General features: G+C 48.0%; 2 protein-coding genes and 1 long non-coding RNA gene across 3 annotated transcripts; all 3 read right to left on the minus strand.

Moving 5' to 3' along the window:
• Positions 1–9,911: 9,911 nt before the first annotated feature.
• On the minus strand, positions 9,912–30,057 carry EPPK1 (epiplakin 1). Its single transcript, XM_036741057.1, is given in 48 exon segments — positions 9,912–11,555; positions 11,557–12,731; positions 12,734–12,838; positions 12,887–13,351; positions 13,354–14,145; positions 14,193–14,444; positions 14,493–14,870; positions 14,873–15,220; positions 15,223–15,750; positions 15,798–15,876; positions 15,878–15,984; positions 15,987–16,068; positions 16,119–16,172; positions 16,175–16,294; positions 16,296–16,526; positions 16,528–17,051; positions 17,054–17,536; positions 17,539–17,658; positions 17,706–17,867; positions 17,870–18,148; positions 18,151–18,839; positions 18,841–19,280; positions 19,331–19,552; positions 19,554–19,648; positions 19,651–19,711; positions 19,713–19,904; positions 19,906–19,964; positions 19,967–20,110; positions 20,113–20,203; positions 20,205–20,425; positions 20,428–20,598; positions 20,637–20,870; positions 20,913–21,030; positions 21,032–21,238; positions 21,240–21,340; positions 21,343–21,399; positions 21,402–21,457; positions 21,459–21,506; positions 21,508–21,608; positions 21,610–21,645; positions 21,647–21,714; positions 21,717–21,851; positions 21,854–21,905; positions 21,907–21,961; positions 21,963–22,133; positions 22,187–22,398; positions 22,400–23,748; positions 23,751–30,057. Coding segments are annotated over 48 exon segments (19,620 nt in total).
• Positions 30,058–38,453: 8,396 nt separating this feature from the next.
• Positions 38,454–72,010, minus strand: LOC118833686 (microtubule-actin cross-linking factor 1-like). Its single transcript, XM_036741068.1, has 10 exons — positions 71,951–72,010; positions 71,043–71,231; positions 70,731–70,839; positions 70,230–70,396; positions 65,012–65,174; positions 56,021–56,175; positions 55,452–55,526; positions 55,033–55,150; positions 39,731–39,885; positions 38,454–39,425 (listed from the first exon to the last, which is right to left on the minus strand). The coding sequence occupies exons 1-10, from the start codon at positions 72,008–72,010 to the stop codon at positions 38,454–38,456; spliced, it is 2,163 nt and encodes a 720-aa protein (XP_036596963.1).
• Positions 72,011–72,615: 605 nt separating this feature from the next.
• On the minus strand, positions 72,616–73,503 carry LOC118833642. The gene is made up of 3 exons (XR_005009325.1): positions 73,481–73,503; positions 73,120–73,245; positions 72,616–72,746 (listed from the first exon to the last, which is right to left on the minus strand). It is a non-coding gene; the product is annotated as an uncharacterized LOC118833642 (long non-coding RNA).
• Positions 73,504–143,065: the final 69,562 nt, after the last annotated feature.

Here is a 143,065-nt window from a genome sequence, read left to right on the forward strand (position 1 = left end):
ACAGTATAGCACCTACAGCACCAACAATCTCTAGAGCAGGTGTGGGGAACCTGTGACCTCAAGGCCACATAGGGCCCTCTAGGTCCTCAGGTGAGGCCTTTCGACCAAGTCCAAGTTTTACAGAACAAATCCTTTTAATAAGGGGATTTGTTCTATGAAGTTTGGATTCAGTCAAAGGGCTGCACTTGAGGACCTAGAGGGCCACATATAGCCTTGAGGTTACAGGTTCCCCACCCCTGTAATCAAAAGCATCCAAGAAATGAAGAGTTCCTGAGTTGGCTTGTTCAGGGACTGGCCTCTGTAGGAAGAGGAATCTCAACAGAGGATCACCCTGAAGCTCAGAGTACTGAAACCTTAAGGGAGGGAGAAAGGTAAGAACAAAACATCTGAATTGTGTCTCCTCAGCTGTTGCTGTGAGCTGCTCAAAGGGCTGTGCGCTATGAGCAAAGCAGAGTTGAAATAGCTCAGAAGAAGCACAAGATGTGCAAATTTAGAGAATCCACCCCAAAATGTTCGCACAGACTATTTGTGCCCAACCTATGGTAGAACATTTCGAACTCGTATTGGTCTGATCAGCCACAGTTGGACACATTGAAATTTGACTGTAGCATAGTGATGTCATTTTGGTCCTCTTCGAGAACAAAGGACAAAACCAACCAACTAACAGATGAGGAAACTGAGGCAAACAAGACAAAGTGTGAGGTAGGATTTGAATTCATGAAGATGAGTCTTCCTGATTCGAAGCCCACTGCTCCACCCTTTGTGCCACCTAGCTGCCCCTTACTCCTCCTAAACATGTTCTTTATCCTTGTTGTGACCTTTAATTCCTCTAGCCCCCAATCCTTTCCTAGGCCATCATCCTTGCTCTTGCTTCACTTTCCTCTCTTCCTACTTTTAATTCTTTGCTTAAACAATTCAACTCAACCCTGCCCTCATTTCTTGACTCTCTCTTGCTCCCTTGTCAACACCATTCACACCTTTGCCAAATCCCAGCACTGGATTAACTCCTACCACTTGACTCCTCCACTCCATTGCCAAAGTTGGAGGAGGTCATGCATCTGGGAAGACTGGATCCACTACAAATTTGTGTAATCTAATTCCAATCAGGCACTCAATGTAGTAAGGCAGTCCTTTTACTCCTCCCTAATAGATTCTCTATCCTACTTCCCATGACACCTAATCCAAACTTCTCTTGTCAAGCCTTCCCACGCCACTTCTTCCCCACTTGCAATAGTTTCCTTATTCCTTATGAGGTCTCCTTGCCTCAAGTGCAGAGGTTCTTAGCTTGGTATCCAATGATTCTCAAGGGGTACATGAACTTGGATGGGAAAAACATTACATCTTTATTTTCAACTAGCTCTAACTGAAATTTATTCATTATATTTATTTATCTATTATATACAGTATATTATATATAATATATTATACATAGTATTATATATAATATATTATACATATTATATATTATATACATTAAAATTATTTATTTAAAAAGACCCAGCATTATTCTGAGGAGATTATAGGCTTCATAAGCCAAAGGGGTCTATAATACAAAAAAGGTTGAGAACTTTATTCTAATCTCTCCTTACTCCAATCTATCCTCCCTACAGCTGCCAGAGTTGTTTTCCTAAAGTGTCAGTATGACCACATCACTCCCTTTCTCAAAAAACTCCCATAGTTCCCTATTATCTTTAGGGTCAAATATTAGCTCCTCTCTTTGGCATTTAAAACCCTTCACAACCTGGCCCCAACTTATCTTTCCAGCCTTATTATATATCACTCCCCTTCACATTCCCTACAATCCAGTCAACCTAGCCTTTTTATTGTTCCTAATACATGCTGCTGCACTAACCATCTCTGTACCTTTACACTGGTGCCTGGTATGTACCCCTTTTTCGCTGTTGCCCCTCAGAATCCCTAGTTTCCTTTAAGGCAGTTCAAGTACTACCTTGCACATGAGACCTGTTTTGAATCACCCAGCTGCTAGTGCCCTCTCCTCCAGCACCTTGAATCTCTTTTGTGTATACCTATGTGTGTACATATAGTCTTTCTTAAAAGAATGGAAGCTTCTTGAGAGCAAGAAGTGTGTCACCTCTGTCTTTGTATCCCCAGCAATTAGCACAGTGACTAGCACATAACAGGTACATAATAAATGCTTGTTGATTGATAGAAGGTAGAGTGAATGAATAAGACTAATACATAAGAAATCTGGAAAGATAGATAGGAGCCAGCTTGTAAAAAACTTCAAATATCAAACAGAACAGTCTGTATTTGATCTTCAATGTAATAAGAAGTAGCCAGAATTGAGCAGAGGAGTGAAAGGCTTGTGTTTCAGGAATGGAGGATGTATCAGAGAGAGGAGAGACTTGATTTAGGGAGACCAACTTGGGTGGGGGTGGGGGGTGGGGAGCTATTGTAGTAATCCAAGAATGCATTGATAAAGGCCTGAGAGCAATGATGATGTCTGTGTGAGTGGATAGAAGGGGATGAATATTAGAGATATTGTGGTGATAGAATTGATAAGACCAGGAAACTGACTGAGTATATGAAGTTAGGGAGAGTGAAGAGTTGAGGATGACCGAGGTTACAACTGTGGGTGTCTGGAAAGATTGTGGTACCTTTGACAGAAATGTGGAAGTCTAGAAGACAGGTTTTAGGAGAAAGATGATGAATTATACTTTGGATTTTAATTTCTAGATACCTATAGAACGTTGGAAATGTCCAATAGGCAGTGGAGGTGCAGGACTGGAGCTCAGGAGGGAGACTGTGACTGGATGGAGTTATCTGTGTAGATGCGAAAATAGAACACACAAGAACTGATGGAGTCATAAAGAGAGTGGATAGAGGAAGGGGGCCTTGGAGTACACATACAGTTAGGTTATGGAATATGGATGATAACTCAGCAACAAGAACAGTCAGATGGGTGAAGAACCAAGAGAGACCAGTGTCATGAAAACAGAGAGAAGAGGGAATACTAAGAGGAGAGATTGATCAAGTGTAAAATATTAAAGGGGAGCAGGGAGAGGTCAAGAAGAATAAATTTTTTCCCTTTTTTAAAATTTATTTTTTATTTTTAGTTTATAACACTCAGTTCCACAAGTTTTTGAGTTGCAAATTTTCTCCCCGCCTCCTCACCCCTCCTCCCTAAGATGGCATGTAATCCAATATAGGTTCTATACATACCTTCACATTAAACTTACTTTCACAATAATCAAGTTGTAAAGGAGAATTATAACCAATGAAATGAGTCATGAGAAAGAAGAAACAAAACCAAGAAAGAAGAAAAAAGAAAAAAAGATCAAATAGTTTGCCTCAATCTGCATTCAGACTCCATAGTTCTTTCTCTGGATATGGATAGCTTTTTTCATCATGAGTCTTTTGGAGCTGTCTTTGAACATTGTACTGCTCCCCTCACTCAGCATCAGATCACATAGGTCTTTCCAGGTTATTATGAAGTCTGTCTGCTCCCTATTTCTTATAGCACAATAGTATTCCATTACATTCATATACCACAACTTGTTTAGCCATTCTCCGATTGATGGGCATCCCTTTGATTTCCAATTCTTTGCCACCATAAAAAGAGCTGCTATAAATATTTTTGTGCATATGGGTCCATTTCCCAATTCTATGATCCCTTTGGGACATAGCCCTAGAAGTGATATTGCTAGGTCAAAGGGATGCACATCTTTATAGCCCTTTGGGTATAGTTCCAAATTGCTCTCCAGAATGGCTGGATCAGTTCACAGTTCAACCAACAATGTAACAGTTTTCCAATATTCCCACATCCTCTCCACCATGTATGAGTTTCCTGTTTTGTCATGTTGGCCAATCTGACAGGAGAGATGTGGTACCTATGGTTGTTTTGATTTGCGTTTCTCTAATCAATAGTGATTTAGAGCATTTTTCCATATGACTATAGATATTTTTAATTTCTTCCTCTGAAAACTGCCTGTTGATATCCTTTGACCATTTATCAATTGGGGAATGACTTGTATTCCTATAAATTTGACTCAGTTCCTTATATATTTTAAAGATGAGGCCTTTATCAGAGACACTGGTTGTAAAAATTCTTTCCCAATTTTCTGCTTCCCTCCTAATCTTAGTTGCATTGGCTTTGTTTGTACAAAAACTTTTCAATTTGACATAATCAAAATTATCCATTTTGTATTTCATAGCATTCTCTATCTCTTGTCTGATCATAAATTCTTTCCTTCTCCATTAATCTGACAGGTAAACTATTCCTTGCTCTCCCAAATTACTTATAGTATCAGCCTTTATACCTAAATCGTGAACCCATTTTGACTTTATTTTGGTATATGGTAAGAAGAATAAAAATTGAGAAAAAGTCCATTGGATCTGGCAATTAAGAGATCATTGATAACTTTGGGAAAAGTAGTTGTGTGATGAGGTTAGAAACCAGAATGCAAAGAGTTGAGAAGTGAAGGGAAGGGAATATGCATTTATATCACCTACTATGTGCAAGTCTCTGTACTAAGCACTTTTTACAAACATAATCTTATAAAAAGTGAGAGGAAGAGCTGGAATTTACTTCATTTAGGAGTATTGCTCTGCAAGGGAGTAGCTATATATGAGGATAATTTGAGGGTATGGTGAAAGTTTTTTAAAAAATTTTTTTTAATTTAATTTAATTTTTTCTATGAACAAAAATCCATCTTCTCCCCCTTCCACCTTCTTTCCAAACTTAACAATTAGGGCAAGCTCATAGGAACTGACTCTGGCACACCCTTGCCTTATATGTACATTAAGTGTTTGTGAAATAATTAGTGACCCTATTACACACGTTGGCGGAAACCTACGTATGAGTCATACCTGAGTTCATTTTGAAATTTTTCCTGAAGGAAAACAAAACCCTTGTAACAAATATGCATAGTTAAGCATAATAAATTCCTGCATTTATTATGTCAAATAAATGTTTCAATCTGTATTCCAAGTCTGGGTAGCATGTTCATCACGAGTCTTCTAGAATAGTGGTTGGTCATGGTGTTCATCAGCATCCTTAAGTCTTTCAAAATTGTTTGCTGTTACAGTGTTGTTGTTTTTATATAAAGGTGAGTTAAATTAAAATAAATTTTTAAATTCAGGATAGAGGAGACCTGGGTATATTTGTAGGCAGCAGAGAATGAGCCAGTAGATAGAGATTAAAGATTAGAGGTAGTGGAAGAGGGCGAGTGGGGAGATATTACTGAGGTGACAATTTACAGTAGGAGACAGAAGAGGATGGAATTGAGGGTACAAGTAGAGGATTTGGCTTTGGTTAGTAGGGCAAATTGGTCAATATGCATTTATTAAGCACCCACTATGTACCACTATGTGCGCTGGGGCTAAGCACTGGGAATATAGAAAATGGGAAGAAAAAAAAGACAGTTCTTATTCTCAGTGAGCTCACATCTTCATCATATACTGTAGTATCTATGAGAAGGAAATGGAAGGGGGTGGGGGACTGATGCCAAGGAGTTATGAGGTGAGAAGGGGAAAAGGGGAAATTTATAGTGAGTGGCCTCCATTTTCTCAATAAAGTTTGAGTAGAGGTCTTCTGCTCAGAAAATGGGGGAGGCTAATGTGAGAAGTTTGAGGAGTAAAGAGAAGATTTGGAATAGTCATTGTGGGAAATATGGCAGACAATCAATTATGGGGGAATAAAAGGATTGTCTTGTTGCATGAGGGCACAATTGAGATGAGATAATAGAATTTGTAGTGGACTCAGTCAAAATGGGATTTTTACTTTCTATGGGATGTTTGATTGCTTTGTGTTCTTGACTTTGTTCGTGGGCTCCTGTGAGTCCTTTAGTTTAATGCATTTTCTGTGGTGGATGAAATAATGTTGTCTCATACAGTACTTATCCTTAGGGGTGTGCTGATAAATGTTTAACAAACTGGCTCTCCAAGTAGACACACTTTTAAGTTTAATCTGCATTCTTATCATATTTTCCATCACTTCCTTAAGTCTAGACAATCAACCAAGTAATAAATCAAAGCCTGATTTGTAGCATTTGCCAATTTTGGAGGCGTAAATGTTCACACTGAAAATTTAACAATTGGGGCAAGCCTATAGGAACTGACTCTGGCACGCCCTTGCCTTATATGTACATTAAGTGTCTGTGAAGTAATAAGTGATACCTTTCACCTACATTTAAGAAAACCCATACAAGAGCCATACCTAACTTTATTTTGAAAATTTTTCCAAGTGAAACTTGGGATCTGGGGCAAAGAAACAGAGAGAAACGAGGACTTTTACATGAGTTGAGAGTCACTGCGGGGCTCTGGGCCTTGGCTTAAAATTGGATGGAATTTGTTCATTTTTCCAGTAACAACAAACTATTCATTTAACTTGAAAATTAGGGTCAGTAATAACAATGTACATTTCTGTAGCATTTCCAAAAATACCTTTCTTTTGTTTTTTGACTGCACCCAAGAGGTAGGTGGAACAGACATGATTATCTTTTTTTTTTTTTTAAAAGATATTTAGTTTTCAGCATTGATTTTCACAAGAGTTTGAATTTTCTCCCTATTTCTACCCTCCCCCCCACTCCAAGATGGCATATACTCTGGTTGCCCTGTTCCCCAGTCAGCCCTCCCTTCTGTCACCCCACTCGCCTCCCATCCCCTTTTCCCTTCCTTTCTTGTAGGGCAAGATGAATTTCTACGCCCCATTGCCTGTGTATCTTATTTTCTAGTTGCATGCAAAAACTTTTTTTTTTGTTTTTGAACATCTGTTTTTAAAACTTTGAGTTCCAAATTCTCTCCCCTCTTCCCTTCCCACCCACCCTCCCTAAGAAGTCAAGCAATTCAACATAGGCCACATGTGTATCATTATGTATAACCCTTCCACAATACTCATGTTGTGAAAGACTAACTATATTTTGCTCCTTCCCAACCCATCCCCCTTTATTGAATTTTCTCTCTTGACCCTGTCCCCTTTCCAAAGTGTTTGTGGGAGCACATTGCAACTTCCTCTATGCCTTAGAAACTGGACTTTGTTAGCTTCTGTGATCAAGAAACCAATGTCATGTGGCTAACTTTATAATGAACTTCTTCAAACTTAGGCTGGTCCTCAGATGACATTTTGTACACAGACAAGCACATGAATTAATATCTATCTATCTGTCTATCATCTTTCCAGGCCAATACTCAAAAGCCTTTCCAACATGGTAGGACCATACAGAGCTTATTCTCTATTAAGATGGACTTTTAAGAACCCAGATATAATAGAGGCTTTCTCGCCCTAGACCCCTGAATTTGCCTCCTGACCAGTCTCAAAGTCGTGGTGAGGCCTACAATAATAGAAACGTCTGAAGAATGTACTTCCTAACATTTTCCTCTCCATGTTAAAATCTCAAAGAGTTTTCCCTCTAAAACAATCATTTGAGAGAGGGGCTTTCATTTGCTTTTTTCTCACTTCACACAATTTGAAGTAGTCATTCTAAGTTGCCTTTCTTCCTTCTAAGACACTTATTTGAAGGGGGAACAGATTACTCCCTCACCCTAAGAACCAAACAGAAATACTTATTAACAAGTAAAATGCATAGTTGCTTTGTCCTAATGCCTATAAGTAATACTAATGCCTCTCTCCCTCTTGCTCCTTCTTTCTACATACATACATATATGTGGGCATATATATAAATGTTTTAGATGAAAATTGTTCCCCTTCTCCATTCCGTAGATAGTAAATGAAAGAGCAAATAAATCACTTTACCTTGGGAAACATGCTCCACCCCACGTAAGAACCTAAGGATTTTCTGTGTTTACTTGGTTCTTTGATAAATATATCTCATCTTTCCTTTGTTTTTCTGTTAAATGAAATTAATCTAAATTTTACAAGAAGTTATTTGCAAAATCCTTGTTCCTAGGAACATGTCTTATTAGCAATAAGTAAAAGGAGGTAGACTAGCAGCTAGTTTTATATAAACGAATCTTCTTATATGTTCCTTTGTGTACATGTATGCTTTATTAATTATATCTTAGGAAACTTTATGTTAGAATAGTGAAACATCTATCTATCCACCCATGTTATATCTGTCTATACATACATTTCTGTATACTATGATTTTCTCAAAAAGCTGAAATGTTTTACTGTACTTACTTTGAATTCCTAATTGTCATTAATATCAACAAAAATTAAATCATTGAATAAGACAACTCATTGAAGAATTCTTCTTGTCCTCCTGGGCCAGTGGGTAAATAAGATATCTTTTTTCACTAGCATAGATATAAGGATTATGAAAACAAAGAATGATTGAAACTAAATTTTTAACACTGGCCTCAAACTCCCATAAGTATCACAAGATACAGATTCTGGAAGCAGAGAAAACTGATATCATAGACCAAGGGAAGAACTGAGTTCTCCTCTCTCTCTCTCTCTCTTTGCATATATACACAAGTATGTATATATGTATATGTGTGTGTGTTTGTATGTATGTAAGGAAGAGCCAAAAAGCCTGACCACCTGGCTTTAACTTTTCATTGCCTTGCATTCCACCTTATGTAGTCAATAGTCGGCCTGTGGATAGAGACCCCACAGGTCTGGAAAAACTCGGCATCTGGAAGGGTCCAGGCACAAAATCAGTAAATTATGTTCCTTCATTTTTCTGAGACCAATAGTTAGCCAAATGCTTCCCCAAATTAAATTTCAGTAAGTTTGCTATCAGATATCTAGCTTTTGAACAAAGGTTGTCTTTCATCCTTCTGATGTCAGTGGTGACATACCATAAAAGCCACACACTTAGAGAGCATTTGCTGCTCAGCGGCAGGGAAACCAACAAATCCTGTGAAGTTCCAGTTCACTCTGATCACTCATATTCACAGCAAAATGAGACATCTGGGGAAGGACTCTAGTCAAAGGAAAACAGGAAGACTATAGAGAAGTGCAGAATTGCTACTATTATTTCTGACTTTTTAAATTTCTGACATTTTCATTCCAGACCATTGGATTTAAGTCTAGGATTCCATCTCTGACTCCGTAGGAACTGACACAGAGTGATGTTCAAAGCAATTATTATTTTCCATGAGGTGTAAGAACCCAGTATTCTTTTTCAAATTCATCTGAAATAAACTACTCCTAAGATTAATTACTGCATCTGTCAAGAACAGACAGGACCAAAGTTTTCCAACTTTCATAACAAAGGCATATCCTGTTGGTATTCCTAGATATTTTCAAAGGAATGAGAAATCAACTGTAGTTTAGTTTTAGTTTTAGTTTAGAATTTAGTTTTCTAAATGGTGTAAAACATCATATTTGATAAAGAAAAATTCAAATTATAATGGCTAAAATAGGGAATTGAAACAAGGGAATCTTGAAAATGGGATTATGGTTTCAATCTGCTTTTACTAATTTTCTCACATCAGACAGAAATGCAATTTCTTGACAGGTGGAAGAAGACCTAAAAAAAAATGTGCCATTTGGGTGAAGCAAGGCCTTGGAGATGAGGGAAAGAGTCATTGTTTAATTCTGGGCCATAAAAAGCCTTGGAACAGTCCCAATTAAAATCAAAGGCGTAGAAAGTGGAAAAAAGAACAATTAGAACCTTCTGATCCTCTCCATTTGGGAAAAACAGAAAGATATGCATGGAGTAGATCTTGATAGCAAAACATGGACGGATGAAAAGATAGGAATGCAAAATAGTTAGACAAAAAAGAATAATGTGAAAGTGTTTTGAATAAAAATGAAACAGAAGCAAAATACAAAACCTGAGATGGCAGTTATTTTAGTATATAAACAATGATAATAAAACTATTTAGTGAAGAGGAAATAAAATACCTAATACATACAGAGATATAAACAGAAAACAAAGCAGGGGAAACTTAAAAGAAAAGTCAAAGAGGAAAACACAAAAATGGGGAAAATTGCACTGGAAGATTTCGAATAATATCAATAAAATAAGACAAGACAAACATTACTTAAGAGAAAGGAAATAAAGGCCAGTCTCAGGATCCAAAGCACACCTCTGAAGGAGCTGCATGTAGGTGAGGTTCTCGTGGGTGTTGGGGTCAAAGAAGCCCTTGGTGTCGTCCGAGGGGTCAGACAGGATCTGGTTCATCTCCTCGTCAAAGTAGCCGCGCTGGTAGGCCACCTCCACGGGCACGCGGTGGCTGTGCACGGGGTCGATGATGCCGCCCGTGGCGATCTGGGCCTCCAGCAGCCTCACCCCGTGGTCCTTGACGATCAGGTCCCTCTTCATGGCCTGGAAGAGGGAGATCTGCTCTCCCGTGTACGGGTCCGTGTAGCCGGTGACGGCCTTCTCCGCAGACAGCAGCTTCTCCTGGATCTCACCGCCCACCACGCCTGCGGCCACGGCCTCCTCCACGGACAGCTTCTGGTTGTGCAGCGGGTCGATGACGAAGCCCGTGGCGGCCTGGGCCTCCAGCAGCACCAGCGCCGTGCCGGGCCTCAGGATGCCCTTCCACATGGCCTGGTAGATGCTCATCTTCTCCAGCTTGGCCGGGTCCGCCTTGGAGGGCACCAGGACGCCCGCGATGCAGCTGGTCCCCTCCAGGTACCTCTTGACTGAGTCCATCTCCGTGATCTCCTGCAGGCTCTTGGTGCCCTGGGCCAGGTCCCGCAGCATGTCCAGGCCCAGGATGTTGGAGGTGCGCAGCTCCGAGGCCGACACCTGCCTCCTCAGGCCCCGGAAAGACACCTTGCTCAGCTTCTCCTCCGTCTCCTCGATGATGGTGGTCAGGGTGGCGATGAGGGCCTGCAGGGTCACGGCGCCAGAGGCGTGCTGGGCCAAGAGCTCCTCCCTCTTGGCCTCGGTCAGGTACGTGGAGAAGAGCACGTCCCACACGGGCACCTTCTGCCCCTTGAACTGTCCGACCTTCACCTCCATCGTGGTGGTCCTCAGGGTCCCGAGAGCTTCCTCGCGGCGGCGGGCGTTCTCCGTGTCTGCATCCGCCCCTCCCGGGCCCGTCTGGCCTTCCTGCCATCCACTGCTGCTACCGCTGCTGTGGCCTCCTGGAGACCCCCAGCCCCCGTTGGCACGGGCTTCTCTCTCCTGCGGCACCCCTTCCGCCTCTTCGATGATGGTGGTGAGCCTGCGGGTCAGCGCCGGCAGGGGCAGGGCCCCCGAGTCATACTGGGTCAGGAGGTCCTCCCGGGTGACCTCGGTCACGTACGTGGACACCAGCACGTCCCAGACGGGGACCTTGCGCCCCCTCAAGTGGCCGACCTCCACCTCCATGGTGGCGGCCTGCAGCCTACTGCGTGGGCGCAGGCCTTCCCGGGAGGAGGTGTGCTCCCTTGAGCTGCGCGTGCCGGCGTCACGCTGGTCCCCGGCCTCCAGCACCAGGCTGGTGAGGGTACTGGTGAGCTCCTCGATGGACAGGGTGCCCGCCCGGTACTTCCTCAGCAGCGCCTGCCTCCTGCTCTCGGGCACGTCTCTGCAGAACAGGAGCTCCCACACAGACACGGTCTGGCCCCGGAAGAGGCCCCCGTGGACGGTGACCGTGGCGGCCTGCAAGGCGCGGCGCATCTGCTCGCTCAGCTGGGACACGGCGGAGCTCTTCTCCGCCAGCTGCAACATGTAGAGGCCGGTGTCGGGGGTCGTGGACGCACCTGCGCAGCAGCTGCATGTAGGTGAGGTTCTCGTGGGTGTTGGGGTCAAAGAAGCCCTTGGTGTCGTCCGAGGGGTCAGACAGGATCTGGTTCATCTCCTCGTCAAAGTAGCCGCGCTGGTAGGCCACCTCCACGGGCACGCGGTGGCTGTGCACGGGGTCGATGATGCCGCCCGTGGCGATCTGGGCCTCCAGCAGCCTCACCCCGTGGTCCTTGACGATCAGGTCCCTCTTCATGGCCTGGAAGAGGGAGATCTGCTCTCCCGTGTACGGGTCCGTGTAGCCGGTGACGGCCTTCTCCGCAGACAGCAGCTTCTCCTGGATCTCACCGCCCACCACGCCTGCGGCCACGGCCTCCTCCACGGACAGCTTCTGGTTGTGCAGCGGGTCGATGACGAAGCCCGTGGCGGCCTGGGCCTCCAGCAGCACCAGCGCCGTGCCGGGCCTCAGGATGCCCTTCCACATGGCCTGGTAGATGCTCATCTTCTCCAGCTTGGCCGGGTCCGCCTTGGAGGGCACCAGGACGCCCGCGATGCAGCTGGTCCCCTCCAGGTACCTCTTGACTGAGTCCATCTCCGTGATCTCCTGCAGGCTCTTGGTGCCCTGGGCCAGGTCCCGCAGCATGTCCAGGCCCAGGATGTTGGAGGTGCGCAGCTCCGAGGCCGACACCTGCCTCCTCAGGCCCCGGAAAGACACCTTGCTCAGCTTCTCCTCCGTCTCCTCGATGATGGTGGTCAGGGTGGCGATGAGGGCCTGCAGGGTCACGGCGCCAGAGGCGTGCTGGGCCAAGAGCTCCTCCCTCTTGGCCTCGGTCAGGTACGTGGAGAAGAGCACGTCCCACACGGGCACCTTCTGCCCCTTGAACTGTCCGACCTTCACCTCCATCGTGGTGGTCCTCAGGGTCCCGAGAGCTTCCTCGCGGCGGCGGGCGTTCTCCGTGTCCGCATCCGCCCCTCCCGGGCCCGTCTGGCCTTCCTGCCATCCACTGCTGCTACCGCTGCTGTGGCCTCCTGGAGACCCCCAGCCCCCGTTGGCACGGGCTTCTCTCTCCTGCGGCACCCCTTCCGCCTCTTCGATGATGGTGGTGAGCCTGCGGGTCAGCGCCGGCAGGGGCAGGGCCCCCGAGTCATACTGGGTCAGGAGGTCCTCCCGGTGACCTCGGTCACGTACGTGGACACCAGCACGTCCCAGACGGGGACCTTGCGCCCCCTCAAGTGGCCGACCTCCACCTCCATGGTGGCGGCCTGCAGCCTACTGCGTGGGCGCAGGCCTTCCCGGGAGGAGGTGTGCTCCCTTGAGCTGCGCGTGCCGGCGTCACGCTGGTCCCCGGCCTCCAGCACCAGGCTGGTGAGGGTACTGGTGAGCTCCTCGATGGACAGGGTGCCCGCCCGGTACTTCCTCAGCAGCGCCTGCCTCCTGCTCTCGGGCACGTCTCTGCAGAACAGGAGCTCCCACACAGACACGGTCTGGCCCCGGAAGAGGCCCCCGTGGACGGTGACCGTGGCGGCCTGCAAGGCGCGGCGCATCTGCTCGCTCAGCTGGGACACGGCGGAGCTCTTCTCCGCCAGCTGCAACATGTAGAGGCCGGTGTCGGGGTCGTGGACGCACCTGCGCAGCAGCTGCATGTAGGTGAGGTTCTCGTGGGTGTTGGGGTCAAAGAAGCCCTTGGTGTCGTCCGAGGGGTCAGACAGGATCTGGTTCATCTCCTCGTCAAAGTAGCCGCGCTGGTAGGCCACCTCCACGGGCACGCGGTGGCTGTGCACGGGGTCGATGATGCCGCCCGGGCGATCTGGGCCTCCAGCAGCCTCACCCCGTGGTCCTTGACGATCAGGTCCCTCTTCATGGCCTGGAAGAGGGAGATCTGCTCTCCCGTGTACGGGTCCGTGTAGCCGGTGACGGCCTTCTCCGCAGACAGCAGCTTCTCCTGGATCTCACCGCCCACCACGCCTGCGGCCACGGCCTCCTCCACGGACAGCTTCTGGTTGTGCAGCGGGTCGATGACGAAGCCCGTGGCGGCCTGGGCCTCCAGCAGCACCAGCGCCGTGCCGGGCCTCAGGATGCCCTTCCACATGGCCTGGTAGATGCTCATCTTCTCCAGCTTGGCCGGGTCCGCCTTGGAGGGCACCAGGACGCCCGCGATGCAGCTGGTCCCCTCCAGGTACCTCTTGACTGAGTCCATCTCCGTGATCTCCTGCAGGCTCTTGGTGCCCTGGGCCAGGTCCCGCAGCATGTCCAGGCCCAGGATGTTGGAGGTGCGCAGCTCCGAGGCCGACACCTGCCTCCTCAGGCCCCGGAAAGACACCTTGCTCAGCTTCTCCTCCGTCTCCTCGATGATGGTGGTCAGGGTGGCGATGAGGGCCTGCAGGGTCACGGCGCCAGAGGCGTGCTGGGCCAAGAGCTCCTCCCTCTTGGCCTCGGTCAGGTACGTGGAGAAGAGCACGTCCCACACGGGCACCTTCTGCCCCTTGAACTGTCCGACCTTCACCTCCATCGTGGTGGTCCTCAGGGTCCCGAGAGCTTCCTCGCGGCGGCGGGCGTTCTCCGTGTCCGCATCCGCCCCTCCCGGGCCCGTCTGGCCTTCCTGCCATCCACTGCTGCTACCGCTGCTGTGGCCTCCTGGAGACCCCAGCCCCCGTTGGCACGGGCTTCTCTCTCCTGCGGCACCCCTTCCGCCTCTTCGATGATGGTGGTGAGCCTGCGGGTCAGCGCCGGCAGGGGCAGGGCCCCCGAGTCATACTGGGTCAGGAGGTCCTCCCGGGTGACCTCGGTCACGTACGTGGACACCAGCACGTCCCAGACGGGGACCTTGCGCCCCCTCAAGTGGCCGACCTCCACCTCCATGGTGGCGGCCTGCAGCCTACTGCGTGGGCGCAGGCCTTCCCGGGAGGAGGTGTGCTCCCTTGAGCTGCGCGTGCCGGCGTCACGCTGGTCCCCGGCCTCCAGCACCAGGCTGGTGAGGGTACTGGTGAGCTCCTCGATGGACAGGGTGCCCGCCCGGTACTTCCTCAGCAGCGCCTGCCTCCTGCTCTCGGGCACGTCTCTGCAGAACAGGAGCTCCCACACAGACACGGTCTGGCCCCGGAAGAGGCCCCCGTGGACGGTGACCGTGGCGGCCTGCAAGGCGCGGCGCATCTGCTCGCTCAGCTGGGACACGGCGGAGCTCTTCTCCGCCAGCTGCAACATGTAGAGGCCGGTGTCGGGGTCGTGGACGCACCTGCGCAGCAGCTGCATGTAGGTGAGGTTCTCGTGGGTGTTGGGGTCAAAGAAGCCCTTGGTGTCGTCCGAGGGGTCAGACAGGATCTGTTCATCTCCTCGTCAAAGTAGCCGCGCTGGTAGGCCACCTCCACGGGCACGCGGTGGCTGTGCACGGGGTCGATGATGCCGCCCGTGGCGATCTGGGCCTCCAGCAGCCTCACCCCGTGGTCCTTGACGATCAGGTCCCTCTTCATGGCCTGGAAGAGGGAGATCTGCTCTCCCGTGTACGGGTCCGTGTAGCCGGTGACGGCCTTCTCCGCAGACAGCAGCTTCTCCTGGATCTCACCGCCCACCACGCCTGCGGCCACGGCCTCCTCCACGGACAGCTTCTGGTTGTGCATCGGGTCGATGACGAAGCCCGTGGCGGCCTGGGCCTCCAGCAGCACCAGCGCCGTGCCGGCCTCAGGATGCCCTTCCACATGGCCTGGTAGATGCTCATCTTCTCCAGCTTGGCCGGGTCCGCCTTGGAGGCACCAGGACGCCCGCGATGCAGCTGGTCCCCTCCAGGGACCCTCTTGACTGAGTCCATCTCCGTGATCTCCTGCAGGCTCTTGGTGCCCTGGGCCAGGTCCCGCAGCATGTCCAGGCCCAGGATGTTGGAGGTGCGCAGCTCCGAGGCCGACACCTGCCTCCTCAGGCCCCGGAAAGACACCTTGCTCAGCTTCTCCTCCGTCTCCTCGATGATGGTGGTCAGGGTGGCGATGAGGGCCTGCAGGGTCACGGCGCCAGAGGCGTGCTGGGCCAAGAGCTCCTCCCTCTTGGCCTCGGTCAGGTACGTGGAGAAGAGCACGTCCCACACGGGCACCTTCTGCCCCTTGAACTGTCCGACCTTCACCTCCATCGTGGTGGTCCTCAGGGTCCCGAGAGCTTCCTCGCGGCGGCGGGCGTTCTCCGTGTCCGCATCCGCCCCTCCCGGGCCCGTCTGGCCTTCCTGCCATCCACTGCTGCTACCGCTGCTGTGGCCTCCTGGAGACCCCCAGCCCCCGTTGCACGGGCTTCTCTCTCCTGCGGCACCCCTTCCGCCTCTTCGATGATGGTGGTGAGCCTGCGGGGTCAGCGCCGGCAGGGGCAGGGCCCCCGAGTCATACTGGGTCAGGAGGTCCTCCCGGGTGACCTCGGTCACGTACGTGGACACCAGCACGTCCCAGACGGGGACCTTGCGCCCCTCAAGTGGCCGACCTCCACCTCCATGGTGGCGGCCTGCAGCCTACTGCGTGGGCGCAGGCCTTCCCGGGAGGAGGTGTGCTCCCTTGAGCTGCGCGTGCCGGCGTCACGCTGGTCCCCGCCTCCAGCACCAGGCTGGTGAGGGTACTGGTGAGCTCCTCGATGGACAGGGTGCCCGCCCGGTACGTTCCTCAGCAAGCGCCTGCCTCCTGCTCTCGGGCACGTCTCTGCAGAACAGGAGCTCCCACACAGACACGTCCTGGCCCCGGAAGAGGCCCCCGTGGACGGTGACCGTGGCGCCTGCAAGGCGCGGCGCATCTGCTCGCATCAGTCTGGGACACGGCGGAGCTCTTCTCCGCCAGCTGCAACATGTAGAGGCCGGTGTCGGGGTCGTGGACGCACCTGCGCAGCAGCTGCATGTAGGTGAGGTTCTCGTGGGTGTTGGGGTCAAAGAAGCCCTTGGTGTCGTCCGAGGGGTCAGACAGGATCTGGTTCATCTCCTCGTCAAAGTAGCCGCGCTGGTAGGCCACCTCCACAGGGCACGCGGTGGCTGTGCACGGGGTCCGATGATGCCGCCCGTGCGATCTGGGCCTCCAGCAGCCTCACCCCGTGGTCCTTGACGATCAGGTCCCTCTTCATGGCCTGGAAGAGGGAGATCTGCTCTCCCGTGTACGGGTCCGTGTAGCCGGTGACGGCCTTCTCCGCAGACAGCAGCTTCTCCTGGATCTCACCGCCCACCACGCCTGCGGCCACGGCCTCCTCCACGGACAGCTTCTGGTTGTGCAGCGGGTCGATGACGAAGCCCGTGGCGGCCTGGGCCTCCAGCAGCACCAGCGCCGTGCCGGGCCTCAGGATGCCCTTCCACATGGCCTGGTAGATGCTCATCTTCTCCAGCTTGGCCGGGTCCGCCTTGGAGGGCACCAGGACGCCCGCGATGCAGCTGGTCCCCTCCAGGTACCTCTTGACTGAGTCCATCTCCGTGATCTCCTGCAGGCTCTTGGTGCCCTGGGCCAGGTCCCGCAGCATGTCCAGGCCCAGGATGTTGGAGGTGCGCAGCTCCGAGCCGACACCTGCCTCCTCAGGCCCCGGAAAGACACCTTGCTCAGCTTCTCCTCCGTCTCCTCGATGATGGTGGTCAGGGTGGCGATGAGGGCCTGCAGGGTCACGGCGCCAGAGGCGTGCTGGGCCAAGAGCTCCTCCCTCTTGGCCTCGGTCAGGTACGTGGAGAAGAGCACGTCCCACACGGGCACCTTCTGCCCCTTGAACTGTCCGACCTTCACCTCCATCGTGGTGGTCCTCAGGGTCCCGAGAGCTTCCTCGCGGCGGCGGGCGTTCTCCGTGTCCGCATCCGCCCCTCCCGGGCCCGTCTGGCCTTCCTGCCATCCACTGCTGCTACCGCTGCTGTGGCCTCCTGGAGACCCCCAGCCCCCGTTGGCACGGGCTTCTCTCTCCTGCGGCACCCCTTCCGCCTCTTCGATGATGGTGGTGAGCCTGCGGGTCAGCGCCGGCAGGGGCAGGGCCCCCGAGTCATACTGGGTCAGGAGGTCCTCCGGGTGACCTCGGTCACGTACGTGGACACCAGCACGTCCCAGACGGGGACCTTGCGCCCCCTCAAGTGGCCGACCTCCACCTCCATGGTGGCGGCCTGCAGCCTACTGCGTGGGCGCAGGCCTTCCCGGAGGAGGTGTGCTCCCTTGAGCTGCGCGTGCCGGCGTCACGCTGGTCCCCGGCCTCCAGCACCAGGCTGGTGAGGGTACTGGTGAGCTCCTCGATGGACAGGGTGCCCGCCCGGTACTTCCTCAGCAGCGCCTGCCTCCTGCTCTCGGGCACGTCTCTGCAGAACAGGAGCTCCCACACAGACACGGTCTGGCCCCGGAAGAGCCCCCGTGGACGGTGACCGTGGCGGCCTGCAAGGCGCGGCGCATCTGCTCGCTCAGCTGGGACACGGCGGAGCTCTTCTCCGCCAGCTGCAACATGTAGAGGCCGGTGTCGGGGTCGTGGACGCACCTGCGCAGCAGCTGCATGTAGGTGAGGTTCTCGTGGGTGTTGGGGTCAAAGAAGCCCTTGGTGTCGTCCGAGGGGTCAGACAGGATCTGGTTCATCTCCTCGTCAAAGTAGCCGCGCTGGTAGGCCACCTCCACGGGCACGCGGTGGCTGTGCACGGGTCGATGATGCCGCCCGTGGCGATCTGGGCCTCCAGCAGCCTCACCCCGTGGTCCTTGACGATCAGGTCCCTCTTCATGGCCTGGAAGAGGGAGATCTGCTCTCCCGTGTACGGGTCCGTGTAGCCGGTGACGGCCTTCTCCGCAGACAGCAGCTTCTCCTGGATCTCACCGCCCACCACGCCTGCGGCCACGGCCTCCTCCACGGACAGCTTCTGGTTGTGCAGCGGGTCGATGACGAAGCCCGTGGCGGCCTGGGCCTCCAGCAGCACCAGCGCCGTGCCGGGCCTCAGGATGCCCTTCCACATGGCCTGGTAGATGCTCATCTTCTCCAGCTTGGCCGGGTCCGCCTTGGAGGGCACCAGGACGCCCGCGATGCAGCTGGTCCCCTCCAGGTACCTCTTGACTGAGTCCATCTCCGTGATCTCCTGCAGGCTCTTGGTGCCCTGGGCCAGGTCCCGCAGCATGTCCAGGCCCAGGATGTTGGAGGTGCGCAGCTCCGAGGCCGACACCTGCCTCCTCAGGCCCCGGAAAGACACCTTGCTCAGCTTCTCCTCCGTCTCCTCGATGATGGTGGTCAGGGTGGCGATGAGGGCCTGCAGGGTCACGGCGCCAGAGGCGTGCTGGGCCAAGAGCTCCTCCCTCTTGGCCTCGGTCAGGTACGTGGAGAAGAGCACGTCCCACACGGCACCTCTGCCCCTTGAACTGTCCGACCTTCACCTCCATCGTGGTGGTCCTCAGGGTCCCGAGAGCTTCCTCGCGGCGGCGGGCGTTCTCCGTGTCCGCATCCGCCCCTCCCGGGCCCGTCTGGCCTTCCTGCCATCCACTGCTGCTACCGCTGCTGTGGCCTCCTGGAGACCCCCAGCCCCCGTTGGCACGGGCTTCTCTCTCCTGCGGCACCCCTTCCGCCTCTTCGATGATGGTGGTGAGCCTGCGGGTCAGCGCCGGCAGGGGCAGGGCCCCCGAGTCATACTGGGTCAGGAGGTCCTCCCGGGTGACCTCGGTCACGTACGTGGACACCAGCACGTCCCAGACGGGGACCTTGCGCCCCCTCAAGTGGCCGACCTCCACCTCCATGGTGGCGGCCTGCAGCCTACTGCGTGGGCGCAGGCCTTCCCGGGAGGAGGTGTGCTCCCTTGAGCTGCGCGTGCCGGCGTCACGCTGGTCCCCGCCTCCAGCACCAGGCTGGTGAGGGTACTGGTGAGCTCCTCGATGGACAGGGTGCCCGCCCGGTACTTCCTCAGCAGCGCCTGCCTCCTGCTCTCGGGCACGTCGCTGCAGAACAGGAGCTCCCACACAGACACGGTCTGGCCCCGGAAGAGGCCCCCGTGGACGGTGACCGTGGCGGCCTGCAAGGCGCGGCGCATCTGCTCGCTCAGCTGGGACACGGCGGAGCTCTTCTTCCGCCAGCTGCAACATGTAGAGGCCGGTGTCGGGGTCGTGGACGCACCTGCGCAGCAGCTGCATGTAGGTGAGGTTCTCGTGGGTGTTGGGGTCAAGAAGCCCTTGGTGTCGTCCGAGGGGTCAGACAGGATCTGGTTCATCTCCTCGTCAAAGTAGCCAGCGCTGGTAGGCCACCTCCACGGGCACGCGGTGGCTGTGCACGGGGTCGATGATGCCGCCCGTGGCGATCTGGGCCTCCAGCAGCCTCACCCCGTGGTCCTTGACGATCAGGTCCCTCTTCATGGCCTGGAAGAGGGAGATCTGCTCTCCCGTGTACGGGTCCGTGTAGCCGGTGACGGCCTTCTCCGCAGACCAGCAGCTTCTCCTGGATCTCACCGCCCACCACGCCTGCGGCCACGGCCTCCTCCACGACAGCTTCTGGTTGTGCAGCGGGTCGATGACGAAGCCCGTGGCGGCCTGGGCCTCCAGCAGCACCAGCGCCGTGCCGGGCCTCAGGATGCCCTTCCACATGGCCTGGTAGATGCTCATCTTCTCCAGCTTGGCCGGTCCGCCTTGGAGGGCACCAGGACGCCCGCGATGCAGCTGGTCCCCTCCAGGTACCTCTTGACTGAGTCCATCTCCGTGATCTCCTGCAGGCTCTTGGTGCCCTGGGGCCAGGTCCCGCAGCATGTCCAGGCCCAGGATGTTGGAGGTGCGCAGCTCCGAGGCCGACACCTGCCTCCTCAGGCCCCGGAAAGACACCTTGCTCAGCTTCTCCTCCGTCTCCTCGATGATGGTGGTCAGGGTGGCGATGAGGGCCTGCAGGGTCACGGCGCCAGAGGCGTGCTGGGCCAAGAGCTCCTCCCTCTTGGCCGCGGTCAGGTACGTGGAGAGAGCACGTCCCACACGGGCACCTTCTGCCCCTTGAACTGTCCGACCTTCACCTCCATCGTGGTGGTCCTCAGGGTCCCGAGAGCTTCCTCGCGGCGGCGGGCGTTCTCCGTGTCTGCATCCGCCCCTCCCGGGCCCGTCTGGCCTTCCTGCCATCCACTGCTTGCTACCGCTGCTGTGGCCTCCTGGAGACCCCCAGGCCCCCGTTGGCACGGGCTTCTCTCTCCTGCGGCACCCCTTCCGCCTCTTCGATGATGGTGGTGAGCCTGCGGGTCAGCGCCGGCAGGGGCAGGGCCCCCGAGTCATACTGGGTCAGGAGGTCCTCCCGGGTGACCTCGGTCACGTACGTGGACACCAGCACGTCCCAGACGGGGACCTTGCGCCCCCTCAAGTGGCCGACCTCCACCTCCATGGTGGCGGCCTGCAGCCTACTGCGTGGGCGCAGGCCTTCCCGGAGGAGGTGTGCTCCCTTGAGCTGCGCGTGCCGGCGTCACGCTGGTCCCACGGCCTCCAGCACCAGGCTGGTGAGGGTACTGGTGAGCTCCTCGATGGACAGGGTGCCCGCCCGGTACTTCCTCAGCAGCGCCTGCCTCCTGCTCTCGGGCACGGTCTCTGCAGAACAGGAGCTCCCACACAGACACGGTCTGGCCCCGGAAGAGGCCCCCGTGACGTGACCGTGGCGGCCTGCAAGGCGCGGCGCATCTGCTCGCTCAGCGGGACACGGCGGAGCTCTTCTCCGCCAGCTGCAACATGTAGAGGCCGTGTCGGGGGTCGTGGACGCACCTGCGCAGCATCTGCATTTAGGTGAGGTTCTCCGTGGGTGTTGGGGTCAAAGAAGCCCTTGGTGTCGTCCGAGGGGTCAGACAGGATCTGGTTCATCTCCTCGTCAAAGTAGCCGCGCTGGTAGGCCACCTCCACGGCACGCGGTGGCTGTGCACGGGGTCGATGATGCCGCCCGTGGCGATCTGGGCCTCCACAGCCTCACCCCGTGGTCCTTGACGATCAGGGTCCCTCTTCAGGCCTGGAAGAGGGATCTGCTCTCCCGTGTACGGGTCCGTGTAGCCGGTGACGGCCTTCTCCGCGACAGCACTTCTCCTGGATCTCACCGCCCACCACGCCTGCGCCAACGGCCTCCTCCACGTACAGCTTCTGGTTGTGCAGCGGGTCGATGACGAAGCCCGTGGCGGGCCTGGGCCTCCAGCAGCACCAGCGCCGTGCCGGGCCCTCAGGATGCCCTTCCACATGGCCTGGTAGATGCTCATCTCTCCAGCTTGGCCGGGTCCGCCTTGGAGGGCACCAGGACGCCCGCGATGCAGCTGGTCCCCTCCAGGTACCTCTTGACTGAAGTCCATCTCCGTGATCTCCTGCAGGCTCTTGGTGCCCTGGCCAGGTCCCGCAGCATGTCCAGGCCCAGGATGTTGGAGTGCGCAGCTCCGAGGCCGACACCTGCCTCCTCAGGCCCCGAAAGACACCTTGCTCAGCTTCTCTCCTCCGTCTCCTCGATGATGGTGGTCAGGGTGGCGATGAGGGCTGCAGGTCACGGCGCCAGAGGCGTGCTGGGCCAAGAGCTCCTCCCTCTTGGCCTCGGTCAGGTACGTGGAGAAGAGCACGTCCCACACGGGCACCTTCTGCCCCTTGAACTGTCCGACCTTCACCTCCATCGTGGTGGTCCTCAGGGTCCCGAGAGCTTCCTCCGCGGCGGCGGGCGTTCTCCGTGTCCGCATCCGCCCCTCCCGGGCCCGTCTGGCCTTCCTGCCATCCACTGCTGCTAACCGCTGCTGTGGCCTCCTGGAGACCCCCAGCCCCCGTTGGCACGGGCTTCTCTCTCCTGCGGCACCCCTTCCGCCTCTTCGATGATGGTGGTGATCCTGCGGTCAGCGCCGGCAGGGGCAGGGCCCCCGAGTCATACTGGTCAGGAGGTCCTCCCGGGGGTGACCTCGGTCACGTACGTGGACACCAGCACGTCCCAGACGGGGAACCTTGCGCCCCCTCAAGTGGCCGACCTCCACCTCCATGGTGGCGGCCTGCAGCCTACTGCGTGGGCGCAGGCCTTCCCGGGAGGAGGTGTGCTCCCTTGAGCTGCGCGTGCCGGCGTCACGCTGGTCCCCGGCCTCCAGCACCAGGCTGGTGAGGGTACTGGTGAGCTCCTCGATGGACAGGGTGCCCGCCCGTACTTTCCTCACAGCGCCTGCCTCCTCTCCGGGCACGTCTCTGCAGAACAGGAGCTCCCACACAGACACGGTCTGGCCCCGGAAGAGGCCCCCGTTGACGGTGACCGTGGCGGCCTGCAAGGCGCGGCGCATCTGCTCGCTCAGCTGGGACACGGCGGAGCTCTTCTCCGCCAGCTGCAACATGTAGAGGCCGGTGTCGGGGTCGTGGACGCACCTGCGCAGCAGCTGCATGTAGGTGAGGTTCTCGTGGGTGTTGGGGTCAAAGAAGCCCTTGGTGTCGTCCGAGGGGTCAGACAGGATCTGGTTCATCTCCTCGTCAAAGTAGCCGCGCTGGTAGGCCACCTCCACGGGCACGCGGTGGCTGTGCACGGGGTCGATGATGCCGCCCGTGGCGATCTGGGCCTCCAGCAGCCTCACCCCGTGGTCCTTGACGATCAGGTCCCTCTTCATGGCCTGGAAGAGGGAGATCTGCTCTCCCGTGTACGGGTCCGTGTAGCCGGTGACGGCCTTCTCCGCAGACAGCAGCTTCTCCTGGATCTCACCGCCCACCACGCCTGCGGCCACGGCCTCCTCCACGGACAGCTTCTGGTTGTGCAGCGGGTCGATGACGAAGCCCGTGGCGGCCTGGGCCTCCAGCAGCACCAGCGCCGTGCCGGGCCTCAGGATGCCCTTCCACATGGCCTGGTAGATGCTCATCTTCTCCAGCTTGGCCGGGTCCACTTTGGAGGGCACCATAACGCCTGCAATGCTGCTTGCCCCTTCAAGGTACTTTTTAACTCTTTCTTTTTCAGCAACTTCTGTTACTTTTTTTTGTCCCTTCTCCAATTCTTCCAACATATCTTTATCAATGATATCAGCCTTGAAAAGTTCAGAAGCTGTCACTTGTTTTCTCAGTCCCTTGAACCATACCTCCTTTCTTTTCTTTTCTTTTTCCTCAATTAATTCCCAAATTATTTTCACAATATTTTCTAATGCTTGTGATGTGTCCTGCCTATACCTGTTTACTAGTTCACGTTTCTTTTCTTCCGTCACATATTCAGAGCACAGGAGGTCCCACACTGACAATCTTTCTCCTTTATACTTTCCCTTTTCCACCATCACTATTTCTGCCTTGAGTGCCTTCTCAGTGACTTCTTCAATATTCCTGTAATTATTTCATGCCTTACTATGGGAAGCAGAACTAATCCTGTTTTTTCGTCTTTCGTACACCTTGCGTGGAGTTCTGCATAATTCACCTTTTCATGTGTATTAGGATCCTGGAACCTTTTGCTCCCATGTTTCGTATTTGACAGTAAGCTGTATGTTTCAGGCTCTAAGCACCCACGCTGGTATGCCACATCCACAGGGAGGCGGTGTCCCTGTCTCGGGTCAATTACCCCGCCTGTGGCCACTTGTGCCTCAAGCATTCTCATTGCTTCTTCTTTTTCTACCAGACCTTTCTTCATGGCCTTGTAGAGGGAGATCCGCTCACCTGTGTCTGGGTCGTGATAGCCAATGACAGCCTTCTCTGCATCTTGGAGGTCCTCCAGTATCTCCTCACCTACCACACCTGCTGCCACAGCTTCATTCACAGACAGTCTCTGGTTCTGCAGAGGGTTGATGATGAAGCCTGTGGCAGCCTGAGCCTGTAGAAGCTGCATCCCAATTGGCCCGGGTATCACTGATCTCTTCATAGCCTCATAGATGCATATTTTCTCCTTTGTTGACGGCATCAACACCCCAGCAATGCAGCCTGTCCCTTCCATGTATCTTTTCACTGCTTTGAGTTGGCTAAGTTTTTCTGCTGCCTTTTTTCCCTTTGGAAGTCCAGTGAGGATTTTCTCATCAATGATCCCACAGTTGAACAGCTCAGCAGCCGTCACATCCCCGTGAATTCCTTTCACCTTAATTGCTTGGTTCTGTTTCTCAGTTTCCTCAATCGTGTTCATGACAATTTCTAAAAGTTGCTCCACATGCAGATTCTTTGATTTGAACTGTCTGACCAGATCTCTCTTTTTTTGCTGCGTGAAATATGGTGACGAAAGCAAGTCCCAGATGGAAACAGTCTGATTGGCAAATTTTCCGATGAGCACTTTGGTGGTCCTGGACTGCAGTAACTCTTTTGTGGCCTCATCTATGTAAATGTAACTTTCTCCTTTCTGTACTATCTGCAACATATAGAGCCCAGTCTCTGTCTCTTGAATACACCTCTCCAATAGCTGCAGGTAAGTGAGGTTCTCGTGGGTGTTGGGGTCAAAGAAGCCCTTGGTGTCATCCGAGGGGTCCGACAGGATCTGGTTCATCTCCTCATCAAAGTAGCCACGCTGGTAGGCCACCTCCACAGGCACACGGTGGCTGTGCACAGGGTCAATGATGCCACCCGTAGCGATCTGGGCCTCTAAAAGGCGGATGGCATGGGACTTTAAGATGAGTCCTTTGTTCATGGCTTCAAAAAGGGAAATTTGTTTATTGGTGTAGGGTTCAACGTAACCAGTCACTGCCTTCTCAGCACTCAGAAGTTTCTCGTACACTTCCCTTCCAATTAGTCCAGCTGATAATGCTTGCTCTACAGACATCTTCTTGTTCTGTACGGGGTCGATGATGAAGCCAGTGGCAGCCTGGGCCTCTAGCAGCACCAGGGCCGTGCCGGGCCTCAGTATGTGCCTCCGCATGGCATCATAGATGCTCAGTCTCTCCTTTGTGCCTTGGATGAGGACTCCAGCTATGAAGTTGCTCCCCTTCAAAAACTGCTTCACACCCTCCATCTCAGCTACTTCATGCACTGTTTTTTTCCCCTGGTTCAGGTCATCCAGTGTTTTCTTGTCAATCAGCTGGGATCTGAACAGGTCATTGGCCGACACCTGCTTCCTGAGGCCAGGGAACGTGATCTGCTTGGCCTTCTTCTCTGTCTCCTCAATGAGGGCAGTGACATCTGTGACCACCTGGCGTAGGGCTGCAGCCCTTCCTGAGCGACCCAGGTTTACTAACTCCTTCTGCTTGTCAGCACTAACATACTCAGAGTGGAGTAGGTCCCATAGTGACATGGTTTGGCCTTTGAACCTCCCCACCTTGACGGGGACTGTCATGGCTTTCAGAGCCATGATGGTGTGGTCATCTACATCCAATGCCACACTTTGGGAAAGTGGGAGCAGCCACAGGCTCGTCTCAGAGTCCAAGATGCACCTGTCCTTTAACTCCTGGTATGTCAACTTATCACGGGTGTTAGGGTCAAAGAAAAATTTCTTATCTCCAGTGGTCTTGCCTAGAAGCTGACCTGTCTCCTCATCTAAGAAGCCAAGCCTGCAGGCAGCTGGCAGGGGTAGATGCAGGTGGTGGATAGGGTCTATGATGCCCCCTGTAGCCAGCTGCACCTGCAGAAGGAGGAAGCCCTCACTCTGGTCAATGAGCCCCTTGCCCATGGCCTGCCAAACTGAGATGGTGTTGCCTGTGTAGGGATCACTATAGCCAGTTGCTCCTTGCTCTATCTGAGTGAGCTGCTCACTCAGCTCTCCCCCAATCACACCGGTCTTGACTGCTTCTTCCACAGACAGCATCCTGTTGTTCTGTGGGTCAACAAGTGAGCCTGCAGCCAGCTGGGCCTGCAGCAGCCTCAGCCCCAGGCCAGGGGGAAGCAAGTTGCTTTTCATGGCCTGGTAGATGCTCATCTTGGCCTTGGATCCTTCCACCTGGACCCCAGCAATGCATCCTGTTCCCTGTAGGTACCGCTTCACCTCTGGTCTCTTGGCAACCTGGCTTGGTGACTGTATCCCTTGGACCAGTCCCTCCAGTGTCTCTAGGTCAATTATTCCTGTGTCCAGCAGCCAGGCAGCAGGAACACCCCCCCGTAGGCCTGGTAGCATGATGTGGGTCTGAGCCTGCAGCTCAGCCTCTCTTACTTGCCTGAGAGCAGCAGCTACGATTTCCTGGGCCATCATCTTCCCCAGCCGGAAGTCTTCCAAGAAGGCTGCCCTGTGTTCCTCAGTGAAGTGCCCAGAGCACAGCAGGTCCCAGAGGGAGATATTCTTCTCAGTCACTGGTGTGCCCTGGAAGATCTGTTGAATTTGCTCATCTGTGGAAATGGGGGCAGCTGTTTGGGGCAGGGGCAGCAGATGACAGCCAGAAGCCATGTCCTGTCGGCAGTTCTCCATAAGCTGGGCGTAGCTGAGGCTCTCACTCCCGTCCACTGTAGAGAACGTTTGGATGGCGGCAGGGGAGGCTCCAGAAAGGGTCCTCTCCATCTCCTCATCAATGTAACCCCGCTGGGCGGCCACTTCCATGGGGACATGATGGTGGCTGGTGGGGTCAATGATGCCCCCTGTAGCTACCTGGGCCTCTAGGAGCTGAACGGCCTGCTGAGAAGGGACCAGACCTTTCTTCATGGCCTGGAAAAGGGAAACCTTCTCACCTGTAAAGGGGTCTGTGAAGCCCGTCACTGCCTCCTCAGCATAATGGAGCTTCTCATGGAGCTCTGGCCCCACCAATCCCTTTCGCACAGCATCATCCACAGAGAGTTTCTCATTGGTCACAGGGTCGATGATGGAGCCAGTTGCAGCTTGGGCTTCAAGGAGAGGAAGAGCCACTCCAGGTCCCAACAGTTTCTGTTTCATGGCTTCGTAGAGACTAAGCCTCTGGTTAGAAGGCTGCAGGAGGACTCCCCCAATGGTACCCGAGCCATGGAGGTACCTGCGGACTGACTCCACCTTCAGGAGCTCCTCAGGGCTCACGCTCCCTTCCAGGACCTTCTCTAGGAGGTCACGGTCAATGATGTGAGACTCCAGGAGCTGGTAGGCAGTGACGCGGCCCCGGAGAGTCGGCAGGGTGATGCCCGCCCACTTTTTCATCTCTTCCTCTAATCTCTGTACAATCTGCTGCAGGGTTACCTTCTGCAGCCTGTAGTGGGTCAGAATCTCCCTCCTCTGGCCCTCACTGAAGTACTCGGAGTTAATCAGGTCCCAGATGGAGACCCTCTGACCTTTGAACCTGCCGTACTTCACCAGCAGGAGGGAGCTCTGGAAAGCCTGTCGGGTGGTTTCATTCACCAGCTGAGGCTTCCGGCTATTGAGTGGCAAGAGACAAAGACCAGTGGCTGGCTCAGTCACACACTTTTCCAACAGCTGCAGGTAGGTGAGATTCTCGTGTGTATTGGGGTCAAAGAATCCCCTGGTATCATCTGAGGGGTCAGATAAGATCAGGTTCATTGTCCGGTCAAAGTAGCCACGCTTGTAGGCCACCTCAACAGGAACCCGGTGGCTGTGCACGGGGTCGATGATACCACCTGTGGCAATCTGGGCCTCCAGTAAGCGGATGCCGTGGTCCCTAACAATGAGGTCTTTGTTCATGGCCTGGAACAAGGAGAGCCTATCTCCTGTGTATGGGTCCGTGTAACCTGTCACTGCTTTCTCGGCTGACAGTAGCTTTTCATAAACATCAGGTCCAATGACATTGGCCCGGAGGGCATCCTCTACAGAGTATCTCTTGTTTTCCTTTGGGTCGATAACAAAACCTGTGGCTGCCTGGGCCTCCAGAAGGATGAGGGAAGTCCCCGGTCTCAGGTAGCCCTTCCTTCTGGCCTCATAGATACTGATCTTCTCCTGGGAGTCGGGCAGGAGCAGGCCACTGATGCATCCTGTCCCTTGCAGGTACTTCCTGACAGAGTCAAGGCCTCCCACATCCTGTGCTGTTGTCTGTCCCTGCTCTAGCTTCTCATATAGGTCCCTATTGATGATCTCTGACTTAAGAAGCTCCCTTGGTGTCACATGATCCCTCAGACCTTTGAAGGTGATGCGCGAGGCAGCGACAGCCTGGTCGATGGTGGTGCTGAGTTGGGATGCCAGCATCTCTGTTGAGAGGGCTCCCTCCCGGTACTGATGGGCCAGAGCGGCTCTCTGTTCTGCTGGGATGACTTCCGAGAAGAGCAGCTTCCAGAGAGACACCCTTTGTCCTTTGAGCTTTCCTGATGTAGCAAGTACTGTGGCCTTCCTCAGGCCCTCCTGGGTGGCATGGTCAATGAACCAGTGTCCCTCTGAGTGCCCTGTGTGATCTCCTCCCACAAGGGGCAGGAAGACGGAGCCAGTCTCTGGATCAGTGACACAGTGGACTAGCAGTTGCGCATAGGTGAGGTTCTCCTGGGTGTTGGGGTCAAAAAAGCCAGTAGGTTGGGAGAGACTGGCAAAAGTCTCCTTATCCAGACAGTTCCATTGGAAGGCTGTCTCCAGTGGCAGCCGGAGTTTCCTAACAGGATCCACAATGCCCCCTGTGGCCAGCTGAGCCTCTAGGAGCCGTAGTGCCAGCTCCTTCTGTACCAGCCCCTTTCTCATGGCTTGAAAGAGGGGGATGAGACCCCTGCTGAAGGGATCTGGGTACCCAGTCACTGCCCGCTCTGCTACCAAGAGTTTCTCCCGGAATTCAGGCCCCACGAGTCCAGCCCTAACAGCTTCATCCAGCCCCAGTTTCTTTTCACTGGCAGGGTCCATGAGGGAGCAGGTAGCAGCCTGAGCCTGGAGCAGGGCAAGTGCAGTGCCCGGGGGAAGGAGGTGCTCCATCAGGGCCTGGTAGATGCTCCTTCTCTGGCCTGTGGACAGCACGAGGACCCCAACCACACTGCCTGTTCCCTCCAAATAACGCTGTACTTCTTCACGGGCTCTCACCTCAGATACAAGCAGCCTCCCCTCCCTCAGGTCCTCATATACCTCTCTGGGCAGGATGCCAGCCTCCAGAAGCTGTTCACTGCTCACCATCCCTCCCAGGGCCTGGAAAGTGACCTTGAGTGGGAGCAGGGCCAGCCCTGTGGCAGGGCTCAGCACACACCTGCTCCTAAGCTCTTGGTAGGTGAGGGGCTCTTGTGTATTGGGGTCAGAGAAGGCCTGGGGTCCATCAACTGTGGGGTTGGACAGGCTGTGGCCTGTCTCCTCATCCAGGAGGCCCCTCTGGTAGGCCAATTCCAGCGGGACACGACCTCCCTCTGCAGGGTCTATTATGCCACCTGTGGCCAGCTGGGCTTCCAACCAACTCAGGCCAGAATTCCTGGCCACAACTTCCTTGTGGAGAGCCTGGAAGAGGGGCAGCTTCCCTGGCCCATAGGGATCAGGGTAGCCAGTGAGGGCTCTCTCAGCTGTGAGCAATTTCTCTTTCAGCTCCAGGCCTACCAGTCCTTGTCTCACAGCCTCAGCCACAGGGAGCAGCTGACCTTGAGTGGGGTCGATGAGGCCCCCAGTAGCTGCCTGGGCTTCAAGAAGAGCCAGTCCCACCTTGGCTGGGAGAAGGCCCCGCTGTACAGCTTCATAAAGACTCAGGGGCTGGGCCAAGGCCTCCAAGTACACCCCAGCAATGGGGCCTCTCTGCTGGGGATAGGTCTCCTCATTATGGGAAGTCATAGGAAACTCCATCCTGGGTTCAGGAGGGACAGCCTTAGGCATGGTCTTCAGAGCCCTGGGGGCTTGAAGTGTTCCAGTGCCATTCACAGAAACCGCTGAATCTCCATTCATAGTGCTGGTGGCAGTCGAGACACGTTCCACGTCCATGTCCTGTGGGCCTCTCTCAAGCAGTGCTCACTTCCTAGAAAGGTGGAGAAGCAAAGAAAAGGTCTTATGACTTGAGGTGCCACCAACATGTGGTCCTCCAAAGAAGCCCTACCCAAACTTCTTCCTTTGGTCTATAACTCCTATAGGAATTATAGAATCTCACAAAGTCTCTGAGTTGGGAGGAACTAGGGGGCCTCTAGTCTGACCCCACCCTGAACAGAAATCCCTTCTCCAACATCTTTGACTCTTGGTCATCCTGCCTGTGCCTGGTGGCTTCCATCCAGCTCATTGCTTTTGAACAGCATTAATTGTTGGGAAAGTTCTTCTTTATATGGAGCCTTTTGGCTCCATATATCTTCTTGCAGTTTCTACCCATTGCTCCTAGTTTTGACTTCTGGGGCCTGGCAGAACAAGGACAATCCCGCTTGCACACAACAGTCCTTGAAGTCATTTCTCACGCACCCCCTGAGGCTTCTCTTCTACAGTCTAAACATCCCCCTTTTCTCCTAACTGCCCGGCAGCTGGTGCTTTTCCCTCTAAGACTCCCTTCCCTCTACTCCGTATGTCTCTGGTACTTACTGATTTATGTATATCTTGTCTCCTTCATTAGTATGAGCTCCCTGAGGGCAGGGACTGTTTTCTGCCTTTCTTTGAGTGTCCTCAGAGCTTAGCACAGTGCCTGGCATACAGTAGGTGCTTAATAAATGCTTGTTGATAGACTAATTGGTGTGGTCTGGTTTCTATTATCATCCTGGTTGCCCTCTTCTAGATGTGCTCTACAAATTCATTGAATAGGGCAAAGAAGAGAGGAGGCTAGAGCCAAGGAGGGGACAGGGTAGGATGGTCATAAAGATCCACAAAATGACCCCATGCTAGCTTTATACCTTGGTTCCACTAGGTAACCAACACCGTCGCCTGGCTGGTGTCTGAGGTGTGTGGGAAAAATGGGGACTGGAGGTCGAGACATGAGCCTGGGGAAGGTTGGATAGAAGCAGTTGGGTTGGAATTTGACTGGAAAAGGGGGTCTTAAACTAGTTAGCAGCCTCTAGGTGGCACCCTAGATAGAGCTGGGCCTGGAGTCAGAAAGACCTGAATTCAAATCACGCCTCAGAGGCTCACTAGCTAGACAGTCACTTAATCTCTGTTTGCCTCAGTTTTCTCTTTAAGATGGAGATTAAATAAATAGCACTGTTGTGAGAATCAAATGACAATAGTTATAAAGTATTTAGCACAGTGCCTGGCACACAGTAAGTACTATATAAATGTTACCTGTCTTCATCATTATTAGTCGTGAATGGAGAATAGGGGTTTAGGCTTAGGTTGGGACTAAGAGGGGAAAGGGGGTCTAGGATAAAACATAGAAACTTTTTTCATCTTTCTCTTTCTTCTCCCTTCCCTCTCCTTCCTCCTTCCTTTTTTCCCTTCCTCTTTCTTTCTTTCTCTCCTTCCCTTCCTTTCCTTTTCCCTCCTTCCCTTTCTTCTCTTCTTCCCTTCCTTCTTTCCTTCTGTTCTCCCTCCTTCCCTTCTTTTCTTCTCTCCCTTCCTTTTCCCCTTCTTCCCTCTGTTCCTTTCTTCCTTCTCTCTCTCTCTTCTTCTTCCCTTCCTTCCTTCCTTTCTCTCACCTTGCCTTGCTTCCTTCATTCTCTCCCTTCCTTTCTCCCTCCCTCCCTCCCTCTGTTCCTTCCTTCCTTCCTTCCCCAGAAAGGACTCTGGAGGAGGTGGTACTTGAGCTGGACCTTGAATGCCAGGAAGAATTTCACCAGGAAGGAAATAGTAGACAAGGCATTCCAAACAGCACTAGAGATGTGTGAGTCATCTGAAGAGGTGAGTTAAAGGTGTAGGAGTGGATAAGATTCACCAAGGGAAAGTAGAGACTAGGGACAGTGATGCAAATGGACCGTTGGAAGGAACTAGGGATATTTTGCCTAAAGAAGAGAAGCTTGGGGCAGTGTGAGATAATCTCTGAAGTTATTTCCACCTCTAAATTCATATGATCCTATCTATGACAAGGTATCTTATCTTCAGAAAATGGAATTAGATTTATTCTGCTTGGTCCCAGGGGAAAGAATTTGAACTAATGGTTAGAAACTATGGATAGGCAAATATTGATCCAACATAAACATTCCTGCCCAATAACTGAATGGATTGCCTCAGTAGGTAGGGAACTCCCCATCACTGGAGGTGTTCCAGCCCAGGCTAGATGACTCCTTGTTGCAGACATTGTAGAGGAGATTCATGGGTATGTACAGGTTGGCCTAGATAATAAATTGCACATATTTATTTATATAGTAATGCCTCCTAAGCCTATGCTTTAAAAGCATACGCATCTAGGAATACCTGTATTTAGGAGGTGGAAGAAGGGAGAAAATCCTTTAGAAGAGATAGCACAGCCAGAGATAGAAGGAAAATGAGCAGTGTCTCTGAAGCCAATGGAAGTTTCCCAAAAGGAGGGAGGGGTGAGTGATGTGCTGCTGATAGGTTAAGGCTGGGAATTGAGAAGAGACTACTGGATTTGGCAATCAGGAAGTAGTTGGTGACCTTGGACAGAGCAGTTTCTGGAGAGGGAGCCAGATTGCAGGCAGCTAAGGAGAGTGTGAGTGGTGAGGGAGCGAGGATAAGGGGAGGCACTTCAATGGTGGTTTTCCAGATGGGGTTTGTCATGAGGTTTCTGAGTACCAGAAGAAGCAGCCCTTAGCCCACAAGCCCTGGGGCAGTCCTGCTGAAGGAGGCTTTAGCTTGGTCTGGCCCTTACCCTTTGAAGGCCATGGAGGCCCAGCTTCAAAAGAAGAGACCTCCCTTCCTCCTTATGGGTAGATGATGCTAAGGGTGAGGACTTGGAGAAGGGTACAGAGTGATTCAGCAGCAGTCAAGGTAGGGGCTGGAAACTCAGTCCCATATCAATCTGTCAGTGCCTTTACACTTTCAGTCTTTGCACACAGGCATGTCTGATGTCTGACTTTCTGACACTAGGTTGGGCTGGGTTGGGCTAGGCTGGGCATCTAGGGGAAGGGAGACAGAGGAGGGAGGGTAGGAAAATGGAGATTCTCTTCCTTCCCTTTATTCAACTCTCCTACCCCCACACCCTGCCCTTTAAGGGAAGGACCCAAGGGAGGAAAGAGAAGAGGGAAGGGAAAGGAAAGAGGAGGGTTATAGAAAAGGGAGGCTAGGGAAGTTGAGGGATTAGGCTATGACCTAGCACCCAGGACCCAGTGGAGTCACTGTAGCTACACCTTCCTCTTCCTAGCCTCTCCAAGGCTAGATATGTAGCCTATTACCCTCTGGGTGTCATGGCAGGGAAAGGTCCCTGTTTCAGGCTAAGTTAATTTCCCCTCCCCCGACCTTTGCCTAGTATTGAGGTGGCCATGGGCAGGGAGCCCAGAGCCTGGGCGGGAAACTAAAGAAAAACTGCCCTTCTTCAGCCCCTGGCACTGCAATGATGGGCAGAGATCAATGGGCTGATAGACTTACCTGGAATGGGTGGGGCTCTGAGAGGGGAGGAAGAGGAGAAAGTCTGGTGAATCTTCTCCTTTATCTCCCCCCCCCTTCAAATCAGTTAGGGGATCAGCACCTCCTCTAACACACTGGGCGTCTGAAGCTCCAAAATACAACATACAGTATATGGCCCCTGGAGTTGGCATATTGGCATCAAGGGACTTACAGGAACTAGGAGCAATGCGGGAGGGGGGAGGGAACAGCAATGAGTTGTAGACAAGTTCATTTAGATTCAGTGTCAGAAAAAATATTCCTAATGACAAAAGCTTGTTTCCGCGAAAGGTGGTGGATTCCCATCCCTCACTTGAGGTCTTCAAAGAAAGACCGAAAGACTTTTTAGGTATGTTGTAGAGAGGGCTCTTTTTCAGGTGTGGGTTTGAACTAGATGGAGTTTCTGAAGTCCCTTCCTACTCTGAGCTTCTGTGACTCACTCTTTCTGAGCCTCAGTTTCCTCATCTATAAAATGGGTGTGCTATAAGGTCTCTCCTCCAATCCTCTGATCATCTACATCAGAAAGGAGGCACCTGAGAAGGGAACCAGGGAACACCCCTTGGCCTCCCTCCTACTTCAGGCTGGTCCATGTTTGAGCACTAAACATTCTCCTGCCCCAGAAATCAGTGCGAACACATCGGCAGGGCCTGCCTTGACTCTAGCTCCACACAACTACCCTAGGAGGGAGGGACTCTGGGCCATGCTTCCATCCAGGGCGAGGATGGGCTGAAACCTCCTTAAAGCCTTGCAATTCTTCAGATTCAGTGAATGTGGGAATTGAAAGGGATGTTAGAGACTGAAGTTTAGCCCCTTCATTTTCTAGAGGAGAAATAGGAAACCCCAAGAGGGAAAGAAATTGCCCAGTGAGTTGGGCCAGAGCTGGAAGATCTCCAGGTCTCCTGACTCCCAATACCCATCTCTGCATGAAGCTACTTCTGTCCCCTTCTCTCCACTCTCCTTTCAGGACTGTGGTCTCTTTGGCCTAGAGAGGCCAGCCTAGCTACACCTGCTTACTCAACAGAACCTATCTGAGCATAAGGAAGGAGAATACCAACACCTCCCCCCGCCACACCCCCAATTCCAATAAGATCACTAAGAGAAACTGGATTTGTAGGACCTGAATTCAAAGCATCACACCCCTCCATCCTCACAGACATAGACAGACACACCTAGACTAAGACCAGGGACCACCCCTCCCCCATATCTCCCAGGCCAGGCAGGAATACCCCTACACACAGATACAAATGTTACACTCAGGGTTGGCCCAGGGACACCCACATACACACTCCCCAGGCTAGACAGGGATCCCCCTACACATAGACATAAATGTCACACCCAGCCTCAAGGATTCCCCTGCCTGCCCCCAAACACACAAACATGAGTCCAAGGACAACTCACTGCCCCTACCTACCCTCCCCCTATCTCTCCAGATTCCTGCACTGGACCTGGGAAGGACAACTGATGAGAGGGATGAGAAGGGAGGACAGGTTATCATCATTCCAGCAGGACCATTCAAGAGGGTGCAGAACCTAGAACCCATGAGGGACCTGGTCCTGCACCCAGCCTGGGTGGGATGTGTCCAGATCCCTGCCATCTGAGCCATTCCTATCATATTCCCAGGTCATAGGACATTTGCTTCTATTTCTCTGGACGGTTACTCATGAAGGAGTTACTCGTAGGGAGGAGGCAGGTTCCACAGCACATGTAAAGATGAACTTCCTAACCAGAAGAGCTACCCAACAATGAAATGGGCTCACTCAGTAGGGAGGGAGCTCCCTAACACTGAAAAGTTCTCAAGGAAACAATGAATAGATTTGGAATTGGAAGGAACCTGAGAGATCATTATGGCTGATGCTCTCATTTCACAGATAAGGAAACAGGTTGGGAAATGACCAGGAAAGGAAATGATTTATACAAGGTGACATGAGCAAAGTCACCAGGGTTCCACCTAGGCCCTCTGAGATCAATGTTCTTGCCACAGATCCCCTCCCCTACCCCCAACCTTCCACCTAGTTGGAGATAATAATCACTGTTTGGTCATTTAGAGCACTTTTAAGGTTTTACAAAGTATTTTACTCCCCTTGAGGCAGGTTTTCATCCTTGTTTTACAGATAAGAGAACAGGCTTAGAGTGGACAAGCAACTTGAGTAGTGTCAGAAACCCATAATTCTTTGCACTCGATCAGAATAGACTAGATGACCCCTGAGGTCCCTTTCAGCCCGTTCACTTTTATGAAAGATATACATATATGCTGCGAATGAGATTCTATGACTCTGAGTCACTCCTGGAAAGAAGGAGTGGATGAATGAATTCATCTCTGGGACTCTGACCCCTCAATTTCCAGGGCACAGTCCCCTCATTCCTAGGACTTGTTCCTTGGGAAACAAGCCCCTAGATCCTGGGACACACTCCCATCATTCCTTGAACATACTCCCCACTGGCCTCTCAGGTTCCCCCAAACTGGTCATGCCTTATCCTCTGGGTAAGGTCTGAGGGATCCTAGACCCACTTGAATCAACCTACTCTCTGCCCGAAGTTCACAGGCTTGAGAATCTGTTCCAGGGACAGCCGAGAGCCCAGACCACGCTCCACCAGAGATTCACTTTCATTTCCTTCCTCAGTTCAGTACCTTCCCAGGGCAAAGGGACAAGGGAAAAAGCATTAGATGCCCCAAGCTACAGGTCTCAAATCCTTGTAAGGGACTCCAGCTCCCAGCTTTACCCCGCCCACAATTTCCCATTCCTAAAATCAGGCCCCTAAGTTCTTGAAGGAATCCCCTATGTATTTTCCATTCAAGCCCACATTTCTTAATCCAGGAGTATTGTTCCCGTCCCCCGGCTCAGGAATCTGGGTACTTCACTTCATAACTCCCACTTTCCCACACGCCCAGGATATTTGATTCCCCTTAACTCTCCCCCTCAGAACTCAGAAGCCCGAATCCCACACTTCTTAACTAGGGATCCCTCCCTGTTACATGACACCATATTATAAAACCAGGGTTTCCTGCCTTCCTGACAGTCTCAGCGCACACCTGTAAGACTTCTCTGGACTTGATGAGTGCCAGCTCCTCCAGCCTCTGGTCCCGGCCAGCTTCACTTCTCACCTCCACACATTTAAACCTGGCACCTCCCAGCACCTTTCAGTCCTTCCCAGCCCTTAAGCGGTTGGAGAGCTGGAGGCTCCTCCCCCCGGCCAGCCCTTCCCACTCCACCTTTCCCAGCCCTGCGCCCCTTCTAGGCTTGGGGGTTCCCTGGTGGAGGAGAGGTGTTGAGGGGGAAGGGTTTAAAGGCTTGGAGGGGAGGTAGGTTAGGAATGAGCTGAGAAAGCGACGCCAGGAGGAGTGAGGGTGGTGGAAGACACTGGGAACAAAGTGCAACTGGGAAGTGACAGTAGAGCCACCCCACCCCCACCCCCCAACCCCACGCTGCGGCAGAAGGAGGGATGAGGACTTAGCCAACTCTGACTCCTAACCCCATTCCCCAGCCCCGAGGGTGGAGCAGCCTGACTCGCACTGAGCCATTCAGGTGTGCGTACATACAATTGCAGACCTACAGCATCTGCGGGGGGGGGGTTGGGGGGGTGGGGCACCCCCCGGGCCCCGAGCTGCCCGCTTGTTGTGGGAGTAGCTAGGGGTGGGGCCTGTTGCTGGGGATGGGGGAAGCCAATGGGACCAGGCACCTCCTTCCCTCCCGACGCCCAACGTCAGAGGAAAGGAATGTGGGGGTAGTGGGAGGGGGCACACAGGTAGGGCCAGGAAGGTAGCATCCCTTGACCTAGGGTGGCTGTGGGGCTGGAGACCTTGATTGGGGTAGAGGCCATCCTTCTCCCTCCCAAAACCTCACCCTCCAGCCCCGAAATGACCCAGATGAGTCGGGGCGAGGGCCAGTGGGATCCTTCCACTCTGATATGGGAAACCCTGTCCTCCCCCTTCTCGGTCTGTCAGACCTTTTGCGTGTAGGGGTGCTTCCCAGGACCCCAGTCCCTAAAGAGCTTACATGAGTCGGGGCTGGCAGCAAAGGAACCCCGGGTTCGCCTTGCCTTCACATACACCCTTTCATATCTAAACAGTTCCATCCTATCATCGTTCCATGTCTGTCAGGACCCTGTAGTCTGAGGGTTGGTTCTAGGTACCTGGCCCTAAGTAAACTGGTTGCCTATTGGAACATTGGAATGTTGAACAGATGAATCAGACTGTAGTGGTCAGCGCAGGGACCCCTACGCTACTCGGTTTCCTCCAACCCCCAGCTGTAGGTAGCCTGGTCCTCCCACTCCGGCAGGTGCTGGGGTGGGGTGGCCTAGCTGAGGAATGGTGGGGCTAGATCCAGGCTCCTGCCCCGGGAAGTTCCTCCTCTCTTCTCCCTCGACTGGCGCCTTCGGGGATAGAGGCATTTGAATCTAGTTTGCCAGGGAAATTCTGGGCGGTCTAAACTTTGCGTTCAGGCAGGAGGAAGGGGGAAGAGAGGACAGAGAGATAAGGACAGCCACAGGAGAGGAATTAGTGTTTATATAAAACTTTATTGCTGAGGTGTGAGGGTAGCGGGAGACCTCAGCCCCTGAGGGCAGGGCTGCGGGTAGACCAAGCTCCTCTGTTGCTGTTAGCAGGGCATACACAGGCACAGGTGAACGCACAGACGTGCAGACTCCCTAGAGCTGGGCACGCCCGTCAGACTCCCCCAGCGCAAGGCCTCCCCAGTGCCCCGCCCCGCTCCCGTCCACGTGCACAGCCCAGCAGTCCTGGAACTGTCTCCAGGAACATATCCCCTGGAACTGGGGATGGGGGGTGGGGGTGGGGAGGGAGAGATGGGTATGGCCCCATCTCCCCACCCCCACCACCCTCTCCTTCCCCTCAGCAATTGACCTCTAGATTGGTCCACAGCTCAGCTCTGCCTGGGTTGTATTCTGGTGCCCTCCAGCCCCTGCTTGCTCTCCTCTAGTTCACTCTTGCTCTGTTCTAGGCCCTGCTCTTTCCTCTCCAGTTCTTGCTCTGTCTGTCCTGGTGCCCACCCTGTAACCTCTGGTGTCTTCTCTGTCTGTCCTGCTGCCCACTCGGTGCCCTCTGCTGCCTGCTTTGTCCTTTCTGTCTCCTCTAGTGAATCTTCTAGAGCCTCATTTCCCATCCCCTTTGTTTCTTCCTTAGATCCTTCCTTTGTCCCTTCTAGTGCCCTCTCCTTCCATTCTGGTACCCACTCTGTGCCCTTCTGTGCCTGCTCTGTCTCTTCCTCCTGTAGGTTCTCTCTCTCCTCCAGTGCCTTTGATCTCCCCTTTGGTTCCAGCTCTTCCTCCTCCAGTGTCCTTTCACTCCTTTCTGGTGCCTGCTTTGTGTCCTCTGGTGCCCATTCTGCCTCTAGTCCCGGTTTTATCTCCTTCGCTTCCTTCTGTGCTTCTTTCTCCAGCACCTGTCCTGTGCCCTCCAGTGCCCACTCTGTCTCTAGTACCACAGCTGTCTCCTCCAGCACCTGCTGTGCTTCTTTCTCTAGTTCCTGTCCTGTGCCTTCCCATGCCCCCTCTGCTCCTTTCCCACCTGCCTTCTCTGTTTCCTCTGGTGCCCGATCTTTGCTGTCCAGTGCCTGCTCTGTCTTTGATGCCTGCTGTATCTCCTCTGTTACCTGCTTTTTTGCTTTCTCTGGCATATGTTCTGACTCCTCTGGTGCCTGCTGTGTACCTTCTAGTGCCTTCTCTGTGCTTTCTGGGTCAGGTACCTGCCCTGTGCCCATAGGTACCCGGATAGGCTTGCTTTCCACTGATACCTCAATAGCTGCTCTGGGCTTGCTATCAGTGCTACTAGTGAGCGGTGTGGTGCTGAAGGGGCGGGGTGCCCTGTCCCCAGACCGGGTTCTCCGAAGCACTGACTGTAAGAGGGAAGACAGAAGAGCTGGCATCAGTGTCTTGGCCCCACCCTCACGTCCACCCTTGCCCTTTCCTGTCCTGGGTGCTACCTTCCCTCTCTCTCCACCCCCTGCTTGGGGTAGGTGTATGTCAGTGGCCATGGCCAGGGAGGAGTCTATACTCAGGAAGCTATCACTGGCTGAGGGAGGTTCCAGAGGGGGGAATGTCAGGAACCTTGGTGGCAGGAAACAATGGGGTCAAGGGATCCCAGAGGAGAAACTAACCTGACTATCCAGATGCCTTCCTGCCTATCATGCATCAATCTCACCTTTCGGGCCTGGGGGCTGTTGGGGGCTGAGGCGCTGCTGGAAAGACTGAGGTTAGAGGCAGAGCAGCTCCGAGACAAGCTTTTGGGAGGGGGATCAGGGGTCCCATCTGGAGTCAGGAACTTCTCATTAATCTTCAGGTTAGTTCGTCCCTTCACTGGCAGAAAGAGAGGGGGAAGGCCAAAAGGTTACATGCATTTGGGTGGGGTGGGGTGGGGGTGGGGAGAGGAGAGAGGAGAGAGGGTTTAGCAGTGTCTCTACTCACTTTACCACCTTCCCCCTATTCTCTCCCTTGGCCTTCAAGACACCTTACTGATTTTCCTGTTCTTGCCTTCATATGGCCAGGTCTTTCTACATGGCTTCTTACTCATGGTCCTCTGGCTTGTCCTGGCCCTCATTTTTCAGGTATGCCCTTACCCTAGCTGGCCCAACTAATTCTGATGTGGCCACACTAAACTTTTCAGACCTCCCCCCACTCCACATTCTACTCTGCATTGACCACCAATGGTCAAGCCCCATTCTTGTGTCTGCCTTACATCTCCATCCTCCTATGCCCATAGCTCCTTAGCTCATATCCAGGGCCTGCTTCCATTTTGAAAATCCCATCTAGGGCTTCGACTCGCCTCGGAACGGGGACAACTCCTAAGCTTATGTCTCTGTCTTTAATCTCAGCCTCTGAGTCTCTCATTCCATTACCTCATTTCTACACTGGAAAAAAGTGGCTGAAAATTGCACATTGTGTAGATTATGACCCAGTACTGGATAAGTAGCTCATTGGGTGAGACTATTGGTAAATGTCTCTTTAACAACTCTGCAGGTAGATAATGAAATGGGTCTCAAGGCCTTACTAGCTTACAGATAGGCAGGCCTCAGTTTCTGCCCCAGCCCAGGATCATAGACTCATACCTTCTGTCTTAGTTTTGTAGAGGGCCTTGGTTTTGTCCCAAGCCTTTCCCCAGCATTCTACCCTAGTCCCAGATTAAGAAGATCTCCTCCAGATTCTGTCTTTGCTATAGGGCTTGACCACAAGGCTAGACTCCCCTTGTCTATACCTCTGCCGCACAGCAGGCAGGCCTCATGGTACCTCACAGGATACATCATCACCACCTACTAGGAATTTGGACCTTGAAGGCGGTCGTTGAACCTTCTATTCACCTGCCTACCTTAACAATCTTCTAACCACTGATAATCTGCCTCTGCTTGTTCATCAATGGTTAACATGGTGCCCCACCCCCACCCCAGACTCTTCCCTATCCCAGTGATTCTGAACCCTCAGCCCCAGGTATACAAACCTTGTTTCCACTCTCCTCCTTCTATTTCCCGTTCCAGATATCTCTGCCCCGTCCACCGTTTTCAATGGAATGCCTGCTCCATAATTAACGCATTTGTTTTTGTCCTAAACCTTTTCCTTTCCTGGTCCTCCCATTTTCTGGCTCCCACTGAGACATGGCTTCTGTCTGATGACAATGACTTTTCCAGTTGGACTTTCATTCATTGGTTGTGTTGGGGATTCTGAATATCCTTTGCTCTCCATTGCCACTTCTGGACTCTCCCTCAACCACCATCACTCAGCAGACTCCTCCGTTGATGTTCATACAATCCAAATCTATCATTCAAACCAGATCCAGGTGGCCTTTATCTACTGACCCCAAAGAACACTGTCCTTCCATCTTTAATGAGTTCAGTGCCTGGATCACAGTCTTTGTCTCTACCTTGATGCTCTCTCAACTACCCTAACATACCAGTTCCTCAGATCACTTAGTTCTTATGATCTATTCCTCCACTCTGACTCAGCTACACAGAGATCTCAGCCTTGGTCTTGCCATTACTTACAAGTAATGTTCATGGCTTGTGAAATTCCTTTATTTGATCATAACCTTTTAGCATTCCATCTTTCCCTATGCCTAATGACCTGTAACTCCATTCATCACCCTCACCATGATTTCTAATCCCTCTACTCCTGAGTTCTCTCCCAGGCCATCAACTCTGCACTGGCTATGCTCCCCTCCCTTCCCTATCTTGATCATGTGTTCAACTCCACACTTTCCTCTACTCTTGAATTCCTTGCTCCCTTCTTGCTGACTACATTCTGCCAAGCCTCATCCTTAGATTACTCCCACCATCCGCCTCCTTGTCCTATTCATGTGCTACTGAATAGAGTTAAGAAGAAATCATGGAACCACGCTGACTGCACCCACTGCAAATTTATACTACATAATCTCAATTGGGTCCTCACTGCAGCAAAATAATCCTTTTACATCTCCTAAATTGATTCACTATCCCACTTGCCACAGTTGCTATTCTAAGCCTTTTCATCTCTCCTCATGACTCCCATGGACCTAATACCCCCAGTCTCTCAGGTGAAGATCTCATTGCAGATTTCACACACAAAAAATGAGGACATTCATAGAAAGCAGCTTCTTCTCAGCTCTTCTTTCTACATTACTCAGACATCTCTCAATATTTCTTCCTCCACCCCTGTCTCAGCCAAGTGGCTCTCCTTGACAGGGCAAGCAAGCACTTTTTGTATGCTCTCTTGGTCACACCCCCTCTTCTCTCCTACTGCACATTGTCTCCTTTATCATCCCGACTCTAATCTTCAGCTGCTTCCTATCTATTGGCTTCTTCCTTGCTACTTACAAGCATGCTCATGTCTGCCCAGTTCTTGAAAAATCTTCACTTGATCCTTCCATCCCCAGTAGCTACCACCCTATATCTCTTCTCACATTTTCAGTTAAACTCCTTGAGAAAACTGTCCATACCAGGTGCTTCCATTTTCTATTCTGTTAACTTGGTTCTAAACCCCCTGCAGTCTAGCACTCAACTGAAAATGCTCTCTCCAGAGTTACTGATAAGCTCTTAGTTGCCTTGATTATGGCCTTTTCTCGGTGCTCATTCTCTTGGATATTTCTCCTTTCTAGGTTTTTGTGACAGTACTTTCTCCTGGTTCTCTTCCTACCTATCTGACCACTCCTTGGTCTCCATTGCTGGCTCTTCCTCTAGGTCATGCCCCCAGTAATGGGGGGGGGTTGTCCCTCAAGGCTTTGTCCTGGGCCCTCCCCTCTTTTGTCTCTGTACTATCTTTCTTGGTGATCTCATCAGCTACCAAGGATTCAACTATCATTTCTAATTGAATGATTTCCCAGATCTTACCCAGATCCCAGATCAAGATCACTGGCATATAGTTTATAGAGTCCCTTTTTATTCCCCCTTTCTTGGAAGCCATATACATTTGTCCTTCTTCAATCCTGCAGTACCCTTTCCTTCTCCACAGTCTTGGAAAGATCACTGACAGTGGCTCAGTAACCATATCTCAGGGTTCTTTCAGTGCAACGCTAATCTCTTTCCTGAGCGCCATTGACACATCACCTGACTTCAGAATTGATGCCTGCTGAAGCACTGGACTAAATGGCTTTTGTCTAACTTGCTGGCCAAGAGTTGGATGGCTTTGAGATTATTTCTTCCTCTTCCCATGAGGTTGTTGAAAGTGGTGTTCTTGAGATTGCTTTCCCTCAGCTGTGCCTAAGAAACATCTGTCCAGAAGATTGGATGGAGAAAGTTGAGATTTAACAACTTACTAGGAGTGGTGAGACCCTGCTGTGGTAGAGAGTCTGAGGAAGTGGAGATTTCAGGCTCTCGCCAGGATGTTCTGGCTCCACTGTTCCAGACTTCTAACGTTTTTCAATTCTGCTTTAGTAAACTATACTGTAATCTATATATTAATGAAAAAATTCCTTTCTGATCCTGAATCTGAATGGGATATGGCAACACCGAGCTACATAAGCTATAGATTATTGTTTGAAATGTATTCATGCCCCTTAGACTAGAACAGAACAAACCAAGGCTAGGGTATTTAGTGGAAAAGCTGGAAAGCATGGAAACTCAGGCAAGTTTTATATATGCTCACCCAGGGGTGGGGAGCTGGAGCAGTTTGAGCTCAGAATGCCATCTGGTGGCTTCTGCAGAGATCGTACCCTGTATAAAATATTCAGGTGCCATTTCCACCTCAGCGCCAAAGGAAAGCAAATGTTCACGTGAATGGAACACTGTCCCATTTTACAATTTTATGACCTAGTCTCTCTTCCTTTCATTATCTTGGACACCCTCTTCTAGGAACATACCGTTTTGCCAATGTCCTTCCTAAAATGTGGTTCTAAGACAGTAGGATGATCACTTCTCTAATTCTGAACTTGGTGTCTTTGTTGATGCAGGTTATGTGCATAGAGTGGCAACATAGTGTAGTAGAGAGAGGGTTTGACTTAGAACTAGGAAGACCTGAGCTCTGGTCTTGCTTCTTTATGGTACAGTGGGAAAAGTGCTGAAGTCAGAGGACCTCATTTCAAATCCCACCTCTGATACTTTCTATGTGTGTTTGGGCAATTCACTTAATTTCCCTGGTTCTCAGTTTCTTCATTTGTAAAATGAGGGGGTTAGACTAGACTAGGTTAGGATTCTTGAGGTCCCATCTAGATCTAAGATCTAAGATCCTAACATAGCCTGAGAAGAAAAATAACATCAGCACCTGGCAGTACTTGGCCACGTGTCTTCCTTTGTATGTATGCTTCACTACCAGTCTACTCTGTGTCCACTCTTCTTACTGATTGTGTGTGTATGTGTCAGACAGTGTGCCTCTGATTTATGGATGGTTGTTTATATTTTGTGTTTGCAGCTACTGTGTCATTTTATTAAGTGCCTTTGCTTTTATGTCTACTGGCTGATTATTAAAGGTAAGCATACTAGTAGGGGCTTGTGAGCTCTAGGGTTGTGTTGTTGGGTTTTTTTGTGGGCATCCCATATAACCTAGAGGTAGTAGCCTATCTACAGAACCCAACCTGAGACTCTGAGTGCCAGTGGGAATTGGGGGAGTAATCCCAGAAGGGGTTCTTTGCAAGCCATTGATAAAAATGTTAAATAGCACAGGGTCAAACTCAGGTCCCTGGAGTACTCCACCAGAGAACTCTTTCAAAGTTGACATGGAGCTTTCAATGATTACTCTTTGAACTCAGTCATTTAACTAGGTCTGAATCTAACTTAATTGTCTACTCCACATCTTTCGGTCTTTACTACAAGGATATTTTCAGAGGTTTTGTAAAATGCTTTGCTAAAATTTCCATGTCCCTCCCCTGATCTACCAGTTTAGTGACTCTGTCAAAGAAGGAAATGATGTTCGTCTGACATGACCTATAAGGTTTTTTCTTTTTTAAGTTTTATTGATTCCCTTTGTTTTCACATAACAGTCATTTCTGGGTATATAACCCTTTCTCCTCCTCTCCACAGTGAGCCTTCCCCGGTAAAAATAGCTCAGGAAAATCCATGGACACACTGGCTATGTCTGACAGCACATAGCAAGACCTTGATAAAGTACTTTGTCTTTGAGATATTCACTAACCAACCCAAGCTAATCCAATCCAAGGAGCATTTATTAAAGCGCATTTTTCATGTATAAGAAGGTATCGCGCTAGGCACTGGGAATACAAAGAACAAAAACCAATCCCTGACCCTAAAGAACTTACGTAATTCAATCTAGCATCTGCAGGGAATTAAAATCAAGATCACTGGCCTATAGTTTACAGAGTCCCTTTTTATTCCCCCCTTCTTGGAAGCCATGTACATTTGTCCTTCTTCAATCCTTTCCTTCTCCACAATCTTGAAAAGATCATTGACAGTGGCTCAGTAACCACATCTTATGGTTCTTTCAGTATCCTAGAGAGTAGTTCATGAGATCCTGGTGAACTGAACCTATCCCCAAGGCATGTAGGGACTCTTTTAATATCTTCCAACTTATCTGGGGTATCAAATCCCTATTAGCTATTTTTGTTCTGTTCTTTCCAGGTCAAAGGCCATTCTTCTTGGCAGAAAAAAATGGAGGCAAAATAAAGATTTGTAGGGGCAGCTAGGTGGAACAGTGAGTAAAGTACCAGCCCTAGAGTCAAGAGGACCTGAGTTCAGATCTGACCTTACTTATCTGTGTGACCTTGGGCAAGTCACTTAACCCTAATTGCCCTCCAAAAAAAATAATAAAGATTTGAACAAGTTTGCATTATCTCATCATCCATTACTACCATCCCTTCCACCCAGAGCAGCAGTCATCCTTTCTTTGATCTTTCTCTTTTCCTCAACATAGCTACCCTTCCCCTCCCCGACCCTGACCTTAGCACTCTTGGCCAGCATCAATTCCTTATGAGTTTCAGCAATCCAGATGCTATCCTTAAATATACTCCTGAGTTTATTCTTCATGTCTCTCATTGCCCCCAATGACTACATCATGGATTTTTTAAAGGCAGAGTGAAGTAATGGAAAGAGTATTGGCTTTGGCATCAGGTGAGATTTGAGTTTGAATCCCAGATCACTCTTACACATAAGGGTTGCCCGACTGGAAAAAGTGATTTAACCTTTCTGAGCTTCACTTTCCTCATACGTAAAATGTATTATACAAACAATCTTTGTAATATTTACTTTACCGGATCGTTGTGAAGAAATCAGTTTCAAAAATTCAAAACTCAAGACAGACATGAGTTGTTTGTTATTACTGCCAGGGTGGTGATCTGGTTCCCAAACTAATCATCTACTTCCTCTTTCTAGCCAGGTGCCCCATAGTGAGTAGAGTTTCACCAAAACTGCACTAATCACTCCATCGATTGCCAAATGCTCTCCAAAATATACTTCATCCTCTGGTTCATGGAATTCCTCAAAATTCTTGCTATACGATGTCTTTCTACCATACCTTTTATGTAATCTGTTATTTTAATACAGTGGATCTTGAAGTGCAATCCAGGGATCCCAGGGAGGGGGGTGATTACCAAGATCCTTTCAGGGGGAGGTCTGTGAGGTCAAAACTATTTTCATCCTAATATTAAAACATTTTAAATTTTAATATGGTAAATATCTGTAGAAATAGCCCACATAAACAAAAGCTCTTTAGGATTCTTAATAATTTTAAGTGTAAAGGGTCCTTCAACTAAAGAGTTTAAGAACCACTTCATTAATGAAATCTCTACTTGGGCAGGATCTTGGTTCCCTTTCCATTTTCCTACCATCTCTAGGCAGCTGAGAAAAGAGGGAAGTGTAGAGCTGAACTATTCAGGGCATTTAACATAAAACCAGTTGCTTAAGGTCATTCTTTTTTTTTTTAAGTAACAAATGCACTTTATTGATCTGCAGATTAAAGCTATCCAGCAAAGATTAGTAACTACTTCATCCCCCCATTTCAACAGCTAGGCAGCTGTCAAACCTGATGGGCTTGTAGGAGCCATGCCAGCTCTCACAGCAGCACAATATTGACATTATTTGGCTTCACCTGCAGGATTAGAAAAGCAAGGCATTATTCTAGCTTAGGTCCCAAGTGCAGAGCTGCTATCTAAATCTATTTTCTTTTATACTCCATATTTGCCTTTTAGTTCTTCAGCTTTTGCAATAGAGGCCTTCGTGGAATCAAAGAGTTTCAGGCATCCATCCCATTGGTCTTGCCTTTGAAGTCCAACGTACCAGGACTTTGTGTTTTACATCTCCAGCTATAACTTGCTTGTAGTGGCTATACTATGACACTACAGGGAGAGGGGAGATGTATTTGATAAGAGGTTTGAGGGCTGTAAGGGGAAGACACCAGAAAAGTCAGGAGGTCCAAGCTTCGGAATTGGGGTTTACACTTGTGTTTTGAGCTCAAGGGGGGTGGTCACTGACAGCTATCTTGGAGACCTCACCACAGCCCCCCATGCCTTGAACCAATCATATCCTTGGAAAATGCCAGAGGCAGAACCTGGCCTTTGACTATCTGGTGATCAGTCTGCTGAAGCACTGGACCAAAGAGCCCTAGTCTGGCTTGCCAGCAAAGAGCCAAAAGGCAGTAAGTAAGGTGATTTCTTTTTTCCCTCAGCTTGACTTTGAAAGTAGTATGCTGGAAAGTGTTTCCCTGAAAAGGCACTCAGGCACACCTGGGAAACAGCCATCAGGAAGACTGAGCAGGGAATGTTGAAATTTCAGACATTACTAAGAGTTTCGAGGCTTCACCACTTGGGAGTTTTAAAGCCAACACTGTTAATTTCATTTTCACTGTAGTTAAGAATACAGGGGAACTGGGATTTCAGAATGCCTAAAGCCAGCCTACTTCTAAAATCACCTTTTGCCTGGATTATCACAATGAGGGCAGCTACGGGCACAGTGACTAGAGCACTGCCCCTGAAGTCAGGAATACTCATCTAACCTCAGACACTAGCTATGTGACCCTGGGCACTTAACTGTTTGCCTCAGTTTCCTCATCTGTACAATAAGCTAGAGAAGGAAATGGCAAATCACTCCAGTATCTCTGCTAAGTATGGAAAATATTATATCAACAAAATCCAGATGGAGCATTCCTTGCTCTATCCATGGCCATTAAGGGTGAAAACCTTGACCCCAGACACTATCTTGAATTATGTGACTTTTCCTTATCTTAATATTTTATGGGCATATACTATGTTGTGGAATGTTAATGGCAAATTAAACACAGAGATCCTGGGGTAGTAATTCCAGTTGACACTCTGTCAACTATCTAATTTGTTGTATTTACAATCTATTCCATTAAGGAAAATCCTCTTCTTGTATCATGGTTAAACATACATGGGGGTCATAAAAATGAGGTCATACAGGCTTGCTAGCTCTGCTAAAATAATGTATATAAGTTTTCTCATTGCTTTGTTCAGGTAGCCAGAGTTTATACTCTGACTCCTTGTACGTACAAGTAAGCTAGCTCTGCTATGCTTTAAGGGAAAATAATAAACAACATGGATTTTTCTATCACCTAGCTCTGTTGTTTCCTTCAACCAAATTTTCAGGTTTAACACAAGAAAACCCCAAATGGAGTCACAGACACTACTGAAAAATGACAATGAAATTGCCTTCCGATCAGTATCCCTACCTCAAGTTTCTCCCCACCGTAATCCTCCACTCACCTTCCAAAGAGATTTTCCAAAAGTGTATGTCTGACAGCTCACCTCCTCCAACACACACACACACACACACACATACACCTCAGTAAACTCCAATGGTTCCCTACTACCTCTGGGACCAAATATAAAACCCTCTACTTGGCATTTAAAGCCCTTAACAACCTGTATCCTTCCTACCTTTCTGGTGTTACTACACATTACCCCATCCATATATTCTATGATCCAGCTACACTAACCTATTTGCTGTTTCTTAGCCAACATATTCCATCTCCTAATTCCATGCTTTTGCATTGGCTGTCTCCCATTCCTGGAATGCTCTTCTCCCTCTTCAACTCTGTCTCCTAAGCCTGGCTTCCTTCAAGACTCAGCTCAAAGGCTGTCTTCTGTAGGAGCCTTTCCCAGTCCCTGTAGTTGCTAGTGCTTTCCCTTCAAGACAATCTTTCATTTACGCTGGAGGGTAGAGAGATGGAGATCACAACAGAGAGGTCTCTGCTATCTTTCCAGAGGCATAGACTCAAGATGGAAAAACAAACTTGTAAAATTCAAACTTGTAAAAACAAACAAAAAAGGATTATTATTACCTACTTCTGGGACCTCATGTGCACACAAATGATACTAGTGGAAGAAACCTAGAAAGTGATGCTAAAGATGGCAAGAGTTTGGAGACCATAGGGACAACCATTGGTTTGTATCACTGCTCACCCTCAAAGGTAAGAGATTCAGAAGAGAAAAGCAGATGGGAAATGAACTGTTACTGATTAAAATGGTGGTATCCTTGTTCTTTATTACATGGAATAGATACTTGGGAGAAGGGAGGGGAAGAGACATAGGAGGGAAATGTAGGCTATGGAAAAACAAAGGATATTGATAAGAATTTATTTTGAAAAAGAAGCTAGTGAGAATGGGATTTCAATTTTTGTATCACCACTTAAAATACAGGACTGATATGTTGTCGTTAAGGGATGGAGTACATCTAACAAGGGCTAGGAAGACTGCATTTACCCAGAGTTTTGAGAATCCAATGAATCAAAAGTATTTACTGCTTACTACGTGACAGGTACTAGAATATAAAGGATGTACATCTACCAAGCTACACATCATAGGAAATAGCTACAATGTAGAAAGAATAGCAGTTGAGATGCCCAGAAGTTCACAACAGACAAAATCCAAGAAAGGAGTCAATGATACAATGTGCGACTTCAGATGTCTATACACATAACAAAGTATACCAAACAAACAAAATTAACTAGGGATCCTTGTGAATAGAGGCAAATTTGACTTCGTAGGGATCCCTGAGACTAGATGGGATTGAGACCCAGGACTGGACCATGGGTCTAGATGGGTATATCTTATTCAAAAGAAACAGGATGGGTGAAAGTGGTAGTGGGGTGGTGATCATGATAGCATTTATGGAGCATTTTAAGATTTGTAAAGAGCTTTGCATATCTTATCACATTTCAGTCCCCAGAGCAACCCAGGGAAGTAGGTGCTGTTATTATCTCCATTTGATAGAAGAGGAAACAGAGACAGGCAGCAGTTAAGTGACTTGCCCAGAGTCACATGTCTAGTAACTATTAGAAGCTGGATTTGAACTCAGGTCTTCCTGACTCTGGGTCCAGTACTCTATCTATATATTAAGAAGACATATTCATGTGAGTAAATCCAGGAACCTAAGGGGGGTGGGTATGGTGGAGACAATTTGAGTAAACATAAATGGAATCAGCAACAGAGGGATTTTACTACTGAAATATTCTATAGACCGCCAGAATGAGAAAGAGGAAATAGATGAGGCATTCAGAAAACAGATCATCAATCTGGCACAGGGGTTCATGGGAGATAAAATTCAAGAGAGGAGCCAGCTGTAAAACCCATGGCCTCAAATGTATGTATATTCCCAAGTGTCTACAGTATGGACAACGCAAGAAGAAATATAGATGCTAATACAAACAGGTGAACCTGACCTCCTGAGTATCACTGAGAAGTGATGGGATCAAACCCAGGGCCAGGCCAGGCTGTGGCTCTGAACAGATCTACCTAATTTAAAATAAACAGGACAGGGGAAAGTGGGTGGGGGTAGTACTATATAGTAAGAGAACCCATTTATGTGAGAGAACCCGAGAGTCAGAGCGGGGAAGCATGGGAGAGAGTGTTTCGAATGAAGCTCAAAAGAGAGAGACAAAAGGAATTTTAAGCTGGAAAGACTTGCATGGGCTGATGCAAAGTGAAATGTACCGTGTACAAAGTAACAGCAGCACTGTAAGATGATCAGCTGTGGATGACTTAGCTGTTCTCAGCAATATAAGGCTCCAAGCCAACTCTGAAGGACTTGCAATGAAAAATGCTATCCATCTCCAGAAAAAGAACTGATGGTGTCTGAATACAGACTGAAGCATACTTTTTTCACTTTCTTTACTTTTCTTGAGGTTTTTTTGTCTGTTTTCTTTCATGACATGATTATTATGGGTATGTTTTGCATGACTACACATGTATAACCTATATGGAATTGCTTGCCTTCTCAATGAAGGTGGGGAGGGGAGGGAGAGAATTTGGAATTCAAAATTTTAAAAACAAATGTTAAAAATTGTTTTTTAAATGTATTTTTATTTTTAGTTTACAACACTCAGTTCCATGAACTCTTGAGTTCAAAATTTTCTCCCCCTCTCTCTCCTCCCCACTCTCCACTAAGACAGCGTGCAATCCAATATAGGTTCTACATATACCTTCTCATTGAACTTATTTACATAATAGTCCAATTGTAAAGAAGAATTATAACCAATGGAATGAATCATGAGAAAGGTGAAATGAAACCAAAAAGGAAGGAAAAAAAGAAAGGAGAGCAAAAAGTTTGCCTCCATCTGCATTCAGATTCCATAATTCTTTCTCTGGATGTGCGTAGTTTTTTCCATTATGAGTCTTTTGGAGCAGTCTTTGAGCCTTGCATTGATGAGGAGAGACGAGGCTATCAAAGTTAGTCCTTACAGATACCGTGTGTCTGTAATTGTGTATAATGATCTCCTCCCCTCACTCAGCATCAGTTCATATAAGTCTTTCCAGGTTATAATGAATAACTGGGGAAAAATAAAATACTAAATAAAGGCTAAAAGAGGGGGGGTGGATTTTTATCACTGGAAATGATGAGGACTACCTTGATAGGTGACCTCACCTCCAGGCTTAGTGATCACAATTACAGAGATATAACAGTGATAGGTGTAATAGTAATAGGACAGCTAGGTGTCACAATGGATAGAGCACCAGGTCTGGAGTTAGGAAGACCTGAGTTCAATACAGCCTTAGACACTTAGTAGTTGCATGATCCTAGGCAAGTCACTTAACTCTGTTTACCTCAATTTCCTCACCTGTAAAATGAACTGGAGAAGGAAATAACAAACTACTCCAGCATCTTTACCAAGAAAATCCCCAAAAGGAGTCACAAAGAGTTGGATACAACTGAAACAATTACACAACCACAAAATAATAGTAATAGTGATTATCCAGATTGAGATCTGTCTCTCTCCCTCCCTCCTCCCTCCTCTGTCTCCCTCCCTCTCTCTCTCTCTCTCTCTCTCTCTCTCTCTCTCTCTCTCTCTCTCTCTCTGACAAAAGCAATGGAACTCATAACTTTATTTGACTTGCCTTGGTGATAATTTCATCCTTCAAAAAGTCAACAAACAACAAAGGGAAATTCTGATTCTCATTCATGGGGAAGAACTGGTTACTGGGGATTGAAATGATTGGAACCCTGGAGAGGAAATAACCATTTCCTCTTAGATTCTGTGATAGAGGAAAGGAATCCAATCCTGGCAAAGTCTGACATGCTCTCTAAATTTGGGGAAAGGAAATACTTGTCAAAAGACTCAATACATCAGTCAACAAATATTCTTTAAGTGTCTACTGGGTGTGCCCACTCTTAGGCACTTGTGATACAAGTACAAAGAATGAAACAATCCCCATTCTCACAGAGCTTACATTTTAGTAGAAGAGACAAGTGGTGGAATAAGCATTTATTAAACACCCGCTATGTGCCAGGCACTGTTAGGAGCTTTACAAATATATAAGTACATAGAAAATAAATATAAGCAGAATAAATACAAGGAAGCTATAATACAAGGTAGTCAGGGAGGGGAGGCATTAGCATTTGAGGGGATTGATTAGGAAAGGCTTCATGCAAGAAGATGCTTAAGCTGCACCTTGAAGGAAGAGAGTTGGGAGGAAAGACAGGCAGTATTCCAAAAGGCTAAAATGCTACAGGAGGGATCCAGGAGGGATGGAGGTACTCAAGGATAAAGTACTTAATATAGAAATGAAAACTTATTCAATGGAAGGAGGGAAATGGGATTTGTCTGAAGCAATTTATCTGTGCAATGTGGATGCACAGGGAACTCACCAATGAAGATCAACTTTTAAAAAGAAATGTACTGAAGATGGAAGCAAGGCCAGATAATGGGATGAATCTAGGTTGTGGTACAGTCCTATAAAAACAGTGTCTGGGATGCTAGAGCTCAGAATGAGCTGAGACTGGTATGGGGGCTAAGGATAACAACAACAAAAGGTGGGGTTTTCTTTTACCTGTAACTACAGTGAGAGAAAAAAGAGGCTCAAAGAAGGAATGGGGGTGGATGGGAAGGTGATAACTAACAGCAAAAAGAAGACAGAGTTGCTCAATTCTTCTGAGAAGAAAAATGCCTGACAGGAAGTTGATTCCACCAAACAAATAAGGGGATAGTAAGAGAATAGCTTGGAGAATTCCTGAAATGACTTATTTCAAATGGAGTAAACCAAGCAAAGAGTGAAACTGATCTCCTAGGGTAGCTCCTTGGGATTGAATTCAGTCTGTGTGAGTCCAGAGTCTTATGAGATTCTGAAACGTAGATAACAAAATCTTCTCTCTTAAAGTCCCTTCCAGTTATAAGTCTGTGATCCAGTCCCTTTCCTGCTATCCCAAGGATGCATTTCCTGGTGAGAGACTCTTACTTGGGCTTGGTGGATGCTACCAACCTGTTCCTTCCTTGATAATTATAATACCTAGAATTTCTGGAATACTGGGAGTTTACAGAGGGCTTTCCTGACAATTGCCCTGTAAGATAACTAGTGCAAACATCATTACCCCCATTTTAAAAACAAGGAAGCCGAAGCTCACAAGCATTAACTTGCCACAAAAAGTCCCACTTAAGCCAAGTGTCAGAGCCAACTTCTGAACAGTGGTCCTCCTCTCCCCCTTCAGAACATCAGGATAACAGCAACATGGAACACATTGTCCCTCAGTAAATATTGAGTGATGCTAACAATGCCTTCTTCATCTCCATTATTACCTCCCTTCCTCCTTTTCCCCTAAGACTACATGTTGTCAAATTAGTCTTTCCAAAGCCAGGATTCTTAATCATATACTTCCCATGGATTCCCAAGGAGTCTGAGTATAGATTCCAAACGGTCTGTGAATTTTTAAAAACATTTTTATAACTATACTCCAAAATTAGTGGTTTCCTTTGTACTCTCATGTACTTTATTTTGTGTATTTAACAATATGATTCTGAGAAGAGGTCTAAAGATTTCACCAGACTACCACAGGTGTCCAGGACACAAAACAAGTTTAAGAATGCTTATTCTAAATCAGCTGATTGTAGAACTTCCCTGCTCAAAAACTTTCAATGGCTCTCTATTTAGCCGCTTTCTCCAGTATGAAGTTCAAATCACTTAGCCTGACATTTGAGGTTCTCCAAACTGGCTCACATCTACCTCTCCAACCTTATCCAATACTTCTCCCTTACATGCAATGTCTGCTCCAACCAGTATGACATTTGTGCATTCCATCTCCCCCTGCTAACTCCTTCCAGAACACATCAGGCTCATTCCTGCCTTTCTCCACTGTTCATGCAATGCCCATCACCTGGGATAGTTTTTCTCTTCTCTGCTGATCCACCTCCTGCCCCAACCTTAGTCTCAATTCTTCTTTCTTTGTCTGCTATAGCCCACCCCTATAAGACTGTTGTTTTGCTAGGGTCTTATCTGCTCCCAACATCAGGACATGGGTTTGCTCTTCTCCTTATCTCCCACAGACTTGAGGAGAGGAGCTAGGTTAGTTCTCTGGTCTCTCTCAGACTGTTCCCTGTTCCCTGTTCACTGTTCCCTGAGGACAGTGCTCAGAACTGTTTTTCTGCCTCTCCTAGACTGGGAGCTCCATGAGAACAGGCTTAGGTCTGTTCCCCCTCTATTTCTTCCAGACTGTTAACTTTCACAGGCCAAGGACTTGGCACCCCGCCCCCCCCCATATTGAGCTAAGCACATAGGGCTTTGCCAGCAATATGGCAAACACAATATCCATTTAGTTAAGTGTCCTATCTGATTTTCCCTCCCCACCCACCCCAGTTCCTTGGTGCCTCTACCTCTGCAAGGGTCATTCTTGACCAGGAATTCATCTAGTGCAATCCAGCCACCTCCAACACGGACCATGAGGCAGCTTCTTAGGATCCGCACCAGTCGAAGTTGCTGAGATTCCCCAAACTGAGTGAAAGAAGAAGGGGTTAGAGATGATGCCATCCTAGGCCAAGGCAGAATAGCCTAGCATTTGGGGTGTGTGGGGGTGTGTGTGGAAGGTCCCTGAGAAGGTTAATGAAAGGAAGGCAAAGGAGCAGAGGCAGAGAAGGCACCTGGGTAAGACAGGAAAGCCAGACACAGGGAAAGAAAGAATCAGAAGTGGTGGGATTAGAGAAGCCTAGGTATGTATGGAGAAGTGAGACTGTCGTGTTTATGGGTATTGGAAGTAGGGGCTTTGGTTGTCTGTAGGGAGAACAGGAGCACTTACTCGGTAGCGGTTGGCACTGATTTGCTCCACCTGGAAGCGCCGGGCACATTGACACTGAGATACTTGCCGCCTTACCTGCACCAGAGAGAGCAATGACCTTTGTCTTTATTATTCCAAAAAGCAGCCTCTAGCTAAACCCCTTCCTCCAGCCCCTCCCCAGATTTCTTCCCTCCTTTTAGAGGCTAGAACTAGAACTGGAAGAGACCTCAGAGGTCATTTAGAACAACCTCATTAATTTACAGACAAGGAAACAGATGTTGATTGACTTGCTGAAGATCACACAGATAGTGAGCGTTAGAAGCAGAATTTGAACCCAGGTTCTCATACTCCAGAGTCAATGCTCTTTCCATTGAATCCCTCTGCCTCCCAATTCCCCACATCTCCCCCTTCTCTTCTTATGCCCTCCCACCTTTCAGAGTCCCCTCAGCTCTGTCTCCCCCATGTCCTTGGGTCCTAGTCCTGAATCCCTGATCCCCAACCCACCCACAATGCTTCCTCATCGGTCCCTCCAGCCCCATCACCTCAGTTCCCTTATTATCGCATCACCCACAGGCCATGTTCTCTAGTACCTCATCCTGGATGTGTTCTGCATCAGGACCCCGGCCTCGAGGGTCCCGGCTTGGGTGCAGCGCACTGACAAATTCACCATAGTCAATAACTCCATCTCCATTGGTGTCAAAGATACTGGCCACAGCACTCAGCTCCAGCAGACTGGTGGGGAAGCCTGGGATGTGCATGAGAGATGGAAAGAGGAGAGGTGAGGGGTGGACTCTCCCATAGAAGAGCCAGGACAACTGTACCATGGCTCTGAATTTGATACCCCCAAGCCTCCAAGCTGCTGTTAGGGAAACAAAGTGACCATTCCATCTGAGAAATCACTTCAGAGACTGGAAGGAAGCCAGTGTTATACCGAGAGCGAGTGAGACACCCCACAGAGTATAAGTTTTAAATGGAGAATTTATTAGCTGGCGTCCATTTGGGGGCAATTAGCCCAAATCAAAAATGGCGCCCCCATTGGAGTGAAAGGATAGTTTATATAGAAAATACAGGGTACAGTGGTTAATTATTTCTAGAAATGTCATTTTGCAGACTCGGCACGCCTGTACCTTTTATGACCATGATAAAAGGAACCTCCTTAATAGGTTGTAGATACAACATATCAGATAGCTGACAAAGTGTCAACTGAAATTACAACCCAGGACCCCTGTGTCCAACTTGCCATAACTCCCACAGGTAAGGCTCAAGATAAGGCAGAAGTCATATAATTCAAGATAATGTCTAGGGCCGAGGCTTTCATCCTTAACGGCCATAGACAGACCAAGGGATGCTCCAGCTTAGTCTGTTGACACAATATAGAGACATCTCTGAGCCCACTCAGACAAAGGAAGACCGTTTGGCATCAGGGTTTTTCTGGTAATTAGCTTCCATTCTTTGGAAAAGCCTTTGAGGGCCCAGCACGCTTGCTGAACGCCAAACGGCAGGAACTCAGTCTGTTTTTCTTATGTAAACTGGGGTTTTGAGTTAGGGGCTTGGGGCAGGGCTTTTCTAGCAATAGCTGGCTACTCAGGTATCACACCAGGCCTAATCTGGCAGGCATCCTTAATTTTAAAAAGCAGGTCTTAGAGTTCAGAGACGGGAGTAGATCTCCAAAGCATAAAATTGTTCAGGAGGAGGGGGGTCAGCATAAGGACAGGAAAACCTCAAGAAGGAACTTCTAAAGACAGAATGATTCAGACTAGGAAGAAAAGGGGCAGCTTGCCTGAAGAGATAGATGTATTTACACAGGGGAGTGACCAAGCAATTTCGATTTTTAAAGGCATGTAGAGACAAAGTCAGGTAATGAAAGATTAATAAAAAGAGTGGCATAATCCTAACAGAGCAGTGTCAGATGCCCTAGGGCTCATTATGAGTTAAGGCTTGCACTGAATACCAGCACTAAGTTATGTGGGGGGTGAAAGCTGGTCTTGGAGCCAGGAAGATCTGGGTTCGAGTGCCACTTCTAACACATCCTGCCTGTGTGACCCAGGGCAAATCACCTAAACTCTCAATGCCCCCCAGACAACTCTCTAAGACTGGAAGCTGAGGCTTCAGAGGTTGCCCCACAAGAGTGACCCACAAGTTCCCTTTATCCATTGTAATCACGGGTCTAGTCCAAACTGATGTTGGACGCAAGAGAAAAATCAAAGGGATGACACTGCTGCTTGGCGGGTGTGGTAGAGCCCTGGGAGAATGGTAACAGATGACAGAGAGAAAACAAAACGTGGCATTTTACTTTCCTAATAAGGAGAATGATTTTGTTTTACCTTCCCTAGTACAAAAATCATAAGATCATTATATGCTCATGGAATTAATTATATAACCTATGATTAATTTTGTAATCCACATGATCCCATGATTTTTGTACTAAGAAGGGTAGAACAAAAATGGTTAGCAGGAAACTGAAACCAGAGAGAACTGAGGAGATGCTGAGGGAGGCCCCTAAACACCCTCAAAGAGTTTAAATTAGCAGGCCCAGAGGAACCACACCCCACGGTACCGAAAGAACAAGTGGGCGTGACCGCCAAGCCCCCTTCAATCATCTTTGACAAATGAGGCAAATGAAAATGGGAGAGGTGCTGCGGGACTAGAGATGGGCAAATAACCCCAATTTTTCAAAAGGGAAACGGGGAGAGCACACAAATTATAGACCTGGCGAGCTCAGCTGTGATTTCTGGGAATATTCTAGAATGCCTAATGGAATGGATAATACTAAGAATCACCTCTGTGACCCTGGGCAAGTCACTTAACCCCGATTGCCTCCAAAACAAAAATCAAAAAAAGGAACCCCTTCTGCAAACATCCATCCCAATGCACCAGCCTGGGTTCAAGGAACACACAATGCTGAACTGGCCTCATTCCTTTGTGGACGGGCAGGTCAACATAGGTAGTTAGGTGGTTTGGTAGATAAGATTACAGGACTTGGAGTGAGGATTTGCTGAATTCAGATTCAGCCTCAGACAGTTACTAGTAGTGTGACCCTGGACAAGTCACTTAATCTCTGCCTCAGTTTCCTCATCTGTACAATAGAGATATTAATAGCACCTACCTCCCAAGTTATGAAGATAAAATGAGAGTTTTGTAAAGCACTCTGTAAACCTTAAAGCACTATAAAAACATTACCTATTATTATCTAGCAAAGTGTTGTATCACAGACTTATGGGCAAGATGAAGACAAGTGGGGTAAATGAAGTATGTCTGTTGTTGTTCAGCCCTGTCCAACTCTTTGTGACCCCATTGGAGTTTTCTTGGCAAAGATACTGGAGTGGTTTGCCATTTCTTTCTCTAGTTCATTTTATAGAAGAGGAACTGAGGAAAACAGGGTCAAGTGACTTGCCCAGGGTCATACAGCTAGTAAGTGTCTGAGGCCAGATTTGAACTTAGGTTGTCCAGGCCCAGCTCTTTATCCACTGAGCCACCAGCTGCCTTTGAAGTATGCCTAGGGGGATTCAGAACTGGTTGAAATAGTCAGACCCAAAGAGTAGTGATTAATGGAAAAGGGGGAGTAGAAAGAACTGCCCCAGTAATCTGTCCTTGGCCCTGGTCTGTTCAACTTTTTTCCCAATGAACTATTCTAGAAGCTGCAAATGTCAACAGAAAGTAAGTATGCTTGTCACATTTGGCATGATGGCATGAAACTTAAAGAGATGACTAACACACGGGATGACATGCTTGAATTCAGAGAGATCTTGACAGGCTGTAGCCATGGGTCGAGTCTAATAAGACGAAGTTTGTTAGGGATAAACGTAAAGCTCTACACTTAAGGTTAAAAAAAACCCTACCAGCTAATTTCACAAGTCCAGGGTAGGAGACACAGGTGTAGATAAAAGCTCTTGTTTAAAAAAGACTGTTCATATAATAATTAATAATAATAATCCCTAAAGGTTTTAGTGGATTGAAAACTTTCTAAGAAGGAATAGAGTAACATCGAAATTAATATTAAATTACATTGAGAGGTACTGGCGGCAGGGTGGTACAGTGGATAGAGAGCTGGACTTAAAGTCTGGAAGATCTGAGTTCTAATCCTGCCTCAGATATTACTCAATATGTGATCCTAGGCAAGGTATATCTTTCAGACTCAGTTTCCTTCATCTGTAAAATGAGAATGATAATAGGGCCTACTTCCAAGGGTTGTTGTGAGGGTCAAATAAGATAAATACTCACTAAACTTAAGACAATATTTAGTAGCTAATTAATAATGATAGCATAGTAATAATATTAATAATAAATAATATAATACTATCATTATTACTGAGCATTGGACCGGTCAGACCACCTAGAGGTGTAATATTACTATTAGTAGTAATAGTATTAATAATAAATAATATAATACTGTTATTATTATTGAGCATTGGACTGGTCAGACCACCTCTAAAATTCTGTGTTCAGTTCTGGTCACCACATTTCAGGAAGGATATTGCTAAGTTGAAAAATACTCAGAGGATGGTGAAAGAACCGGGGATGCTTAGCTTAGAAAAGAGAAGACTTAGGGGAGACACGATACTGTCTTCAGTGTTTGAAGGGCTACCCCCTAGAAGAGAAATTAGACTTATTCTTCTTGGCCCAGGAAGGCAAAACCAATATCAGTTGTAGAACTTGAAGAGAGACTAATTTAGTCTTAGTCTAAGGGGGAAAAATGTCTCCAATGAAAACTGTCCCGAAGTGGAATGAGCGACTGTCTTAGAAGTTAGTACTCATTCTCATTGGGGTTGTTCCCACCACTGGAGGTCTTTAAGCAGAGGCCAGGTGGCCACTCATTGGGAATGTTGTGGCTAGGATTCCTGTTTAGGTAGGGAGTGGTTTGGGTGATCTCAGAGGTGCCTCCTTACTCTGTGATTCTGTGGTTCCGGGATTTGGTAATGGGTTGTGATACTACCAGGCAACAGACATGGAAACACTAGCCAAGGAAAACCAGGCATCTTGAGGAAGACAGAACACAAAAGCCAGGAAAGTATGAGTCAGAGGGAGGAGGTGGCTTGGGGCCATGTGGGTTGGAGAAGCCTGTACTGTATGGTAGCAAAAGAAAAGACCCACCCTTTTCTCCCAGTGGGTGGGAATTTTCAGAATTATTTTTGTAGGGTAAAGTATTTTTCTATGGTACGATCATAAGAGCCTGATTCTGGAAGAGTCGTGGAGGAAACAGTGAGTTGAGGGACGAGTCCTCCAGGAAGAACAAGGAAAGTGGGTAAAGCTGAACACTGGACTGAGTCTGCCCATCATCTCAGCTCTGTTGATGATATGAAAACTCCACTTATCTCCCAGTTAGGAAAACAGGTGCAGTAGGGGTAGGCAAATAGATGGTTTGTGAACTTTCAGGAGGCTGAGAAGGGAGCAGGACCCTGTGATTACTGAGACTTTATGGTTCCATGTGAGAACAGATCCCAAGGTGATCCTAGAACACTGATCGGAGTTAGAAGACCTAAGTTCAAATCCTGCCTTAGGTGTTTGCTAGCTGTGTGACCCTGGGCAAGTCACTTAACCTGTTTGCCTCAGTTTCCTCATCTGTAAAATGAAGGGGTTGGAGTAGTTGGCCTTTGAGATGTACCTGTTCTAAACCTATGATGGAGAGACCTAGAATTTATGATCCTAAAAGGCTAGAGACATCAAACCAGGAGAATAGCAGTCTTAGCAGGAGGCTGGGGTAAGATGTGAACCCCAGGGATGGGGAATGAAGGAAAGCACGGATATTATCAATACAGAAAAAGGGGCTTAATCCCAGGGTGCAGACAGGAAACGGATGCACTGAGGTGGAGACAAACCCTTCTCCTCCCAGTTCAGCCAGGAGAGGAGAGGGGAGTCAGGATACTTGGAAGGCCGGTGGAGTGAGGGTGGCCGCTACAGGGCCCAAGGATATGAATTTGTTACCTGCCTTGCCCGAGCAGACAAGCAGAGCCCAGAGCCTCTGTGCTCAGTCCAGGGCTTCTTGTCCACTCCTGCCTTGCCTCTGCCTGGGAAGAGACCAGGTGCCAGCAGTAAAAAGGGGGAAGAGTGAATGAGAAAATGGATGGCTAGATGGCCATACCAGACTTCTTTTCTCTTAGCTAGCCTCCGGGGAAATGTGGCAGGAGCCTTGGGGTTGCCCATCTTGAGCCTTTTCCATGGCTCAGCCCTGCTTTGGTCCTAGAGCCTGTTGGGGCTGCTGAGAGAAGCAGAGTTTAGCCAAGGGCCTTGGAGGTGCCCGAACCCTTCCTGAGTCTTGGCTGTCGGAGTCAGTTTCCCTGAGCCAGGACCTGCCAAGGTCACAGGATGGTGACTACAGCCTGACTGAGTCCTACTCAGTTAGACTGGGCCCTTGGAGACCTTCCACAAGGACGGGAGATAACAAGAACCAGCGCCCTTGGACTGGAACATTTCTGCCATTCCTTAAAACTGCAAGGTGACACCTTTAACTGATGGGGATGGGCTTTTTCTTCTGCTGCCATGGCACAATGTAACTAACGTTATATAACATCAAGCCTCCTTGGCAAGGGAAAGGAGGAAACTTGGAAGCCTGGAATCCCAGCACCTCAGAGCATTAGAACTGGGAGGGACCAGTAGGATTACCAAAAAGGGCTCCTCGGATGAGATCAGGAAGTTTCAGGGCACCTTGGAGAGTCTAGATGGAGAGAAATGTTTTCCCCTGGAGACAGAGGAGGGAGAGGAGGAACTGGACAAGCCTGAGGAAGAGGTGGCAGCCCCTGCTAGAGCAAAGGGATGGTAGAGGAGGAGGCAGCTCTGCAGCTGGCCCTGCATTGTTCTCTGGAGGCAGAGGATGGTGAAGACAAGAACTCTGTTCCTGCTGCTTATGATGGAGGCTGAAGGCAGCAATGGTGGTTACAATAGTGGGAGACTCACAGTGCGTACCACTTTGAGCAGGACCCTAGTGAGTGAAACAGCTTTGGAGACTGTTCTGTGGGCATGGTGGCAAGAAGAAACGGTGATGGACATGGACTGGGGTTTACCCCCGACCTCTTGTCCTGCATGGAGCAGCACCATGGCTGCACTTGCCCTGCAGGGGCCTTAAGTGGCTATGGTCCCCAGTGTGCCTGCGCTGTCCCCTCTCAGGGCATTGCTGATTATCCCATTGAGCCAGTCACATCTTGGCGCCAGATCCTTAACCAGATCAAAAGGGGAAACCCTGTACCTTTACATTTATCTCCTTGGGTTACCTGCCCATATAGACCCTGGCTGATTTTGGTGATTTCAGGTCACTGCAGCCAGATGAACTATGTGTTAGGGTACCAACCAAATATGATTACTCTGTCAATGGATCTTTGAAAGATCATAGAAAATGGAAGGAGTGCCACAGGGCTGGAGAAAGGCAAATATCTCCAAAAAAAGGAAGAAAATGGAATCTGAAAGCTAAAGGGCAGAGAGCCTAACTTTGATTTCTTGCAAAATTCTGGAATGTGTCATTGAAGGGGTGGTTAATGGTGATTACAGAAAGCCAGAATGACTTCATCTAGAACAAGTCATGCCAGACTAACCTTATTTCTTTTTTGACAGGGTTATTAGACCTGAAGATGAGGGGAATGTTATAGATTTATCTAGATTTTTGCAAAAAATTTGACAAAGTGTCTCGTGTGATTCTTGTGGAAAAGATGGAGATGGACTAGATGTTACAATTAGATGGATTCAGAACTGGTAGAATGACCATTCCAAAGAGAAGTCATGAATGCTTTGATGTCAGCTGGGAAGGAGGTCTCTCATAGTGTCCCAGGGACATTTTAATCAACAATTCTAATAGAGGTATATATGGCATGTATATCAAATTTCCAGATAGCTAAGAGGGTTCCCTAGTGTAATGGATAATAGAATCAGAGTTCAAAAATAATTTGAAATTCTATTTTGGGCCAAATCTTGTAAGCTAAAACATAGTAAAGATAAAAGTAAAGTCTTACACTTGGGTTCTAAAAATCAACTTCACAGATGAGAAAGAGCATGGCTAGACAACAGTTTGAAATAGATCTGGGGATTTTATCAGATTGTAAACTTAATATGAGTTAACAGTATGATGCAGCAGTCAAAAAAGCTAATGGGTTCTTAGGCAGCATCAAGAGAAATAGAACATCCGGGACTAGGGAGGTGATGGTGCTGCTGTATTCTAGTAAGGCCGTATCTAGGGTGCTGTATTTGGTTCTGGATCCATTCATAGGATTATTGATGTAGGGCTGGAAGGGCCCTCAGAGGTCATATAGTCCAATCCCATTATTTTACAGATGAAGAAACAGAGTCCCAAAGAGGTTAAGTGACGTGGCCAAAGTCACATAGTAAGTGGCACAGGAAGAACGTTGAAAAACTGGAAAGTATTCAGAGGAGGGCAGTTAGGATGGTAAAGGCCACTCTGGCCAGGAGATCAGTTATAGAAACTAGCGATGTTTGGCTTGTTTCAGAAAAGCTGTAGGGCAAGGAGGGGAGAAGGATGCAAAGGTGGAAGGATTAGACTAGCTCAGCTTGGCCCCAGAGGGCAGAACTTGGCAGTGGTGGGTGGGGTAAGGGGAGTGGAAAAAGTGCATTTAGGCCTGAGGTCAGGAACAGCTTCTTAAGAATTAGAGCTATCCCAAAGCAAAATGGGCTGCCTCTGGAAATCCTGGGCTGCCTCCTCATTCAAAGTCTTCAGGCAGAGGCTGAATGGTCGCTTGGTAGTCACTTCTGTTGTAGAGGGCATTCTTGGTCAAGTATGTAACTTTCAATTCTGATATGCTATGGCATGGGGCTGGGCCCCATGGTTGGGCAGGGTCAGGGGGTGGGGACAGGTTCCAGTAAAGGCTGCTGATGCATGAATGATAAATCATTATAGAAGATCCTCCATATTACAGTGTAAGCCCAGCTCTCCCTTCCCCCTTGCAGACATTCCTCTCCGGCTTGGATACTGATAGGCCCTAAACAAAGAACAGGAAATATTTCTGAAACTGCTTTTTTGAGCACCTAGCCAGTTCTCAAAAACAAAATGACTGACAGGATCTTCCCCTCCCGAGGGGAGTGGCTACCCTCTCTGGCAGAGAACATTCGGGACAATTAGCAGTAAGTCTTCCTCGTTCAGGACACTATAAAAGTCACCACGTGGGACAGGCACATTGGAACCTCACCCAAGGAAAGGACGCTTGGCCTGGGGGTTACATTCAGAAGGACCACCAAGGAGGCTGTAAAAGGGGTTCCCCAGCTTCGGAGAAGCCTTGGGTGTAGGTGCTTAATGTGAAATGTATGTTGTATGTTGTGTGTGTGTCTTTTGTCATAGTCGCTGCATTAACTGTGTTTGTTAGGAATTGTTGATTAACGTGGTTGTGGGTTTGATAAAGTATTTCCCCTGTCTTTCAATAAAAACCTTTTTCTGTTGGAGTGTGCCTTATTGCCAGCGCGAATCGAAATCCGAACCTAACCTAGCTTAATTGAACAATGACTTATTAAGACAAGTAAGAAGATGTGGCAAAATTGTCTGGACTATTAACACCTGGTCCATCTCTCCTCCACCCCTTTCTATCATTGTCCTCCACCTTTGACCATGCCTACCCCACTGTGCCCCACTCCCTGAAGGTTCTGCTCACTGGAGGCAAGGACGCTGTCAATGAACTCCTGGTGGGTGATTCGTCCATCCTGGTCACGGTCAATGGCACGGAACACATCTAGGAGCCGAGACTTTCTATGACTGATCCACTGCAAGTATCGTTTCCGCCATCCACCAAAATCAAAGTGTGCAAAGGCTGCTTGCTAGGGAAAGAGAGGGAGCCATCAGCGTCCAATCATCTAAACAGTGCCTGGGAAAATGGGATAGTTGGCTTGGTGACCTTCTCCATGCTTTCCTCCAACCCTGAGCCATCTCCCACAATATCTGGACCCAAGTCCATGAGTTGCCAAAATATTAATATAGCCACAGATGCCACACCAATGCTCTCAAATTTCATGTTCCAGCATGTAATGGCATAACCAGGGCTCAGGGCCATCCCCTGCTGTACCTTGAAACTGAAAGCCTCCAATCATTTCCATGCACCCTTTTCCATCTCCTTCACATACCTGCTCTCTCCTCGACTGCCTCCCTCCTCCCTTCTATCCACACCAGCTGTCCTGGTTCCCATCTCCAGCTCAGCCTTTCCCACCTCCATCTTGGAAGCCTCTGACTGCTTTTCAGTAAAGCTTTGCCAACAAGGAGTCTCTGAGGAGCTCTGATAAAACCCTTGGCCATCAGGGCTGGTCATGTATTCACTGTGCCATCTTGTGGACACATATGATGGCAAGGGTGGGATGTGGGAGCCTGAGACCCAAGAAGGCACTAGAACCAAAGGAGATCTAGAGTTCAAGGTGACCTTAGAAGAATCTAGAAAATCCAGGAAGAATTTAAAGGAGGCATATAGTTGGGGAAGTGGTAAGAAAGCCCATCTCTAGAAGGACAAGGTAAGGAGGTGAAAGGGGGTGCCAAAGAGGGAGGAAAAAATAAGGAGGAATATGTTCAGCCCAACCTAGTGGACAGAGGAACAGGCAGCTCCTTACAGAAGTGGTCAATAGGGAGACTAAATAAGATGACCATGAGACAGCCAAGCTTTTTATGAGCCCACAGATGGCTTAGCCAGAAGGCCCCAGGGGACCCAAGGCTGGTAATAAGGTGTTAGCCAGTGGTCTAGAGGGGTACATGGACAATGGTGAGCAAGATGGTTTAGGGGGTATGGGAGGTCCCAGAAGTTTGGCCAGATCAGTGAATGGTGATGAATAGGATAATAATGGAGGTCACAGGGGTTGGTATTGAGGGTGAACTTGGCCAAGATGGCAAATGGCAGGAAACCAGATAGTAATGGGTACCAGAGTCTAGGGAGAAGTTCAATGAGGTAGATGAATAGTGATGAGTAGGACAACAAAAAAAGTGTTTTGGGGTTTTTTTCCAAGATGCTGATGACTGGTAGTGAGCTAAACAGACCCCAAAATCAGAGAGCTGGGGGAGGTTTGACCAGCATAACGAGCAGGGATAAGCCAGACACAACTGGGCTTCAGTGTGCCATGAGAATGCTCGGCCAAGACAATAAGTAGCAGTGAGACAGATGGTACCAAGGTCCAAGAGTCTGGGAGAGGTTTTGGCTAGGAGTGAGGCCCATTGATTTTCTGAAAAGAGAATGAGAGAGGTTTCCCCAAAATTTCATTCTCAGTGGAAGGAAGCAGCAGGCCCTACATCAGCTTAAAGCCCAGCAGGCTGGAAATCAGAAGGGTTGGGGGCTTAAGCTCCCAGAGCCCTACCAAGAGAGTAGCTGCTGGGGGCAAGACCACAGGCAATGTGTCCCCCAGTGTCTCTCCACAATAAGGGTGTCCTTGGGAGAACTTTGAGGCCACCTGTGTGTGGGGTTGCATGACTTGGATTTTTGAGCCAAGTTCTGCCTATGGTCTCTTCCTTTCTTTATTTTCCTTGGATGGAAGGGGGATGGAGAGTGGGGAGCTGTCTAGCACTCACATCCCATCATTGCACCAGGAGGTTTCACAACTGGCTGAGAGTGAGTCTGGGATAGCAGGTTGGGAAAATGAAAACAATCCAGAGTATTCATGTAGGACAATCTTGCCCTAGGGCCTGGAAGCTGAAGGCTTTATCGTCTCCTGGGCCCAGGAAGGAGAGACAAGCTCCCTCCTGAGGAGAACCATGATGACGAAGCTGAGCCTAGAGGACTCCAGAATGGGACTATCACTTAGGAAACACTGCCTTAGTCTGAGACCGAGGAGTTGTTGGGGTTTTTTTTAAATCTTCATGTCCAATGATCCTCCCATGATATATGGTTTCTGAATCCCAACGTTCTCCTTTCCACGGTAGAGAAATCTTAGAACAATACTTTTGTGGCCTAGAGCATGCAGAGGTAGACAGGAAAAGCAAAAGAGAGATTAGATACTCGTAGCACTGAGCCCCAAATATGGCCATGGGGTCAGTGGCCGGAGGACAGGGAAGAGAATTAGGGATAATGGGTGGCTGAGTCTGAGGAGCCAGGAGTTTCAGGGACCAGACTAGTTCAGTACTTTGCACTAGGACTTAGTCATCAGGAAAGGCTTAGAAAGTCGTGAAAGGGGAAGCCTTAGGGCCAAAGAACTGGAATCTCTTGGAAGCTGTCTCAGATCAGCACAATAGAAGGCTGGAACTTTTCCCTCTGAGAAGATAGATAGTGAGCTCCCTGTCACTAAAGTTCCTAAGACAGAACTCAGATGCCTATTTCTTGGAGATGCTGAGGAGGAGATTCCTGGTAAGGTACATGAAACTCTCTGAGGTGGGCTCCTATGATTCTCAGCCCCCAGGACAGAGCTGTGGGTAGAGGGTAGAGATGTTGTTCTGTCTCTAAGGGGGCTGGCCTAGAGGATAGGAGTTAGCTAGGAGTCAGAGCGGATAGAAAGATGAACTCGGAGTCAAGAAGATCTGAGTTCATGATGCAAAGTGAAAAGAGCAGAACCTGGAAAACGTTGTACACAGTTACAACAACATTGTGTGATGATCGGCTATGAATGACTTGGCTCTTCTCAACCACACGATGATCTAAGACAATTAGAAAGGACTCATGACAGAAAATGCTATCCACATCCAGGTAGAGAACTGATGGACTCTCAATGCAGATCGAAGCATACTTTTTCCACTCACTTTATTTTTTCATGGTGTTTTTTTCCTTTTGTTCTGTTTCTTCTTTCACAACTGTGACTAATATGTATAAATGTTTTACATGATTGCACATGTATAACCTAAATCAAATTGATTACCATTTCAGGAAGGGGGGGGAGAGGGAGAGAGGGAAGGAAAAAATTTGGAATTCAAAATCTTGTAAAAATGAATACTAAAAATTGTCTTTACATAGAATTGGGAGGGGCAATACTATTCTTTGAAAAGAAAGAAAACAAACAAAAAAGAAGACCTGAGTTCAGATCCTGCCTTAGATATTTAACTAGCTGCATAACCTTGGGTAAGTCACTTAGCCTTCCTTGGCCTCAGTTTCATCATCTGTAAAATTGAGATAACAGGGGCAGCTAGGTGGCGCAGTGAGTAGAGCACCAGCCCTGGAGTCAGGAGGACCTGAGTTCCAATGTGGCCTCAGATACTTGACATACTTCCTAGTTGTGTGACCTTGGGCCAGTCACTTAACCCCAATTGCCCTGCCTTCCCCACTAGTGGGGTTTTTGTGTGTGTATCAAATGAGGCAGTACATGTAAAGTACTTTGCAAACCTTAGGGCCTTATAGAAATCATAGTAATTATCTTTATTGTTGTTATCCCAACTCTAAACTGGAACAGAGCTGTAGAGAAAACAGGATGGAGCAAGGCTAGGAGGGATACAAGCTGGGAGCCAAAGCTCCAAGGCCTGGCTTCTCAGACTGACCCAGCCACACAAGAGGCCCCTGGGGGCCTGAGGTGAAGCTGCGGGTGGGATCTGGTTGTAGGCAAAGGCACTCAGAGAGGACCCTGAGCAAGAAAAGAGAATAGGAAGAAGGAAGTATCGGTCACTCCTTAAACCCAGGGCCTGTTGGCCGCTTCTGTTGTGCCGGTGAGGCGAAAGCTAGAGGTGGGATTCAAACAGAGAAAATAGAGGTTGTGCCTTGAAAGCTGGGAGTCTGCTTCAGGCAGGTATCAGATGGGAAGGTTCCATGGCAGATGGGAAGCTTGGTCTTCCATAGAAGTTAGAACAAGAGGTGGAGGAAGGGGAAAACTGAGCTGGACCCCCATTCACTGACTGAACACAGGAGAGAGAGAGAGAGAGATATGGGCTGGGGTAGGACATCTAAAACCTGGAGTCAAAGAGTCTCCATTGGAATAAAAGAGATCTCTGCACGTTGGAGTTAGTGTAGAACAGGCTGAAGCCTGGGGGAAGAATTCTTGGGGCACAGAACCAGGAGTACAGACGGAGAGCACATGCCGCTGAGGCCCTGGCTTAAAGCTGACACCCAGAGAGGAGCCAGGGAAACAGGTTCAGGGAGGGGTGGAACATCCCACCTGGTCTGGCAGCAGAGCTAGCCCCAGTGTCCCTGAGGCTAAGGGGATGGACGGTAGACTCTGTCTGTGGGTGGGGAAGTACATGGGTCTGCTGTTCCATATGTTGTGTGTAAACCTGGGAGGGGCCGTTGTATGAGCATTTCCCAGGTATAAGGCTGGGTGTTCTGGCAAATTCACATCTCTCCTGGCATCGGTGGAGCCAGGCTAATTGGTGGGAGGGAACGTTGGTTCCTGAAGTCAGAGGGAGGAGCTGGGAGAAGCTCTGACCTCAAGAGGGAGAAAGGAAGGAGAGTGGGTAAATGTGTGGGCCCATGGTGAGGTCAGGGCAGAGGCCAGCAAAAGAAGGTCTCCTCAGCCCCAGTGGTTGAGAGGGGCAACATAGCCAGAGTTGGGCCAGGTCAGGAGAAGATTTCTAGGCCCTGAGACTAGATCATTCTTGTCCTAAGTGTGTTGTGCATACACTTCGCTGGCTACTAAAGAAAGACTTTTACTATCTACTAAAGACCTTTCAGAAGCCCAGCTTCCCTCAGCAATACACTCAAGGAAAGAAAAAAAAGGTGTCTGAGCCAGGATGAACATGGACTTGATGGCAGCAAGGGAAAGTTTAGAAGAGAACAGATCCCACCCAACAGCTGCCACTGAGACAACACCGAATAGTAGAAAAAATGGTACAGAAAAGGCTATAAATCCAAGTCCTGGGTGGAGCTGGCCTTTGGTCTCAGGCAGCCTGCCTAGGCACCATAGCGTATTATCTTCTCTCATCCCCTACCTCACCCCTCCACACACACATTCTGAGGCTCCCCAGACCTCTGGCTCATGTTCTCTTCTCACCTCCTCCAGGTGCTGGGTAGCAGCCTGTAGCCGGTACTGTCGGTCCAGGGCCCTGAGCCATAGCTGCTGCCAACGTTGAAGAAGCCGGGCTCCCAGGGGGTTCTGAGGCTGCAGCTCCAGGAGCGGCACCAGGGGCCCTGGTGGGGCCTTTCCTGTACCTCTCCTTCCTGGAGATTGGTGGTGGAGGATGGAGGGAGAGGAGGTGTTACCAAACTAGGAAATGACAGGGTGAGGGGTTTCTCGGGCTGCCTCGAGAAGCCCCTTTTGCCCACATGTGGGGTGAGGTAAAAGGTATGAGAAGCCCTCAGCCTAGAGGAGGTTCCCTGGGGAGATGCTCCCTACCCAACCAGTAGCTCTGTTCATGTGGGCCCCGAGTTGGAGAGGGACTTAGTCGTGGGCAAAGACACTCAGAGATGAGTGGTAGGTTTCAGGGTAGAAGGGTATTGGTGCCACCAGTGGGATGACAGGTCACTCAGGAAGTTATCAGGGGAGGGTTCTTACTTGGTGGGGGCTGTGGAGGTGCCGGGGGAGATGGCTCCAGCCTCCTTTTGCAACTTCTCATGGCTGCCTCCACCTCTTGTTGCTTCCTGCTCAGTTCTTCAGTGAATTCCTGTGCACATGTAGGAGGGGGCCCAGGGGAAGTCAAAAGTCATCCCCTTCTAGAAAGGAGTGTTCCAGGGGGGAGGAGAGGGCTATGGGAATGAGAGAAGCCTTGGTCTCTGGGACACATCCCACAGAAGCCCATTGGGAAGAGGGGAGGCTATTCTAGGGCCCAGAGAGAGCTCCCAGACAGGTCTGGGGAAGGACTCTCACCGTGTGCTGAGCTGATAGATCTGCCAGCATCTGGATGTCCTCAGGCAGGGGCTCCTGGTCTCGAAGGCTCAATGCCTCCTCAGCTGAGGCGATCCAGTCCAGCAGGCGGGCCAGCTCCTCTCGCTCAGCTGCCATGGTGGCAAGCTGGTCAGCCACCCGCTGGCCCTGTTGCTGTGCCCAGCCTAGCACCTGCACTCAGGGGCAATGGGAGGGAGCAGGGTTAAAAGGGAGAGGCTGAGGGACTAACTATACGCAGGAGCATCAGTTAAGGTCTGAAGGGGACTGAGCTAGGGGTCTGACAAGGGTTGGGAGGTACTGGCCTGAGAATCAACTTGGGGAGCAAGGGTGTCACCCTGGGCCTCTGCAAAGTAGGGAGAGCTCTCCATATGAGGATATTCTCCAAGGAAATCCCCCTAGGGCAGGGTTTCTTAGCTTGAGACCCCATGAACTTACTTTTTGTTCATTTTTTTTTGGAGGGGAGAAGGGAAGGCAATTGGGGTTAAGTGACTTGCCCAAGGTCACACAGCTAGTAAATGTGTCAAGTGTCTGAGGCCAGATTTGAACTCAGGCTCTCCTGACTCCAGGGCCGGTGCTCTACTCACTGCGCCACCTAGCTGCCCCAGTGAACTTACTTTTTAAAAAATATTTTGATAACTGTATTTTAATATAAGTGGTTTTCTTTGTAATCCTATGTATTTTATTTTATGCATTTAAAACCATGATCCTGAGAAGGGGCCCATAGGCTTCACTAGACTGACTGCTAAAGGGGTCTGCATTTCCTACAAGGTGATGAAGCCCTGCCCTAGGTTTTCCCTCATACAGTTAGAAGGGGAGGGCTTGTCACAAGAGGACTAGCTTTATGTACACAGTGGGCTATGACACACTGTGACTCATTCATATTGAGCTACCTGTCCACCAAAACTACCAGGGGTTTTTCCACACAAACTGTGGTCTAGCTCTGTCTCCATCATCCTATACTTGCAACTGGGAAAGGAAAATGCAGATTGTGGTCGATGTGGAATCCTGCTTGTATTTCCTCATTTTTTCCCTTTGGGATAGAGATGTTAGGTAGCCAGGGTTACAGAATCACAGACTCTCTGGTTGCAGGGGGACCTCAGGGAGCTTCCACTTCAACCAATACCTGACCAAGGGGTCAGGTGAGGGACCATGGGGTCTGCAATTAGGTTGAGACATTTGAAGGATGAAGTCGAGGGCTTCAGGGTAAGGAAATGAGTGGAGAAAGTTCATGACATAGGATTAAGGTATTCAGGGTTGAAGGGTGGACTCTACTGCATTACTATCTGTGGGCTGTATATCTCTTGCATGTCCCATCAGCAGGGGACAAAAGTAGCGTAACCAAAATGGAGGAGCTGTGGGGGCAGGAGGAGAGCTGTGAGATTTTTAGGGTTCAGTGCTGTAAGGTTGAGGGGTATAGAGTTGTGGGGTTCCAGGGTCAGTGTCAGCAGTCAGGTGTGAGAGAGTTCATGGTACAGGTTTGAGTTCTGTGGGTTGAAAGATTAGGGAGGGGGAGGCAAGGGTTTAGGCGATGGGACCACTCACTTCGTGGAAGCGGTTGGTGATGTTGCTGAGGCAGGAGCGGACTGGGATGACAGCATCAGGGTGGCAGCTACTCAGAATCTCCTCCCCCAGGGATGTGATGCAGTCCAGCTCCAGCTGCTGGCACTGCAGACTTTGCAACAGCTCCTGTAAGCCCATGCCAGGCCAGCCCATGGCCCATCAGGTTGGCCTTGAGGCCCTTCTGGCCAAGGTGTTAGGGATGGGAATGGTGGAGAATGAGTGGAGAAGTGAATTGAGGATGGAATTAAGGCATGAATTGAAGATGGATTAGAGGATACCATTGGGCCTGGAGATGGGGTTTTGGAATGGGGTTGGGGATGGAGACAGGCATTTGGAGTGGGGGAGGGATTAGGTTGGAGATGGAGGGGAGTTGAGGAAAATAGGATTGGTGACAAGGATGGGGACATGAGTAGGGATGGGGGTAGGGGTGGGCTGGGATGGCATTGGGGAAATGAGGATGGATCTGGATTAGAGATAAGAGATGAAACTAGGGTCTGACCTGGAGCTGGTTCTGATAGTCCTTAGCAGCTTCCTCCTCTTCTGGGAAAGGTCCCAGTTTGAGAGTTTTCTCAGCTTCAGACAGATGTTCCAGGAAACCTTGAATCAACCTGTGGAACTCCTCAGCCTGAGAATCGGGGATGGGCAAGAGCAGGGAATGTCAAGAGCGCTCAAGAACTCAGGTTCCCCAGCACTGAACCCCTCTCTGTTTCCAGCTCTCTGATCATACAAATCCAGTGCTCTTCACATTCTCACACCTCCCTCCGCCCAACCCAGGATGACTCTGGGGGTCCTGGAGAAGAAGCAGGAGCTGAACCCATGTCCCCTTCCCAGCCCCTCGTCTCTGAGGGCTCTGCCCCCACCTGGTGCAAGGCTTCCTCGAGCCTCGCCTGGCGGGCCAGAGACAGGTGACACACGAGCTCCCATCGCTGTCCCAGCTCTTCCATCTGGCGATGTAGCCACTGGGAGTCAGCACTGCTGCTGGCCTGGGTCAGCTCCCGAATGGAGCGCCTGAGGAGGCGGACACAGCCCGCTCTTCGGCCCAGCTCCTTCTGGAACACCTGGGAGAGGGGGAAGGAGGGAGAAAGGTCTCTTGTGTTTGGGGAGCTTTTGGGTGACCCTAGAAGCTAGCTGAGTTAAATGATGCTAATTTGGAAGGTGGCTAGAGACATGGTATTGCCAGATTCATCCCTGGGAGGTTAGAAGTACAGCCAGTGATTGCCTAGGAATGCAGGCAGAGCACCCTGAGACCCCCACCAGAAGTCAGGAAGCTATCTGATTGGCTGGGCTTAGAGAATGAACCAATGAGCACAAAGCAGAGCATCTAGGTGGGCCAATCCCCAATTGACACGAAGGAGTTGGGAGTTTGGGTGGAGGGCCTACTCCATTCTTTTCTAGAGCCAAGAAGCAACTGATGACCAAGGTGTGGGGTCCTTGGCCCAGAGAAAATCACCTTTGAGCTGGGAAACCATGATTATCTAGAACAGGAAATTTAAGGACCTATAGATTACAGGAATGGGTAATTTTCTTTTCCCCACCCCTTATCATTAGATAATGATCCCCTGTGGTATTCTTTCTGAGTCTGCATATTGTCTTCCTCCTTGAATAACCCCTCTTGTAGTCTGGCTAGTGTGGAGACCATAGGGAGAAGGGAAAGAGGGTATCAGACCTGGCCAAGTCTTTGAATCCAGTGTTTTTACATTATGCTATTGTTGTTCAGCCATGTCTGACTCTTCATGACCCCATTTGGAGTTTTCTTGTCAAAGATACTGGAGTGATTTGCCATTTCCTTCTCCAGATCATTTTACAGATGAGGAAGCTGATGCAAACAGGGTTAAGTGACTGGCTCAGGGTCACACAGCTAGTAAGTGTCTGAGGACAGATTGGAACTCACAAAGATAAGTCTTCCTTACTCCAGGCCCTGCTCTCTATCCATTGTACTACCTAGCTGCCCTTCTTTACATTATACCAAGCCCATTGGGCAGGAGAGCCAGAAGAGGCTGACCTTGTGTTGGTCCAGGAGACGGTTGACCAGGTCACGATCCCCTGCCACAGGTCCCTCCTCTGCCAGCTGGGGCTCAGCCTGATACAGCCAGTCCATGAGTGCAGGAAGGGCATCTGCAAAGCGGCCTGAGAACAGCAGGGCCTCTTCCAGAGCATGCTGTCTGCAGAGAGGGAGGAAGAGGTTAGCACAGTGTCTGACACATAGCAGGCACTTCATAAATGCTTATGGACTGACGGACTGGGCAGTACCGAGAGGAGAAGGAGAAGAAAAAGAAGGAGAAAGTGGTGAGTGGCACGGTGTAAGGAAGCATACACATACACACCTAGTCTAAGAATTGGGAAGTCTTTGACACACAGCTAAAGACCTTGGGGGCATGAGTTGGGTTTTTATCACTGTCTTCAGCTGAAGACAGACACTTCAGAACAGGAAGGAAGATTTAGGAAGCAAACAGCTGGTTAAGAAGATGGGGTCAGACAGCGTTACAATTTTGTGTGTTTTGTGGATCGAACATCATTCACCTCAGGTAATTACAGGGAAGAGTTTAGAAAGGCCTGTGCTGTGGGTCCATTAACAGGGGTAGAAAGATTCACAACAGGGTCTGAAGCTTAATTGTTCCCTTAAAGGCGATAATATATTTTACCATTCATTCCCTTTGAATGTAAGTAGTCACAGAATTACAGGCTTCCACATCTGTGGGAAGAGAAATAAACTAGATTTTGCCAGCTGAGCCTCCAGGAGCGTCTCTAGCATGAAAGATATGGAGAAATGCAGTGAGCCCACTCTTCTCTAGAGCAGTGTTTTGTCAAATGTTGTTTGCCCCCAGATCTTTGAACCATTCTAGCAGAACCTCGCATCCTCTGCTGAGGCCAGCTAATAATCGCACAGCTAGGAGAATCTACACAACAGGAAAACCACTCTTAAGTTATGCGGCCTCTTCTGATGAGTCTTCAGTCTCTGCACTGGCTGAATGGATACAGGCAGGTTTGCTGGGCATGCTGGTCCTCCAGAGCAGGCTTTTTGTTTTAGTTTTGGATGAAACTCCTCCCTTGGTCTGCTTTGTTGAAACTTCTGCAGGGTTCACTTTGAGAAATACTATTCCAGAGTTGGCAAAGTACTTTTTAGGGACAGCATTCTTCAGTGGTGAACTCTCTCTCTCTCTCTCTCTCTCTCTCTCTCTCTCTCTCTCTCTCTCTCTCTACCAGTAACAGTGTCTTAACAATCACATATTCGTAGGTTGTCATCCAGAGGCAATTCTTTCTTTTTTGTTTTGCCTTATCAGCCTGCAGTTAGACTTGAACAAGGAAGATTCCTATGGACTGGTTTACTAGCTAAAATATGTTTGTAGTGGCTACAAGTTGATGTATTTATATGGTTATCTCCTGGATGCTAAGTGCCTGATTTTACACCATGGTATTCTGTAACCTAAATACAGATGGAGCCCAGGCATGCAGCCAAGCGATCCTTATATTTTGAATTGTTCTTTATTTTTAGAGCTATTAAAGACTATTGCCCTCTGCCTGAAGTGGCATCTAGAATCCAGTCTAAAGAAGTTCTCTGCCAGTCAGATCTGTAAATCAGTTTGACAAACACATATTAAGTCTGTATTGGTGCTGGAGAAGATCCAAAGTTCAGATAGGTCCTGCCCTCATAGAGAGCCCAGGCTAATAACTGTAATCTTCTGTATTTACTTGTTAACTCAAATGGTCTTGTAGTCTTTTAGCCACGCCCAAGTTTTAACTCAATCAAACCTGGAGTCTTCTCTTCCTTATGGTAGAATGCCAATGCCCCTCAAAGGTGCCAGTATGTTCCTCAGTGTTGCTGTCAGCACGAGTACACTGCCAATTGAATTCCATATATCCTAACATATGTGACCATCTTAATGGCACACCTGCTTCCACTGTGCCCCTGTGACTGCCATACAGTAAGTGATTGATTACCCTCCCATAGGGAGGAGTGAAAGCTGCTTGACTCCTACCACAATTGCATAATGATGGTCTGCATAAATTTTATATGTACAGTTAAGTTCCCTTTTTATATGTCAGGTAAATATTTGTAAGAGTTATACTTACACAAATTAAATTATTACTAAGTACTAATATATTTTTTCATGTTTCATTGCCTGAATAAAAACTGTTTATCACTGTTAACCAAAAAAGGAAAAGAAAATGGATTTCTGATATTGTTTCTCTAATTTGTCCTCTTTTTTTCTGAATAATCCCTAACAAAGTATTCTGGTACTCTGGCCAAATACCCTAAGCAATATTCCAAAAAATCATTTTTGCTCTCTGTATGTCTGGATTTGGTGATCATACTTCCTTTATCGATTATTATTTTTATTGTATCATCTTACAGATACGGAATTAAGAATTTCTGCCTTTTTGAAAACTTTATATGTAAGGAGGAAAGTGATAGACTTAGGGCAGGTTCCCCACCCCTGATCTAGGGTATCAAGGACCAATTTTATGATCTCTCTATTTGCTGAGATTGTGGACGTGAGCCTTTTCTCAGAGGCACCAAAGGGTGCCCATGAAGATCTGTGGACATGCACATTGGCACCCTGTTTGTAGAACAAAGACATTACCAATAGGCTTTCAGTGCTCCATGATGCTCCATGATGAATGGCTGGTTGGGACTAGGAAGGATGGACTCACAATATTTTTTTCTTCAAAGGAGAAATAAATCCATACAAACTCTAGGTTATAACTGTTAAATTTATCTTTTCTTTTAACATGCTTTGTTAAGTTATTCATTTTGCCTGCAGGCAATGCAATCTTCCTTGTTTTATTAATATGACTTCTATTTCAAACTTGACACAAAAACATTAAATATGATAATAGCAATAGCTAGGATTTATATGGTGCTTCAAGGTTTTCAATTTCTGTGTTTTACTCTATTTACTCTATTATTTTTCAATTTCCTTGCCTTATTCCTTGTTTGAGAGTGTCTCTCTGGAATCTTTCCCCTCCCCATTCTACCTTCTTTGCTCAGCCTTTTTCCTTTTTTCTCTCATTTTAAAAAATCTATGCTTTCCATAATTTTTCCATCACACCCATTTGTGTTATTCAGTTGCTAATGAAACACTGGAGCAGTTGTTGTAGTTCTGTTTTCTCCCTATGGTGACTACTCAGATATCTTGACTAGCTATAATCATTGATTTTAGTGCCAATCTCAGCTTCCCTGGCACTAACTCTCCTGGTACCTCTTACCTATCTGATTGGACTGCTCTTTTTGTCTTCTTTTCAGATTCCTCATTCAACCCCGCCATGTCCTAAGCCTCTATGTCCCCCAAGCTCTGTCTTGGACCCTCTTCTTTTTTCTCTCTATGTTCTCTTTTCTCTCTTGGTGATCTCATCTTCCATAGATTCATGTATTATCCTCTATGCAGATGACTTCCAAATCTATACCTAAACACGCTCCATCTCTTAATTGCTACATTTTCACTGGCTGTCTCCCCAACCCTAGAACAGTCTCCTTCCTCATCTCTAGCTTCCCTAGCTTCTTTCAAATCCCAGCTAAAATTTCCACCATCTACAAGAAGCCTTTCCCATGCCCCCATAATACTGGTGCCTTCCATCTGAGATTACCTCCGATTTATCCTGTGTTTATATTAATTGTACATAGTTGTTTGCATATGGCCTCCCTATTAGGATCTGAGCTACTTGAAAGCAGAGATGGTTTTTTTTCCTCTCTTTGTGCCAGGAACATAGTTGAAGCTAAATAAATGTTAGTTGACTGACTACTACACAGCCAGCCATAATGTCTCTCCTGAATTTCAATCCCATACCAAATGTTTGCTGGATCTCTTGGATGTATCACTAGTGTCACAAACTCATTCCTGCTCTACCTCTCCCCCCAGCTCCAACTCTCTGTTCCTCTAAACCTCCTTATTTCTGCAGAGTATCCTACCATCCTTCTCATGACCCAGAAGTTGTCTTTGACTCTTCTCTGCCATATCTATCAAACTCCCCCATCCATCCTATCTCTCTACAAACACTTCCACTCCCACCCCCACCCCCACCTCCAGTTCAGGCCATCATCACCTATTGCCTTCGCTATTACAATAGTCAAATTAAACCTTTTTTCTTCTAGCCTCTTCCTTCTTGAATTCACCCTTGACCCTATTACCAAAATATTCTTCCTAGGGAACCAGTCTGACTACATTATTCTTCTATTTTTTTTTCCTGTGGCTCCCTATTGCCACTAGGATGATATATAAGCCCTGTCTGCTGTGCGAGGCCTTCTACAGTCTGGCTGGCTCCTACTTCAAAGGCCTTGGAGGTCTTTCTTCACATTGTTTCATCTTCACATGTACTACATTCCAACCCAACCTGACTACTATCTAGTCTCTGAACTTGATATTCCACCCTCTCTCTGCATTTACACAAGCCCTTCCCCATGCCTGGAATGTGCTCTTCATCTCTACCTCTCAAAATTCTTCTCTTCCCTCAAGGCCTCATTCAGTGAAGACTTCCTTCATGTCTCCAGTTGTAAATGTACCTTATATTAGATTTCCCTTGTGTGCATGTATCCATTCCCCTCCAGACCTCAATTAGAAGGTAAGCACTTGAGGGCAAGGAACCTAGATAACCCTTTCTAGGAGCTGGACAGTGAAAGGAAGGCCAAATATTGACCTTGGAAGAGAAGATTCTTTTTGTTTTGTTTTTGTTTAGGAACAGGCATGTTTGTAGGCAATAGGGAGGAGTCAATGAATTGAAAGAAACTAAAGATGGGAAAGAGAAAAGGAATGATTGCTGCAATAAGCTCTTAGTGAAGATATAAGAGAAAGAAACAGAAGGCAAATTAGTAAGGTTGACATTGACAAGGAGAAGGGCCACTTCCTCCTCTGAGCCTGGAGCTAAGGAGGAACAGGGAGGTGAAGATTAGGGATATGAGAGAACGTGTGACAGATGTCCTTGACTTTCTCAATAAGAACCTCTGATAAGGGATGGGATGGAGGTGGTGCCACATTATGGTCTTCAAGAGAAAAGATGAAAGGATTTGAAACAGCCACTATTAGGAATGTCTTAGAGTCACTCAAGGAAAAATAAAAGGATTTCTGTGTAGCAATTTTGCCCAACTGAGATTACATTGCATGAATTTGTAGTTTAGTCTTCCCTGATACTAGCCCATGCAATCAACCACTCCCATCATCAACTATTCCCCCAGTGGTCATAATTATTGTGGAATCTACAGTGGGATGGCCACATTTGTTCCAATTCTCTACTTCCTACTTTTCTACTGTAATATCCCAATCTCCTGACAGGCGGAGAAGAAAAAAAGATCTAAGGCTGCATTCATAATCAGGCTGCATGAATAGAAGCAAGAGTTAGCCCTGCTGATCCCTGTCCTGGCCAGATAACCTCTGAAATACTGTGTCCAGGTTTGGACTCCACAATTTCGGTGAGATAAAGTGGTCTAGGTGATGATGATGATGAATGGTCTGGGTACCAGCCCACTGAGGCTCAGGTGATTTCTGAGCAGCAATTTTGTCCAGCTAAGATTAGAGCACATGAATTTGTAGTGGACTCACTTCCTTTAGCAGCATGGCAGTTCAAAACAAAGAACGTAAGTGGTGACAGTGATCCAGAGTTGGTGGCTTATGAATGACAGAACAAAGGGACAAGGGAATGGAAGATATTGAATACTTGAATTGGTTAACTAGAGGGTCACTGGCAAAACAGAGAGGGATAGAAGGACTGGAGGTTATGATGCATATGAAGAGTAGGCTTAGGAGGAGTGAGGCCGAGGGAAAGACTGAAGGACTTATGGTTCTGAACAGAGAAGGGAATTTCAGAGCTTGTGATCACAGTGGTAGCATAGACAAGAGTGATGGTTATAGATCTAAGGCATGATCTAAGGTGTCCCTGTGGTGGGCTGGAGTGGTGTGAAGATGTAGGTCATGAGACTTGTGGAGGCTGATGAGCTTCCAGGAAGCCAGGGTGTTTAAAGGGACATTATCAAAATGGGCACAAAGACTCACAATCAATGGATCTGTGTCATCTTGGAGGGAGGTTCCAGGGATCTGCCCTTGACCCTGTTCTGTCTAGCACTTAATCAATGGCACGATGTTATGATTCTCAAATTTGCCAAAGACATAAATAAGGGTAGGAGGGAAAGCAGTGACAGAATCCCAAAAGGTGGGCCAGATCTGATAAGATGAAATGAACTTTTCAATATTTCAAGGACCTGTGATATAATCATAGTGTGGGTTAGGAATGTTGTTCAGGAATGGGTTGGACTAGATTGTCCCTGAAATGACTGCCAAATCTGAGGTCCTGTGATTTCCTTAACTGGTGAAGACTACTACCCTCTAGTCCTTAGAATAGAGATTCCTTAGGTTGTCTTTGAGATACTTCTATGGTCAAAAGATTCATCACCCTGTTATCAATTCAAGGAACAGCATTTCTGAACTTGGGATGGTCCTCAGACAACAGGCATGCAGCTCACCACCAGACCTTTCTAGCTTGATGTAAACTTCCAGGGCCTGTGAGCTACTGTTCATAGTCTTTGAGAACTCAAGGTCATTTCCACAGCAAGATAAATCATTGAAGGAGAACTTCATGGAGGAAAAAGAAACTTAATAGGAATAAATGTAAAGTGTTGTACCTAGGCTCAGAATATCAACTACAAAGTATAGGCTCGGGGAGATGTGGCAGGGAAGCAGCCCCTGGGAAGATAATCTGGGAGTCTTAGTGGACTGTAGTCTCTGTATGAGTCAGCACTGTGGTGTATGTAGCTATAGGAAAGGCCTCGTGCTGCTGCCATGGCTGACTGACTGCTCCAGATGGGCAAAACTAGATTCCATCTGATACTATGGCCATCAATTACCCCCCATATGGATATGTACTGTGTGTTGAGGGAGGTAGTAACTGGCCAAGGACCTTGACCAACACCAACATGTGTGAGCATGTGATCATGGTGTTCACCCAGAGATGGGTACTCAAAAGCAGTGCTGTGGTACCTCCAGCTGTTCCACACCTCTTAGACTCTTGGCCTCTAACCCAACAATGCCTCATTTCTCCAACTCTCACAAAACAACCTACTTACATGAATTGACACATCTTCCACTCACCCATGACAACTCAATTCTGCTTTCACCAAAGCATTCATTCACCAACAGCCTTCTTCCTCCCTGATAACTTGCTCATGTAATCAACCACACCCATTATCAACTGCCCCCCGCAGTGGTGATAATTACTGTAGGAGGGATTTCTTCTCTACAATGGGATGGCAGCATCTCTTCCAGTTCTCTATTTCCTCATGCCAATCTCCTGACACTGGGCAGGCAGAGAAGAAAAAAGATCTAAGGCTACATTCATAATCAGCCTGCATGAACAGAAGCAAGAGCTAGCCCTACTGATTGGCCAGACAACATCTGAAGTACTGTGCCAGACCTGGACTCCCAGATTTGGGAGAGGCAAATTGGTCCAGAGAAGGGTGACTAGGATGACGGATGGTCTGGAAGCCAGCGCACTGAGAATCGGCTGAAGGAAATGGGGATGCTGCACCTGGAGAAGAGCAGTCTTCAAGAATTGGAAGAGCTAGCACATGGAAGAGAGACTTGTTCTTGGCCCCAAAAGGCAGAATTCAGGGTAAAGGGCGGCAAAGGCAGAGATTTAGGGGTCATGGAAGGAAAATCTCTAACAATGAGTGCTGCCTCTAAGTGGAATCAGCCACTTTGGAAAGTAGAGGCTTGTCCATCCAGTAGGTCTTCAAACAGAGATTGGATGACCATGTGTTAAAGACATTGTAGAAAGGGACTGCTGTTTTGGGAGAGACTGGACTAAATCCTCTCTGCAGTCCCTTCCAACTCTGAAATTCTATGAGCAGGAAGAGAAGTGGGCAGGGGAGGGTATGGTGGACCCTGCAATGGGATAAAGGGTGGAGGAAGGACATGAAGTGGGCATGACCTAGGGAAAGGGACACACACACACATTGAGAGAATAGAGAGGAGAAGGTTGGGGGGGTGGAAGAGGCCACTGACCTGTCCAGGGCGAGGCTGCAGATACCCTCCCAACGGCCCCGGAGCTCAGCCAACAGCAGGTCAAGGGGTGCAGCATCATCAGGGAACAGGGCTCCCTCTCGTAGCGCCCTGCCCCCCCGCAGCGTGGCCTCAAACACTGGCCGCTTGCCCCGAAGCTCTCGCTGGAATTCCTGCAGTGAAGGCAACTATTGGTATTACAAGCCTTCTCCTTCTCTTCCTCTCCCCCTCCCCCCTCCCCACCAATCCTTCAGATCTTTCCTTCTGGGCCACACTTTCTCCCTGCCAGTAGTGAGTTCTCTCTCACGGGAGGGAGCTCCTGTAGCCCTCTGGGTCACTAAAGGAAAGAAGCCAGGCTCCTGGGGGAGTTGGAGGCTGAGAGATGGCTGAAGGATTCTGTCTCCTAACTGGCCCAGGGGCCCCATGAGAGGATCTGTGTCTGAGCATCAACAGGAGGAGCTATTTGGCCCTCTCTTTCCTGGGTTAAGCACAGAGCTGAGCACAAAGGGCTGAGTCAAACTGAATGACTAGTGACTATGAATGGTTAAGGACATGACAGGGATATTCCCAAAGGTTGAGGTACATTATAAATACTTTTTCATTCATTCCATTCATCCATCTATTCAGAATCCAGGAGGGAAGGAACCCCAAGCTCTCAGAAGGATATAACCAAGACAGCCGGAAACCTGGAAAAGGCCTCATAGCATCTCATTTTCCCCATCTGTATTAGCAAAGCAATAAGCACTAAAACACCACCAAGACTGTGAACTCCCTGAGGGCAGGGAATGAGCCTCTACTTCCTGTCTTGCTCACAGAACATCCAGTGCCAGGACCGCATACATCAGGGAGTGGGGAGAACGGGAAAGAAACTGTGATTGACAGACTGGCTCCATTGAACCTATGGCACAGAGCCAGAGCAAATCCTTAATATTTGTAATTTGTGTTCAGGATAATTTGTTACCTTTTGCTTCTGTCCCATGGAGGGGGGAAGGGGGGGAGGGAAGGAGAGGAGGGTGGGGAGGGGAGGGGAGGAAAGTGTGTGTTGTGTGATTAATATGTACTTGGTTTGTCTGAGGCTCTCTGATTCTTAGAATAGGCCCCAGTGATGCTGATATTCATGGGGCTGTTGACAGAGACATTTGCAAAGACGAGGGTGGTGACCATGATGCCGACAGTCATAAAGATGATTACAATCACAAAGATAATCCACAAGATGATGATGGTGACCAGGATGATAGAGATGACATGACAATCATGGATACGATGGTCAGTGTTAAGATGGTGATGGTGACGGGTAGGGTGTGATGATCACAGATACAGTGATGGTGACAGTCATGAAGATGATAGTGACAAGAATGATGGGGATGATGATGTGACCATTCCAGAGATGTTGGTGGTGAGTCATGAACATAATGATGGTAACAGACAAAGACGATGGGAACAATCATAGACATGATGACAGGGATGTACCTTAGATATCTTTTGTCCAGATCTGTGATGTCATCCATAGAGGGGACTTATGAGGAGGAAACTCCCTCAACCAATGAATATATGTAATTGTTATGTGGTCGCCTGGGGTGCTTAGAGGTTAAGTGACTCACCCAAGGTCACACAGTGAATATGTGGGACTTGAATCCAAGTCTTCCTGATGCCAAGGCTAGCTTTCTATCCATTACAAAATATTGCTTCTTGTTTTGTTCATTGTAAGTGTATGCTAAAGAAATGTTGTTTGACTAAAACGGATCTGAAGTTGTAAGAAATGGGAGGAGGAGTTTTGTTTCCACAGAACTCAAGGTGTGCTTCCCCGCCCTCCCCCACCCCAGCTTTAGCAGAGACCAGGCCTCAAGGTCGGTTAGGTGAGAGGTCAGAGGCTTATACGCATGTGCATACCTTTTGAGAAGGCAGTCTAGGGAATTAGAGAGGCCAAACCCACTTGAACCTGTTCAAGCTTATCTAGGGTCTGGTCTTGGTCAAGAATCCAGGCCTACTGATTTGCATCATTTGCATATGTTAAAGAGGGAAAGTAGGGGAAGTAAAAGAATATAGTTTAATCCTAAACTAAGACAAGGAAAATCTAATTAACTTCACTTTTGCTTCTGTATCCTTATTATCCTATTTGTATAAACTGTATAACCTAGGAAAACTATGTAAAAAACAAAGACTGTAAACTAACCATGACTCTAGCAGGAGTGGAGGGAATGGTTACCCCTGCTCCTGCAGCTGTATCAGTGTGAGTGTTCCTGTGAGTACTACACCTGCTCTCTCAAGGAGCATAATAAAATGCCTTCCTCTGCCCACTCTGGTCTTGAGTTCTTTGGGTGAGAATGGGCAAATCACATGGATTTTCCTAAGGTCAAGTGAAGGAAAGCAACAGGTAGCCGAAGCTTGCTGGGCTTACTCCTGGATCTTGTCTTGGGGTGTCCTGTGATCCCTACAGATTAAGGGATGGCTACCACTTGGTCTTTCTCTGGGAGTCCTGTGGTCTGTACAGCCTGCCCTAAGGATTATCATAGGGTTCTTCCTCAAGACTTTGGCCCTGCCTAGGAGGTCCAGTGATCCCCAAAACCACGCTTCTCACAAAACGAATGGAGACAATGGTAATGATGTTCACCGTGGTCTGATGATGGGATGGGGGCTGTTCTGTCCCAATCACCACCATTTCCTCAGAGAGGGGTCTGGAAAAGCACCTAGGCAGGCCCAGAGTAGGCCACACAAGAGGAAGCACCACAGGTATGCAGTCAGACCAAGTCATGATTAAAAAGGCTAACTTGTTAGCAACCATAGGGACAGCCCTCCCTCCATAATGCCCCTGCCCAAAGAAAAAGTAGCAGTAGGTGCCCACCCCTCCTTTCTCTTTCTTTCCCCCATGCAGACATTGACAGTACAGTCTGGAATGGGGTCTTCGGCAGCAGGAAGGAGGGAGGAAGGAAAGGAGGAGTGGGAAAGTCAGGAGAGCTGAGGAGGCCTCTTGGAGGTGGGGGGTAGAAGCCCAGAAGAAGATGTGGGAGCACATGGTGTCTCAGGCCTGGCTCCTGGCCTGGAACTCAGGGGAAAGAGTCAAGGACGGCCAGGGCTACTCAGCAACCGTCCAGATCGTCTCCCTAAGCCAGGGAAGAAACTGGGACTTTGGGGACAGACATTCTGTCCATTCATAAAGGTCATGGACTTGGGGCTAAGTAACAGGAGGAGGCAAGGAGCCCCAACCCAGTGCGGATCAAGGAGGCCCTCAGCTCTTGTTTCTCATCTACCTTGTGCTGACTCAGCTGTTCTTTGATCTCCTCTTGGCTCAGGGCCACATCTCCAGGCAGCATCAGTGTGGGCTCCACCTCATCCAGCCAGTCAAGGAGTAGCTGGCGGGATTCCGTAAACTGGGCCAAGAAGATGGGCCAGGAAAGGAATGGGGGAAGGGAATGGGAGAAAAGTCCAAGTTTAGAGAAGGGGAAGAAAAAGAAGAAGAGAAAAGGGGAAGGGGCCAGACCAGATAGGCCTCCCCTTCCCTCCAGGTCTATCCCTCTGCACTCTTCTCTGTACACTCTTCCCCACTCTGTGGTACCCCCCCCAAAGTGGTACCTGCTTAGCCCTTCTCCGAGCCTCCTCCAGGGCCGTGCCACGGTCACCTATCCTCTGAATAGCTCGGCCTAGACGCTCCTGGGTACTCAGCACCAGGCTCTGGATGAGAGCACAGTCTTGCTCTGGGCTAAAACCCCTCAGCCTTCCAGCCACCACTTCCAGGGCACCCAGTTTCTCCCCTTGCACTGCCACCTCCTGGGCCAGCACCTGTGAGAACCAAGGGTCATTTTGGGCCCTGCCTCATAGACCCACATAGATAGGAATGGGAAGGAAGGAGGACTAGATAAGCCCAGGGCCTGGGCTCTATCCCCTTGTCATACCAATCCCTACCAGTGTCAGCCCACAGACCTTGTGCTCCTGCAGCTGGGCCAGGACTGTATCCAAAACAAGGCTGGGGGGTGGCAGGGACCCAAGGTGCTCCTCTACTCGTGCTCCCCAGCGCAAGAGTGCCTGCAATCTCTGGTGAAACTCCGTGGTGAGCGCCAGGCCTTCAGAGAGCCACACCTGTATGGAGGAGCCCCATCAGCCTCCAGCTCAGCCTTCATTCCCTGCTGATCTTCCCTGGACCCACCTTATCCACACCTAGCTCCCCCTTACCCACCTTTCCCTTTACTCTGACCCCATCCCCCGTTCCCCCACAAACCTTGCGTTCCTGGGCCCGAGCCGCCACACGCTCCCAAGTCTGCTCCAGCAGCCGGAGGCTGTGTTCAGTGCCCACAGGTCGAGGAGGAGGCCGGGGTCCAGACAAGGGTGGGGGTGGGAGCAGCCTGCCTAGGCGCTGTCTCAGTCCCTCATACTCTGGCTGCTTCTGTTCTAGCTCCCGGCACAGCTCCTGAGATGTGTGATGGTGTAAGGAAAGGGTTGTCTTTGGGGAAATTTGGGGATAGCCTGAGTGTTAGGATGGATTACAATGTCAGGGGATAAGAAGCAGGTGACATAGTGTTAAGTCATTGTAAATCCCTTCTCTCTGAGTTCCAATTTCCTCATCTGTATAAAGGAGGGTCTTGGACTAAATGATTTCTAACTAAGCTCAACCAACTCAGGAAATATTTTTTGAACATCACGACGAGATTTTCTCTACCTTATTAGTAATAAGGGTCAATGGGCTACAATCCGTACCTCTAAGGGGACATTCATACTACCCTAGATCTATTTAAGTCTTGATGTCAATTGCCCTGTTGACCTTTCCTTATTTTCAATGGACTGGAGGGAGCTCCCAGTTAGCTCCAAGATTGCTCATTAATAGGGTGAAGAGCCCTAAACCTACCAGCCACCAGCAGGCTTCCTGACAGGCTGAGAATGACCCTGGAATTTTAGAATGGACTAATGAGTTCTAGTTTGTGGGCCCATGTGGACAAATTCCTCCAACAGACCTGAGAGTGCTCTCTGAACCCAGTCTGAGCCCAGCTAAGACTAAGGGAACCATGGATTAGTCTAAAGTTTAGGCAGTTTAAGTGCTCACTAGTCTAGGATCAGGGGTTTTTTTGTTTGCTTTTGTTTTTAAATCCACATGACTAATGATTTTCTTTAGGTACATTATTTCTGGGATAGATTGCACCTGCGGTATCCATTGATAGAGGGGACTCCCAGAGGAGAAATGTTCTTTTGCCAAAGCTGATTGGCACCTCTCTACAATGTCTTAGAGAGTTATCCAGAGAACTTTAAGGTTAAGTGACTTGACCAGGGTCACACAGCTGATATGTGTCTGAGGCCTGAATTGAACCCAGATTTTCTTGGCTCTAGGGCCAGCTCTCTATTCACTGTGTCGCACTGCCTTCTATTACTCCTGAATCTGTTTTGTTTCCATCAAACATTTATTAAGCACCTTCCTTTGTGCCAGGCCATGCTAGATGCTGAGGACACAAAGATAAAAAAAAAACAATAATCCTTGCCCTCAGGAAGCTTACATTCTATCAAACATAAATATTTTCTTGTAAATAAACCTAGCAAACACACCCCTGAGGACTGGAATGTGCAGACACAATCAAGAAAGAGAAATACTATTACCACTCCTCTAACTAATAGCAATAGCTGACATTTGTGTAACATTTAAAGTTTGCAAAACATTTTACACACAGTATCTCATCTGAGTTTCATGGCAACCCCAGGAGGCAGGTGCTTTTGTTCCTATTAGCACGTATAATGTCCCCATTTCACAGCTGAAGAAACTGACACTCGGAGAGGTTGCCCCAGGGCACCCCACTAGTGAGGGAGTCGGTTGTCTGAATCAGCTTCATTTAGACTGACTGAGACAGAAGAAAGGAGAAGGTGATTAGGGATTGGGTGTGGTAGGTCTCTGAGCTCAGAGAACCAAGCAGGCTCGAGATCAGGGAGGTTCAGAGAGGGATTAAAGGGTCCGCTGGACTGACTCTAAGGTGGAACTGGGGCACCCGAAAACTGACTTGGTTCAGGGAGGCCAGAGACCTAGGGAGGATCTTTTATGGGAGGGCAGGGAAGGGGGAGTCAATTTTTAGGATAGGCAGCCCCCAGCCCTACCAAGTGCCGAGCCAGTCTCTCCTGAGGCGGGTCTGGGGGTCCCCAGGATGGTTTGATGAGAACAAGCCCCAAGTCCACCTGCTCCAGCCACTGAAGCAATTCTGCCATCCCCAGCTCGACATCCTGCAACTGGGGGAGAGAGAACTGAGTCAGGCAGGGAGGCACATGCAGGAGCCTTTACCTGTTTTCCAAGGTAGCCAGTGGTCACTGCGGGGTGAGTCACGGTCATGATGGACAGAAGGGAAGGGGAGGAGGGACCAGAGTGAGAGGACAGTGTGAGAGGGTAGGGCTTGGGAGCAGGAAAAGGGCTGGGGCTGTGATTAGGACAGAGGGAAAGGGGGATGAATGAGAATTGGCTAGAAGGGCCTTTGGAGTTCATTTTGTCCCACCCCACCCCCACTTCCAGGTGAGGAAACCCCGTGGAGAAAGGACTCATCCCAGGAGGCAGAGCCAGGGTCAGGCTCTTCCCATCTTTCTATTCTGCTTCAGGCCCCAGGGGCCACGGATGTTGGAAGGACCCTGACCTGGGCCCGGCTGTTCTCCAGCTGCAGCTGCCGGCTCTGGCTCTCTCCTTGAACGGCCTCCCAGCGCTGGTCCAGGGTTTGAAGTGCAGCCCGGAGTCCTGCCTCAGCCTCCCCAAGCCCTGCCTGGAGCAGCCCTTGAGCAGCCTCGCTCACCGACTGAACCGTCTGGGCCCTGGACAGCACGTCATTTTGCAGCACCTGGGGTGAAGCACCAGGATTGTCCAGGGGTCCCAGGCTAGACCAACCCAAAGGGATTTCGCCTTCAACCTCTCTGCGCCCCGCCCTCTCTGATGACTGATTTCTACCAGAGGAGCCCCCCAGATGGGAGCTGTGCTTTCTCCTCAGTTCTGGGTTTCTAGTGGCCTCTTACCTGGAGCTTGGCCAGCTCGATCTCACAGCTGGGCAGATCCAGGCTGACCACAGCTGGTGCTCCCTGAAGCTGCTCCGCTGTGTGGCCCAGCCACTGCACCAATTCTTCCAGCTGTGGCTGCAGCTGGCCCAGGCCCAGCAGGGCAGCTTCCAGTTGTTGCTATGAGTAGGAGAGTAAGGATAAAAAAAAATGACAGGAACCCCAGTCTTTCAACGGCCTCCTTCTTGGGACAAGTCCCTGCCCCCACCCCTCCAATCTCCCCAGAGCTCAGAAACACAGCCCTCCATCCTTCTTATCTCTTGTTACCTGGCCCTCAATATAAGGCCATGAACATGATCCTGTGCTTTCTGACCTGTTGTCTCTTGTGGACAAATTGGGCACAGAATGTTAATGGTCTAACTGTATTTCATTCCATTTGTGTCCCTAAAACAGCATTGCCCAGGCTTCTATCCTCACAGGCTCTCACTCTCTGGGTCAGGACCCATCTCCCATCCTTGGGGCTCCCTATTTGGTGTTGCCTTCTTGGGCCCCAGGTTCTCAGCTCCAGCTTCAGGCTCAACCCACCCCTAACATCGAAGTGACCCTTTGTATCCCTTAATGTGTCACATCCTGTGGATCCTAGCCACTGTTCTTTGGTTCTAAGCTGTTCTAGATAACTCCAGCCTCTTCCCCCTACCCTCTGCACTCACTGTGTTTTGGTCCCAGGGTTGGTCCTTCTCTTGCTGTCCCTCTTTGTCCCTTTTTCTTTCCTCTCTAATTTCTAATGTTCTGTACTCCTCTCCCCTCCCCTCCACTGACTCTTGTTTCTCCCTGCCCATTCTGTACTAAGGAATATAAGGTTGTCTCTACCTGCACCAGGCCTGCCTGTGGGTAAGACCTTAGTGAGAGCTACACATGTGCACATCTGTGCTGTTTTAAAGGCCCATCCAGAGACAAAGATCCCTCTGGGAGTAGCAGAAGCATAGGGACTGAGGCTGAGGCATACAGCTGAGTACAGGTGTATGGGGAGGGGGGAGCAAAAGGACAAAGGGGTGTATTGTGGAGGGAGGGGTGGTGATGCTAAGGGATTTTAAACTTCTGCAACCTGCCGACTCCCGGTTTCTTGCTCCAACTGGTCCCAGCGTAGCCGGAAGTCCCCCAGCAGAGGTGGAGGACTGGGATCTTCTGGACCCCCTGGGGCAGGACGGTGCCTCAAACTTTCCACTTCTACCCTGCTCTGATAGAGCTCTCGCTTAAAATCCTGGAGGAGAGAGGTCAGAAGTCAGGCCTCAGTTGTTTTGAACACTGTCTCAGATCTTACCAACTCCCGTAGTCCATCACACCCTCCACCCCCAGCCCCTACGTGGTTCTCTCTATCCTGATGACCTTCAGGATTTCTTTCAGCTCTTAAGGCCCCCAGGTTCTCTCAGCCCAGCACTAAGAGCCTCTTATACACCCCCAGGGACCAGTTCTTGCCTCTCTGGATCCCCAGCCCTTCCCTCCTCCACCTTTAGCTCCTCCAGCTGCTGCTTTGCCAGCTCCAAGGTACCCCCCACACGGAAGTCTTGACCCAGCCGTAACTCAGCTCCTTCCAGCCAAGCCAGGAGCCTCTGGGGAAGGGAAAAGAGGGGATCACACTAAATCTGAGAACCTCTTTTCTGTCCAAGAGAGGGATCAGGAGGACCGTAGGCTTCATAGTCCACTCTGGGAACCCTCTTTCCCACCTCCCAGGAAGACTCCCTTAGCAGCCTTCCTTCACCCAAGGACCAGGCCCCACCCAGGCCTGGGTCAGGGAGGACAAGGAAGAGATGGTAATAAGGAGCTACAGGGGAATGGGAACATTGGGGGAGGGTAAGTAGAGAAGTGAGGTGGAGAATGAGGGGAGAGGGCCTCGCCTGCATGGCCTCCTGGTAGTTGAGGGCATCCTGGAGCTGCTCTTCAAGATGCCGATGACGCTCAGTCCACACACGACTCAGGCTGTGCCAGGAAGCATAGAGCTGGGGGTAGAGAAAGGAAAGGAGATGCTATGAGATCCCATGATCCCTGTGCCAAACCATAAGGATCTCTTACCCTAAGGAGTGAAAGAGCAGATGCTGGGTATCTATGGAAGTAGGTAGGAAGGCTGGCAGACTTAGCAGGACTGGGTCTCTCCTATCTAAAGGACCATCAGCTTAACCTGGCCTAGAGAGGAAGTCTTGTCCTGAGTAGGCTTTAGAGCAGCCAGGCCTGCCTAGACAGGCCCATGGGGTGAGGTCCTACAGTTCCTGGAGCTGAGGGTGGGCAGAACCTGATGTGACAAACTGACCCCACCCAAGACCAGTTATAAAACTTTCCATGATGTTGGCCTTATGTTCTCATGTTTACTGGGTTATCTGGATTAGAGACTGAATAAGATACAGTCTACAGAAAACCCAAATATGCTTTGGGGAAGAAGGCTGAAAAAGGCTTGAGGGCAAACCCTTTCCCCCCAAAAAAAATTCCTGAGGGAGTTTATTACAGTTGGAATGGCCCTTAGGGACCACCTAGTCCAACTCTTTGCTTTCATAGAGGAGGAAAATGGGGCTCTCAGAGAAGGAAAGAGACTTGCTCAAAGTCACAGAGGAAGGCTCACTCAATTTAAACGGAAATGGAGACTGAGCTGAGGTGGAATCAAAGGGAACCCAAATCCCACTAGCTCATAGTGTCAGATCTTAGAGACCATCTTGGACAGAGACCCAGAGTCAGTGCCAGAGCAAGGACCCCTGCCTCCACTTCTCCTGGCCCTCTGGGGGGGGGGTTCAACCTTGAAATGTCACCTCTCTGGGCAGAATGGGGAAACCAGCCCCTCCAGAGCAGCAGCTCTTGGTCTCATGACTCAGGATAAGCATCTGAGCATGGGAGGATGGAGGGGGGACCTCAATCCTTCCAGGCATGCCCTGGCCACAGTCTCACCACCTTCCACCCAGGAAAGTCTAAGGAATTTGGGAGCACAAAGCTTTAAAGGAAAGAACAGAGCTAGGGATAAGGGCGGGGAAAGGGTAGAGGCATTCCAGAGAGCCAAGGCCCTCCAGCAGAGGCTAGTGTTCTCTCCCACTTCTTCCAGGGCAAACCTGAGAGGCTGCAGAGAATTCTTAGGATGGATAGAGAAGCAGTGCTGTGTCTCACCTCTCACCTCTCAAAAGAAAGGAGGGGAAGGATCAAGGTGCTGACTCCCTTCCCTGACTTAGCCCCTTCTCTATGCAGAATGATTGTGGATGGGGGAGGGGAGCCCTTCCAAGCCTGGCTCTGGACCTTGGGCTACTAAACTGCTGGGAGGCAAACCCTGAAGGGTCATCCGTTTACTGACCTTCCTCCTGACCCCTAAAACAAGAGAGGACTGGGATCTCATCAACCCTGGTCTGTTCTAGAGTAACCCCACTTCTGTTTTCTCTAGTGAGGAGCCTGATCTTTGAACTTGGAAGGACAAGGAAAAAAAACCTCAAAATCAAGACCTAGTTAATAGTAGAGGCAACTACAGTGGAATCCATAGTAGAATCCACTGGTTCCATAGTGAGAGGGGCTCAGTTCATATCTCTCCCCTGAGGTGACCTTGAACAATTCTCTTAACCTTGCTAGGCCTCAATTTTCCTCAAAATGAGGTCACTGGAATACATGGCCTGTGAGGTCCCTTCCAGCTCTACAACCCAATGGTCCTATGAATTAACCAGAACACAGTTCAATCTTTGCCTAGCAAAAACACAAGAGGCCAATGTCAATGGAAATAATTCTGAGGTTCCACCTCATTCAATGCAAATAGGCGAAAAGGAAAAAAAGATAAAAGCAGTCAATGCTGGAGAGGCTGTGGGAGGACACACAGGCAGGTGCACAGGCCTGTTGAGGTTGTGAAGTGGCCCAAAGGTTCTGCATTCTGGTTTGGAATCACACCAAAAAAGTGACTAAATTGTCCAACCTCTTTGACTAAGTAATCTCAAGGAAGTCAAAGCCAGAAACAAAGGTTCTTCATATGCCAAACTATTCATGGCAGCACTTCTTGTGGCAGAAAAGAACTTGAAACAAAGTGAGAGTCTATCGGTTGGGGAATGGTTAAAAAAAATTAAGATCTATAAAGGACATGTAATAGTATTGTGCTGTAAGAAAATGATGAATACCAGAAATCTGAAGAAATGTGGGAAGATCTGCATGCGCTGATGTAGAGCAAAATAAGCAGAACCTAGAAGGTGATATATGCAACACATACAGCAATGTAAATTTCAAAAAATCACTAAGAGAAAGCTGAACTCTGAGCACTGGAAAAATCAGTGCAGGCTCTAGAGAAGAGATAAGGAAATATGTTCCCCCCTTCATGTGGTTGGGAGGCAACAGCTACCAGGAGAGGAGACTTTGTATTCTATTCAATATGTTTTGTGTTGACTATTTTGTTTAAATATTTTTCTGACGAAAGGGGCAGGGAGGGGGAGATTTGATTTGAAGAGGAGCATGTGATGATTCTTAAGGTATTTTTTAAAATGTGATGACTCATAAGATATTTAAAAAAATAAGAGACAGTCAGTGGCTGACCAGGAGAGAAGAGAAAAGAGGCTTAAAATAGCTGGAGGTTTGGATTTTGTGGAGAAGACTTTCTTATTGGTAACTAGATTACTAGGTAACTAGTTAGAGATGGGCAGAAATCTGCTCCTGTCGAAAGTACCAGGACAAGAAGCTTCAGAGGGAAGGACCCGACTCCTGCTTTCTTTCCTCCCTTCTTTCTCTTCCCAACCCCCCTGGTCATAGACCTGTCTCATGGCAAACAGGGGGTATGTCCTAACCAATTTGCCACAGGAGTTAGCAACAGGAACCACAGAGAACTGATGCTCTCAGTTTCAGCAGTAAAGGAGGGTGAGAGTGAGCCTCCAGGGAACTACAAAGATGGTTCTGTGTTTGTATGTCTTCTGGAAGCAATCAACTCCTAAGTTTGTACAAAGCGTTGGTTAGAGAAGGTGTAATGAAAGAGAGATCTTTGTTACTTTCTGGTAGGTCTATGTTTGTATTTATGTGTGATACGTATAGATATAGATATAGACATATATACATACATACTATATATAGACAACTATATACATATAGTTCTTCGCATATATAGTTGTCTCATATATACACACATACATACATATATATTTATACATACACACACACATATAAAGAGAGAGAGAGAGATAGTTATCTCATACCATAATAGATTTAGAGCTTTTTAAAAGGGACCTTAGAGGCCATAGAATCCAACCTCTTCATTTTATAGATGAGTCAAAAGAAGGCAAATGACTTATCTAGGGTCACACAGCTGGAAAGTGTGTGAGGTGGATTTTGAACCCAGGTATTCCTAACTCCCAAGTCCAGCATCCTATCCACTATGTCACAATGCCTACATGTAAACTCTTTATAAGTAGGGATTGTTCTAGTCATTGTATTTGTACGCTTAATAAATACTTATTGGTTGATTGATTTGGTTGTATTTTCTGTTATTCTATAACCTGGGTTTTGTGAGACTATGAGGTAGGGGAAGGACATGGCCATTACTTGGATAGAGGGTAAGTGGAAAGTGTGCTTGGAAGGAAGGAAACAAGCATTTATTAAGCTCCTAATGGGTGCCAAGTACTATTTTAAGCACTTTACAAATATTATCTCATTAGATCCTCACAACAACCCTGGGAGGTGACTATTATTATCATTCCCACTTTACAGTTGAGGAAACTGAGGCAGAGGTTAAGTAATTTGGTAAGTAAGTGAGAGGCTCATACAGACAGTAAGTATCTGAGGATGGATTTGAGCTCGTCTTCCTGACTCTGGGTTCAATGCTATTCCACCTAGTTGGCTCTGTTGGAGCACAAAAGGCAGCCCTTAGGAGACTTTCTAATTGGCTGGGCATGAACCCGAGATTGCCACTCCAGAATTCCTGAATGGGATTCAAGAAAAATAAACAGGATATAGGTAGGAGCAAGAGTCTGGGCTTCTAGGAGGAATCATGCTGGCCAGTGTGGCCTAGGGGAGATATTAACTAGCTAGGGTGTTTTAGGAAGCTAATGAGCCGCCCAGTCTGCCTTATGGGAGAATCATTACCTACAGATTACCACAGATATAATCCATGCATGGCCCAGGCCTCCCCAAGCTCACAAAGACTAGGTCCAAAATCAGGAGCTGACCCAAAAGATGGGTCTTTTTCCTTTTTTCAATCATTAGTAGTCCCTGACCCCACCCCATCCTCTTTCTGTCATGGTTCTCCTAGAACAACTGACTCTTAAAAAAAAGTTTCACTACAAGGTCAATATCAAACAACTTTGAGTAATTTATGTTAGAAGTCCCAGGAAATTTAACTCCTAGACCTTTCCATTTCCCTATCTCTCTGGCATTTATGGATGGCAAGAAAATGATGAGGGGTGGGGGAATACTGACCACCTGTGGCTTGCAAAGGGGTTATGTTCAGGCAAATAAATACTTGGAGAGGAAAAGAGCCTTGTGGCCTGGGGTACATTACAGAGGATCAAAGAGGAAATGGAGGGGGGTAGGGAGGGAGGAACTGGAGCCGAGGGCCCCAGGCAAGAAAAAAGAGATTTTGAGGAGTTATGGCCATGGTCATCATAGGACAGGATATGGATGTTCCATATGCTCAGATACACAGAGCCAACGATTCCCATATAGAAAGCACAGTTTGAAATAAGCCCTGGGGCCCAAGAAAAGAGGTTGATTCAATCAGTTTAAGAAAGGAGCTGTTTCCATGGGAGAGAAACAAGGCCTTTCTCCTTTCTGACTTATCTGGGAGAATGATATTCCTTGCCAAGATGAGGAAAACAAAAAAGGGAAAGAATCTCAGGAAGCAGAAGGGAATCCAGACCTCTGCCAAGAAGGTGGGTAGTGGAAGAATGGGAAACGGAGAAGCAAGGAGAAAAGGCTTGAACCAGTGAATGTTTCAGTCTGTGCAATAGATATGAGGCCTTTTCCAGTGGAGGGTGGAGCTGGACCTTCTGAAGGAGAAGCATTAGGAGGATCCATCGGACCCACCACGAGAGAGAGGACACTTGGTGCTGCCAACAGGAAATAGGCATGCCTTATGACTGTTTCAGCTACCTGCTGAAGGATACAAGGGGGGAGGGAAGGAAGACAGAGCCTTAAGTTTCACAATGATGTTTATCTACATTATCCCATTTGACATTCACCACAATCCTGTGAGAATTATTATAGAGATATTATGGTGGGTGATGTGAAAATTATAGAAATCTTGGGAGATTCTACCTTTTACCATCATGGTAGATAAGGAAGAGAGTGAGTTCAAAGAATTCAGAAATAGGAAAGGGTAGAATTCCATGACCTGAGACTTTAAAAGGGAAGATTGATTCAGGAGAGATATAAGGCTCTCAAGAAAGAAATTCTGATAATATAGTCACAAATGACTACAGAGATGAAGAAAAAGGGAAGTTGTCTTGAGAGAATGATGTGGCTGCTCAGGGGACCCACCAATGAAATCAGATCCCAAGGGAATACATCCTGAATAGTGGAAGAAGAGCAGGTAAGCCTTGGGATGACAGCAAAGGAATAGTCAGGTCCTATAAGAGTAGTATTAGGAGCCAGGTCTGATGGCACATGATAATAGCTAAAGTTTATATAGAATGCTTGCTATGTGCTAAGCACTTTATGATAATTATCTTATTTGATCCTCACAACAACCCTGGGAGGTAGATGTTATTACGAGCCCCCTTGAAAAAAACACCTCTGACTCAGGGCCTACAGTTGAGGACACTAAGGCAGACAGAGGTTAAGTCACTTGCCCAGGATCACACGGCTAATAATCTTCTGGCCACATTTGAACTCAGGTCTTCCTGACTCTAGCCACGGTGCTCTATCTACTGTGCCACCCAGCCATACATAGTCTCTTCTGCTCAGGAGGAACAGACTGAAGGGATTGCTTGAGTCTGAGAATTCTGAGCTACATACAGTAGGGCTAAAGCCAAGTAGGTGTCCACACTATTTCCATTGCCAATATGCTGAGCCCCTGGAAGTAGAGGCATACTAGGTTGCCTAAGGAGAGGAAACCAGCCCAGGTCAGAAAAATGGAGCAGGTCAAAGCTTCTGGGCCAATCAGTATTGGGTTTAGACCCTTGAGTGGACTTTCCTCCCAGGCAAGACAGGAAGACAGACAAACAAAACAGAACAAATCCAGTATCAGGAAAGCTAAAGCTTTGATGAGGCTGAGACCAATGATACTACAGACCACAGAAAGAGCTTTGTTAACTTTGATGGTGACAGGAGGAGGAGCAAGAAAGGATAGGACCGCAACCTGTGTGTGGATGGGAAAATGATCGTGGATGACAGGAAAAAGAGAGAATGACTCTGCTCTTATTTCTATCTTCTCTTCCAGGGAAATTAATCTTTGGAATTAGGGGCAGCTAGCTGGCACAGTGAGTAGAGCCCTGGCCCTGAAGTCAGGAGGACCTGAGTTCAAATATGGTCTCAGACACTTGACATACTTACTACCTGTGTGACCTTGGGCAAGTCACTTAACCCCAATTTCCCTGCCTCTCCCACCCCTCCAAAAAATAATCTTTGGAATCAAAAGGATGAAATAAAAATGCTTAACAGGAAACTGAAAACCCCTAAGGAAACCCCTAGCTTTCTTCAATGAATCTGAGTTACCAGCCTCAAATGAACTATATCTCAGGGTCCTGACAGAACTGAGGAATGTGCTGCTAATTTGCGATAAAAACACAGAGACCTGGAGAGGTGCCACATAACAAGAGACAGGCAAGTGTCACCTTGGTTTTCCAGAAGGGGAAGAAGGCTCATTTTTCAAAATATAACTCAACAATTTTGACTTCAATTCTTGGGTAATTCTTGAATTTAAGGGATAGTTAGTAAACACTTCGAAAGGAAAGCGGTGATAACAAAATCATAGACTCTCAGAATCATAAAATTTCAAGGTTGGAAGAAACCATAGAGGCTGTCTAGCTTAACACTAACCTAAATGACAATCTCTTATACAATTTTCCTTAAAGGTTTCCAATCTAAAGGAAACCCACCATCTCTTAAAGCGGCCCATTCTACTTCTGGATAGCTCTCATCATAAGGATGTTTTTCTTTATATTATCTCTGCAGTTTCTATCCATTGCTCCTGATTTTGAGCCCCAACTTCACTGTTTTCAAAATCTCTGATCCTGAGTAAGGCACTTAGGATCGCAGGATCATTGATTCATACCTGGAGGGGAACTCGTATCTTGTCTTCTGCAGAAGACCTTTCCTGCTTCCCCACCCTCCCAACCCACCAGACTCAGACCTTCCACTTTGAGATTATCTTCCAAAATATTCTATTAATTTTGTTGCTGGCCTTAAAGGCAGGAAGACCTAATCTCAAGGCCCATCTCTGACACATGCTGATAGGTCCCTTGATCTTTTAGTACTTGAGGCAAATGTCTAGGACTATAAATCAAACCAAAAGTGTTGATTTATGCTGGTAGAGAGAGTTTTCTCTATAATAATGAAATCCCAGGTCTTGGCCCTGTCCCTACCTTACCTAGTTATTGGCATATCATCTCTCCTATTAGACTGTGAGCTCTTGAAGGCAAGATTCCCCCTTCCCTTGTGTCCTCAGGGTGTAACACAGTGCCTGGTACAACTTAGTAAGCACTTAACACATGCTTTTTGACTCAGAAAGTTGGGACATGGTTAACCAAGAAAGAAAATTAATTATGAAAAAAAGTTAACCATTAAGACACTAATGGTAGACATCTTATAATATCAGCTGTTGTACTTGTTTGAATAAATATGAAGAAATCTTCTTTAAAAAAAACACCTATGACTAGGGGCCAAGCAGAACAGTCTAATCCTTCTATATGAAAGCCCTTTGATATATGAAGACAGATGTCTTCCCTCCCCTAAATCTTCACTTCTGTAGGTTTGATATCTTCAGTTCATTTAACAGATCCTCCTGTGGCATCATTTCAAGGCCCTTCACCATTCTGGCTGCCCTCCTCTGGATGCTCTCTAGTTTATTAAAGTCCTTCCGAAATGCGGTGCCAAAAACTGAACACAATATTCATGATGTGGTCTGACCAGGACAAAGTATGACAGATAGTTCTATCCCCTGCCAAGTTCTGGTCTCTCTGCTTCTCTAAATGTAGCCCAAGATTGCATCATCATCGTTGGCCAGCTCTTGATTCATTCAACTGAAAGGGAACTCCAAGGTTCAATTGTTCCCTCAACAGGAGTCCCCTCTACCTCATCTCCCCAAAGTTGTCATCCAGCCTCCACTAGAAGGACTTCCAGTGACAGAGAGCTCACTGAAGGCTCTGACAACCCACCTACTTTGGAAGCTCAGCCTGGTAGGAAACTTGTCCTTATATGAAGCTGAAAAAATCTGCCTCTGCATGCTTCCCACTTATTGTTCCCATGTTGGCCTCTGGGCCCCGAGCTGTACAAAGCTAATCCCTCTACCATATGACCATCATTCAAATACTTGAAATATTTCAGATGCTTATAGCTATTATGCCCCTAATCCTCTCTGGGTTAAGATTCTCCATTTTAAGTGATTCTCCTGGGATGTGAGTGGAAGTCCCCAAGATTTCCCAGTCACCTTCCTTTGGACACATTCTGGTTTGTCCAAGTGCTTCCTATGATGTGATATGTTTTACTTGACTTGTGAATATTTATTACAAGCGTTTTGCTTTGTTTTTCTTGTTTTTTTTTTTTCTGGAATGGGAGAAGGAGGAAACTGATTTTTGTTCTTCAAAAAAAAAAGAGGAAAAAATATTTTAAAGCTCTCCAGTGATGGGGTATTCACTATCTTGATGGGGTGCCCTACCACGTCTAATAAAATAGCTATGGGTTAGACTCTGTGCTTAACAATCATTATCTCACTTGCTCCTCATAACAACCCTGGGATGCAAGGGCTATTATATTCCCATTTTATAGATAACCATAATAATAATATTTATATAGCATTACTATGTGTTGGGCACTGTGCTAAGCGCTTTACAATCATTATCTCATTTGCTCCTCACAACAACCTGGGGAGGTAGGTGCTGTTATTATGCCCATTTTACAGAGGAGGAAACTGAGGCAAGCAGAGGTGAAGTGACTTGTTCAGGGTCACACAGCTGGTAAGTATTTGAGGCTGGATTTGAACTCAAGTCTTCCTGAGTCCAGACCCATCACTCAATCGACTGTGTCACTTAGTTGCAGTTGAGGGGTTTAGAAGTGGACACAACATTCCAGATGTGGCGGGATTAGGATAGGACTGTTGCTCTCTCCTCTCGGACACTATTCCTCTTTTAATTCAGTCTAAGATCACACTGAATTTTTTAGCTCCCTTGGATAAAGACAGGGTGTCTATTTCCCAGACTATGAAATGCAGTTGGATGGACAATGTATAGAGCTTGCCTGTCAGCATGGATCAAAGGGTAAAAATGTACAAGTTGGGTCCAGGATTAGACAGGAAGAGGGATGGAGCTGAATTGCCTTCAGGAAATGGCAGAGCTTCTTTAATAGCCTTAAACTTCCCCTAGAAACAAAGGCCTGTCTTTTAAATACCAGTGTTCTGTCAGCTTTCTTTATGGCCTCACTATGGCCTCATCGGAAAGCAATGGTCTCAGAAGAATTGAAAATGAATAACGAATATTGTGCAAATCCCTTCATAACCTGGCCCCCTCCTACCTTCCCCAGCTCCTAGACACCCTACTCTTCTCATATACCCTGTGCTCACAAGACATTGGCTTCCTTGCGATTCCACACGCAGGATACTCCACCTCTTCACTCAGGGCATTTTTACTGTGTGTCTCCCATGCCTGGAATTCTCTACCTCTTTGTCTCCACCTTTTGGCTTTCCTAGCTTCCTTCATGCTTCAGCTAAAATCCCACCTCCTACAGGAAACATTTCCCAATGCTTCTTAATTCCTGTGTCTACTCTCTGGGATTATCTCCCATTTGTCCTGGATATCTCTTGTTTGCACACAGTTGTTTTCATGGTGTCTCTCCCATTAGACTCCTCAAGAGCAGGGACTGTCTTTTGCCTTTCTTTGTATCCCCTGTGCTTAGTACAGTGCCTGGCACACTAGGTGTCTAATAAATGTTTATGGACTGAAAAACAGAGGGCCTTGGAGAGATGTCTCATGGATGTGAGCAAGCTGTGATACATAACAAACAAGGGGCTCTGGAGAACAGGAGGAAAGGATGTTATTAGGGAAATGGATGATAGATGGACTGATCATGTGCTGAGGTCAAGGGATGGGAGGTGAGCAGCCAGTTTAAGATATTAGAAGAATCCAAAGAAGGGCTCCAGCAGGATGGATAAAACATCTGTGGCACATTTATAGGAGGACTGGAATTTCAGAAAGGGGATGGACAGGCATGGAAGGGCTGCTATCTGCATCATTGGAGGGGACCATACAAATGGATGAGATCACAAATCTGTGTGAGTTGAGACCTTTAGTAATAGCCCCTGTGGGAAACAGCCCTGGTACAGAGTGGGCCTGCTCCCCTATTCCTGCCCCACAAGTCTTTCCTTCCTTATCCCCCTTCTATGCCCATTCACCTCATCCATGCTTCGTGTCACCTCAGGCCGGTCCCCATCCCCACAGGCAGACAGAAGTTCCTGGCCCAGGGCCCCTAGGGCGTCCAGCTCACTCTGTAGTCCATCCACCTCTTCCCTCAATGCCTGAAGAGAGACAGGGTAGTCATTAAGATCATCTTGACCTTTAAATCTAAGCTTTATAGGCATTGACTACAATATCCCTCTTCCCCAAAGAACCTACTCTTAGGGTACCTCACAAATGTCCTAAGTGCCCACCCCCTCCTGGGAAGGAAATTGCCCTTAGGGATTGTCTGGCATCTGGGGGTAAAAGAAAAAGAATAAAGAAGAAGAGAAAAAAAGAAAGGAGTTGGTGCTCCTACCCCTTACCCCGATATGGTCCAGCAGATACCTGCATGGCACTAAGCCTGTTCCGGATGCCTTCAGGCTCTGGCCCGGCATCCTCCATATGCAGCACCAGATGCTGGGTGTCAGCCAGACTGGTAGCCAGGTCAGCTAGGCCTTGCCAGAACTGCTCAGCCAGTGCCAGCACAACCCGAAGCCAGTTGGCCCGTTCCTGGGCTGCAGCCTGCATCCCTGACCAGCGGTCCCATAAGCGATCGGCCTCAGCCTGAAGCACTGCTAATAGAGGATGGGACAGGGTAAGGGGAGAAGACCCTGTCCGGCCACTCTATAAGACCAGCAGCCAGAGGATGGCCTCAGACGCCCCATCCAGGTCTGGCCTGGCTCAGTCTGGCCCATCCCACATCCTGGGTGGGCCCCTAGCCCTGCCAGTCAGCCCAGCCTCATACCTCGAGGCCCTAGCCCAGCCTCGGGGCTTTCATCCAGGGTCCCAGTGACCCCAGCCCCCAGCTCCTGGGCTCGAGCCCGGGCAGTGTCCAGTGCTGCGCCCACGGGTTCTAGCTCGCTCAGTAGCAGGCCCTGCTCCCGAAGCTGCTCCCGGATGCGCTGGGCATCAGCCCGGACAGTCCCCACGTTCTCCACTCTCCGGGCTAGTTGTTCCAACTGTTCTGCCAACCGGGCCAGCCTTTCGCTCAACTGGGAATGTGGGGAGAAGGGGACAGAGGGGCATTGCTGTGACGATCTGTCCACCAAGGTGACAAATGACCAGAAGACAACCTCTCATACCCTCCTCAATCCTGTCCACACTTTCACCCCTCTTTACAAAGTCAGAGCCTCCATCCCTGGACCAGTTACAGTTATGCCTTTAGCTCCACCTGCTTTCTGTCTGTCAGCTCCTCCCCCTTCTCAGCCCTTCCCTTTAGCCACGCCCCTCCCAGCCTTGGCCCTACCCCATCCTATGCCCCTCCCCCGTTCAAGCCCTGCCTTCCCTGCAGCTGTAGCTCCCCCCACCCACCCACCTGAGTGTACTGGGGCACAGTCTGCCCAAGAGTGGCTGCCACACTGTCCACTCGGGCCCTCAGGGCCCCCAGCTCCTCCTCAGCTGCCCTCCAGGCTTCCTGGAAGGGTGTGCTCTGGCCTGGATTTAGGTCCTTCAGCTGCACAAACACCCGCTGCAGCTTCCCCACCAGGGGCCTGTGCTCTGCAATGGCTTCTCGAAGATGCTGCAGAATGGACAGACTGGGTAATAGGAGACAAAGGCTGCCAAGACACTCCAACCCCCAGCTCCTCCTGGCTTTCACTACTCATCAGCCTCCATCCACCCTCTGGGGCATCCACTCTCTTCCCCTTTCCCTCAGACCCTCTCGGTCTCTAATAAACATCCTCCCAATTAAAGTCCACTCAGGTGCCTCTAGACTAAGACAAGACACCCTCAGGTCTCCAGATGAAGGCCTTGGAGAGGAGGAGAGTCAGGGAGAGAATGAGGAGTGACAACGGAAGACAAAGGAGCTAGGACTTTAAAAGCTGGCAGGGAAACTCCGCAGGAGTAGGGACCCTCTGAGGCCTTCTGAAGATGGGGAGCAAGAAGGCTGCCAGAAACTGTGGGCACTGAGGCTGGGACCAGTTACTGGCATGTCCTGTCCTGAGTGATCCTAGCCTGGGCTCCTTTTGCCTAGAGAAAGGGTTGCTAGGTCAAGTTGAAGGTGAGGAGAGGGGAGGTCAAGGGAAATCCAGATTCTGGACACGGCCTCTTCTCTTTTTATAAGCTTAGAGCTGGAAGCAACTTCACAGGCCATGTGCTCCAACCACCTCTTTTTAGAGATGAGGAGGCTGAGTCCAACAGAACTTTAATATTTTACAGAGGAGGAAACTGAGTCCCACAGAGGTTAAGTAACTTGCCAGATCCTCTGGTTTCAAATCCAGGGCTCTTGCTACTACTCTGCACAGACCTTCAGATAAGGCAGTTCTTATTAAGGGAGCAGGAAGATCCCCACCCCTTTCTACTGTCTAAGTAGTATATCTCCCTACCCAGTTGTCTCCACTGAGGTCTCCGGGTGCCCAGTCTGGCCCCTTCTCCCCCAGACTCACCTGCAGCAATTCCTGCTGCTCCCTGCAGGCCTCAGGGCTGCCAGCAGCTGCATGAGGGTTGAGATGGGCCACAATGTCCTGGGCCTCTTCCAGCCATGGGGCCAGTTCACCCTGGGCCTCGGCAAACTGGGCTAGCAGGGAGAGGGCCCGCTCCCGGCACAACACTCCTGCAGTACTGTTCTGCTGTACCTCCTGAGCCCGACCCCGAAGGAGCTCCAGGTCTTCCTATAGACAAGACCAGAGGAGATGGAGTATACCCAACTTAGGAGCTTAGGGATTGTGGGTGAAATGGGGCAAGACTCAGTAACTCAAGGACACTGATGGACATGCAGACTCAGAGGACACTATGCCTGGTCCCTTCCCATCTTTGCCTGTTGAAGTCCTATTCATCCTTTAAGACCTAACTCAATGGATACCTCCTCCAGTAAGCCTCCCTGATTTACTATAGGTAAGACCCTTCTCCCTCAGGTTTCATAGAGTACTTTGCCCTCTGAGATGCACTTGTCATGGTAGGTCGTGCATTATTATCTGTGTGTGGGTCATACTCCATACTTAAATCTAAGCTCTGTGAGAACAGGGGCCTTTTCTTATTGAAACTGTAATAGCTGAGGGCTCTGGACACAGTAGATATTTTTCTAAATATTTTTTGAATGAACATTAATTGAATCTCAGAGTTGGAAGGGGCCTGAGAGACCATTTGGTCCAACCTGCATTTTGACTATGAATCTCTTCTACATAATAGCCAACAAGTGCCCAACTAGCATCAATCTGAGAACTTGTAATGATGGTAGATAATACATTCCCCTTTTTTTGGACAGCTCTCATCATTAGGAAGTTGTTCCTTGCGTCAAACTTAAATCTGCCTCTCTGTAACTTAACAGATTGTTCCTTGTTCTGCCCTCTGGGGTCAAGCAGGAAAAAACAAAAACCTAATGCCCTTCCAATAAATAATTGAACATGCCCCAACCTGGTCTTCTCCAAGTTCTATCTCCCTAGTTCCTTCAGTAGACCCTCCTTTAGAATCTGCCCAGGCTGGCCCCAGCCTGCCTTCTCAGGCTGCTTTCACATTACTTCCCTTTACACACTTCACGTTCTAGCCGAACAGGCCCATTCGCTGGTTCATGCCTTGGTACCTTGGTACAGGCTGCCCCCTAGGCCTTGAGAACGCACTTCTTCATCCTCTGCTTCCTTTGAGGCTCAGCTCACGTCCCCCCACCTAGTGGCAGCCTTTCCTGATTCACCTCAGTTGCTGGCATTGTCTCCATCCTCAAATCATGATGTACAAAGTACATGTTGTAAGTCCCCCTTCCCCACCCCCACCCCACCTCAAAGGCTGGGATTGTTTTATTCTGTTCTGTTTTTCCTTTGGATCTTCAACACCTAGATAATAGTAATAATGATGATGACGACAATGATAGCAAACATTTATATCGCACTTAGTGCGTACCAAGCCCTATGCTAAGGATTTTACAATTTATTTTACAATTACCTTACTTGATCCTTATAACAAACCTGGGAGGTAGGTACCCTTATTCTCCTTGTTTTATAGGTTAGGAAGCCGTGGCAGTCAGAGGCTAAGTGACTTGATCAGGGTTACCCAGATAGTAAGGATGAGGCAAGAAATGAAATCAGGTCTTTCTGACTCCAGCTCTATCTGGTGTGCCAACTCATTGCCACACATTAGGTGCTTAATAAATGCTTTGGATTGGATTGGATGGCACGGTCTCCAGTAGAGGCATCATCCTTGAGAGGGCACCATCTTGGTCACCCTCCTCTGTACATTCTTCTCCTCCCTAAAGTGTGGCATCCAGGACTAAACATCCAAATGTGGTCTGACCAGAGCAGAGAATAGCAGGGCCGTCACCTCCCCCCTCCACACCTCTGCACACACCTTCCCTCCTTCTGGACACTCCCTCTTCTAAGATCACATTGGCTTTTGGGGCTGCAGTGTCATACCATTGACTTGTCTTGACATTACAGCTACTAAAACCATGCTTCCTCTATCTTTTCTCTGTGAAGTTGACTATTTGAACCCGAGGGTTGGATTTTTACATTTATTCCCATGAAATTTCATCTTATGACATTTCAGCCTATCATTCTAGCCTATCTGGTTCTTTTTGAATCCTGACCTTATCACCCCACATGTGAACAATCTCTCCCAGCTTTGTGTCATTTGCAAATTTGATAAGTAGGCCACATCTATGCCATTATCCAAACGATAGATAAATTTGTTGAACAACATAAGACGCAAAGACACATTCTTGAGGCATTCCGCTAGAGACCTCTCTATGAGTCAACTTTGACCTAATAATTTAATTGAATTAGGGTTACCCAACCTGTAAGTATGAATCTGTCATTGAATCTGCTTTGAATCCATACCTAAATGAGTTTTCACTAGTCCAGATTATATCTCTCAAACCTTTCAGCAAGGATAGCACAAGTTAACTGCATTGCTGAAATTCAAGTATGTGGTGCCTAGTCATTAAGTCAAATCAACAACCATCTATTGAACACCTAATATGTTCTAGCTACTGTGCTAAGTACTAGGGATTCAAAGAAAGGCAAAAAAAAAAAAACCCCAAAAAACCCAGAACTTTCCTGATCTACCAGTCTAGATACCTTATCAAAAAAGGAAATGACATTAATCCAATGAGAGCTGTTCTTAGTGTAATCATGACTTACTGTCCTTACTAAATGATTCCAAATCATTACATGAATGAATAAACTTAGTGGGTCAATAGGAAGGTCAAAAGCCCTGGGTCAACAGGACCCAGGACTCAAGAAGGTGGAACAAAGACAAAGAGGGGTACACAAAGAGAAGGTCACCATCTAGCTGTGGCACAGGTGTGGTTCTGGCCCATGGGGAGGGGAGAGAAGAGGGAGGGAGGACAGGAGTGGGAGACGGTGGGAATGGGCCCCACTGGACATCAGGAGGCAGTGTCCTCTTCTTGCTGCCTTTGCCTTGGGGTGGGGACAGTGATGATCAGGCCAGATTGCAGTCAGGACCCAGAGACCAGGCTTAACTCTTAGGAGCCCAGGCAGGGTCCCACCACTCACCTGTAGTTTCTCCCTTTCCTCAGAGGGGCAGAGGCTGGGGATTCCAGCCCCCAAGAGTCCCAGGAGGCGGGTCCTTAACTCCTGCTGCTGTAACAGTTCCGCAGCCAGTAGCTGGTAAGTTCAAGAGAGGAAGCAGGATTGAAGGAGGAAGGGGAGAAAAGAGGCAAATGAGTCACGCAGTGGGGGGAGAACAGGAGAGGCCCCTTTAGGAATGGAGGGGTTCACGCTCCCCTCCTTCCCTATTCTGCCTATCCTGCCCCCTTGGTAGGGGGAGGAAAGGAGGGGAAAGTGGAGCCTATACCCGGCGCCTCACAGTCCCAGGATCAGTGAGTGATGTCTGTCCCCACCTATCCATCTGTCTGTCCCTGGAATGGAGGAGGCCATAGGATCAGAGTGCCAGAGCTCTAGAGCCTCTCAGAGACTCTCATTTCACAGATGAGGAAACCAAGGCCCAGAAATGTAAGTGATTTGCCCAAAGTCATGGGTGGTAAGTGTTAGAGGGGATTGTTGGTCGGTGAGTACAGGAGGGTCTACCTTGTGTTGGCCTAGCTGGGCCTGAAGCGCAGAAGCCTCCAGGGTCACTCCATTCAGCTCTTCTACCCGCTGCCCGAGCATGTCCAGGCGGCCCAGTTCCTCCCCTATGGCTTTCCGCAACTGAGGCAGGGAAGAGAGAAGAGAGTGGAAGGAGGGGCTGTCTCCCTGCACCTTTCCTTCCTTCCCATCCCACTGCTAGACTGGTCACTCTGTCCCTGCCCTCCCCACCCTGCATCCTCCCCGGGCACCTGCTCTCTGTCCTCCTGCTTGCCAGGCTCAGCTGCCGCCCATGCCTGCTCCAGCCTCCCCAGCCAGGCTGCAGGTGGTGGAGGCTCTCCAGATGGCCGCAGTCGAGTGGCTGCCTCCAGAGTCTGCTCCAGCCGAAGTCTGATGTGGGCCCCGCTCTGCCCAGCCAGCAGCAACCGTACCCGCAGCTCCTCGAGCTGTTCCCGTACCAGCTGGGCCTCTTCCCCTAGAGACCACAGAGCACTACACTCTCATGGGAGGTCCCAGGCCAGGACACAGGAGACGGGGACACAGGGGTCATAGGGCTGGGACTCAGGGAGCTGCAGGGGACACAGGGGGCACTGGGGCACAGTCAAAGCAATTTGACTGGAATCTAGGTGGCACAGTAAATAGAACACTGAACTTGGAGTTTGGAAGATCTGAGTTCAAATTCAGCATCAGACATTTCCTAACTGTATGATCCTGACAAGTCACTATCTGCCTCGGTTTCCTTATCTGTAAAATGGACACAATAGCACCTACCACCCAAGATTGTTGTGAGCATAAAATGAAGCAATATTTGTAAAGTCCTTTGAAAATCTGAAGACACTATATAAATGCTAGTTGTTGTTACAACTATAATTATTATTATCAAAGGGGCCCCAGGGCACAGTCATAGGGGGAAAGGAGTACAGGAGACACAGGGAACAGAGACTAAGAGACTCCTGTGGACACTGTGGTGAATAACTCCCTCCCATTGCAGGGACCTAAGACTAAACAGGGCTTTGAACACTGGACAGAACTCTCAGTGACATCTGGCTCCTAAGCTGGGCACAACCGGGCTCTTGCTTCTGGGGGATCCTATATCTATTACCTGTGTGCTCCGCGTAAGGCTCAGGTGGGACGGTGGGTCCCTGTACTCCCTCAGCTGAGCTTTTGCCTCTTTCATGACCCACCTCCTTCCTAGGGCAGCTGCCGCCCACTCCTCTGCCTGGTGTCTCTGGACCTCTGTTTCCCCAGATATCCAGATTTAGACAGAGACGCCCTTTTCTCCTTTAACTGAGCCAAGACAAGCTGGAACTAGATCTTCTTACAATAAGGAGTGACCCATGGAGTGGAGGGCCGAATGATCAGTGACACCTCCCCTGCCCTCTTTCATTGTGGTCAAGGGTATAACAGAGAGCTTAGACTGAGAGGGCCAGTGACTCCAGCCAACCTTCTGGCCAGACCCCGGGCCCTCAGTGTCTGCCCTGCACATTGCTATAGGCTGATGTAGCCCAGAGAAGGGTTCCTCCACTGGAAATTGCCTATTAATCTGCTAATCACCCGATGGTCCCCAAGAAAGGGAGACAGTGCTGGGGGTTGTGGATGCAGCAACTTCCCAACAGTGAGAGTCAGAGGGCTGGGCTGCCTAATGCAAGCTGTGCTGTACCAATGAGCCTCTGGTCAATGGACACACTGGTCACAGGGCATTGGACTCTATGAATGTCTCCTCTTCTGGGCTTTGGGGGTTTCACTTTGTCATTTCTTGGACTTTCCCTCAGTTTCCTAATTAAGCTCCTTTTGAAAAACCCCAGGCTTGTCTCAGCCAAACTTAAATGAACGGGCTTTGTGCACACCTTGATGGTAGAGGGATTCTGTGCTCTCAGATGCTGTCAAATGCTTTCCTGAAATCCAAATACACTATCCCTACAATCAAGTCACCAAGTACTTATTAGGCACCTGCTAGGTTCCAGGTACTGTGGTGAGTAAGCACTAGGGACACAAAGAAAGGCAAAAAGAAAACAACACTCCTCTGCTCCACCTAGGTACCTTGTTGAGACAAACAAACAAATGATGTTAGTCTGACTTTGAGGCCTAATTTGGTGAGGATGACAGAGATCCCAACATGAGCTCCAAGGCCACACTGGTGGCGCTAAAGTAGATAGAGAGGAGCCAGGGCCCAGGGACTGTCCCTCACAAGAAGTGGTTGGATGTGAAGCTGGAAGAGGTCAGAAGGGAACAGGAACAGGGCAGGAGGCAGCCCCAGGGCTCCTGGCTTCACAGGAGGCTTCCTCACTAGGGCTGGGATAGGGAATAGAGAACCAATGGAGTTTCTCAGAGAGAAGAAGGCCTGGACAGAAGGGCCTGAACAGAGATGTTCCCTAGGAAGAGGGATTCTGTAAGCTGGATTCTGTAACTGGGATGTGCACCTGTGCCTAATCTACCTGCACGCTCATCAGACACTGGAATCTGAGCTTTGAGAGGACCTTAAAGATCATTTAGTCGAGGAGTCCACAAGCTCAGGGCCAAATCCAGGCTCAAGCTGAGAATGGATTTTGGGGTTGGGATTTTTTTTTTTTGCATTTTAAATGAAACGTTACTGTTTTTAAAGATATAAAAATCTTTCTTGGCTCTGGGATTGTACAAACACCAGCAACAGGCCAGATCTGTTGCTAGGCTGGGACTGTAATTTGCCAATCCCTGTCTAAACCAACCAACCTCTCCATTTTATGAGTTAGAAAATGGAGGCCCAGGGTGGTTAAGTGATTTGCTCAAGGTCACATAAAAAGCAATAATTTGAACTCAGGTCCTTTGATTCTGCATCTTATTCCACTTTTTTGTCTTCCCCACGATGCCTCATCTTCCCAAGCCCTCCTAGCCAGATAGGTCATCTAGGACAGGAAATCTTGGTGTGGGGGTACCACCATTTAGGGGACAAGGGCTAAGGTGGGGGAAGATGACCTGGGTTTAGGAAAGGGGCTCCCAACTTGTCAGCTAGTGACAGGAAAGCAAAAGAGTCCTGCCCACCCTCAACCACTAACTCACCCACCACCAGTTCCAGGAGCCTCTGACCCGTCTCTCGAACAATCTCCATGTCTGAAGCCTTTTGCCGGACTTCCTCACATACACCCTGCCAAGGGTCACAAGAGAACTATGTGCGTTGGCACTAGCTGAGGAAGGGGCTTTCATGTCCCAAGGAGGATGGCCCTCTCCCTCATACCTGAACCTGCTCTAGGGCACCCTGGAGGGGGCCAGTTCCAGGCTCCTCCCACCAGAGCTGAGCCAGGAGCCGCTCAACAGGACTCAACCAGGCCACAAAGGTATCACGGGCTGCTTGGAAACTCCGAGCTGCGGGTACTAACTGCTCAAGGAGCCTCCATCTAGGACCAAAAAAGGAGGAGCAGAGTAACCCTAACCCAGCCCCCCTCCTTCATCTCTACCTCCTTCCAGCCTCAAGCTTCACCCCCATTCCTGTCCCTGAAACAGTCCAGCCACTCCCAGTCTCTCTCAACATTCTACCAATGATAAGTACTATTTATAAAGTACTCTTATAAAGCTAACTCCCCAGCCACTGTCCCTGTCCATATCACCCCCTCCTAACCTCAAGTTAGCCTCTCTGACTTTAGTCTCCTTCATTTAACCCTCCTCTTGACTCAGTGTCTCCCTCTCACCACTTCTCCATCATTCCCACCACACATCAGCATTTCCGTTTCAGGAAGCCCCCTCCTAGCCTTAGTCACTCCACACATAGCATCTTTCCCCTGGCCTCCATCAGTGGTCTTCACCACATCATACTACCCTCAGTCCTCCCTTACCCCACTCATCCATTGTGCCCCCGACCTCAGGCATCCATCTCTCAAAGCCCCTCACCTGGCCTCTGCCTTCTGCGTCAGCTGGTCCCACTGTTTCTGGAGCCGAGTGAGGGTCTCGCTGTCTTCACTTTGGCCTCCTTCAGTTGATTGTTCCTGAGTGTCCTGTAGGAGCCGCTCCATGCGGGGCCTGCCCTCCTCTAGCAGCCGTTTCAGAAGCTGGGGCAGCCATGGTGGGCAGTCCCAAGCCGAGGGCAGAGATGGGGTCTCTGCTCAGCCCTCAGGAAGTCTCCTCCCAAGACGGTTGAGCAGGTTTGTGAATGAGCTGAGTCCCATTTAGCTTCTCCAAGGGGGTGGGGGTAGGGTTGGGGGTGGGGAACTATGTCATGGGAGGCTAATCTCTCCACTACCCCTCTGTCTCAGAACTTCGAGTCTCTACTCATCCTCTCCTCCTTCCCTTGTGTCTCAGAGGAAGAGGAGCATCACCCCCTTCCCAACACTGACCTTTCTTTCTGTGTCCTTGATCTGACCCCCTCCCACCTTCTCCCTTCATTCCTTCTCTTGCATCTTCAATCTCTCCCTCTCTTCATACAAAACAACCTTCCCATTGCACAGAAACCATCCTCAGTGACTAGAGCAATGTTTAGTACACAGCAGCCACTTTATAATTACTTGTTAAATCACTGACCAAATGAAAAATCTTCCCATGTCTCTGTGACAGCCTCAAGTTACTGTCCCATCTCCACTGCCAAACTTCTGGAAAGGGTCAGCCATATTCATTGCCTCTACTTCAGCACCCACTCATTTCTCAACACTTTAGAGTATGACTTCTAACTGATCCCCACCCCCAAAAAACCCTGCTCCCCCTGAGGTCTCTAAGGACCTCAACACCAAATATCCCCTGCAAAAAATCCCTGCTCCCTCTGAGATCTTTAAGGACCTTATCACCAAATATCCCACCCAACCCCTGAAACCCCTGCTTCCTCTAATATCTCTAAGGACCTCATCACCAAATATTCTACCCTCTCAAAAAAGCCCTGCTCCCTCTGAGGTCTCTAAGGACCTCATCACCAAATATCCCCTGCAAAAAAATCCCTGCTCCCTCTGAGAACTTTAAGGACTTTATCACCAAATATCCCACCCAACCCCTGAAACACCTGCTTCCTCTAATATCTCTAAGGACCTCATCACCAAATATTCCATCACCCCCTAAAAAATCCCTGCTCCCTCTGAGATCTCTAAGGACCTCATCACCAAATATCCCCCCAAAAAATCCCTGCTCCCTCCAAGATCTCTAAGGACCTCATCACCAAATATCCCTGAGGAGGCCAATGCAGTTTGCCTACCTTCTTTCTTGTTATTCTTTCTCCTCTTTCAGCTATAGACTCCACACTCTACTCATTCTTGTCCAACTCTCTGATGGCTCCTAACACAGAAGTGGTCAGAGAGACAGGAGAGAGTCTCCTACATTAGCCTTCCTTCCGCCTGCCACTTGTCCCCTAAATTTCTGCATTCTACAAGACTTCATCCTCAGTCTTTTCCTCTCTTCACTCCCTTGCTCTTGAAGAGCGTATCCATTCCCAGGGCTCCAACTACCACTTTCCTGTCACAGGAGGACATTGGAGTTACAGGGAGGCAGCATTTGGCTCAACATAAGAAGAAATCTCCTAACAATTACATGTGTTCAAAAATGAGCTGCTTTGAGGAATAATCTCATTCCACTGTGGAGGTAAATAGAAGCATAGATTTAGAGCTGCAAGGGCCCTTGGAGATCTTCTAGTGACCCAGTGTTGGGGAACCTGCGGCCTTAAGGCCACATGTGGCCTTCTAGGTCGTTAAGTGCAGCCTTTTGACTGAATCCAAATTTTACAGTTACAGGTTCCCTACCCCTGTAATCTAGTCCAATCCCCTCAATTTCACAAGTGAGGAAATAGTAATAGCTAACAATATGGAAGTTCCCAGATTGGATCTTATTCGATCATCCCAACAAAAAGATAAGCGCTATTTTTATTCCCCTTCTTTTTTTTTACAGATGAAAAAATTGAGGCTGAAAAATTAAGAAACTTGCATATGGCTGCATAGCTAACAAGTGTCAGAGGTAGAGTTCAAACTCATGCCTGTCTTTCTGACTCCACTAAGCTTCAGGTGGAGGCCAGATAGAAAAGGGGCCATCTCCAGTCATCCCAATTTATATCTGGCCACTGGACCCAGATGGCTCCAGAGGAGAAAGTGAAGCTGGTGACCTTACACAGCCCTCCTTCATTTAAATCCAATTCACTTGCAAGTCATGGCATGACCTTCCTGACACCATAGTCCTCTTCAAGAATGAAGGACAAGCAACAAGATAGAATGAAAATCAACCACTAGACTGCTTTCATGATTTGGCCAAAGATTAGACTAGTTGGTCTCTGAGATCCATTCTAATTCTGAGATTTTAGAGATTCCCATGCCCTTAACTTCAGCCCTAACTCTTCTCCAGTCTCCAGAGCCACATTTTTCAATTGCCTGCTCGACGTCTCTCTACCTCTTGGTTGTCCTCAAACTCAATGTGGATTTCTGGGACTTTGTCCATGGTGCTGGATTTTAGAAACATGCTGCTGTTGCCTGCCCTAGACAGGTGGGAAAGCAGCCTCTTGTACAGGGAGAGAAAGGAGAAAGGTCAAAACTGAACTACTGGCAATGTTGCCAAAAGGGGAGGGGTGGTGGGGAGGAGGACAGCTGCCAATCTTTCAGTCTGGGGGATGGAGTGGGGGTAATGGCAAGAAGGGAAAGGGGCAGTCACAGGACCAGGTGTTGAAAAGAGGGAAAAAATCAGGAAGACAGTGGGAAAACACAGCATGAGGTCTGGAAATAACTGCAAATATCACTGACCTTGGACCTCTGAACAATCTGCTTTTGGCTATGCTTATCTTATTTCTGTTTCCCACCTCATGGCTTGACTATAGACTAGTTAAGTTCTTTTGACTCTACCATGACTCTGTCTAGTGCCTAGCCTTGAGGCAACCAGGGAAGACAGAGTAGATTCTCTTAGTCCCAAGGAGGGGTAGAAAGAAGCTGTATATGTGTGTGGGGGGGCGGGAAATGACAATATCTACTTAGGGTCTCCTTCCCTCAGACCTTGAAGATGGTGGTCTAGGCTACTACCACCATCACTAGGCCATCACCAGTAAGATATCAACTCAGTAAGTGGCAAGTCCAGGAACCCAGTGTCAACCACAGGATCATAGCTCCAATTTTGTGGATAATTATACAATCCCAAACAAAACTCATAATTTCTGTGTGACCGTGGACAAGTCCCTTCCCTTTCTCTGGGCCTCAGTTTCTTCATTTGTAAAATGAAAGCTTGGATTTAATGGTCTCTAGAGTTCCTTTCAGCTCTAATTCCTCTGATCTCCTCTAGCTCCACTCCTAAAAAAATCAACCACCTGCTCTTTGTTCTCACTTTTCTCTCTCTGTTAATTGGCGCCACTCATCATCAAATCTCCAAGTCATCCATTTAAGCCCCCTCCTCCCTTGTGCTCCAACAGCCTTATGAGCATTGTCTTATCTCAAAGATTTTCAGTTCCATCCCTCATTTCTGTTTCTGTTGTTACCACTGTATCCAGACCCTCATCACCTCTCTCAAGTGCAGGCTCCTATCTTGTCTTATTCATCTCTGTTTCTCCCTCTCAGTGCTCACCCAGTTCCCAGCACATGTATTGAATGAATGAACAAACGAATGAATTACAGTAAAAAGCATGCCTCCCTTACCACCATTCCAAGGGGTGGGGGGTGGATGGGTAAATGGGGCCATGTTTACTTAAGGAGGGGGGCATCTATAATCGCTGTCAGTGATCTCTGAGCCCAGAATATGTAAATTGCCAGGCTCAGAGCCTGCAAAGGCAGGAGGCTACTTTAGCACAGTCTCCTCCCCTCTCCCACTCTCCTCTTACGCACCATGTCCTCCCCTCCCCTGCCCCCTGCCCCCTGCTCCCTGCTCCCTTGTCTTCCTACCTTTTGCTCCTGTAGTTGGGCACTGGCTACCTTAACCTCAGCTGCTGGGGGCCCCTGTCCTGCCTGTAGTTCTTCCATGTCATCCAGCCAGCTCTGGAGAGCAGCAGGGGGCTCAGGGGGTTCAGCAGGAGGGAGGGCTGCCCACTGGGGTGCCTAGAGAAAGGGCCAGGAACACCTACCTAAATCCCAAAGGTCTCAAATGATAATAATGCCCTCCCTTCTCGTACTCCTTCCCCCCACCCCAAGAGTTCCTTGGGACCAGTGCTCACCGGGGCAAGAGGTCCGGCACTCTCACTCAGCATGGTCACTGTTCGGGTGACTGTGGGCTGCCTGCCCCCTGGGTAGCGTGTTACCTCCACGATTTCTGTCACCACTGTTTCTGTGACCTCTGTCACTTCTGTCACCTCTCGAGTGCTATGAGCCCTCCAGGCCCATGGGCTCCCTGGTGAGAGGGGACTGGCTGGAGGTGGTGGGGCTGGGGGGTGACAGAGGCCAGCCCTGGGTCCAGGCCCTGGCCCTGGCCCAGTGCTGCCCCCTTGACCCTTCAGAAACTCTTCCGAGCTGTGGCCCTTCTCCCCCAGGCAGCTGGGTCTGGATGCTGGGTTACCCATGGCAGTCTTAAGTGGGGTATAGGATCCAGCCTAGGACAAACAGCAAAATGAATGCTAAGCCCCAAGACCTAGGGTGGGAGGACAACAGTACACCTCTGTCCTCTCCCACCTATTTATTTACTCATGTGGTGGAGCGCGAAGGGCAGCAGCACGGGACAGACACCCAAGAGCACCCTAAGTGCAGACATGGAAAGCATGCTGTGTCTGAAGCAGAACCCCATAATTCCTGACAGCGTCTAAATATACCCTGACAGGGCATGACCTGGATAAGCATCTTCCCTCCCCTTGTCCTACCCTGAGGCAGTTAGGACACTTTTGGTTCCCAACCCCCGCTGCAGAAGGCACAGAGGGGCACACTGGGCACCTGCAGAGGAAACAGTAAGGCAGGTCACCCCTGATTCACACTATTCCTCCAGCACTCTCCCCTCTTCCATTATCTCTTTCATATCCCCATTCCTCAATGGCCCCCTTCCTCTAGGACCTGCATAGGTTCACTTTTCCCTAGAGCTCCTTCCCCCAGGCTCCTCTGCCATCCCATCCCATCTCATCCCTTCCAATCCCACCCCAGCTTTTCTGCACTAACTCCCCTTCCCCCAGCTCCCAGGCAAGGAGGCCCCAGAGGACCAGAGGACATACCAGAGGGCTTCAAAAAGGAGGCGTCTCAGGACAGGGCAGTAGTCTCTGTCTCTCCAAGAGCCCTCAAGACCCAGAGCCCAGTCCCTTTTTTCTATCTCCCGCTCAGCAGAGCTGACAGGTGGCCACGTGGGCAAGCAGGCTGACTGACCGTTAGGAGATGGGTACATGGAGAAGGGTTGGCTCTTTCCAGACCCTCCTGATGGGGCCACCGGGTGGTGGAGCCAGGCCAAAGGGCCCAGGGCTAGGCTGGGGGAAGCCAGAGCTTGGAACCTGGGGCCCCACTCCTCCTGGGCCCCAGTAGCCACCCTTGCCCGGGCCTGCTTGCCTTCCCAAAGGGGACTTCCTACACCTTGCTCAGCCTTGTCTGGCTTCCCCCCTCAACCCCCTGAGCCCCATTAGCCCACAGCTCTCTGGTCTCCCACCAGCCTTCCAGCCCACGATCAGTCTGTAAGTCCAGCTATCTTGGCTCAGTGTTTCCTAAGGTGCAGCCCGCCAGATGGAGCCCCGCCCCCTCCCATCCCCTCCTCCCCTGACCCCTTCTCCAACCCTGACCCCCCCCCACCCCCAGCCCAGCACACAGCATACAACAGGCCAGCCCCTTAACTCTTTCCCAACTCCCCCGCCAGCCAGCCCGTTTCCTGGGAAACCCGCCAAGGGGCCTCAGCCTCGCAGGCCAGCAGGGCAAAGAAGGGAGGGGAGGGGGATGCCAGCCAGTTGGGGGGTGTGGGGGAGGGGGAGAGTAGCCAGGAAAGAGAGGAGGGGAGAGGTCTAGGATAAGCAAGCACAGCAGCTTCCCCAGTAAATCACTCAGTGTCTATTTACTCTTCTACTAGAGGACCCCAAAGCTGGGTAGGCTAGACTGGCATGGGGTGATTCTAGTCATAGATAGAAAAGGAAATAGGCCAGGAGTAGGAGAAGGAGAAGCAACAAGGTAGATGTTGGGGGGGAGATGCTGAAGAGCTTCACCAGGGGACAGTCTGGGATGGGGGTAGGGGACAGGAAGGATCACAGGCTCATAGATTTAGAGCTAGAGGCCAGAACTATAGGGAGCCAGTTGAGGGTGGGGCCTGCAAGGGCTCATGGGGGGCATGTTGTGTGTATATGTGTGGGGGTCCTCCAAAGACTCACCAGAGGCTGGGGTAGCTGCTGTTCCAACACTTCCAGCCCACAGCGCAGTGACAATACCTGGGCTCTAACATCTAGGTACCAGGCCTGCCACTCGCTCTGAGTCCAGGACCTGAGTAGGCCAGGACAGAGGGGCAGAAAAGTAAGATAATCACATGTGGACAGCATCCACAACCCTCATCCCTTCTCCCCTCCTCCCAGTCTGGACACAGGTCCCAGTGGCATTACCTGTCTGTCGAAGGCAGTGGAGAGCTGGACCCAGAGCTCTGGGCCTCCATTGGAGCAGACATCTGACAAAGAAGCAAGACTATGACAAAAGGTCAGGTGGTGGCCTCCACCTCTACCTGGTGGACCCTCCCAGGGGTCCCTGCTTAGACCCCACCCTCCCTGGCTTCTCAGTAGCACTGGCCGCTGAGGATGAGCCCTTCTTCTGGCAAATCTCCCTCTCCCGTTCTAACCCTCCCTAAATGCTCTTGGTTCTCCTCCTACCTCTCCAACCACCCCTGTTTTATTCACTAGCCTCCTTCTGAGCCCTTTCCACCAGTTTGTCCTTGGTTCACTTCTCTCTCTCCATCCCCCTTGGTGATCAAGGCTACTCCATGGGCTCCACTAGGGGCATGGCTGCCATTCAATTCAACAGATATTTGGAGAACACTTGTAAAGGGAGAGTCCCACTGGGTGATGAGAACCATGTAGAGTTAAGATACAGCTCCTGCATTCATGAAGTTGTTATTCCATTGGGGGAATGGAATGCATACAAAGAGAATTCCGTGCTTAGCAGTGTCTAGCACATAGTAAGCCCTTAATGAATGCTTCTTGACTGATGACCAATGCAAAATAATGCATGGCATATGCAGCAAAAAGATGCAAAGTGCTAGGGAAAGGGAGAAGAAATGTCCTGGAAGGCTTCCTGGAGGAGGTTGATATTCAAGTTAGATTTTAAAGGATGGGTAGGGATCCAATGTGTGAAGAAGAGAGAGGAAAAGTCCAAACCTAGGAAGAAGGAATAGGTGAAGAGGCAGACTAGAAAACATTAAGTATGTTCAGGAGACGGAGAGGGGCAGTATGAGATAAGATTGGAAAGGTTGGGTAGTGCCATCTTGTGGAGAGCCTTGAATGCCGAGAAAAGAAGTTTGAACTTTTCTCAAGAGACACTAGGATCATTGAAGGGTTCTGAGTAAAGAGAGTGATATGATGACATCTATACAAGAGGCAGGATTACCTTGGTAGCAGTATGGACTATGGGTTAGAACAGGGAATTGGAGGTGGGAAGTTCCATTAGGAGGCTACCATAAGAGTCCAGACCAGTGGTAATGAGAGCCTCCACAAAGGTGGTGGCCATGGACAGGTTGAGTTTGAGTTACATTTAAGGAAAGGAAGCTCTTGGGGAATAAAAGGCTGATATGTTTAGGCCATAATGCTCAGGGATGGGGAAGTTGAGAGGTATATTTAGGTTTGGTGTCAGGAAAAAAACTTCCTAACAATTAGGACTATCCCCCTGTGGAATAGGCTGCCTCTAGGGGTCTTCAAGAAAAAGGTGGCCAACTTGTTGGGGATGTCTTGTTCAGACATATGTTGGATTAGATGGTCCCTGAGGCCCTTTCCATCTCTGTGAGTCTATGGTTGTTATTTCTGAGAGAATGGGAGCCCTGTCCAGGATGTTCTCCCTCCCATCTTCTCTCTGAGTTATTTCAGGGTTGATATAGTTATGTGGCAGAGCACCAAACACCTCGCAGCTCTCAGGAGGGTTCCTGATTGACTGACAGCAAGTAAATGGGCTTGGGACACCACTCCTTTTTAGAGCCAGGAAGGAGTGGTTGCTGCAGGCTGAGGCAGAGCTGCCCCCTTCTCCCTAGGCCTGGCTAGCTTCCCTAAGTAAGTGTAAGGGTTGCTTAGTCTGAGTCTAGAAAGCTTTATTTTTTATTTGTGCGTCATATAACTTCACCTAGTACCTTATTCTGAAATTCGCCTGTTCTTTTGTAGAAATTTTGCCTGGGGGAGCCTGGCAAGACCCCCACTCCATCCCCTTGACCATAAAAGCCAGAAGTTTATGATCTAAAGCACAGGTGTCAAACATGTGTCCCTCGGCCTGGACTGGCCCCACGACCCTCCTGAGTATAGCCAGAACTAGTTTCAAATTATTTGGGAAATATTTAACAAAATTAATTAATTAATAAAAAGAAATATGTAAACATGCCTGGTTTTCTAAGATAACATGTGCCCCACATGGATCCTAATGTATGGTTTAGAGACCCCTGTTTCTATTTTTGAGTTTGACACTACTAGTCTAGAGTGTTAGAAATGGCAAGAGAAAGGAAAGAGGAGCTGGAAGTCGGACTTGGGTGTCCAGTTGTTACAGGGACAGCAGAAGGAGAAAAGTAATCAGGGTTTGGGTACAGCAGATCTCTGAGCTCAGGGAGCCAAGCAGACTCAGGAACCTTGTAGGGCAGCTTAGCATCTTCCCCAGCTTCACTCTCTGGGTTGTAGTTGTAGTATTTCCTTATTTCTTGAAAAGGACCATGACATCTGGAAGATGACACCATGACTCGCAAGTGAATTGGATTTAAGTGAGGGGGCGCTGTGCAAAGTCACCAGCCTCACTTTCTCCTCCGGAGCCATCCGAGTCCAGTGGCAAAATATACACTAGGACAACTGGAAATGGCCACACAGGCTGAGCTTGAACTACCAAGTTAAATATAAAGATTAATAAAAATCGAAGAATTGGAGTCAAAAGTAAAAAAGCAGCTGAAATCCTTGGACAATAAGTTGGGATTCAGCCAATTATAAGCCTTGGAATGAGAGTCTTAGAAGATTGCCAGGACATCCAGGGGAGAAGTGAATCTGGAGGTTAGAAGAGAGGTCAGGGCTGGAAACAGATTTGAGAGTCATCTATCCAGAGCTGACAACTGAAGTCTTTGGAGTCAATGAGATTTCCAAGGGACTGAACACTGAGAATGGAAAAGAAGGCCCAAGACAAAAACACTTAGAATTTCTGGAACAATGTTTAAGGAGCCAGAGAGAGGATGAGGAGCCAATGAAGGGAGGAAGTAGGAGCAGAACATAGAGCATGTGGTATCTCAGGAGCCAAGACAAAAGAGAGTATCTAGAAAGAGGGTCCACCATGTCAATGATGAAGAGAGGTTAAAGATGAGGATTGATTAAAAATCTATTGTATTTGGAACTGAAGGAAGGAGTCATTGGTGACCTTGGAGAGAGCAGGAAGTCAAGGTGTCAGGTGTAGTTTGGAGTTTTGCCATGAAGAGAAGAGAGCTAGATCCAAAGGATAGAGGGGAGACTTTTTGACTGAGGAAATTTGAGCATTAGTGGGCAGATGGAAAGAGCCAATAGAGGGAAAAATTGAAGATACATAAGGCATAGGGGTTTGACTGTTAGAGCAAAGTTCTGGAGGAAGCAGGAGGTAATGGGACCAAGAACATAGATATAGCTAATAATCAGGGCTAGCATTTGTACAGCATGATTTTATAGATGAGAATGCTGAAGCAGGCAGGGCCACACAACTGGTAAATGTCTGAGGCTGGATCTGAACTCAGGTCTTCCTGATTCTGGATCCAGCACTCTATCCATCATCCCATCTAGCTGCCTCAGATATGAATTAGCCAGGAGTAAAGGATACCTCTTCTTCTGCATTGGGAAAGAAGGAAGATGGGAGAGAGTGATGGTACTAAGAGTCCCAGCCACAGTCTCTTCCCTGGGGTCTAGGCCTACATTGCAGGCTCAGCTCCTCCATTTGGGGTCTCACCAGCACCTCAAGCTCAATATGTCTCAAAATAAATTCACCACCTCCCCACCCCACCCCTGCTCAAATCAGTATTTTCCTGACTTCTCTTTCTCTGCTAATGTCATTGTCATGCTCCCCTTCAACCAGACTGGAAATCTCAGAATTCTCTTTAGCTCTTCCTTCTTCACCTCCCACATGCCAAGTCCTGTCAATTCCACCCTGGTGTCTCTGACATCTATTCTCCTCTTGCCATTTCAGATGCCACGACCCAAGTCCCTAAGGGACAGGATCATGGCATCCTAGGGCTAGAACTGGAAGGGACCTTGGAGGCCGTTGAGTCCAGCCTTTTTGTTGTATATGGACCAGTCAATCAAGAAGCATTTATTAAGTGCCTACTATGAACCAGGCACTGTGCTAAACATCAGAGATACAAAGAAAGGTGAAAAGAATCCCTGTCCCCAAGGAACTTATTCCCTAGTTGGGGGAGGGGAGATAAGATTTAAACAAATTTGTACATACAAAATATACGGTAGAAGGAGGGTGATCTTAGAGAGGAAGGAGAATTCAGACAAAGATACCAAGGTCTAGGGAAGTTGAATGATTTGTTTTATTTTTGTCTTTGCATCGCCAGCTCCTAGCACATTGCCTTACACATAATAATTGGTGTTTAATGTTGACCAAGGTTGTGCACGAGATACCTACCAGAGGTGGGTTTTGAACCCAGGACTTCTTATGACAGTCAGTGCCCTTTCTACTGTACCATCAAAATCCTTATTATCTATCCCCTGGACTATTGCAATAGTCTCCTAACCGGTGTCCCTAATTCTAATCCTCTCTCTAATTCATCTTGTACTTGGACAATAAACCATGCTTCCTAAAACATAGCTCTCTTCATATTACTTACTACTTGTTTAAAAAAACATTTAATAGCTGCTCGTTACAAAGAAGATAAAAGTCAGATGACTGATCATGGCATTCAAAGCCTTTTGTAATCTGGTGCCAATCTGCCTATCCAGTCTTATCTCTCATTCTTCTTATATTCTAATACTCATATTTACAAGGCTGTGCCCACTTAATGCCAAGAGCTGGTCAATACTCCATATTCAGCCTGATTGGTCAGTTCACTGCCTCCTTAGTCACTTTGGACAGTCTTACCTCCATGCCTTTCTTCTCAGAGCCCTCCCTTCCTGAATGCTGGCTTTACCATCCTCTTCTGTGAAAATCCTCCTCGTCCTTCAAGGCTCAAGTCAAGCTCTCCGACCTTCCCAAAGAGGCTGTGCCTGACCTCCCCAGCCATGGGGATCTTTCCCTCCTATGGACTCCTTCCTATAGACCTTCATGTCTGTTTCTTTTACTGGGCACTTGGCATAGCTGGTGAATGCCACCAGAGGAAGTAACACCAATTTTGCAGGACAGATTTACTGCCAATAGATGTTAAGTAGTTTGAACCGGGCCTTCCCTGCATGGCCAATCTTTAACTCCTGTTTTCGTTGACTCGTCATCACATTCCCCATTGTATCTGTCCCAAACATTCACTCCTCAAGCCACATACTCTACTACATCATATCGGAGAGCCCCCCCCCACCAAACAGCCACATTCATGGGGTGCATTTTCTATATAAGACACTAGGTGGTAACCCAGAGCTACCAGCCTTGGTCAATTTCAGTTACTTGGAGCTGGTGCTGCCTGCAAGACTTTGCCTGAGGCTTTTATCAGGGAGTCAATTAATCAATAAATATTTATTAAGCACCTACTATGTGCCAGTCACTGTGCTAAGCACTGGGAATACAAAAAGAGGCAAAAGACAGTCTCTGCCCTCAAGAACCTTACAATCTAACGAGGGAGATGACATACAGACAAATATATACATATTCGTGTCCATATACATACATACATATATATCTATATATATATATCTATATTATATATAGAGAGAGATGTAGATATAGATATAGATATAGAGAGAGAGAAAGCTACATGAAGGATAAATAGGAAATAATCAAAAGTGGGAAAGCACTGGAATTTAGCCTTAGAGAACACACTTCCCCTTTCAGCCCATTTTCTCATTTGTAATAATAAGAATAACCATTCATACAGCACCTTGAAGTTTGCAAAGCACTTTGCATGTTTTATCTCATTTGATCATTACAACACTGTGAAGTAAGTAGGTACTATTATCATCCTCCTTGTATAGTTGAGGAAACTAAGGCAGACAGAGATTCAATTGATTTGCCTAGGGTGTCACAGGTGAGGGAGGATTTGAATTCAAGTCTTCACTTTATCCACTGTGCCACCTAGCTGCCAAGCCTGCCCCCCGCCAAGCCCACCAGGGGCAGTTCTACAAGTGGAAGAATGGAAAAATTATTGGATTTAGAATCAGAGGATTTGGGTTCAAATGCTGATTCTGCTACCAACCATCCACATAATCCTGGACAAACCACTCAAATTCTTTGGAACTCAGTTGCCTGATCTGTAAAATGAGGGGGCTGAACCTGATATCCTCTAAGGTCCATTCCAGCTCTAAGTCTGTGATCCTCCAAGTAGCTTCTTCCCACTCTACCTGCCTGTCTTTACCTTCCTGCCCATCCATTTCTATTTCCAGGGGCTACGGCAGGTGTTCTTATGAAAAAGAGAAGAATACCTGTCCTGCATTCATCTACAATTAATTGTGAAGTTTTGTCAAATGGATCTCCATGTCATTTCTTACATCTGTCCCCTTCTCTCCAGTCACGTGACTACTACCCTCACTCAGGCCTTCATCACCTCCTGCCTGGGCTATTGCAATACACTACCAATGGATCTTGATGCATCAAGCCTCTCCTTTCTCCAGTGCATCTTTCATACAGCTTCCAAATTTATATTCCTTAAGGACAAATCAGATCCTATCGCTCCTCTGCTCAAGAAATTTCAATGGCTGCCTGTTGTTTCCAGGAGAACACACAAATTCTTTTATTTGGTATCTAAAGCCCTTAACAATCTTCTTCCAAACCATTATAGTCTATCTTCTCAGACTAATGTCTCCTTGGTGCACTCATTTCTGGTCAAATTGGTTTACCCGCCAGACTTGACAGTTCAGTCTCCTCTTTCTCTGCCTTTGTACCAGCGGTTCCAAGTGGCTAGAACAACTTCCTTCCTCACCTCTCCCTTTTAGATCCCCTAGCTCCAGGCAAGGCTCAGCTCAAGTGGAGTGCAGCCACCATCGCATTGTGTGTGGTCTTTCCAGGGTGCCCCAATTGTCCACCTGCCCCTCCCCTTGCCAAGTCCTTTAGATTGACTTTGTATGTACTTATCTGTGCTCATCTCGCATCCCTCCCATTTCTTAAGAGCGGGGGTTGTTTTCGGTTTTTTGTCCCTTATGCCTACTATACCTGGTAGGAGTAGCAAAAGCTGTAGCAGTAGCAACAGTAGCGTAGTAATATACAGAAGGAATAATAATAATATATAATGTATTAATATAGAGTAGTAGCTCCCCATAATATAGAGTACTAGTTATAAATAGTATATATAATATATAGCATAATAGTGTGTGTGTACACATATATATATATATAGATGGATATAGATATAGATATACATAGATATATATATATATAGACAAAGAGAGACAGGGAGAGAGAGGGAGAGAGAAGTTCTCCCATTAGATTTAGAAATAACTGTGACGATTGAGGGTCATCTAGGTGGTGCAGTGGATAGAGTGCCAGACCTAGAGTCAGGAAGATTCCTCTTTCTGAGTTCAAATCTGGCCTCAGACACTTACTAGCTGTGCAAGACCCTGGACAAGGCACTTAACCCTGTTTGCCTCAGTTTCTTATCTGTAAAATGAGTTGGAGAAGGAAACGGCAAGCCACTCTACTATCTTTGTCAAGAAAACCCCAATCACCAAGAGTCAGACACAACTGAAACAGCTGAACAACAAGTGAAGTTTGAAGGTGAAGAGCGTCTTGTATTGGGCAATGGATCGATAGAGTTGCCCCATCCCATAGGTCATGTGAGTCCAAAGCTAGGATGACACTCTCAGAAGGAGTGAAATCACTCTTTAATATGCAGAGAGATGGTTGAAAGGGCAAATGAGGATCTGTAACTCCTACTAGAGAGTGTGGCGAACATTGGTGTTCATGGTTTTTGTCATGTTGACTAGTTCTCTGTGCCTCGGTTGTCCTCAGATAACTGGTGACAAGAACTACTTCACAATGAGGGGCGATGAGAAGTAAGGGAGAGACTTACAAGGGTCAAGTAAGGGACCCACAGGGACTCAATTCCCTAAAAGACACTTATTATTGAGGGAAGGTCAGAAGCTGGAGCTGTGCAATGGAGTGTGGGACGGAATTATCACCAATCCTACATATCATTCCAGGAACTGGTGCTATCCAATGCATTTTGCTCTATCTCTATGACGACATGATGACTCTGGGCACAGGCTCCAGAGAAGATGCCAGAGCTGGTAAGAAAGAGCCTACTGGCCCAAGATGGCAGCAGATGTCCATAAGAAATATGAAACTTGGGTTGGATGTGTTCAAAAGAAAGCATTATCAACTTGTGCTGCATACTTGGAGAGTATAAGTGCTCACAAGCCTTGGGAGCTTATGTGTATGGATTTTGATTACCTGGAAGGAGATAGGAAAAATAGAAGCAATATCACATCTAGTGACTAACCATTTCATGCAAGATGCACAGAACTAGAAAGTATTGTGTAGTAGATGCGATGCCCAGAACTAGATAGGGTAGAGTAGTAGATGAGATGCCCAGAACTAGATAGGACAGTGTAGTAGATGAGATGCCCAGAACTAGATAGGGTAGTGTAGTAGATGAGATGCCTAGAACTAGATAGGACAGTGTAGCAGATAGAGAGCCAAGCCAACCTGGTTTCAAGTCCTGCCACTGACACATACTTGCTATAGGGACCTTTAGCAAATCACCAAACTTCTCACTGCCCTAAGAAGCTCTCTTTAATTTTAAGTTACACCTTTTCCAGTAGATGGAATTTCCTCCTCTTGGAGTTCCCCATATCAATGAAATCACAGGCCCTATCTCCATCCTGTGCACAAGCTTAGCCAATTAGGAGCCAGGAAGTCTCTATAGTTGCTAAGGGGTTAAGGGAAAAGTGTTTGGTTTTTTTTCTAAGTATGACTATGTCATTTCCTTGCCAAAACCCCATCCTGACAATCTGCTTAAGGACATACTGGCCTTGGCAGGAATGGGGATGTTTAGAACTACATCTTCATCCACGCTCTATGCGAGGCCCCTATGGCCTGAGTAAAGGCCCAGAGGAGACAACCTGGGGCATTTCTAGGGCATGCAAAGAATGAACATGCAAGAGTGAACACTGGGGGCTACAGGGCAGAATGCTGTCTTAATTGTCAGATACCACCACCACACTAAGTGTTTTGCTTAATTGTTTTTCTTGTTGGGGTAGGGGAGGGAGCTGGTGTCCAAATAAATTGTGGGGGGTTATTTCCAAAAATAACAGATATAGAAAGGCATCAATAACACTTATTATCACCGTTAGTCAACATGCATTTATTAAACACCTACTATTTGTCAGGCACTGTGCTAGGTGCTGAGGGAGGACACAGAGAAAGGCCAAAAACAAAACAAAAACATCCCCTACTCTCAAAGGGTTCACATTAAAATGGAGGAGACAACATGCGAACAACGATGTACAAACAAAATATGCACAGGATAAATAGTAGATACTCAAAAGGGAAGACACTGACATTGGGGGAGATTTGAAAAATGTGTCTTGTAGAAGGTGGAATTATAGCTGGGACTTGAAGGAACCAGGCAATGGAGATAAGGAGGGAAAAAATTCCAAGAATGTGGGACAGCCAGTGAGTCTGGAGATGGAGTGTTTCGTGCAAAGAGCAGTAATGAAGCCAGTGTCACTGGGTTGCAGAGTATGAGGGAGGAAGCAGGGTAAGGCATAAGAAGAGTGGAAGGAAGAGCTTTGAACACCAAACAGAAGATTTTCTATTTGATCCTGGGAGGTAACATGGAGCCACAGGAGTTTATTGAAGAGGGAGATAACATGGTTAGACCTGTGCTTTAAGAGAATCACCTTGATAGATGAGGAGGATGGACTAGAGTGGGGAGAGACTTGAGGCTGGGAGACCAACTAAGAGGTGGTTGCAATAATCAAGGCTTGAGATGACGAGGGCCTGCACTGGATGGTGGCGACGTCAGAGTCAGGGGAACATGTGCGTGAGATGTTACGAAGGTAAAATCAACAGGACTTGGCAAAAGATTGGATATAGGCGTGAGAGAGAGAGAGAGAGAGAGAGAGAGAGAGAGAGAAAGAGAGAGGTCGAGGATAAGCCAGGGTGACCCAGAGGATGGTGAGGAAGTTCTGAAGAGGGAGAGGGAAGATTTGAATTCAGTTTTGGACGTGTTGTTACCTTTGTAACATCTTTTGCAAATGCTCCTTTCTCTCCTCTGACACTGCCACCACCCTGGTGCAGGACAGTTGCAATGGCTTCAAAGTCAGTCTCCCTGCCTCCCATCTCTGCCCACTCCACTCCATCCTCCACCTAGTTGTCAGAGTGATCTTCCTAAAGTGCACATCTGACCACATCAACCTCCCACTCAATAATCTCCATTGGCTCCCTATCACCTTCAGAATTAAAGATAAAAACTCTGGCATTCAAAGCCCTTCGGAATCTGTATTCCTCTACCTTTCCAGTCTTCTTACACCTTACACTCCCTGTCTTACTCAGCAATCCAGTGGTACTGGCCTCCCTGTTGTTCCTTGGGGGCAAGACTCTCCTACTCTGGATACTTTCAGTGACTCTCCCTGGTGCCTAAAATGCTCTCTTCTTCCTCCTCTCCATCTCATTGCTTCCCTGGCTTCCTTCAAGTCCCGGGTAAATCCTACCTTCTACAAGAAGCTTTTTCTGATTCTCCCTTAATGCTAGTGCTGTCCCTCTGAGATTATCTCAAATTTATCCTGTAGATAGATTACTTATACATAATTGTTTACCTAGTATCTCCCCCATTAGACTGTTAATTTCTTGAGAGCAGGAACTATCCTTTGTCTTTCTTTGTATCCCTAGCACTCAGCACAGTGCCTGGAATGTAGTAAACACTTAATAAATGTTTATCGACAGACCAACTGGCATCTAGTTGGAGACGTACAATAGGCAGTTGGAAATGTGAGACGGGAGGTTAGGGCTGGATAAGTAGATTTCATGATCATCAGCATAGGGATGACAACTGAATCCATGGGAGATGATGAGATCACCAAGAGAAATAGTACCATGGGAGAAGAGAAGAGCCCTGGGCGGGAGGGGGGGGTACCATCATTAGAGGGTGGCCTGGATGAAGATCTAGAAAAAGAGAGTGAAAAGAGTAGGCAGGTAAGCAGGAGGAAAACCAAGAGAGAGGAGAGTTACAGAAACTTGGAGAGAAAAGAGAATCAAGGAGAAGGACTGTGACAGTGTTAAAGGCAGCAGAGAGATCAAGAAGGACGAGGACTGAGAAAAGGCCATTGGATGTGGCAATTAAGAGACATTGGTAACTTCAGAGAGAGCTGTTTCATTTGAATGATTATTATTTTACACAATGAAGTCATTGGTTTTAGTCATACCTCATATCCATTCTACCTGAGGTTTGGGCAAGAGGTATGTTGGCTTGTTAATTTATGCTTTGGGGTCTCAGAAGATGGAGAAGATGTGGAGACTCACATCTGGTAGAATCCTTAGCTGAGAGATGAGCTCAGGGAGCCCTACCACTTCACTATGGCCTAGACCTAGAGCCTAGGAATGGCCCTAGACACATGGAAGCTCTGATAAGAACCAAGAGGAAGAATCATGCTTGACTTCACAGTTAAGCTCTTCAACAAGCTGCTAGAATCCTCCTCATTAATCTTGGGCAGCTAGATGTCAGAAAGATCTGAGTTCAAATCCAGACCTAGTCACTTACTAGCTGTGCAAGCCTGGCCAGTCATTTCACCTCTGTTTGCCTTAGTTTTCTTTACTCTAAGACAGCGATACTAATAACACCTACCTCCCAGGATTGTTGTGATAACCAGATGAGATAATAATCGTAAAGTGCTTAGTACAGTCTGGCACAAAGTAAGTACTATATAAATGTCAGCTATTGTTAATCTCAGCGTGCAGGGAACTTGTATGACAATGATAAAAATCATTTTATGACAAGAATATGAAATGATTCAACAATACGACAATCTACGAAATAGCTCCAGATAGCTGTTGGAACCTTACAAGGACGATGCATCACAACCATCTATCTCCATCCCAAGGGAATCTCTGTTCCAACAAGGAGGAGGGCTGGACCCAGAGACAGCCCCTTTACAGCCTAGTAGACCAAGTATAGAGACCCCTGGGAGAGAGAGGACATCCATAGAAGCAAGAGACTGTGGTGGTCATCCTGGCCCATTCATAGACTGTGGATTGGGACTGTAGGGGTTAGAAGATGGTCAGCCTAGGCCACCTGCAAGCTCAGGGGGTCATGGTTGAAATGCCAGATCCATTCCTCCAGTTACCAAGCCTACTGATACTTCAGGACAAATGAGAGAAGTGGTTACCTACAAAGCCAGACAAAGCCCATTGATACAGTATATGTAATGCGCTTTTTATGAATAGGACATATGTTTTGCTGTGCTGTGTGCTGTTGTTGTGGTCTTATGCTTCATTGATATGTCTGTGCTACTGGAGTATTTGCTAGTATGTTGTTATGTGTGTACATGTGCTATGTTTCTGCATGTGATCTATATATAGCTACTATATGTAATTCTGTTGTATGTCATGCATTTAATGAGATTTAAATTCTAGTGTCATGTATACTCTTGTCATATATGTGATTAGGCACATTGTAGTGTATTCTGCTTATTGCAACTATTGTGGGTAATGGTATGTGATTCTGATTTGAATGTCATATTTAACACCTGCATATACCCTGGATTATGGTTACCACTAACTAACTATGTTAACTATGGGTTACAATGATTTCTGTTTGGCACAGTGTATGTTCACAGATATCTTTGAGTATACTGTATGATTTGCAGGGACTACAAATTCTTCACTGAGGGGAGAATGCAGAGCAGACAGAACTATAGAGAGACTTTTGCTGACTACATATACACAATAAAGGTAGGAGTTTGGAACAAAGGATTGAGGCAAAAAGCAGTGCCTCAATGGCACTACCCCCTCAGGGGAGAGAAAGGTTGTTCTTTATTTTTACCCTCCTTTTTCATTTGCATGGGAGACCCCCAAAGATCTTGCAATTAGGAAACTTGAAGCCTCAGATACAGACAGCCTGATGATTTGTTGAAAGGGCAATGAAATGATTCTGAAGGAATGTAGTTTGGCAATCAGTGGGAATCATAACGACTTTATAACCTGTGTCAGATGCAGGCTTGGGACAGAGAATTTGTCCTGCTAATCATAAGGGAGGAGATTCAAAAATATACTTAATTCCTGGGATACTCTTTAGCTGGCTGCCTACTCTGGAAAGTGAAAATTCTCCTTCTATAGGGAAAAAGCTGAGCTCTGGGAACAGATGGAATTTTATTATGGGGGTGAAGAGGGGAGCCAGAAGCTGGAAGAAAAAAGATTAAGAACCACATGCCTAGCAGCGACCACAAGACCAATACCTGGAAGTGCAGGAGCAGTGTGATGACATCACCAGAAGATACAGGCAGCCCTGATGCATTGCAGGAGTGAGCAATGTGTCCATGCCCGTACCTTGGCCCAGGTGAGATGTGCCCCTCCATAATGCATCCTGGCCAATGTGTTTCCTCCATGCATATTCCCAAACTATATTCCATCTTACCATTGCTGGGGTATGGATTGGTGGGAAAGTGGGAAATGTTCTATTGCTACAAATTTGGTGAGAAATGTTTCGTTGCTACTTTCTTCATCATGCTATTTCAGGGAATGCCTTTGCTCTAAACTAATTGAGTCCTCTGGCTGGTGGCAGCTTGTGAGTGATGGTTTTGAGCAGATTCAGACCCACAGAGTATCTTGAACCTGGGCCAGAGGGCCAGAGACACAAGTTGGAGGCATGCTTGGATGCCACAACTATGAAAAACCTTACCATGAGTGGGAAAAAGGATAAGCCCTAATACTAAATGGATAAGGGAGAGGGGAAGGAAAACTGGCATCAAAAATCATCTTCGGGGCAGCTAGGTGGCACAGTTAGTAGAGCACTGGCCCTGGAGTCAGGAGGTCCTGAGTTCAAATGTGGCCTCAGACACTTGACACAGTTACTAGCTGTGTGACTTTGGGTAAGTCATTTAACCCCAATTGCCCTGCCTTCCCCCCTCCAAAAAATAATTATCTTCAACTCTTTCCTTTCTCTCACCTCCTACACACAATTAGTTGTTGAATGATATCGACTCTCCCTCCAAATCATTTCCTCTATCTTTCCCTTCTTCGCCCCTCCTCTCTATTTACACTGCCACCATCCTAGTGTGTGGAACAAGTGAAGACCTCTCATGAAAGAGGACAAATTAAATAAATAGAAATAAGTAGGATAGTGAGTCCCATTTCTCTACTTAGATATTTTCCTTTCTGTAAAGCCATTTCTCTACTTAGATGTTTTCCCCTCCATAAGCCAAGTGACCGTAAGGCCCCCGAGGTTAAGAATAGGACACAGGATGCTCACATCCTGTGTATTTACCTAATGGCAAGAGACCTGAAAGAAAGAAGGGTTGAGGTGAATAAGTCAGCAACCATAAAATTCTCTGAGAGTAAGGATAGGACACAGGATGCTCACCTCCTGTGTATTGACCCCAGGATAAGGGACCCTTGGCTTGGGAGAAGAATGGATGAAAAGCCGGAAAGCCAGGTGCAATGCAGATGTGCAAGACCAGTTAGGTAGGAATGATGGGAGACAAGGTGTAAGGGTGCTGGGGATATCTGTCACAGATGTAAGGGTGATGGGAAAGGCTAGTTTGCCACAGATGTGAAGATGAGGTAACCAACAACTGACTTCTGCCTGTCACAGATAACCAAACCATTTGTTCATTGTCATTGTCATTAAGATAGATTTATCACTTCAGATCGATAGGAGAATGGGATAAGAATGGTGGGAAGGTTATGTCCGTCACCTGCTTGTCAAAAATAACCATACTGTTTGTTCTTTGCCATTGTCACTGGGTAGATTTATTGCGTCCAGATTGTACCCTAAAAGCTTACATCTGCAAGTTGAGAGGAAGGAGGTTGGGAGGGGGAATTGCAGTTAGGGACCTATATAAACACCCCAATTCTCTGTGTCCAGTGCGCTCTGACACTGAGAGGACCCCCAGTCCTTTTGGTGCCTGAAGTAGCCCTTTCCCGTGGAATCGTAATAAATTTTCCTTTCTACTTTCACCTTGAGATGCCTCTGTTTTTAATTCTTGGATTAGTAAATCCATACCACACACTAGCTCATCATTGCTCTCACCTGACCTATTATAACAGCCTCTTAATTGGTCTTTCTCCCTCCAATCCATTCTTCACACAGTTTATTTTCCTAATGCAGGGCTAATCAAGTCAGTCACCTGCTCCAACACCTTCAGTGGCTCCCCATTATCTTAGGGAATGAAATAGAAACTACTTATATCTGACACACAAGAACCTCCATAGTCTGCTTCCAATCTACCTTTCCAGACCTATTTAACACCACTCCCTTTCGTATACTTTACCTTTCAGCCAAACAAAGCTAACCTTTTCCTGAATGAGACCCTCCATCATCCATCTACATGCATTTGTATAAGCTAGTTTATACACTGCCCCTGGATCGTTGATCTAGACCTGGAAGGGACCTGAATGCCCCATAATCCTACTCTCCCATATCATGGATGAAGAAACTGAGGCCCAGAGAGGTCAAGTTAGGGAGACCTGCCCCGGGTCACAGGCAGTAAGCATCAGAGGTGGGATATTTCTGGGTCCGCTTAATGTAGGGCTGGCATTGTTCTTCCCTTTCAACCGAGCTGCCGAAAAGGAGCTCCACTCCCTTATCCTCTTGTTGAAATCCTTTTCTCACTTCAAGACCCAGTTCAGACAACTCCTCCTCCATGTAATCATCTCCTGATTCCAACAGCTGAAAGTGATCCTCAAATCTCTCCTCTCTCCATTTGCCTTCCCCTATGAGCTTATCACATTGTCCTCCTAAATTGTAAGGTCCTTGAGGACAAAGAATGTGGTCTTATTTTTTCTTTCCATTTTTATATTTTCTCTCCCCTGGCTTAGTGCTCAGCAAATAGTAGGTGCTTGAGAGATTCAATAAATATTGAATACAATAAGATTGAACTAAATAGAATTGCAGGGTCCCAGCCTGCCCTGCCCCAGGTGAGAGCTGACCTCACTTTGGCAGAAACATCACAGCTCCAGAAGCAGAGAGAGCCTGTGGCCTGAGGTTCAAACATGAGCAGCTGCAAGCATTATTTTTGTTGAAACCAAAAGTTGGAAACTATAACGTGGTAAAAATGTTCCTTTGGCTTGAGGAAGAACAAGGGATGGGACTGAAACTCTTAGAAAAACATACCTCTGAAAGGCAGGTCTCCTTTATAGCCATTTTTTCCCAAGAGAGAGAGAGATAAGAAGCGAGCTGGGTGGGGAGTCACTCTGGCCAAACCATGCTCCTTTTGCATGATCTAGAAGCTGGGAGCTGTGGGTAGCCCTAAACTGCTCCCATAAGCCAGGCCTCCAAGCTGTCTTCTCTTTAGGGAAACTTTCTTTTTTTCTAGAAGGGGTTTGTAGAAACTAGCAACTTCTGGCCACTGACTAGACATGTATGTGCCTAACTCTCAAGGACACATAGATCTTAGAGCAAAAAAGATCTGGATTTGAATTCTACCTCCAATACTTACTGGCTGTGTGACTGGGGGCAACTCATTCAACCCCTCAGAGGTTCTGTTTTCTCATCTGCGAAATGGGGAGAATAGCAGTCACGCAGGGTTGTTGTGAGGGTCAAATGAGATAATGCATGTCCAACACTTTGCAAACCTTAGAGCACTATGTGAATGTTGGCTGCTATTATTATTATTAATTATTATTATCATTATTATTATTAATACTGAGAATGGAATACTGAATAGAGGCCTAAACTTGGAGTCCAGAAGACTTGGGTCCAAGTCCTTCTGTCATTTACTGTGCATGTGACCCAATCTTAAAGTGCTCCCAGGCAATTCTTTAAGAGAAAAAATCCCCATGAGTTATCTATCTAATATCAATGTGGCTAGGCTTAGAGTCAAGGAGACCTGGATTCGAATCCCACCTCAGATGTTAACTAGCTATGGGACCCAGGGTGAGTTGCTTACCATCTCTGAGCCTGAGTTTCTTCATCTGAGATGTATACTGAGGAAATTTTATTTCATTGTCTTAGCCTTTTAAATCTCTCCCGTGGGCCAAGGCCCTTCCAAAGGGGATCTGGCAGAGAAGATTCTGGAAACTTTCATCCATAAAGAAACTGCTTTGGGAGGGTGGCAGGGTTCATATTAATTCCCTAGGTGATGCAGCCTGGGGCCTAGAGTCAAGAAGACCGGAGTTCAAATGTGACCACAGATACTAGCTCTGTTACCCTGGGCAAATCACTTAACCTCTGTCTGCCTCAGTTTTCCCAATTATAGAATAAGGATAATAATAGCATCTCCCTCACAGGGTTATGAGTTACTTTACAAATATCTTATATTTAATCCAGTTGGTAGGCACTTCGTAACTTCTTGTTCACTTCTCCCACTCTGGGACAAGCAACATGATAAAAAGGCAGACATGGTCATAACTTAGGACCTTTTGGGACTTTTAGGGAAGGGGTTGAGAGCTCACAGGTGTGGCAGGAGTAAAGGACAGTGGGGCTGGGTGGGGCTGAACTCAGACACACTGTGGAGAAGATGCCGGGCCATGCCATGGCACTTCCAGTACAAACCCTGCATGGCAGCTGGACTGGGTGAGTTGGTGAGATGTTTGTTTGCCCACTTCTACTTTGGCACTGGGAGACGCTGGGAGAGACCTTTGTAACACCCTGTACCCTTGCCCCATTGCCTAAGGGCTGTGGGAATGCTTGGAGACTTCCCCTCTCCCCTACAAAGAGCGTGGGAAGAGAAGGAGAGAGAGTAACCTAGCTCAGTGAAAGGTGAAGAGTTTGCACGTTTGGCTTAAATTTCACATCTATTAAAACTGCAGTGGTCCCTGTCTTCTGTGCCTCGATCCACAAGAGAAGAAAAGAGAGTGAACTGCTCCAAGAGATGAAGGAGGCACCAAGATAGATGATTGTAGCAATTTCTATCTTTTAACACTTTCCGAATCAACTCTAGACAGTGAAATCAGGAAGGAGTAGCTTCTGCAGACAAGTGGTAAATGCTACTTTGGGACTAAGAAAGTGAAAATGGCAAGGGACCTGCCATCGTTAAAGGAAACGGTTATATCGTAGCTCAGGCTTTGAGAACCACCTGGTGGCCACAGCTGATGATGGGGATGAGGATGGTAATTAATAATGATTATGATGGTGATGATGATGACGATGGTATGTACATGTATACAGCACTTTAAGGAGGCAGCTAGGTGGCTAGGTGGTTAGAGTGCCGGGCCTGGAGTTAGGAACACCTGAGTTCAAATGTGGACTTGGATACTTACTACCTGTGTGACCCTGGGCAAGTCACTAAACCTGTTTGCCTTAATCCACTGGAGAAGGAAATGGGAAACCAATCCAGTAATCTTTGCCAAGAAAACCTCATGGACAGCATACTGGTCCATGGGGCACGAAGAGCTGAACATGACTGAATGGAACAGCCGATGATGTTGATTAGTGTACGTATATCGTGCTTTTAGTCTCAAAGTGAGGTACTGAATTTTTTTCATTTGATCCTCACAGCATTTTGAGATCGAGGTATTATCAATCCCATTTTACAGATGAAGCCAGCAAGGCACAGAAACAATAAATTACTCTCCAGAAGTAACACAGCCAATAAACATTTTTAATAGCTTACTCATCTCAATTAAATTACTAAAAAAAATTGTTTTACTGAGTTAGAAAAAAGTAATAAAGTTCATTTGGAAGGACAAAAGGTCAGGAAATTCAAAGAAACCAGGGGGAAAAAGATGTGAAGGAAGTAGATTCAGCAGTATTACTCCTTAGACTATATTATGAGGTAAGAGCATTGTTGAAGTATAAAAAGAATAATCTCAATTATTTTAAATTAAAATTTCTTATATAAATAGAACCTATGTAGCTAAGAATAGAAGGAATGCAGAAAATTGAGAAAAAACATTTCCATAGACAATCTCTCAGACTGGATGTGATTAGGTTGGAATATCACTATGGTATAGGAAGTGATAAGCTGGTGGATTGGAACATGGGAAGACTTGGACTTAGGAAGGCAGATGGTATCCACCTTAAGAGAAGCAGATAATAGGAGGAAATAAGCAGAGTATGGTTTTACATACATGTCTATGAATGTATGTGTATGTATATGTGTATGTTTATATATATGCATATATGTGCATGTATGTATATACTTATGCATATGTATATATTTATGTATCTGTATGTATATCCACACTTAATTGTATCCTTTCTTTAGGGTGGTGAGGGGAGAGAGGGGAAAAAATAAAGTAAAAAGTGCACAGTAGAGAACAAAAGAAAACCAACAAGGAAATAAAGAAAAGCTGGGCAGCTTTGAAAATAATATGTAGCAGCCAAGATGGCGGCTGGAAAGCAAGGACTTGTGTGAGCTCCCTGCCACGTCCCTCCAAAAACCTATAAAAAATGGCTGTGAACAAATTCTAGAACTGCAGAACCCACAAAATAGCAGAGGGAAGAAGGGCTCCAGTCCAGGACAGCCTGGATGGTCGCTGGGTGAGGTCTATCATGCACGGAGCTGGGAGCGAAGGAGAGCAGAGGGAAGGAGAGCGGAGGGGAGTGGAGCCCAGCGTGGGTAGCAGCAGGACCAACCAGACCAGGAGCCAGGTGGAACAGGCCCTAGTGCCCTGAATCAATGAGCTGTGGCAGTTACCAGACTTCTCAACCCACAAACACCAAAGACAACAGAGAAAGTTACTGGGAAAAGCTGAGGGGAGTGAAAGGAGTTTGTGGGGAGTGAAAGGAGTTCTCAGTTTGGCTACCACCCCGGGGGCAGCAGAGGTGGTGCAGCTACAGAACTATAGCTGCAGTTGCTTCTGGCCCCAGGCCCATCTGGTGGGGGCAATTAAGTGGCAGATCAGAGCAGGAGTGCAGAGCCTGCTTAAGATCTGAGTCCAGTCTGGGTTGGTGGTTCTTGGGGAAGGAGGAGTGCTGATGTGGCAGAGCTGGCTGTATAGAAATAGCTCTGAAAACAACAGTGCATCCCCTCAAGCTTGGAACAAAGTACTCTTTACTCTACAAGCAGTCATACCCTGGCGAAAAACTCAAGGGTCAAGTAAGTTGACTGTAAACATGTCCAGGCAGCGAAAACAGACTCAGATTCAGTCTCAGACTTTGGAATCTTTCTTTGGTGACAAAGAAGACCAAAACATACAGCCAGAAGAAGTCAACAAAGTCAAAGAGCCTACATCAAAATCCTCCAAGAAAAACATGAACTGGTCTCAGGCCATGGAAGAGCTCAAAAAGGATTTGGAAAAGCAAGTTAGAGAAGTAGAGGAAAAATTGGGAAGAGAAATGAGAATGATGTGAGAAAACCATGAAAAACAAGTCAATGACTTGCTAAAGGAGACCCCCAAAAAATACAGAAAAAAATACTGAAGAAAACAACACCATAAAAAATAGACTAACTCAAATGGCAAAAGAGCTCCAGAAAGCCAATGAGGAGAAGAATGCCTTGAAAGGCAGAATTAGCCAAATGGAAAAGGAGGTCCAAAAGACCACTGAAGAAAATACTACCTTAACAATTAGATTGGAGCTAGTGACTTTATGAGAAATCAAGATATTATAAAACAGAACCAAAGGAATGAAAAAGTGGAAGACAATGTGAAATATCTCATTGGAAAATACACTGACCTGGAAAATAGATCCAGGAGAGATAATTTAAAAATTATTGGACTACCTGAAAGCTATGATCAAAAAAAGAGCCTAGATATCATCTTTCAAGAAATTATCAAGGAGAACTGCCCTGATATTCTAGAGCCAGAGGGTAAAATAGAAATTGAAAGAATCCACAGATCACCTCCTCAAATAGATCCCAAAAAGAAAACTCCTAGAAATATTGTTGCCAAATTCCAGAGTTCCCAGATCAAGGAGAAAATATTTCAAGCAGCCAGAAAGAAACAATTTGAGTATTGTGGAAACACAATCAGAATAATACAAGATCTGGCAGCTTCTACATTAAGAGATCAAAGGGCTTGGAATACGATATTCCGGAGGTCAATGGAGCTAGGATTAAAACCAAGAATCACTTACCCAGAAAACTGAGTATCATGCTCCAAGGCAAAATATGGATTTTCGACAAAATAAAGGACTTTCAAGCTTTCTCAATGAAAAGACCAGAGCTGAATAGAAAAATTGACTTTCAAACACAAGAATCAAGAGAAACATGAAAAGGTAAACAAGAAAAAGAAATCACAAGGGACTTACTAAAGTTGAACTGTTTTGTTTACATTCCTACATGGAAAGATAATGTATATGATTCATGAGACCTCAATATTAGGGTAGCTGAACGGAATATGCATATATATATATATATTTATGTGTGTGTATGTATATATGTATGTGTATGTATGTATATATGTACTTGTATATAGATATAGATATAGATATGTAGACAGAGGGCACAGGGTGAGTTGAATATGAAGGGATGATATCTAAAAAAATAAAATCAAACTAAGGGATGAGAGAGGAATATATTGAAAGAGGGAGAAAGGGAGAGATAGAATGGGGTAAATTATCTCGCATAAAAGTGGCATGAAAAAGCAGTTCTGTAGGAAGGGAAGAGGAGGCAGGTGAGGGGAAATGAGTGAATCTTGCTCTCATCAGATTTGACCTGAGGAGGGAATACCATACACACTCAATTGGGTATCTTACCCCACAGGAAAGAAGGAGGAAGAAGAAAAAAAGGGGGGGATGATAGAAGGGAGGCCAGATAGGGGGAGGAGGTAATCAAAAACAAACACTTTCAGAAAGGGACAGGGTCAAGGGAGAAAATTCAATTAAGGGGGATAGGTTAGGAAGGAGCAAAATATAGTTAGTCTTTCACAACATGAGTATTGTGGAAGGGTTTTACATAATGATACTCATGTGACCTATGTTGAATTGCTTGACTTCTTAGGGAGGGTGGGTGGGAAAGGAAGAGGGGAGAGAATTTGGAACTCAAAGTTTTAAAAACAGATGTTCAAAAACAAAGAAAAAAAAAGTTTTTTGCATGCAACTAAGAAATAAGATACACAGGCAATGGGGTGTAGAAATTTATCCTGCCCTACAAGAAAGGAAAGGAAAAGGGGATGAGAGGGGAGTGGGGTGACAGAAGGGAGGGCTGACTGGGGAATGGGGCAACCAGAACATATGCCATCTTAGAGTGGGGGGGTGGGGAGAAATGGGGAGAAAATTTGTAATTCAAACTCTTGTGAAAATCAATGCTGAAAACTAAATATATTAAATAAATTTTAAAAAATTAAAAAATAAAATAAATTGAATCAATATAAAAAAAGAAAATAATGTATAGCATTTATTATCTAGGTTTTGTTGAAATGGAAATTTATTGTTTTATATTGAATCCTCTCTTACAGTCTGTGGTGTACATGGCAATGTGTTTTTTTTTTTCTTTTACCGTTTTGTATTTAAGTTTAAAATTTAAAAATTTACAAAAAAGAAGAATTAAAGTAAGTAAAGAAGAGAATGAAAAAACAAACAAAAAAGAGCCTACTATTTGCTAACTACTAAGTGTCCAAGGCAGGATTTGAACTCAAGATTTCCTGAATGCAAGTCCAACACACTCCATTGTGTCACCTAGCGGTCACCTAGTTATTTTTATCTACTTGCTAGAATTTTAGAGGCATTGGTGAATGGAGGGCTAGAGGAAGACCCAAGTTTGAAGCTAGCCTCAGACACTTATTAGCTGTGTGACCCCGAGCAAATCACTCAACCTTTTCCTGCTTCAATTTCCTTATCTGTCAAATGAGGATGATAAAAGCACCTACTTTTCTCCAGGTTGTGGAAAGGATAAATAATCATTTGCAAAGCAGGGCAGTTGGGGTTAAGTGACTTGCCCAAGGTCACACAGCTCGTAATTGTGTCAAGTATCTGAGGCCAGATTTAAACTCAGATCCTGCTGGCGCCCTACTCACTGCGCCACCTAGCTGCCCCAAGCAGTTTGTAAATCTTAAAGCACTATATAAATGCTAGCTCTCATTATAATCATTTTAACTGATGTGACGCCTGCTTTCTTTCGTGTTTAAAGAAGGCAGTACAAACCGAGCCAAAACTTAACATAAAAATCACATCTGCAAAATGGAGGTTACGAGAACACGGGATTGTTATAGCAACCAAATGGGATTTTGTTTTGTAGAGCAGTTGCAGACCTAAAGCACATTTTGAATGTGGGCTGTGATCACCAGTGGAAGGAGATTCCACAACGGGAATTCCACAGACAGAGGAAATCATAGGTCTGGGCCAAAAAAAAAAAGATTATTGGTGTTGGGCTACACTTATACAAAAGAGGAAGAGGCAGGTAACCAAGCTAATTAAGGAGTATCTTACTTCAAGGTTTGTGATGTCATTGAGGGACAGCCTTCTCTAGGGATGCCAACCAAAGCCCGGCCACACTTCAGTAAACAGTCTTAAGAGACAGTTAAGGCGGGTTTCCCCTTGATCTGAGGCTTTCAAGCAAGCCGTGATTATGATACTCTGTACCTGACCGCTTGTCGGTATCTGGTATTGGGGATTATTTCAGGTAGAGTTCTGGCCTCATGGCGTCTGAGCTCGCTTTGAGCCCTGGTATCACCTTCCCATCAGTCCTCCTAAGTCCCCTCCAGAAGCCCCAATGACAGAGGGAAACAGATGATAGGAAGGAAGGAATAGCCTCAAGGAATGGATCTAAGAACATGCCCCCTGAGGATTCGTGCAGCCCTAGACAGGCATCTCTCAGGTGGTGAAAATTAACAGACTGACCTTAAAAGGAGGCATCCTTTGCTTTTGTGCTCAGAATAGAACTTTGTAACTGTGTGTGGGAAATATGTGAACGCATAAGCGAGTAGACTTTGGAAAATTATTTTCCCAGAGGGCAATGGGAAAAGGGAGAGGGAGAGGGGAATTCCCAATAATTTGAAAAAGGAGTCTCTGGGGTGGAATTTCCCATGCTGGCTCAAAGAAGGGTTAGAAGAGATCCCATGACTAGAATTATAAAAGGGAAAGTGGCCTAAGAGAAATGGAAAGTTTTCAAGAATGAAATTTTGAAGGCACAAGTACAATTGATTCCACTGAGGAAAAAAAGAGGGAACTGCTTAGAAACCAACATGGATATTCCAGGAACTTAGATTTTGGACAAGTCAGGCGGAGAAGATAGAAGCCAGGGGAGGCCATTAATTGCCAAAGGGGATGGGGTCCTGTAACAGCACTATCAGGAGTGTTAAAGGTCAGAACAGGCAGAAACTGCCAATGAATGTGAAGAATTCCAAAAGATTGTTTTCAAAGTTATGTGGGAGGCAGTTGGAAGATTAAAGAAGGGACAGGCTCTTCCAGAAGTAGAAATGATAACAATAATAAATGCTGAACAGAAAGGATTGTTCAAACTCTTCTTCTGATTCTTCACATCCTCATCCCCTACCCCACTTTACCAAGGAGAACAGGAAATACAGGATGAAAATAGTTACCAGGGAGGGGAAAGCTAAGCTAAGTGAGGAGGTGACAAGAAATGGTCCAATCTTGTCACCCCCTTACTTAATAAACTCCAGTGGCTCCATATTGCCTCTAGGATCCAATACAAAATGACCCATTTTGCATTCAGAGTCCTTCATAACCTTGCCCCCTCCTAGCTTTCCAGTTTTCTGACACTTTAGTCCCAGGCACATTCACTTCAATCCAGTGACACTGGTCTCTTGGCTGTTCTACAAACAAGATGCTCCCATCCCTCAGCTCTGGGCTGTCCCTCATGCTCTCACTCCTCATCTCTGCCTCCTGACTTCCTTCAAGTCCCAGCTAAAATCTCACTTTCT

The sequence above is a fragment of the Trichosurus vulpecula genome, chromosome 1 (assembly GCF_011100635.1).
Source record: "Trichosurus vulpecula isolate mTriVul1 chromosome 1, mTriVul1.pri, whole genome shotgun sequence".
Lineage (NCBI taxonomy): Eukaryota > Metazoa > Chordata > Mammalia > Diprotodontia > Phalangeridae > Trichosurus > Trichosurus vulpecula.

What these genes read in the sequence shown, in the direction of transcription:
- LOC118833686 (XM_036741068.1), bottom strand. Translation starts at nt 72,010, where the DNA reads ATGGAGACAGAGCTAGACCACAGTTTGTGTGGAAAAACCCCTGGTAGT. An exon ending in CAGAACACATCCAGGATGAG is followed by an intron (nt 55,527 to 56,020) that starts GTACTAGAGAAC and finishes TCTCTGGTGCAG; the next exon opens with GTAAGGCGGCAAGTATCTCA. An exon ending in CAAGAATGACCCTTGCAGAG is followed by an intron (nt 39,886 to 55,032) that starts GTAGAGGCACCA and finishes TCTTTCTGCCAG; the next exon opens with TGAAGGGACGAACTAACCTG.